This window comes from Pteronotus mesoamericanus, unplaced genomic scaffold (genome assembly GCF_021234165.1).
Source record: "Pteronotus mesoamericanus isolate MK-2021 breed Mesoamerican mustached bat unplaced genomic scaffold, CSHL_Meso_final contig_173, whole genome shotgun sequence".
In the NCBI taxonomy this organism is placed as follows: domain Eukaryota; kingdom Metazoa; phylum Chordata; class Mammalia; order Chiroptera; family Mormoopidae; genus Pteronotus; species Pteronotus mesoamericanus.
Window position 1 is genome coordinate 9,662,364 of NW_026555072.1, and position 106,713 is coordinate 9,769,076.

Sequence of the window (106,713 nt, forward strand, 5' to 3'; positions counted from 1 at the left end):
ATGTAAACAAACAGCCCAATTTTTTAAATGGGCAGAAACTTAAACTATAACCCGGCAATCACATTCCTGGATATTTATCAGAGAAATTAAAATTTTTATCCACATAAACCTGTACACAAGTGATCACTGCAACGTTGTTTGCAAACAACCAAAACTGCAAACAACCAAATGTCCCTCAACAATTGAATGGTTAAACATACTGTGGTACATCTATACCATGGAATAATTACTTAACAACATAAAGCAATGAACTATTGATACATGAAACAACTTGGGTGGCTCTTGAGAGGATATTACGATGAGTGGAAAAAAATCCTATCTCAGACTGTCACATACTATATGATTTCATTTATATAACATTCTCAATATGGTGAAAGTATAGACATGGAAAAAATTACTGGTTACCAGGGGTTATGAATGGTTGGGGGAGGTGTGTGGACATGACTATAGAGGGATAGCACATAGGAGATATTTGTGGTAATGGAATAGTTCTGCATCTTGCTTGGGGTGGTCATTACATAAATCTTCACAAAGGACAGTATAGCATAGAACTATATACACATTATATCAATGTCAGTCCCTGGTTTTTATATTATACTATGGTTATGTATGATGTAACCACTGGGGGGAAACTGGGTGAAGGGTATATAGTACCTCTTTATACTATTTTTGCAACTTCCTGGGAGTTCAGTTATTTCACAATAAAAAGGTTTTTTAATAGCAAAAGTCTTTAACAAACACTTCAACATAGAGAATATTCAGATGGCAAATAACCACATGAAAGTATGTTCAACATAATTAGCTATAAGGGAAACCCAAATTAAAATCACATGGAAATGCCACTACACACCTATTAGAATAGTTACAATAAAAAATGCTGACAATGCCAACTGCCAACAAGGATGCAGAGCAACTGAAACTCTCATTACTCACTGGCGTGCAAACTGGTATAGCCACTCTGAAAACAGTTCGACATTTTCTAAATAAAGTTAAACATACACGTACCATATGGCCCAACAATCCCGCTCCTAGGTATTTTCCTAGAGAAAAACTTACATTCACCCAAAAATCTGTACATAAGTCTTCATAACAACTCTATTCATAAGTGCCCAAAACTAGAAACAACCTAATGTCCTTCAGCAAGTGAATGAATACATGAATGATGATACATCCATACAATGGAAATCTACTTAGCAATAAAAAGGAGAGAACTACTGACAAACGCAAAAACATGAGTGGATGTCAAAGGAATTGTGCTCCAAAGTCTCAAAAGGCTACATACTGTATAATTCCAAAAATCAAAACTATAGTGACAGACAACAGATTAGCAGTTTCCAAGGGTTGGGGTAGGGCAAGGGCATGAATATAAAACAGAGAGTCAGCAAATGTTTTCTGCAGAGGGCCAATAGTAAATATTTTAGGTTTTGTGGGCCATATAAGGTCTCTTTTGCATATTCTTTATTTTTGTGTGCTGCTTTTGTTCTTTTCTCAACACTTTAAATATTTAAAACCCATTTTTAGTTTCTAGGCCCTAAGAAAACAGGCCATGGGCCAGATTTGTCTTGGGTGTAGTTTGCTGATCCATGGGGATGGCACAAAGGAGTCTGGGGTGGGGTATGTGATATCATTGTTCTGTATCCTAACTGTGGTGGTGGTTACACAAATCTATAGCTGTGTTAGAATTCACAGAAGTGTATGCATACAAAATGTCAATAATATTGTATATTAATTAAGAAAAAATGGCTACTTATCAGATCAGTTCATCTCTGTCACAAGAGAGATCAAAGATTGACTTTTCCCTAAGATACAGAGATCAAGAAATTTTTTTAAAAGATGGCTTCTATCTATTGTACTTACAAATTATTTACTGTATTAGTTCCCTCAATTAAAATGGCACCCTTGTGTGAATGACATAATGAATTCAATGAATTCAGTTATGATGATGACAACTCTTTCTTTGAGCACAGGAAAGGCACGTGTTATTCTCTGTTACAGAGAGATTAATGTATTTACTTATCAATTACAATAACGTCCAGTTTTAGCACAGCAATGAACATTTAAGCTCAAAGTACTATGTTTCACTCTTTAAACAGCAATTTAAGCTGAATTGTTTTAGAATAAGGTGCTCTTGTGTCAGAAATTATAATTTGTATTACAGAGAATATGGTCTTTCTTAAGTTTTCCAAACTAGAGAAGAGAACCTCACATTTACTTCAATGCTCTGGACAAGAGGCTCACTGTCCCACAGCAGTAGCACTTTTCTCCAGGCCTTGGTTACTGTTACAGAGAATACTCAGCATACAGATTTAAAAATTGAGAGAACTGACTTGTGTGGCTGGCCAAATGAATGAATTTTTAATGCTTCTCTAAAAATAGTCTCTAAGAAAAATATTTAATCTTTAGTAGTGATCCTCACAATGGTAGGTGTGGGTACCTCAGGGTTGGGGGTGTTTTAGGAAATTATATGGCCTGATACCAGAATCAGTGGCCTGGTAGGCCCTTTGAAAAATAGTGTAGAACCCTTCATCTAGGTAGTCCCTCAAACTATATTTATCAAGTATATACTTTTAAGTAATTGAAATAGAGGATGGAAAGCTTTCCCTGCATTTTACTCTGGATGCAAAAAAATTTCAAAACTAACCATAAAACATGAAGCAAAGGAGGACAATGGATCTGTGTCCCTATAGGTTACTATCATAACTAATGACTTAATTGGCATTTCTCTCTGCATTTCATTTGGCACCATCTCTTCCCATCATCCCCAAGTGCTGCCCCACACTCCAAGTGCTTATGCTTATGTGACAGACCTTTTATTCCTTTTCACCCATAAAATTATGTTTATGCAGCAAGAATTTACTGAGCACGAACTACGTGCTAGGTAATAGTCTGTGCTTTGTATACATAAGTAAACCAAAGTCTCTGCCCTCATAGAACTTGCATTTTAGTGGTAGGAAATAGAACACATACAATAAATATAGTAAATAAGTAAATTGTATAGTATTTTAGATACATTTGGATTGCTCAAGGTGACTTGTTAGCTAGGTATCTTTACTAAGTTGCTGATAAGTTATAATTCTCCCCTCTCTTTTGCATAATCAATTTCCCTCTCTTTATGGACTATTCCTTCAGTGTGCCTGTAAAAAGCCATTATTTCTCTAATCTTAAAAGTAAGCCCTCTCTTGATTCATTCTGTTCTCACTACAGCAGAGTGATCCTAGTAAAAACAAGTCAGATGATACCACTGCTCCAAACCTTCAGTATCTCTGCAGCTCAGTCAGAGCCAAGTTATAAAACCTTACAATGGGCTTGACGTGTGCTGCCCTCAAGTATACCTCTGTGACCTCATCTCTCTGTCTCTCTCTCTCCTTCTTTCAGTAAAGTTCTACTTTTATTCTTTTTATTTTTCAAAAGAGTTTTTAAATTTATTTTTGAAAGAGAAGGGAAGGGAGGGAGAAAGAGAGGGAGAGAAACATTGATTGGTTGCCTCTCACATATCCCAGCTGAGGACCCGGCCCGCAACGCAGGCATGTGCCCTGACTGGGAATTGAACCAGTGACCTTTCAGTTTGCAGGCCAGTGCTCAACCCACTAAGCCACACTAGCCAGGGCTGTTGGTTTTTTTAATTATATTTTTCAATATTTTATTTTGAAATAATTATATACAGATTCACAGGAAGCTGCAGGTACTCTTCACTCATTTCCCCCAAACAGTTACATCTTCCCTAACTGTAGAACAATATCAAAACCAGTAAACTGACATTGGTACAATGTGTGTATAGTTCTATGTCATTTTATAAAATATGTAGATTACTGTAACCACCATTACAATCAAGATACGGAACATTTTTCTCACCATAAAGAGCTTTCTTGCCCTGGCTGGTGTGGTTCAGTGGATTGAGCACTGGCCTGCGAAGCAAAGGGTCACTGGTTTGATTCTCAGTCAGGGCACATGCCTGGGTTGTGGGCCAGGTCCCCAGTAGGGGGCACATGAGAGGCAACCACACATTGCTGTTTCTCTCCCTCTCTTTCTCCCTCCCTTCCCCTCTAAAAATAAATAAATACAATCTTTAAAAATACAAGAACTCTCTTTTACTACCCCTATACAGACACACCTACCTCTCATCCCCACCCTACCCCCACCAACTGTAATCCCTGGCAACCACTAATTTATTTTCCATATTTGTAATTTTGTCACTAGAGAATGTTATATCAATAGAATCATGCAGTATGTGAGCTTTTGAAATTGGCTCTTGTTCACTCAGTGTAATGCCTTTAGAATTCATCCAAGCAGTTGTATGTATTAATCGTCACTTTGTTTTATTGCTAAGTAGTATTCCATGGCACAGATGTACCACATTTGTTTAACCATTCACCTGTGAAAGACATGTGAACTGTTTCCCATTTTAGGTTATTACAAATAAAACTGCTATGAACAATCATGTACAGGTTTTGGTGTGGACATAAGTTTTTATATTCTCTGGGATAAATGCCCGGGAGTGCAATTGCTGGGCCATATGGTAGGTGTATGTTTAGTTTTTAAAGAAACTGCAAAACTGTTTTCCAGAGTGCCTGTACCATTTTACATTCCACCAGCAATGTATGAGAGATCCAGTTTCTCCACATCCTTGCCCGCACTTGGTGTTGTCATTATTTTTGCCAGTTTTATTGAGATATAATTGACATATAACACTGTATACACTTAAGGTGTATAACATAATGATTTGATATATGTATATATTGCAAAATGATTACCACAATGAGTTAACATTCATAATTTATTCATTGGTCAGGCCACAGAAGTCAATTCTGTGTATACTGTATACTATGTACTGTATTATCTAACTTATATGTGGAATCTAAAATATCAAACTAATATAAAGAGATCATATTTGTGGTTCCCAGAGGCAGGGGATGGAGGGTAGAAGAACTGAGTGAAGGTGGTGAAAAGGTACAAATTTCCAGTTATGAGATAAGTTCTGGGGAGGTAATGTACAACATGATGACTACAGTTTACAATACTGTATTGCCTATTTGAAAGTTGCTATGAGAGTAGATCTTAAAAGTTCTCATAAGGGAAAAAAACTGTAACTGTAAGAGGTGAACCCATCTCTTATTTCTCTTCCCTTCACCAACTCTGCTGTAGCCACACTGGCCTTGTAATTCGTCTAACACATCAGACAACCTCCTGTCTCAAAGTCTTGGCATCTGCTCTTCCCTTTGTCTGGAATGCTCTTTCCCCAGATACCTGACTTCCTTTGGATGTTATTTAATTTCATCTTCATACTCGTCTCCACACCACTGCCATCACCTGTGCCCAAGTTGTCTTACCCCCCTTCCTGGCTTTATTTTTCCTCTTTAGCACCTAGCACTATTGATATAGTTCTCCCCCTGCCTTTTTAAAGGTTTACATTTTTTTATTATGGTATTATAAAAATGTTACAGACACAGATAAAAAGTAAATTGTTGTTAATTAAAAGCAATAACTGTCATTATTTGGGTATTAGTCTGGGTTTGCTAAAAAATATTATAGTGTATAGATTTTTAACGTGCTGTTTTTACTAATATACATTCTACATTTTTACATAATTTCATATTCCATAAAATTATTTTTATAATTGTGACTTGTATTTATTGGACTTAATTTATTCAGATAATTTTTTTCTTGGGCATTTTCAGCTTTCTGCTATTGCAAACAATGTGGCTAGGACATCATGGTGATTAAAAAAATGACATAGTTGCCTTGGTTGGTGTGGCTCAGTGGACTGGGTGCTGGTCTGTGAACCAAAGGGTGGCCAGTTCAATTCCCAGTCAGGGCACATGCCTGGGTTGCAGGCCAGGTCCCCAGTAGGGGGCACACAAGAGACAACCACACATTGATGTTTCTCTCCTTTTCTTTCTCCCTTCCTTCCCCTCTCTCTAAAAATTAGTAAAGTCTTTTTAAAAATGACATAGTTCTTTTTATACCTATATCTATAACTTATTCATTCTATTTTTACATTTTTACAACCAGGATACAATCTTATGAGGGTATGAAATTTTACGGTTTTTTTTTCTTTAATCTCAGTGTTCAGAATCATCCTGGCACATAGTAGGCACTCAATAAGTATTTTAAATGAATCATGTTGCCTACTCCAATTAAGCGTGTTTCAACAGGGAATTATTGGCTGAATATTATGCTTTACAAACTATAATTACTGATCACTATACAATATTTTTATAGCTATTTCTTCCACATCCTTCAATTGCAACATTTTGACTATATCAATAATCATAATTTTAAATAATAAAAGATAATATTGTCATCAGGTCCCCATTCAATGTATTTATAAGTGTTGGAATGTGGTCTCCTCCTTCTCCCTCAGATTTGATAGATCTTAATAAGCCAGAGTTTTGTTTTGCTCTTAGGGATGTATTCTTTCTTCTCTTAGCAATTTCTTTGTGATCTCTTTCCTTCCTTGTGTCATTCATCTTCTTCCTCCACCTCCCTGCCCTAAAAGTATTTGGGAGACTGGTTTACATTCAGGAAAACCTTTCACCTCTCCCCTTAATCTTTTTCATGTTATCTCAACTTTGAACAGGCTCAAATGAAGTAAATTAAGTATTTCTTGGATACAGATATTAGATATACAATTTTATTCATCAAGCTCTGCTTAGTATAAATGTCTGTCCATTGACAACACATACAAATTGCATTACTAAAATGAAGAAGGAAGCAGGGAAGTCTTCTGGAATTAGCATCTGTTTTCCTCAAATATCAGAATTGCTTGATGGAGTTTAATGAGGCACTTGCCTGATAATTTTAAGTTGGATTTTCAAATTATTTGAAAGTTATTATATTTCAAATCATTACCATTACTCTGTAATATATTTTTAATTTTCATGAGTAAAACCTCTAATTATTCTTCCTATTTTATTCTTTAAAAATATTTTATTTCTTTTTAGAGCGGAAGGGGAAGGGAGGGAGGGAGAGAAATAGCAATGGGCTGCCTCTCAAATGCCCCCAACTGGGTACCTGGCCCGCCACCCAGGCATGTGCCCTAACTGGGAATCGATCTGGTGACCTTTTGGTTTGCAGGCCAGCACTCAATCCACTGAGCCACACCAGCCAGGGCTCTTCCTATAATTTTAAAGTATAGCCAGTTATTATGATGTTAAATTGGGTTATACTAGGCAGTCAAAAAATACTTGAAATTAGATTGATTTAAAAATTAAGATATGCTGTACTGCACAGGGAAAATAGTCAATAATATCATAATAACTTTGTATGGTGACAGATGGTTACTAAACTTATTGTGATGATCACTTCGTAAGGTACACAAACGTAGAATCACTATGTTGTACACCTGAAACTAATAATATTGTATGTCAACTATACTTTAATAATAAAAAAATTAAGGTTTGCTTTCAAATGCATGTTTATTAAAAATATTTTGCAAGTCTGTATATTGCCCTCTATGAATCCTAAATAAAGTGTAATAACTAGAAAAGTATATTCCCTACTTTTTATTATGAAGGCTCAATAATCAAGACAAATGCTTTTTGTTAATCTTTACTTTTTTGATTATTTATAATTTTTAAAAAGTTACTCTCAACAAATGAATGGAGTTACACTTCCTCACTTGGGCACCATAAAATTACCAAGTGTACTAGGGATTTTTTTAAGGTTTAAAATGCACAATTTAAAGCATTTGGGGAATTTAAGACAAAAATAAAAAAGTTATTTGTGGAAAAATTTAAAATGTTACATGATGTCTGAAATAAAATTCTTAGGATAAGAATAGTGTGTGTGGAGGTGGAATTGAAATATCCAAAAGACCAACATTTTACTCTTTAAAAATGGAAACTCCCTGTTTCAGTAACTGAGAACTCTAATCACATAGCATGTCAGATTTTAAAATATTTATTTAAAATTTGAATCTGTGTGTTTACCTTCTGATAAATCGTTTTAGGGTGCAAAGTTGTTAGGTTTAAAAGTATCCACCCAGAACCTCTAGATTACTTTTACTGATTTCAATTTTTTTGGACTTTAACTTCACTGAGTAATCATTTGTACTTAAATCCTGCTTGTTTTACTTGTCTACTAGTGGCAGTTGGGAGTAAAATCCACTCTAAAGGTCTCCCTCCTTGAACAAAGCATATACTATAATAACAGATCTCTTTATCATACAATGATAAAAATCTCAAACATCTTTATTTGAAGGATTCAAATTACATCTATTGCAACACCAAAGTACCAGCTCATTCATCGCCTTTTCTCTTCTTTTTCTGAGGGGTGCAACGTTCCTGGAAGTACTACAATACCGGGTCGATGCGCGGAGTGGATGGAGCAAGCTCCTATTCCATCTCTCAGCTCCAAAAGTCCATTTAATATAATGTCCTTGGATAGAGGACATATTAGATAGTAAACTGATAAGAACAGATACTACACTTGATCTTAGCCAAAAGGCTGAGAAGCCATCATCACCTTTTTTTCCTACTCATAACTACCTGCATAAAATATAAGTCCAGGCTCCTTAGTGTAATTTAATTTTTCATTAAAATTATTTTAAAACATTAGCAAGTTAAAATAGTAGAGGTGAAGAGTGTTACTTTTTTTTGTTATTTACTCCCTGTCCATTCCCAATTATGTTTGCCACCTGGTGCATAGAAGATGTGGTCCAACAAAAGGGATTATCACCCACACACACCCCACCTCCCCATCACAGTCCTGGTCCCAGGAGTTGACATACTTCACTTTTGTCATTTGGTTTCCCATTATCATGTTCAAATTATTCAGTTGTTAGCTTTCTTTTTAACTAGGAGTAATCTGTACAATAAAACTAGATGATAAATTCCCCACACACAGAGAAGAACCCCACAAAATACAAGCAAGTAGGGACTAAACTAGTGACAGCTACAGTATCAGCTTTTGTGCAGAAGGAACATAAGAAGTAACAGGGTCTCTCACAGACCTGAGAACAACAAAATAAACAACAGGTACTCACTGAAAGCTCATAGAGCCAATGTGAAGACAAGAACTGAAACTAACATTCCAGTGGCAAGTGAGTACCATAGGTCTGCAGTAAGGTCTAAGTAGGCTAAAATAGCCTGGCTAAAATGTATGGGCTCTTGGAATTACTCAGCCAAAGCATCATTTGAGGATAAAGATCCACAATGAGGAAATCTGCTGTTGAATATAAATTGAACAGGATAGTGACAATTGAGACAAAGGAAAGACAGGTCCAGAAAAAGTAAGGGAGGGGAACAGAGGCTGGAGATCTCAGAAATAAAGCTGCCATAGTTTTGGACACTTCAAAGAAAAAAACAAAAAAACAGGTGAGAGCTCTAGCCATAAAGTTATACAGTCCACATCTCCCTTCTAAAAGTTCAGGAAAATTTAATTCACTTGAACAACATAATAAAATAAAGAAACCACCTGATCATCTTGATAAACACAGAAAAATGCCACAGAATGTCAGTCTTTGGCATTCATAATAAAAATTCTCAAGAAACCTAGAAGGGAAATTTCTCAACCTGGTAAAGACCTGTACAAAGGTCCTGCAGTTAACATCATACTTAGTGATAAAAGACTGGATGTTTCCTCTTAAGACTGAAAACAAAGCAAGGACACCCACTCTTAGCATTTCACTGTTGCCACTTCAACACTGTACTGGACGTTCTGGCCAGTGCAATCAGGCAAGAAAACTAAAAGTCATCCAGATTGTAAAGGAAGAAGTAAAACTATTTTTATTTGCAGATGACATAATCCTATATGTAGACCCTAAGGAATTCATGCACAAAAATCTATTAACTAATAAATATGTTCAGCAAAATCACAGGATACAAAGTGAGTATACAAAAACAATTGCATTACTATTTATAAGCAATGAATAATGCAAAAATTAAGAAAATAATTCCATTCACAAAAGCATTAGAAAGAATAAAAATACATAGTAATAAATTTAACAAAATAAGTACCAGACAAGTACAGTGAAAATTTTAAAACACTGATGAGGGAAATTAAGGAAGTTCTAAAAAATTGGAAAGATACCTATGCTCGTGGATTAGAAGACTCAAATATGAAAATTCTCCCCAAACTGATTTACAGGTTAACACAATCCCTACCAAAATTGCAACAGAATTTTTTTTTCTTTCGCAAAAACTGACAAGTTGGTAGTTGGTAGATAATTCTCCATGAATATTTCACAGTTCCGCAAAACCTAGGTCTTCTGAGCAAAGAACATGTTTCAACAACAAAGGCCACGGAAGCTAGAGATTTAGAGATGTGTCTTCCTTAGAGATATTTGTCTACATTCCAAGGCAATAAATCTACAGACCTTTCCCTCCCCCCAGTCCCGAAGATTTGTTTATATTCTACCAATGAAGTCATTATCTCTCTCCCTAAAGGGGAGAATGGGCAGATGTGCTAGAAAACATTATGAAAGCTTAGAGTTTCATAATTTTGGGGGTCCTTTCCTGCAGCAAAACCTGCTACATATGCAGGTAAACATCTGACCCTCACATGTATTGCACTGTGGAGAATTGCTGCATGGGGAACTGATGCAAGATGCTACTCTGGATGTGGGATGTTGCTTTTACCATGAATAATAAACCACCTGTGTCCCTGATATTTTATGTCAGTATATGCATGTGTAACTGACAAACTTAGTTTGAAAGTAGGGTAAAATCTCAGACCCTCACAGTTTCTCACAATATTGATCCTAAAATTAAGTGGAATAGACCTAGAATACACAAAATAATTTTGAAAATGAAAAACAAAATTGGAGGACTTCTATTTTTCAATTTCAAAACTTTTTTATAAACTGTAGCTATCAATACAGTGTGGTGTTGGCATAAAGACACAGACATAGACATAGAATTGAGAATCTAGAAGCAAACTTTGTATTTACTGTCAACTTATTTTTGACAAAGGTGCTAAGGCATTTCAATGGGGGAAAGGATAGTTTTTTCAACAAATGGTGCTAGGAAAATTGGATATTGACGTGTACACTATTATCAAAAATTAATTAGAGACCTAAATGTAAAAGCTAACATTATAAAACCTGTAATAAAACACTGTGGTGATTGCTGGGGGGAGGGGACTATAAGGGGAATAAAGGGTAAGGAAAAAATATAATAAAGATTAATTTTTTTTTTAAAAGGAGAAAATCCATTGAGAGAATCAAGATGGCGGAGGAGTGAGTGGAAGTCACACTGACCTCCTCCCAGGACCAACCTGGAATTACAAGTAAATTGTGGAGAAATCACCTGGAACAAACAACTGAACAAGAGTAAGAGAGGAGCCTTGTAACCTCAGAGACAGAAGAATCGGCTTTAGCGCAATCTCACTGGTAAGGAGTGTGGTAGAGACCTGAGAAGGCGGGCGGGGAGCCCATGGGTGGCAGCACCAGAAGGATAGTGAAATGGCCAGTTGGATCCCCCTGAGAAGAGTGGGATCTAAACCAAAACCAGGGATCTCTAGCCTACAGCACCAGAGCCCAAGAAGTACACAGATAACAGCCAGCTGCAAAAAGCGGGAGGGTTGCTCTCTGCCAGAGACAGGTGGTTGGAGATGCAAAGAACTGTTTAAAGGGCCAACACATAGATTTTTATCTGCAGACACATACTCTGGTCTCCGGCAAAGGCAGGGCAGAGTGGGCTAGAGACGCCTGAGGAGAGACTGAGGAAGGAGGCTTTGGGGAGAGAACTGAGGGAGTAACCGGTGGGATCTCAGTGCTGACTCATCTCCTATGTGGCAGCAGCCATCTTGGTCAGGCAGAGAGCACTCCCCCTGAGCGGCACCAGCGTCCAAGGACCCAATAGCCTCACCCCAAGGTGGGATTCCACCCTGCCCTGTGCTGTCTAAGCTGCCTGCTGAGTGCAGAGTGGAAGGCACAGACAGTAGATCCCTGGCTAAAGGGGGCGCAGGGAGGTGTGGTGACACTCGAGGAGAGACTGGGGACGGAGGCTTTGGGGAAAGAATGGAGAGAGTAGCCGGCAGGATCCCAGTGCAGACCCCTCCCCCATATGCACCAGTGTCAGAGGACCCAATAACCCCGCTCCCAGGAGGGACTCTACTCTGCCCTGAGCTGTCTAAGGCGGCCTGTTGAGTGTAGAGTGACTAGATGAACAGCTGAAGGAGACAGCCACAAACAGTAGATTACCAGAAGTCTCGAACAGACTGCCTAAGGTCAGACAAGATCAACATATGACATCATCACAGGCAGATCCAAAAAGTAAAAACAGTGGTCTCCAACCATAGAAGTTCACACCACAAAGTCAGGAAATCAAGACAGATCAACTTAAGAAGCAGAAGCAAAAGAGAAGAGTCTCATAAATAATAGGAAGACAAAGAAACATGCTCCCATCCAAGGGAAAGGAGGAATCCCCAGCAATAGAACTAAATGAAATAGAGGCAAGTAAACTAACAGATATTGAGTTCCAAACAACAGTTTTAAGGGACCTCAATGAGCTCAGTGAGCTCACAGAAAATTACAAAAAATACAGGGAAACTATGAGGAACTTACTGCCAACTATATCAGCATGATTAAATGACATAGAAACTATCAACAAGAGCCCAGAGGAAATGAAGAATACAACTTCTGAACTAAAGAACACAGTAGAAGGAATCTAAAGCAGGTTAGATGAAGCTGAGGACCGAATCAGCGAGCTGGAGGACAAGGCAGAAAAAAGCTCCAAGAAAGAGCCAGAAAATGAAAAAAGGCTCAAAAAGAATGAAGAGGCATTTAGGGAAATGCAGGACAACCTGAAACATAATAATATCCGTATAGTAGGGATACCAGAAGGGGAAGAGGATGAGGACGGGATAGAGAACCTATTTGAAAAAGTCATGATGGAAGACTTCTCTAATTGGAGAAGAGAAAAAGTCACACAAGGCCAGGAAGCACAGAGGGTCCCATTCAAGAGGAACCCAATGAGGCCCACTCCAAGACACATCATCATTAAAATGGCAAATATCAAAAACAAACAGAGAATCCTAAAGCAAGCAAGAGAGAAAGAGGTAGTAACATATAAGGGAGCCCCAAGACGGCTAGCAGCTGACTTCTCAACAGGAACACTGCAAGCCAGAAGGGAATGGCAAGAAATATTCCAAGTATTGAAAAGTAAAGGCCTGTAACCAAGACTGCTCTACCCAGCAGGGCTCTCAATTAAAATGGAAGGCGAAATAAGGAGTTTCCCAGACAAAAGGCTGAAAGAATACACCTCCACCAAACCAGCACTGCAAAATATGCTAACAGGACTGCTTTAAGATGAAGAAAAAGTTTCTATGAATACCCAGTTTCTTTCAGAGTTGCCAATACTTGATATTACCAATATTTTTAATATTCATTAATCTCATTGTGACAATGATGTTATTTTAATTGTTCCTTTACTATTTGTTGAAACTAAACCTGTTTTAGTACATTTCTTGCCTATTATTCATTAAAAAAATACCTTTTAATGACTTTTTGGTAGTCTTTATCCATTTATTGATTAAAGGTTTGTAGAACTTTTTTCCAAACGCCCCCCCAAAAGCTATTAACCATGTTTTAGATGTGTTGCAAATACTTTTCTATTCTATTCCTTGTCCTTTAACTTTTTTATATGTATATTACTATATAGTTAAATGTTTAATATAGTCGTATTGTCAATATTTACTTTGTAGCTTCTGGGTTTGAATATTTTACTTCAGGTCATGAAAAATATTAGTTCTATTGTCTTCTAAAACTCCTTAGATTCTATATATTGATTTTTAACTCACCTGAATATTTCTTGTATAATGTGTGAAATAGGGCTCTATATTTGTTTTATTTCAAGTAATAGTGGTCCATGCACCTTATTTGTAGAATAAGCCTTATTTTACCCATTGATTTGAAATATCAACTTAATCATATATTGTTAGACATATATACGTTTGTCTCTAGAATGCTCATTATATTTCAATGATCTACTTGATTATTTCTGTGCTGGTGTCATGTTGGTTTAATTGCTGAGACTTTATAGTGGTTTTAAATTTTTTAAATATTTTACAATTAACTTTGACATTTAAAAAAATAAATAAAATCAATCTGCATTTAAGAAGGAAAGAGAGATGGAGCTCCTACTTTTTGTGCCAACATGGATAGAACTGGAGAGTATTAAGCTAAGTGAAATAATTCAGTTGATGAAAGACAAATACCATATGATCTCATCTCTATGTGGACTCTATTCAACAAAATAAACTAACGAACAAAATAAAGCACAGCCACGGAAATATGGAACAGACTGAAAGTGACCAGAGGGGATGGGGAAAGAGGACAATGGTGGAAAGAAGAGGAAGGGACTAGACAAAGAACATGTATGAATGACCCATGGACGTGGATATCAGAGTGGGAATTGTCTGTGGAAGGGGCGGTTGGGGGTGAGATGGGTGGAGGGGTGTAAAGGGGTAAAAATTGAGACAACTGTAATAGAATAAACATGATTTATAAATTTAAAAAAATAAGTTAATTAATTATAAAGGAGAAAATCTTAAGGACCTTGATTAGGAAAATTTCTTAGCTATGACCCCAAAGGCATGATTCATAAAAGAATAAATTAATAACTCAAATATTATCAAAATTCAAAACTTTTGAATTTCAAAAAACATCACTAAGGGAATGAAAACCCATAGACTGGGAGAAAATATTTGTAAGTCATATACCCAAATAAAGGACTTGTATATTCAAAATATACAAAGAACTTTTACAACTCAATAAGAAAACAACCAAGGCAATTTTATAAATGGAAAAAATGCTGGATTTCTTCCCTACACCTAAACAGGACTGCCTGTTAAGAATGATTAAGTAGGATCCAGAGTCCCACAACATAATACCCAAAATATCCAGGATACAAATGAGGATGACTCATCATACCAAAATCCAGGTCAACTGCAACAGATGCCAACACTAAGGTGATTCAGATGTTGGAATTATCTGACAAGAATTTTAAAGCATCAATCATAAAAATACTCCAAAGAGCAATCATAAATACTCCTGAAACAAATGGAAAAAACAGAAATTCTCAGAAAATAAAAACAGAAGATACTTTAAAAGAACCAAAGAAATTGTAGAACTAGAATATAATTATTGAAATAAAAAAACTCACTGGATGGGTTCAATAGTAGATTGGAGAGGATGGAAGAAATAATCAGCGAACTCAAAGACAAATAAATGGGGAAAAAGGTGGGACAACTGTAATTAAACAATAATAAAAAAATTTTTTTAAGGACAAATCAATAGAATTTCCATAATCTGAACTGAGAGCTCTTACATTTAGGTCTTTGATACACTGGAGTTAATTTTTGTATGTGGTGTGAGATTGGTCCTAATTAATTCTTTTGCATGTAGATATGCAGCTTTCCCAGCATCAATTGTTGAAATGGCTAATTCATTTTATGACAAAGGTGCAAAAGCAGTTCAGTGACGGACAGTCTTTTCAACAAATTGTCCTGGAACGATTGGACATCATAGAGAAAGAAAAGCAAAAAGTAAGCCTTGACCTAAACATCACACCATGTACAAAAATTAATTCAAAACGGATCATGGATTTAAGTGTAAAATGTAAAATTATGAAACTTTTAAAAGAAAACATAGAACTTTCAGGACCCAGGACTAAATGAAGGGTTCTTAGGAATGACACTAAATGCATGTTCATAAAAGAAAAATATTAATAAGTTGGACTTCATCAAAATTTTAAACTTGTGCTGTGAAATACTTTACTAAGAGGATGAAAAGGCAAGCTACGGTATGGTTGAAAATATTTGCAAACCATGTATCTGTCAAAAAGCTTTCGTTGTAGAATACGTAACTTAGAAAAAAATCCAATTATAAAATGCACAAAATATATGAACTGGCATTTCACCAAGGAAGAGATATGGATGGCAAGTAAGTGCATGAAAAGATGTTCAACATCGTTAGTCATTAGGAAAGTACAAATTTAAACCACCATGAGCTACCACTATAAATTTATTAGAACAGCTAAATACAACAATACCACCAAATGCTGGTGAGGATGCAGAGAAACTGGATCTCTTACACACTTGTGGTGGAATGTAAACTGGTACAGCCTCTTCGGAAAATAGTTTGGCAGCGTATTAGTTACCTAGTGCTGCCATAGCAAATTACCACACACTTGTTAACTTAAACAGCAGAAATTTATTCTCTCTCAGTTTTGAGGGCTAGAACTCCAAAATCAAGACATCAGCATGGCTGTGCTCTCTCTGAAGACTGTAGAGACAAATCTTGCCTCTTCCTAGCTTTTGGAAGCTCCTGCCAATTCTTGATGTTCCTACATTTATAGCTGTACCACTTGTCTCTGCTTCCATCGTCATATGACCTTCTTTCCTCGGTGTATCTATCTAAATCTTCTCCTCCTGTCTTTTGTTCATCAAATCTAGTCACTGGATTTAGGGCCCACTCTAATCCAGTATGACTTCATTTCAACTTGATTACATCCTAATGAACGGACCTTAGAATACACTACCTCCAATTTCCCCTTCCAATTTTATGTGTCATTGCCAATATTTTAATTCTACCTTATTTTTAATACTCAAATTAATCATTATTGTATCTTTGTGTTTTTTAGTAGTCAACACCTATTTATATTCATAGGCATATTTACCCATTTCTTTCCCACATATTTACAAATTTATTTGTTTACCACCACTTCCTACATCCTACACTGTCCTTTAGGATTAAAAATATTTCTTTCCAAAGTGAATCCTTCAGAGGTTCTTAGGGTAGCAGTCTGTGAGTGATAAGCTCCTTCTTTGTCTGGAAAATGTCTTTATCCTTCTTTGAATACAAACTTTAATCACATGGTGTGGCAGCCATGAAAACATGCCATTCAGATCTCTTGCTATGGGAGTATAATTGACAGATGGCCTCAGCTGCTGCACTCTGAATCTACCACCACATTAGCATGGAGGCCACCAAGGCCCCACCACACAGGCTGCTCTCAGTCAGTGATTAAGCATGGCAAAGATATTAAGGCAGACCCATTCCTGCAACACGTGATGCCTCTGAATGGTTGCTTTGGCTGGAGGATTCCACATCAGCCTGGCTGAACCTTTCTTAGAACAGCACTGCAATCTTTAAATCTGCCTATACAACCCTTCCTCTTTGCTACCGATCAGATCTGCACTGTGATCTGAAGTCTCTTCCCACCTTCTGGGGTTTCCCCCGCTTTTACACTCCCAGGCATTTTCTCCAATCAATCTCTTGCATGTCCAGTCCCATATTGGCTTCTGCTTCTCAGAGGACCTGGACTAACATACATGGTTTGTAAATCAAAACAATATAAAACATATACGGTAATAAAAGTCTAAGTCCCACCTTTGCCCACATCTACTGTTTTCCTCACCACAACCATATTCATACAGATTATTTTTTATCCAATTTTCATGTATCATTTGAGTTTTTAATGAAAATATTATAAAAGATGAATAGTCTTATTTTCCATTTTCTTACACCAAAGGTAGCATACTATAAACACTGCTCTGAGCCTTATGTATTTTATCTTCCCGATCGCTTGAACTTCTTTAAATATTTTTAATCTGTGTCACAGAATTCTGAAACATTTCCTTAAATCTGTCTATAGTTCATTTATTCATTTGTGTCTAATTTGCTTTTTAACTTATCCATTGAATTGTTTTTCAGTACCTGTATTTTTTTAATATTTCTATGCTAATTTTTCCTAATCTATCTGTTCTTTTTCATAGTGTCTTGTTCTTTTCTTAGTGTTTTGATCCTTCTTTTAGGTTTCTAATTATCTAAAATATACTGATTTTATATTCTCTTTCAAATGTTATTGTATTATCTCTTGTTTGAGGGGCTCTAATTTTTCCACTTACTATGTCTGCTGATTTTTGTTTGTGGTAAGTTGTTTCCTTGTAAGGTCTTACAATTTATTATTTTAAGTTCAACAATGGTGGGCATTTTATTTTTCTACATGTATCCAATTCTTTGCATTTTTGCCAGGTGTATCAATTAGGGTTCAGTCAGCAGTCAGAAATCATAGCAGTAATTTGAACATAATTAATACAAAGAATCATTAGGAGTTAAAGGCGATTACTAAAAGGATAAAAGAAAACTCCGAAGAACACAGAAATAGCATTAGAGGGAGCAGCTACCACCTCTAAGTCTAGGGAGAGGATCCAAGGATGCAGAAACAATGAAAAGAGCACTGTTCCTAAGTGGCCTTCCTCGCAGGCTGAGACTTAGACCTCATCAGAGAGGAAGGGCTGCAGCCCACTGAATTGTGGAAAAGTCTAAGGTGTAACAGGTCAGAGCTGGTCCACAACTGGCAGTCCAAGGCTGGCGATCTGGGAGCTGCTCACTAGGGTGCTGGTGAGTTGGGGCTAGTGAGCTAGGGCCAGAGAGCAGGGAGCTGCCTGTTTGGGTACCAGGGAAGCTCAGCATGTGTGTGTGTTTGTATGTGTGTTGGGGGAGGGGATGACACTGAGTCTCTTGCACACTGCTGGCAAAGATGTCGCCTGCTAGGAATCTGGTGAAAACTGCAGAATGGTAGGCACTGCTTGGTCTCCTGCACACCACTGACAGTTGCATCATAGATTCGGGTGGGGGGGGGAATAAAATCAAAGACCAGAAAGAGGAGCTTCTGCCTCTGCCATGCTTTGCTCCGTTCCTCCAGCACCCTCACTTGACAAAGCCTGACATTACACAATCTGGCAAAGGAGAAATGTTTACAAGGTCCAGTAACACAAAGCAGGGCAAAAAAAGGTGGATTTAGAGCTGAGAGGCAGCAAACTGATAATTGGTACATCGGGTTCTTGAGGAGGTATCATGGGATTGAGACCAGTTTTTATGTTGATTTTATAATGTTGGATTACTGCACATGTGGGTAGTATAAATTTGGACTTCAAACCCAGAGGAGGTATACTCTTGGATTTTGATTTTTGAGGGAGATTTCCCTCAAAACCTCCCATACAGCATTGCCTGCCTGTAAAGGTGGCCTCACTCCTATGTGGTAGATAATAATTATATAGTCATCATGATGTCCATGCAAAAATACTTATGTATTTTAATACTGAAAGAATTACATTACAGAGTAATTCAGATAACTGAAACCTATTTAGAACCTCTCATTGCTCACAATACCAAATTCATTACAGGAGCAAAAATCCATAAGACAGAATAATATATAAGAAATATAACCACAAAACCAAGAACAATCATAAATGAAAGTTAGCAAACTCCCCACATGGAAAAAACAGTTAACATAGCAAGCTAAAGAAGATTTTAAAATTAGGTATAATATCCCCAGAGACATTCTACAGTAAAGTGCATGAGGGAAAAGATATAACTAGATCTTTTAGAAACAAAATGTATGATTATTGAAATTTTAAAAACTCAAGAGATGTGCTAAAAGAATAACAAACACATCCAAGAATGATATTAAAAATATTTACTGACTACTATGGCACAAGTATCAAACAATCAAAATATATACCTAACCAGTAAGACTTGGAAGAGTATGCCCTAACACTGTATGCTGGCTTAACTTCAGCCTTAAACACAGACAAAGACGGAGCCAGGAGATTTTTCCAGAATACAGTACATAGGAACAAAGAAATGAAAAGTATATAAGACACATCAAAAGACATGGAAGATGGATCCAGAAGAATAAATATCCACATGGTAGTGATTCTTCATGAGTAAAATACTCATAGTGGAATTCCAAGATAGTGGAAGGGAAGGAATATAGAATAAATGTTGTCAGACCTCAAAAGAGATACCACTCTTCAGGCCACTAGGTATCACCAAATACATAGATGGATTTATTTCTACAAAATCCTTTACCTACATACATTATGGTGAAAATTTGACCTTACCATTCAGAGAAAATCCTAAAAGCACCCAGAGAAAAAACAAACTGGATACCTACAAAGAAATGAGATTAAATTTGCAACAATGGATGCTCTAAGACAGTATCTTGAAAGTTCTGAGGGAAAATCGTTTTTTTAAAAATTGATTGATGTGAGATAGAGACAGACACGTTGATTTGTTGTTCCACTTATTGATGCATTTATTGGTTGCTTCTTGCATGTGTCCTGACTGCAGATAAAAACTGCAACCTTGGCATATCAGGATGAAGCTCTAACCAAGTGACCTGCTTGGCCAGAGGAACTGAGGAAAAATTGTTTTGATTCTACTTCATACCAAGCCTCACTAGCATTCAACTTTGAGGGCTAAATGAGACACTTTTGCTTAGTACCTCTAAATTGTTTTTCCCAGACCTTGGCAACTGCAAAATTTCTCAGTGTCTAGATATGTAAACTATTTTTAAAAGAATTATTTGAAGGTGTACTATTGCAAAATAAAAATTAGTCAAGAAGAAAGAAAAAAGAAAAAATCTAAGTAAACATTGCTGGAAAAAACAACAGTCCCACTTAATTCCCAGGTGATCTCAGCATGTGAAGGACACAGGTAGAAAACTGAATGCATGTTAAGGTTCTTATTTTGGTGGAATAGGGTATATAGTTAGAGGAAAAGATGTAGATACTAATGTTACATGTTTTTGAAATATAAATTTAAATAATATAACAAGAACTGTGTAAAACATACAGAATTATTCAGTAAATTATTTGTAGCACTACATTTACATTGTGGCCAGTTAGGTAGACCCATCAGAAAATAGTCTTATTTTTAGGATTTTTAATTTCAACTTGAAAAAGGGCTATTGCAAAACTAAATAATAGCTAACATTTATTAAAGTTATTTTTGTGCCAAATTCTGTTTTAAGTATAATTATCTTCTTATCTCACCAGAAGCAGAAGACACAGATGGGTGTCTCATAGACATAATGGGATGTGAAAATACAAAACACAATATCCCCAAAATTCTGGCAACACAGTACACTGCAGAGCAGCAATTTTCAACTGGTATGCCTCACGAATTTTTAAAACATGCAACACCTGATTATTTAGTCAGGGTCACTGACCTTTTTTCCCTTAGATTTTCAAATAAAAAAATGACAACAGCTAATACAACAACAGCCATCCAGTATGAATGAATCAAAATTATACCTATTTTTTGTCAGATCAGCAAAAAATGTATTTTTTAGTGCGCTACAGAATTTTAGTAATTAGTTTATGTATGCCATGAGATGAAAAAGGTTGAAAATTACTACTACAGAGTATGGGTTGTTTACCCTCTTGATCACATGACCATACATATCACTAACATAGGAAAAGAACAAATTCAAAAACTGAAGTTTAGTTTCTACTGAATACATACCACTTCGCATCATCATAAAGTTGCAAAATCGTAGTTGAACCATTGTTAAGTTGGGGACCATCCATATTTTATATGTATTATTTCATTTAATAAAATAAGAGAAAGGGTCCTTATTCCTCTTTTACTGGTGAGAAAATTGTGGTATAGGGTAGGCATATAACTTGCTCAAATAAGTCAGTATTTGGACCCAGACAGCCTGACTTCTAATCTTCTTGTGTACTATTTTACCGCCATATTGACATAGCCTTCAGCTTTACTACTTTAATAACTTTTGAGCACCTCTGAATTCTAAGGCAGTGGGTGAGTAAAGGAGGAGAGGCTAGTTACAGGTAAATGAGACACTGCCCTCTTGCAGTTAGTGGGTATATAGAGAAAGCAGTATGATAAAGTGTTAAGAGAATGGATTTTGGCATCAGACAGAGCTGAGGTTGAATCTTCACTCTAGCACTTACAAGCTGTGTGCTCTTGACCAATTACTTAATTTTTCTAAGCTGCAGTTTCAACAACCATAGAATGAGAATAACAATAGTACCTACCTCGTCAGGTGGTTGTGAAGTTTGGGATATCCTATGTAAAGCATTTAAGTTATTGCTATTTTAGACAATAATACTGTATTTTGCCATGTATAATGTACATCTGTGTTTTTGGTCCAAACTTTCAGGGAAAAAAATGATCTGTTTTAATTTTTAAATCCAATTATTTATTTATTTACATTTAGATACTTTTTTTGTATTATAAAAGAATTTTAGCATTTATTTTTGAACATATTATGGTACAAGAAATTTTATGTAACAATTACAAAACACAAGAACAGATATAAGGTATTTTAGATGCTACCCATGTATAATGCACATCTTCCCCCCCCCCTCAAAAATTTGGACAAAAAAGTGTGCAATATACACGGCAAAATATGGTAATGTGTCTTGGGAGTTCACAGATAATTTCCAGTTGGGGAGATTAGGGAGCAGTTCATGGAGAGATAATATTTGAACTAGGTCGTGAAGAACAAATAAAATGTTTAATATGTAGAAATGGGAAAAGAGGTCTATTCGGGCTGAGCTAACAGCATGAGCAAATGCATGGAGGCAGGAAATTAAATTGAGTCAGATCATACAGTACACTAAAGGAAATATTAGCAAATAAAACTTGAACAGTGGCTTTAATTTGTATTTTGGTAAAATAAATGACAAAAAAAAATGAATCCCAGCAGACAGAATTTCTTTGATTCCCTCCTTAATTTTGCTACCCTGTGTCTCACTTAATAGAACTGAATAGCATAGAATTTACACGTGTTTCACATGTGCTGGTAGGCTAACCCAATGTTTGTACCCATTTGCTTTGTGCTTGCCTTGTCAGCATTCTAGAGGCTACAAAATACCTTAGTTTTCCAGTCTCTCTCACAGCCAATAGCAGCCATGCTTCACATTCTGACTAATGAATGAACTTTAAGAGGAAATTTGTTGAAGGGCTTCTGAGAAAGTTTTGTTTTATAATAAAAAAGACAAATATCCTGGTAGCATTTCTTTTTCTCTACTTCATGCCATGTCTGGAGTTGCAGCAACCATCTTGTGACCATGTAGTTATGAAGCAGAGGATCCTAACCTCCAGATACCTTATCTGTTCTTGCAGCCAAAATCATTCCTAGCTCATATAATGGGAGATGTAAAGTCTGTCCAGAAGGTACCCAGCCATGTAATATGAAAAAGAGATGTTTATTGAAGAAGATACAAGATAGAAGAAACACTCTACAAAGGACAATGATGCCACAGACCCATTCAAAGTAGGCACCTTGGGACCTCACACAGTTCTCCCAATCACCATTAGCTGCCCTGTCATATTTTCCTGAATCTCATCAATGGTCTGAAATCTCTTCTCTTTCAAAGGTGATTTTAGTTTTGGGAAAAGACAGAAGTCGCAGGGTGCCAAATTTGTGCTGTAGGGGGACTGAGTCACCTGGGTGATTGGATGTTTTGCCAAAAAACTCTGCACAAGGCGTGATGCATGAGTGGGCATGTTCTTGTGATGAAGCTGCCAATCACTAGTTGCTCACAGCTGTGGCCTTCTGAATCATCTGAGTAGTTTCTGCAGAGGAATGATCAAGCTTAACACAAAATCTGATGAAGATTATTGCTCTACTCACTCAGTCATTTTGAATGTGACAGCCACACAGTACACATGCTCAGTCAATGGTATCTACCACCCCCACTGACAAGGACAGTGAAGTCATCATTGTTCACGTGTATGCATTCCAGTCCACTCTCCTTGGCTGCCAGGTTACAACAATGTTGTGCAAACCATTCTTGTTATATTAACAATGGCTGGATTTTTTCTGAACAGACCCCTTATTCTAGCTTTGAGTGTTTAAAAATAAAATAGAACGCCTTAGCTAGTATCTCAGTTAGTTAGAGCATCTTTCTGATATGCCAAGGTTGCAGGTTCTATCCCTGGTCAGGATATATGCAAGAATCAATGATTAATAAATAAGTATAACAATAAATCAATGTTTCTCTCTCTTCCTTCCTCTCTCTCTCTCAAATAAATATTTAAAAAAGAATCAACCAATGAATGCATAAGTTAACGGAATACCAAATCAGTTTCTCTGTCTCTCCCTTCCTCTCTCTAAAATCAATAATTAAAAAAAATAGAACTAGCTTTTACTCAGGCAGAGTTTCCTTTATTCTATTTTTCTCATGTCAGTGCCCAGTCCCAATGAATTTTAAACCTAATCTAGTATTTGGCTGAGGTCAGTCTAGAACTGGAAAAGTCTGTAAATGGGCTATGACAACTACGTACCAGAGACAGATGAATTTAGTGTTCACTGTCACTATTCATCAATACAGGTTTCTGCATGGTCTCTTAAATCTACTTATTATTTGTTCTATCTGGAAAAGTGTTCTGTTGTCAAAGAGAAAAGGCTTTGACATAAATAATGACCTATAATATCATAATAATTGAATGCAACATCCATAAAGGGGAAATAACTGATACTGAAATTTAGCATGGCATAACTGTTACTTTGCTGCCAAATAAAAGGCAATGTAGTCTAAATTTTCTGCTGTGAAAAAAATGGTTATACAATGATTCCAGGAAATGATAAAAGCTTAACCTAATGCCATATTTCAAGATATAGATTAATCCACATGTATTTTTATATCTTGGTGGCCCTAAAAGTCAAATAGTTTGGATTCAATATAATCTAGGCTCCAATACAACAAATATATTTCCAGTTCTTTGGTTTGGCAAAAAGATATAACTCTGAAAAATTGAGAAAGCATATATAAATGAAATTACTGAGGAATTAACAACCTTATAATTTTTGGCAATCTTATTTTGGACTATGATTTAGCAAATATGCTGCAAACCATTACCTATCTCTTAGCAGTATCTAATTCAACAATCTTTTGATAACATTCAGAGGAAAGAATTTTGGCAAATATAAAATAAAAACCAAAGTTATAATTCACATTTTCTTGAGGAGCACTGTTTTCTAAACTTTACTGTTAGTTTAGAATTGAGAGTTTCCTTCCCTTTTGACTCATTGTGTCTTATTCAAAAATCTCTAGAAATAATGGGCTAAATTTTTTGAAGTAAACTTAATTCTATACAAATTTTTCCACTGGTTTATGGGAGAAGTGGTCTACCACAGTCTCAAGCATTCTTGCATGCCCTTGCTAAGTGTGCCACTCCAGGACCTAATCGCCCCGATACTGAGTAGTTTTTAATAGAGTCACATACATAAATAAGTTGGTCAAGGTGACCAAAAGATGGCTGTGGTACTACTGTTTGCTCCCCACAAAAAGGGGACTGGCTTACTTGATGCTTGCTACAAAACATGCTGAGCCCTTTGCCCTAGGGTCCTCAGCTGTGGCAAAATCCACTATGTGTATAACCCTATTACAGCCTCATGAACTTGGGGGCATAGAAACTGCCATAATAAAATGTTTATTCTGATTAATTGAATCTCATTGTCTACTTTTACAGCATCTGTGGAAATAGGAATTTTACACTGTGTTAGCTCAATCAGACTACCGAGGACAAACCTGTAGTGTAACAAAATCAGGTTCATTGACCCTAATGCAATTAAGAAGGTCACACCAGAGGCACCATTCATGGGGCATTTTATCAAATGAAGGAAAAGAGAGAGAATTTGGGGAAAGAGTAGAGTTTACATGAAATTTAAATTAGCCATGTTTTCATAGGCTCAAAGCAAGGTTGTGTGTAAAGGGATCAACATCAGCTCTAAGCTGCAACATAAACTCCTGGATTCTTTAGAATCTACAAAGTTAGAATATATGTAGAATATTGAATCCAGAATCCCTACCTGAAGCTCTGCACCCAGGGTGAAAATTGCAGCTGCTTCTTTAAGTCAAAGTGACTTACATTGTCCAGGTAAGAGTGGGATGTTTTAGTTTTAAAGATACATTTCAGATAGTAAAACTTCTTATAGTCCGTGATTTTAGAGAACAAAATTTCTCAGTGAGTATAGCAGCAGTAGTCACCCAAAGAAGGTGGTAATTATGACATTTTACACCTGTAGCATGTCCTTGGGAGAAATATTGTTTTCTGTTAACTGTTTAGTCACAATTTTTAAACCCCAAACCTGGCTATATATACTTGAAAACCACAGTAATAATTAAAAATGATTTTTAGAAACTCAAAAAAAAAAAAAAGAGAAACTTTTGTCAAAATTATTCCAGAATTTCTTAGAAGTACAAAGAGTAAAAAGAATATTTTTGGTCTTAACAAAATAAGTCTTAAGACTTTTAAATACATCATATCAGAAACCTCTGTTATCTAAGAAGAGAATTAGTTGGTTGCTTTACAAAAAAGAAAACCGACATTTTATTTTTTAAAAAAGATTTTTTATTTTATTTATAGACAGAGGGGAAGGGAGGGAGAAAGAGAGGAAGAGAAACATCAATGTGTGGTTGCCTCTCAAGTGCCCCCAATTGGGGATGTGGCCTCCAACTCAGGCATGTGCCCTGACTGGGAATCGAACCGGCTACCCTTTAGTTCACAGGCCGGTGCTCAATCCACTGAGCAACACCAGCCAGGGCTAATTTTACTTTTTCATATATCATCTATGTAATAATTTGCAGCAAGGTATTTATATGCCTTTTAAAATAAATAAGTCTATCATTTACTATACCCTTAATAATTTTTTACCACTTATATACCTTTTAAAATTAAACTTAACATACTTTCGTAACAGGATAAAATTCATATAACATAAAATTAACTATTTTAAAGTGTACAATTCAGTGTCATTTAGCACAATCACACACAGGTGTGTCCTAATCCCACCAATGTGTCTTCCTCACTTCAGGAGATTGTGGCCACACCTTTAAGGGCCATTGTAGCTCCCTCTCCTAGAAGGAAATCCTGCCATTTGTGACAACATGAACAAAACTTTGAAGGCAATATGCTAAGTCAAGTCAGGTATATAAAGGCAAATACTGTATAATTTCATAAATGGAATCTAAAAAAGCCAAACTCAGAGACACAAAGAGTGGATTGGTGGTTGCCAGGGGCTGGGAGTGCAGAAAATGGAGAAATGTTGATCAAATGATACAAATTTTCAGTTATAAAATGAGTAAGTTTTAGGATCTAATACATAGCATGATAACTATAATGATCATGTGTTGTATACTTGAAAGTTGCTAAGAGAGTAGATTTTAAATGTTCTCACCACAAAATTTTTTAAAAGGTAACTATGTGAAATAAATAAAAAGGTACTGAATTTTAGCATAGTTAGAAATTTTTAAGATTACAAATTTGCATAAGTTTTTTTAAAGATTCTCATTTCAAAGCCTGAAAGCAAAATTGTTAAAATATTTGACACTTCTCTTTTATAAGCAGTTATAATTGAGGTTTCCTTGTAGGTGCTCACTCTCTCTACCTTTCCCTTCCTCCCTCCTTCCCTTCCTCCCTCCCTCATCCAAGGACATGCTCATTGATTCTAGAGAGAGGGGAAGGGGAGAGGGAGAGAAACATCTACGTGAGAAAGAAACATCAATCAATTGCCTCTTGCACTTGCCCGAACTGGGATGGAACCCACAGCCTAGGCAGGTGCCCTAACTGGGAATCAAACCCACAACCTTTTGGTTTATGGGACAATGCTCCAATCAACTGAGCCACACCAACCAGGGCTGTAGTTTTCTTTTTTTTTTTTAAATGTTGGTTTTAAACACTCTATAAGTTACAAAAATGTTTTTAAAACCTGAAAGATTAAGTAGATATATCTTAAAGGCTGTTCATTAGAAAAGAAAAAAGATCTGGGCCTTTAGTTGATTACACAATCTCAATTTTAAAAACTTTGTTTTATGTATATTCTTATACACAGAAAACAGTATAATGAACTCCTATGTATTCATCGTCAGCTTTAACAATTGTTAAATTTCTGCCAACCTTATTTCATCTACTTCTCGGAACTTTTTTTCTGAAGTATTTTAAAACAAATCCTAGACACTTCATTTCACATATAAATATGCAAATCCATTAACGTGTTCTCATTTATTCTAGGCTGGTCAAACCATACTTACAATATTGTGAGTTTCTTCCCTCAACTTCATTAATGGAGCCTCTGCTGAATGAATGTAGTTTTCACGTTTGCTCTCCATTTTAAAGTAATTGATTTTAATCTTCTAAGAAGAAAGAAGAAACTACTTACCAATTCTTCTCCTGCTCTTTTGTGTCTGAGTGGTAGCTATATGTTCCAAAATAAACTATACGTATCACAATTTCAGTTTCCCATTAAAAGGGCTTAAAAGGAAATTTTTTTCCTCCATATTTTGCAATCAATTTGTTCCTTTATTTCCCCACCCACACCCCTTTGCATCTCCAAAAACCTTTATACTATGTAACAAGGAAGGTTGAAACTTGTCTCTAAAACATAAAGATTAAATATAATAAAAGCCTAATAAACCTGGTTAAAATTAGTTAATTAAATTTGTTCCTTTAATTGAAATCAGATTGACTTCATGAAAGATCTAAATGAAGTGTTTAGGTCAATTTAAGAGCTGAGAACAAAGTAATATTCAATGTAAACTGTAACTGAAAATTAAAAAAAAATAGCTGAGTAATATCATGCTGCTAGTGATAGAGTCTAGTGATGACCAAATACAGAACAATTGAAAAATGTGAATGCAAGAATTATATACATATATTACAGTACCAAATGTTGTACTGTAGGCTTTAAAATTATAAATTACATTAATTTCAAAAGTGTTTTGCATGTGAGTCATTCTTCAGTAACTCAGCCAAACATGCTAGCATTTTCTTTCCTCCACTCATTTCTTGTACTAGCACTTCCTATATTTTCCTGGTGGCTATCCTCTTTCATGAGATTTCATTTTTGTTAGCTACCTGATCACCAATAATTCAAGCATATCAAGTCTCACAGTCCTATTCCTGTATGTTCACCTTATTTTCCTTTAGAACATTCATTTTAATAACTAGTTTTCAATTTTTAAAGCTATTTAAATTCAAAAATTTCAATAAAATCTAAACTGATGGGTGTGAGTGACTTTCTCTTTCCTAAAACAAACCATCCACCCATTATTATTTTTTATTTGCAAGGTGGTTGTACTCTCTGTAAGTAGAACCTTACTGCCAAACAGAATGAATGCCAAAAGGCATGGTGTATGTGTTTAATATAGGCAATAAGGCAGAATTAAAATCCAACCCATATCACACAGAATCAGAATCTGCGTGTTAGAACAGACCTTAAGGACCATGATGTACAATCACCCATCTTCTGTGTGTATGTAACCACCAGGTTTGTTTGTTTTTTGTTTTCAAAAGAAGGCAAAAACCTTTAATAAAACAAAACAACTGCAAAAAGAAATGGTAATTCTAGTTAATTTGTTAAAAAAAAAAAGTGTTCCCTGAGGTAGCCTGTATAGGGATGAATGAGTCTCTGCCTTCCAACAACTGCACCTGTTGGTGTTATAAGTAATCCTAACGGCTTTTGACAAGTACCACGGTGACATTGTGTGTAAATATGCTTTGGGACCACAAAGGAGGGAGTACGCGATTTCACTCCGAAGGTTACACCTTCAGAAGACCAGTGAATGACCTTCAAGAATGACTACACAGGTAGAGAAGAATAGGAGTATTTTAACTTGGAACAGCAAGAGCGTCTCTTACACCTGAGAGTTACCGACAGGAATCTGCAAAAGGCTGTTTGAAAGGGGTCGCAGCAACGGAGGTTTTTTAACAGTGGATTTCAATTTAAACTGCACATTAGAATCACCTAGGAAGCTTAAAATATCCCGCTGCCAGACCGCACATCAGACCAATTAAAGTCGAATCTGTGGGGCAGGTATAGTATTTTTTAAAATTTCCTCCCCCAAATCCAACGTGCAGGTGAGTTTGAGATCACCGTTTTAAAGCAGAAAGTAAAACATGAAACGTGGACTTTGAGAGGGAGAAAGTGCCGGTAGGGCATAAAAAATGAACTGAAAGCCCTTGTACAGCAGGGCGGCTACAGCAAAAAGCAGGGAAAAGAACCGAGTGAGAGCCAGCAGGAGAGGATTTAAAGGCTGTTTTCTGTGGTTGACCTGCCGGGATTTGGGAGTCGGTAATAAAATCAGTATCCATCCAACTCCATTAAAGTGAAGTTATTCTGCCAGCGGCCCTGCTTCTACCTCCAATCATATTTTCTCGCATCTTTTCCCACAGTTAAAAAAAATGACGGAACGTTTTCTATCCCACGAAAGGCGCATGAGCAGACTGTGGGAGGTGCAAAGACCTGAGAAGTCACAAGTACGCAGCCGTTACAATTTCTTCGCGATTCAAGAAGCACAACTCACGAACTTCCAGGAGTCGAGCTCCCCTGCGGCATTCGTACCTCATTTGGGAGCGCGGATAGTTACCTTAAGGCAAATTGGAGCCTTTTAAACCCTGAGGGCAGCGAGGGCAAGGGCGGGGCAACTACTGACGTCTGCGGTGACGACACCGGCTCCTCCCACACAACCGCTTCCGGTGGCGCGCAGCCCCACTTCCGTTTTTCTGGCCCGCGCGCCGGCCCCACCCCAATCCTAGCACCCCTGAGCGTTCGGGCGCCCCCACTGCCGGTCGAAAAAGCTAGATTGCTGTCGGAAGTCCCCCTGCAGGTTCCCCTTCCGTTCTGCCTATCGACTTCCGCTTTTGGCCGTCAATATGGATCCTGCCGCTGCCTGGCGAAGCGGACTCTGATCCGTGGCGGAGGCGCACCTTCTCTGCGGCAGCCGTTCCGCTTCCCCGCCCTCCCCCGCCCCTCGCTCCAGTCCCAGAGGCTGGCGGGCTCCTCACTACATGGGGGCGGGCCTCCGCGTCCAGCGTAGGGCTTCCTGTTCAGAGGCGGTCTGGCGGTAGGCGGCGGGCTCGGCTGGCGCCCACTTCGGCGCGGTGACCGAGCGCCCGGGAGGCTCTAGGGCCGCTGCGCCAAGCCCGACCCTGCGTCGCCATGGCCCCAGTACAGCTGGAGAACCACCAGCTGGTCCCGCCCGGAGGCGGTGGCGGAGGCAGCGGCGGCCCCGCGTCAGCCCCGGCGCCTCCTCCTCCTGGAGCCGCTGTGGCGGCGGCCGCTGCCGCTGCGGCTAGCCCTGGGTACCGGCTGAGTACCCTCATCGAATTTCTGCTGCACCGGGCCTACTCGGAGCTCATGGTGTTGACGGACCTGTAAGTGCCCCGAAACCCATGCCTGCTCCCCAGCTTCCCTCTTCCCGCCCAACCTGCTGAGAGAGGTTTGCACCTCCCTCTCCCCTAGAGGCTGCTGTTTTCTTCTCTCTGCGGGGCTGCTTAGTCTAGAATATCTGAACTCCTAGGGCAAAGAGGAGGTGGAGAAGCAGCTTTGCATTTGGGGTCTTTCTGGAGAAGCAACCGAGGCTTGTTAATTATACAGGTTGTTAGACTTGCCTTGAAAATCTCATCTTTGGGATTTTTGCTCAAGTTGCCAACAGAACTCTTTTGATTTCTTGGCTGGAAGCTTTTTAGTCCAAATCCCAAGATTAGGGTTTAGGAATACATAATATTCGAGCTTGTAAAAAAATCCCAAAGATGGGAAATCTGTTTTACAGCATCTTCATCGTACGTTTGAATGTGGGTTTTAATTGCTTCTAAGTTTGAACCTGAGAGATGTATATAAAATAATTCAAGAATTTGGATTCCAGTTTTTTTCTGGAACATTTGAAATCTTAACGCATTTAGTGTAAGTAAAAGATTTTTTTGTAACTGGCCTGCTGTTACTGTTTTTAGGAGTATGAGGGGAATTTATAAATCACCAAGTTACCCATGAAATGCCATGGGACATGATTAGGGTGTAATCCCTTCAGAATAGGATCAGAATACGCTTTAATGATTTTTAGTGTGTGAAGAAGAGGCACTGTACAATTAGGGGGAATATATACTTTAATCACTGTTTTATGTGTTTTACTCCACGTTCAGAAAAAGTAAGAATTAGTAGTTTTTATCTTTTTTCTCTTTCTAGACTCCAGATCAGTGTTTTCAATCGAAATAATAGTATATAGATATTAGGATGTAAAGTGTCATAGTAATTTGTTACTAGACACTTAAAATATTTGCAGATGACTAAAAGAATTTGAAAAGGTTCTTCTTATTCCTTTAAAACATCATTCTCACCCAATTTTAATATACTGTACTTTATTGAATGGGACAGAAAAAGTCTACCCCTGTCTAATGAGAAATTTAAGTAGCTGTCCTGATGAGGGATTATTGTAGTAATATACCTCTCTGCATCATTTATTGTTCGATTTCATAAAAATCCAAGAGTAGCCATGAGAAAATTTCATGTATGTGAAGGTCATATTTCCTATGTATAACTATGGAAATGTGTTAAAAACTGTTATCAGTGATGGTGTAGTTTAACTTTTTTTCCATAGGGATTTGTAGAAATTCATTGAATTATATTGTAATGTTCTTAACTCTTTTAGGACTTAGTTATGAAGAGAGGAACATTTGTTTTATCACTGTAGAATGAGTATATAGTTTTAATCCTATGAGGAGAGGAAAATTTGTTTTATCACTGTAGAATGAGTGTATAGTTTTAATCCCATACCCTTTATATGATGATGACTCCCATACTTACGTCTCTGATATAGACCTCTCCGCTGAACTCCAGACTCTATATCCAGATGCGTACATTTAAATTCCTAATAGGCATTTAAGTGTACCAATTCCAGAACCAAATTCCTGCTTCCACTCAATTCCCCTGAACCTTTCCTATCTCACTAAATAGTATCTCTATTCTTTCTTCGGTTACTTAGGTCAAAAATATTGGAATAATTCCTGGCACCTCTTTTTTCTAGCCCCACACCCAGTACAAGACCAAGCCTTGTCATCTCTGACTTCAGAATCTGACCACTTTTCAACATTTCCATCATGTGTTACTCCTTCGCCTGTGTTACTGGAGTAGTCTGCTAACTGGCATCTGTACTGCTCCCCTTTCCGTCTACAGTTTTTCCTCCAAAAAATAGCCAGGGTGATCCTTTTAAACCTGCTCACAACCCTCCAGTGGTTCCCCATCTCACTTACAGTAAAAGTTTTTGTAGTCACCTATTGATTGGGTGACCATAAAATTTATGGTCAAAATCAGGACACTTTTTTTTTAAAAAAAATGGACTTATTGGGGTTAAATTGGTTCGCAAAACCATACAGGCTTCAAGTGTACAACTCAATAAAACATCTGCACACTGCATCATGCACCTACCTCCCCAAGCAAAATCTCTTTCTGTCCCGCAATTTCCCCTCTTTGCCCACGTTCACCTAGTCCCCCATTCTCTTTTCCCTTTGGCTATCACCACACTGCTTGTGTCTAGGTATTATGTATATATGCTTTTTGGTTAATTCCTTCACCTTCTTTCATTCAGTTCCCCCTCCCCACTGACAGCTGTCAATCTGTTCCATGTGTCCATGCCTCTGTTTCTGTTCTGTCAGTTCCTTAATTTTGTTCATAAGATTCCACATATAAGTGAGCATATGGTATTTGTCTTTCTCTGACTGGCTTATTTCACTTACCATAATAATCTCCAGGTCCATCCATCCTGTCACAAAAGGGAAGATTTCCTTCTTTTTTATGGCTGTGTAGTCTTCTGTCGTGTAACTGTACCACAGCTTTTTTATCCACTCATCTATTGAAGGACACGGGCTGATTCCAAATCTTGGCTGTTGTAAATAATGCTGGAATGAACATGGAAATGCATATATTCTTTTGAATTAGTGTTATGAGTTTCTTAGGATGTTCCCAGAAGTGGGATTGCTGCTTCAAAAGGCAGTTTTAGTTTTAATTTTTTGAGGCAACTCCACACTGCTTGCCACAGTGGCTGCACCAATCTCCATTCCCACCAACAGTGCAAAAGGGTTCCCTTTTCTCTAAAACCTTTCCAATACTTGTTTGTTGATTCATTGATTATAGCCATTTTCACAGGTGTGAGATATCTCATTGGTTTTAATTTGCATCTCTCTGATGATTAGTGATTTTGAACATTTTTTCATATGTCTGTTGGCCATCTGTATGTCCTTTTTGGAGAAGTGTCTGTTCAGGTCCTTTGCCCATTTTTGTAACTGGGTTGTTTGTCTTCTTGGTGTTGAGTTGTATAAGTTCTTGATATATTTTGGAAATTAACCCCTTATCAGATAGATCATTGGCAAATATGTTTTCTCCTTCAGTGGGTTCTCTTTTCATTTTGTTGATGGTTTATTTTGCTACGCAAAAAAAAAGCTTTTTAGTTTGAGGTAGTCCCATTTTTTTTTTTTCTCTTTGTTTTCCTTGCCTGAGGAAATATATAAATATTTGCTTTAGATCTGAGAAATACATCATTGGTATTTTAATAGGAATTGCTTTAAATCTATAGGTTGCTTTGGATAGTATGGACATTTTAATGATGTTAATTCTTCCAGTTCATGAACACGGTATATGCTTCCACTTATTTGTATCTTCCTCAATTTCTTTCTTCAATATCCTATAACTTTCCAAGTACAGGCCTTTTACTTCATTGGTTAAATTTATTCCTAGGTACCTTATTATTTTTTGTTGTTGGTGCAGTAGTAAATGGAATTGTTTTCTTAATTTCTCTTTCCGATGTATAAAAGTGCCACCGACCGATTTCCAAATATTAATTTTGTATCCTGGTACTTTGCCAAATTCATTTATTAGATCAAGTAGTTTTTCCTGTGGAGTCTTTAGGGTTTTCTGCATACATTGTCATGTCATGTGTGAATAATAACAGTTTTACTTTCTCCTTTCCAATTTGGATGCCTTTTATTTCTCCTTGGAAATCAGGACACTTTTGAGAATGAAAGGTGGTGGAGTTAGTAATTATATTGAAGCAGCAGTCATAAACTGAAACTATCTTGGGCAGACCAGGATGTGTGGTCACCTTAGCTTTAAGGCCCTACATGATCTGTGTCTCCTCTCCCTTGTCTCTTTAGCTTCATTTCCCAGTACTCTCCTCCTTGCTTAATTCTTTTTCAGCCGCTCGACCCTCTTGATGTGTCGTGATAGTGCCAGGCACACTACCCCCTACCCGTTAGAGCCTTTGCTCTTTTCCTAGAACTCTGTGTGGTTTGCTTTCTCATTTCCTTTAGGTCTTTGTTCAGATATAACTTACCAGAAAGACTTTATCTGACTATCCATGAAAAGCCCTCTGCCTCTTCATTCTATCCTTTACTCACTGCTTTGTTTTTCTGTAAGCACTTACTGCCACCAGACGTTATTTGTTGTCTGTCCCCTTCCCACCGGAAGCGCAGTGAGGACAGGGATTTTGATTTGTTTGCTACTTTAAACAGGGCCTAAAACAATGCCTGGCCCGTAGTCAGGGTTTAACTACTTATTTATTTATTTAATACATCAGTGAATTAATTTTTAGAACTGTCATTGTAGATCATAGAAAATTTTATGGGAATATTCACTGTTGCTCTTGATAGGTATATACAGAATAACTCTTTTCTCTTTTGATTTGTGGTAACCAAAATTAGGGACCTGTTTTGGAAGTTTTTAAATTATTTGTTTTTCCTTGTTCCAGGTAGAAACTGTCAGGATAAATGTATTAATAATGTAAAACTAGTGTTCTTATATACTTTATAAGAGTCATATTTCTGCCACATTTGATGCTTGTCTGTGAACTATCGAAAGAAAGAAGGACAGCCTTGGCATTTTAAGTGGTTTGTTTTTGGCCCTAGATGTTTTTTTTCTTTGTTTATCCACTACCTTCTGCCACACTCCCTCCCCCAATATACGTGCTCTCATCTTAGAGTTTACACTCTGCCTTAACTTTTTTAAAAAAAGGTTTTATTTATTCATTTTTAGAGGGGGGAAGGCAGGGAGAAAGAGGGAGAGAAACACTGATCAGTTGCCTCTTACACTCTGCCATCAGGGGACCTAGCCTGCAACCCAGGCATGTGCCCTGACCAGGAATCAAACTGGCAGCCTTTCAGTTCTCAGGCCAGTGTTCCATCCACTGAGCCACACCAGCCAGGGCTGCCTTGACTTTAAGGACTTAGCATCTGTTCTTTTTAAAACCTCTTTAAATCAAAATCAGAAAATGCTAGAATCTCAGTCATGTAAACTTAACCAGCCTTAGATATAAATAAGTTTTATATCTGTGACTTACCATTTCCAAAAATTAGCATTTTGATAGTTTTCCCTCCTTGTACTTTGAGTCTTTGGAAGTGGTCTTAGTTTTTCTGCACCTGTGGCATGGGGGTAAGAGAACAGGATCTAAGAATCTTGGTGTGTATTCTTTGAGAATGGTTAAATGCTAGGTGAGGCTTTAGAGTTGTTCAGGCCATTGAGTCTTGGACAGAGGTTTGGGATAGAGGTTTACAGAATATGGCAGCAATTTAGGAAGCAGATCAGGACCTTTCTAAAAGCATCAGGAGATGCGAGAGCGTTAGATGGCATAATGGGAAGGAAGGAAGGAAAACTCTACTGGAGCTGTTTAAAAGTAATATAAATCATTTACATCTAACCACATGCAACATCATAATTACTGTACAACTCTTGCTGACACTGGCCCTTTTGTGTGCTCAGCTTCTAGTTTTGCCCACCATAATAAAACAGGGAAGGATTACTGCTTGAAAGCAAGGTTCTACTGGATATGGGGAGACTGGCAACTAAGTAGTGCTCTGCATCTGTGACCATTTTGGTCTTAAAAGAATATTTTCTCCGACTCTCTGCTATAGTGTGCTAATTTAAGACTCAGGCATTTTAAATGGCTGAGGTTCATGCAGTACCTTTTGAAGCATTTTGAATGGAGATAATTATGTTCCTTTGTTGGTTTTTCCCTTATAGCCAGCCATATTGCTGGAAACTCATAAAAGTAAAAAAAGAGTTGGTAGCACACAAGCCTGTAATGGCTATTTATCTAATATTTTTTGAAACACTAAGGTCAAAGTAAATATAGTCAAAGACTTATATTTTGAGGAAGGTATGAATGTATTTAGTCAATTTCTTTTTTTTTTCTTTTTAGACTGCCAAGGAAATCTGATGTGGAAAGGTGAGTATGGAAAATCCTTAAATCTGTGTCTCTATTGATATATCTATGAGTGTGTGTGTGTGTGTGTGTGTGTGTGTGTGTGTGAGAGAGAGAGAGAGAGAGAGAGAGAGAGGGAGGGAGGGAGAGAGGAAGGGAGAAGGAGGGAGAGAGGAAGAGAGAGGATGTGGGCATGAGTGGTAGGTCGGAAACCTAAGCCTGGAATGCCTAGGGCGATTTTTTCCACATCGTTTGTTTGTAATTTTGTCATCCTTGATAATTCTTGGTACAAGGCCAGCTCTGGACCTTAGGTTCTAGAAACCTTTATTGAGTCACTGACCAGGTTAAGTCCCTGAGGGGAATAGGAAGATGTACAAGTAAAGATAAAGAGTTTAAAGGAAGAAGCTGAGGAGTTAGACTGTGGAAAGTTGGCTTCTAATTTACCATTTGCTACAATGATGCTATTAGATTTCTTTAGAGAATTAACATTTGCCTAGTGCCATTGCTGTTTTATAATTGAGAGACTTTTGATTCAATTGGAGTTTGCAGCTTAAGATATAACTAAATATAGTATGTTTCCATAGGCCAGATAAGCAAGACAAATTAACATTTCAAAGAAATTATATGATGGAGATTTAAATTATGGCTACAGCATAGGCTATCTAACTATATCTTTGGCACTACTTATGCTCCTTGGTTGATTTTTAAAAATTTTTCTTGAAAGCTGCTAATCTAGAACTCTATATCCAGTGAAATTACTTTTTTTTAATCCTCACCCGAGGATATGTTTATTGATTTTAGAGCTAGGGGAAAGGAGGGAGAGGAGAGAAACATCGATGTGAGAAAGAAACATTGTTTGGCTGCCTCTTGTATGTGCACTGACAGGGACCGAACGCACAACCTAGGTGTATACCCTGACCAGGAATTGAACCTAACTGGGAATTGAACCAGTGACCTTCCAGTTCACAGGATGACGCTCCAGCCAAGTGAGGCTCACTGGCCAGGGCTGATTTTTTTGTTTTTTGTTTTAAATACCAAGTCACTAGAGGATTTTAGCATTTATTAATGACAACGCTCCACCCCTACCCCCAGCTGACCTTTTTGATAGAATTAGACATAGATAAAAAAGGTGGAGGTGGATGAGACAATTGAAGCATGCCTGTGTTATGGTTTGACTGGTCAGTTTTAAAGGAAGAAAATGAAAAAGTCAGGATTTGTGCTGTTGACTCTTGGGTAAGAAGGGAAATTGGGCTCTGGAAAACCTAATCACTTGAGACAGCATGGTGTCAAAAAAAAACCCCATCTTAACAACAGTTTGCAAAGGGGGGTGCCTTCTTTCCAGTAGAGGTGCTCATTTGGGAAACCAAATTAATAACACTCAAATATAATTGTTCTGGAAGAGAAGCAGAGGTCTCTCGTCCTCTGTAAGCCGTTCCTGAGTTAGAGTGACAGTAATGAGGCTCCTAGCACTGAGGTGGTTGCCAGATCATAATTCACATTTAATATTTCTGTTGTGTCCCACTCTTGCCTTGAGGCTCTGCTTATTTTATCTCTTAGGATCCTTCACAGGAACTGGCAAAGAGTCATAACTGTATCTGTCTTCTTGATATTATTGCTGGCTGATTCTTAAGGAAGACTATCAGGTTGTTTGTGGGCTGTGTATGCTCTCAATAGGAGTTAGATTCTGTAGTTTTCAGTCAGGATTATACTTGAGCAAAAGTTTTATTTTGGTGCATTGTATCATGGTATTGGTGTTGGTGAGATGCAGAGATGTGGATTGGCTCTGTAGAGAGCATTGAACAGCAGTACTGGGATTAATAGGTCAGAAGCCACTTGGAGGGAGGTTGATGTCCTCTTCAGTTCCTGTCACTGTTGTGGCCTGTTGAACCATGTTTTTTTCAGTGTCTTAAGGTGAACTATGAAAGGTATGATTATCAATTTTTTAGATGACAGGAAGTTGAGAGGTCTAGCTTACACATTCATTGACAACATAAAAGACTTTATAAGAAGATGATAAAAAATAGTGATGAGTAAGTATTGGGAGAAAAAGCATTGCAGTGAGTATAGAATAAAAATAAATATGGACAGACCTTCTAGTTTTTACTCTTAGTATTCAACTTACTTTCTTTGCTCAGCTAATTTAATATATAAGGTTATCATTTAAATTAGTTTGGTAAAGAGTTACATAGTTAAGTTCTTTTATTATCTAATTTTTTAAATCATACCCTTGCAAGATGTGAATTGTGCCCTTGCTTTTGTAGAAATAATACACTTTCAAGCTCTATTTTAATTCCTTTCTCTTACCAAAAAGGTTACTAATACATAATTCATAATTTCAATTATGAAATTTATAACTCCTTATTTGGTCCCCTGTGTGACCCAGTTAATGTCTATATAGTAACTTTGTATCTGTGAATTTGGTATATTTTAGTAAACAATTTTTATTACCATATAAAATTAATTTTTAGAATGTGATTTATTGCTAAAACGTTCTTGACTTTATTACTATGAGGTAAAAAAATAAAGGATATGCAGATGGTATATAAAATGTGACTGTATATGTATTTTGATAAATACCGTAGGTGGTTCATTTTGTTGTAATGCTTTTAAACAAAGATTGAGTTGTACTTTAGCTCAAATGAAATAAATTGTGAAATACTCTTTAGAATCTGTTGGTTCATTAAAAATTATTTTATTTTATAGGAAAATAGAAATAGTGCAGTTTGCTAGCCGGACACGCCAACTCTTTGTTCGATTATTAGCTTTAGTAAAATGGGCTAATAATGCTGGCAAAGTGGAAAAATGTGCGGTGAGTTGAACTTTTGATTTTATTTTATATAAAATAACTTTGTGGAATGTTAACTTAAAATAGACACAGTTTCTAATTTTAGCTTTAATTTATATCTAGTAATTTGTTTTGAGAGACATTACTTATCTGAGTAATCATATTTCTTGTGATAATGTATATTTTTGTAGAAGCTTAGTATTTGTTTATAGAAAGAAGAGGAGGCAATATCTGGACATCATTACACTAGAAGACATTAATTTGGAGACTTGAACTAAGGGGGAAAATAGTTAACTTACATTTGTTTGGTTCCTTAGAGTTTACAAAGTACTCCCTTAAATTTTGCCTATTGATTCTTGACAACCTTGTGAGTATGACAAAGTCAGTATTTTGTTATTTTACAGATGAGGAAACAGTAAGATTCCTAGAGATTAAATGGCTTCTTCAAGGTCACAGAGCAGATAACAGCATTTATCTATTTGTTTGTTTGTTTATTCATCTACTCATTCTCCAAACATTTATTGAGCACAGGTTGTGGGATGTGTTGGGTGGAGACTTGAATAAGGAGGCACAGCCTCTGCTGTCAAGAAACTCATAGTTTTTTGACTGTTGAATCATTCTTTTGAATTCAAAGGAGTGACATATAGTGAAGCGTACCAAAGAAGCTTTAGCAAAGATGCTAAAATCTGTCCCCCAATCCAAAAAAAGTTTTTAGCTATGTTCAAGAAGTGGTCAGAGGAAAAACATCAGTAGGGATCTTGTGTTAACCTATTGAGCTCATAACTTGAGGGGGGATGGTGTGGTGTTACAGGAGTTGCACAATCATTCTTTCCTGTTTTCTGTCAGTCACTTCTAATGAGAGAAATGGGAGTTCATATTGGAAAGGGTAGAGTAATTGTCATAAAAAGAATAAGTCCTAAAATAATGAGAGCATTTACCCAATTTAATTGAGGTCAGCTCTCCAGGCCCAGCTTTCCAAGGGCAAATAGCCTCCTAGCCACCATTTGTTATATTGGAAAGTGGGGGATGGGGGGTAGATTCTCTAAGTGAGCTTGGCATTGATGCTAAAAATTCTTTTTATTTTTCGTTCAGTTATGTAATGACATAAAAAAAATTTATTTTTATAGGTGAAATCAGAAAAATATATTGTTTAATTGTAATCAAATCATTTAAAAATTCTTTTTAAGTTTTTCAGGCTTCCTCGATAAATTAAAACTAGCAGCTATCCATTATAGAGGTACCATTATAAATTTATTTTTGGCATCTTGAGAAGCTAAATTGCAGATACTTTTGCAGTAATTTTATATTTGCGAATCTATTGGGGTTTGCATATTCCATAAAATTTCACTTCAGAAAGAAATAACCCAGTTGTGTGTCTTTTTTAAATTAAATTAATTTGAGAGAGAGAGAGAGAGAAACATTGATTTGTTGTTTCATTTATTTATGCATTCATTGGTTGATTCTTGTATGGCCCTGACTAGGGATCAAACCCACAACGTTGGTGTATAGGGGTGATGCTCTAACCAACTGAGCTACCTGGCTAGGGATGGGATAATCTCTTCTTAAAAAAGTTCAAACTTTCAATGAAAAGTTAGGTATTACTGAAGTATATCAAATCCAAGTGTTCAATTTTTCAAATTTGGTATTTAAGTTACCTGTTTGACACTACTGAGTATCATACAAAAAGCAAAACTCTTGGTTTTTATATTGATCCATATTGCATTCATCTCTTATTAATTCATAGTACAGTATTCTATTAGTTTTTTAAATTGGCTATTCAAATAAGTCATTCTGATAAAGTCTTATATTGAATTTATATAAAGTTTTAGTGTTTATGTTTTGTAAATGTAGATACCGATGTTTTTATATCGTAGATAAAGTTTATCAGCTGGAGAATTAGAGGATTATTCATGTTTTGACACTTCCGTTCTCAACCTAATGATTATTTAACTAATATCTTTAGAGGTTCTTAATAGATAATGATCTTTAGCCATGCCAGAGAAATTACGCCTGTAGCTGAGTGTGTAAATACACAGATTATAGAACTCTGAGTAATGATAAAACAGTCTGGATTATGTTTTATCTAAGGAAAAGAAAATATCTCTCATATTTTCCTAGAGCTTTTTAAAAAACAGCTTTATTTAGATGTAAGTTTACATACCATACCATCCACCTATTTAAAATACACAATTTAGTGGTTTTTAGCATATTCACAGATACGTACAACCATCACCACAGGCAATTTTAGAACATTTTCATCACCTCAAAAATTAAGCCTTTACCCTTTTAACTGTCATGCCCAAGTACCTGCCCCTAGGCCTACGCAAGCAGTAATCTGCTGTCTATAGATTTGTCTGTTCTCAATATTTCATATAAATGGAATCATGTGGTCTTTGTGACTGGCTTCTTTCACTTAGCATAATGTTTTCAAGGTTCATTCACATTGTAACATGTAGTAGTACTTCATTTGTTTTTATACCTGAAATTGTATGGATTTTGTTTATCCATTCATCAGTTAATGGACATTTAGGTTATTTCCAGTTTTTGGCTGTTATGAATAGTGTTGCTGTAAACATTCGAGTACAAGTTTCTGTGTGGACATATGTTTTTATATCTCTTGGGTATATACCTAGCAGTGAAATTGCTGGGTCATACAGTAACTATGTTTAATCATTTGAGGAACTGCCAAACTGTTTTTCAAAATGGTTGTCCCATTTTACATTCCGACCAGCAATGCATGAGGGTTCTAATTTCTCCATATCAGTATTTGACATTTTGATTCTAGCTGTCCTATTAGGTGTGATGGGCACCTCATTGTGGTTTTTTTGCATTTCTCTCATGACCAATTATGTTGAACATCTTTTCATGTGCTTTTGGTTGTTTTTATATTTTTCTTAGAGAAACGTATGTTTGGTGCTCTTAAATTTTAAAGGAATCGAGGAAACACTTTGTAAAGTATATGATTGTCAAGTACAGCTGAAACTAATATGAAATAGTATTAGCTGTACACTGTAATTGAAAAATAAAATTTAAATTTAAAAATGTAAAGATTATTAGCTATATTAACAGCTGGTATGTGAGTACTTAAAAGAAAATAAAGAGCATGCTGATCATTAGGGATCTATATGCATTCACTAATAAGTTACTCAAAACTAAAGTTTTAATCTTTTATTTATTTGATTTCTAAGTTGAAGGAATATAGCTTAAGCTAGTATATTTTGAGTTGAGCAAGGTGGTTTAGAGTGTTTCATTAAATACCAACATGTTTAAGGCAGATAACTTGAGCTGGATAAACTGTGGCACCCCACTAGGGTTGATGAATGTCTTCCTTGAGGGAGGTCTTTGCTATTCTTTGGCCTTGGCGTTAGTCTGATAAGCATTTTTGTAGTGTCCTGAGTGAAGGGAGATTTGGGATGACCTAAATCTGAGTAAAACCAGTTCACAAGTTGAGAGAAGTGGGATTCAAGGTGGTTTTAAATATGTTCAAATCGGACAGATTCCGGTCCTGCTCTTAGTTAGGACAGGAAAGTGGATCTTGCCTATTAGAGGTTCATGAACAAAAGATCAAGGCCTTTTAGGTGACTCCAAGCTTGCTGTGTGTTAGATGTGGCTTCTAATAAGAAGTTAGTGTTGGTGGCAGTGAAAAAAGTCCATTTTACTAGTTTAGGGGTACAAAAAGTGTTCTTCCCATCTTTCTAAGTTCTTCTGATTAGGCTAAAATAATGAAATTAGCATGAGACAGATTAATAGGCAAAAATATCCAAATTTACATATGTACAGATGGAAGTTCCATAAGAATATGAGACTTGAGGATGCAATGGGCAGTTGAGGCGTATATGCCATTTTGGACTAAGGAAAGGGAGGCAGGGGTCTGGTATTTTAAAGAGAAAGCAGACAATTTACAGATAGCTGAGAAAGAGCAAACACGTGGTAAACAAATTCTTGCCGGACCACCCAGAAACAATGGGGCACAGAGGGGAGTCCCAACAAACAGGCTTTACCTATTTTTCCTGTCTGTCACATTTACTTTATATTATGATGCTAAGGTGATGCTCCCTTCCTTTAAACAGGTTTTTCTATCTGAATTCCTTTAGGCAGGTAAGGAGGAGGATCAAAGGTTCTTTTTGAGTCTTTTTATTTCTTAAAAAGAACCAGCTTAAAATGTCCCTGAAAGTATATTTTGGAGTGGCAAAACTTTGGTCCTCTTTACTAGTCATAGAAAGTAGCACTTATAGTGGGCTTGGCTGGTCTAACAAAGAGTTAGAAGAAACACTTTTTGGTTCCAGCTTCTCTGATAATTAATTTTCTTTGGGCAAGTGTCTTAACCTAAACCTCAGTTTTCTTAACTCTAAGTTGATGGTTTTGTCTGTTTGTCTGGTTTTGTCTATTTCCTGGACTTGTGAAAATCAGATAATAAAATGAGTGTGGAAATGCTGAGAAAATGTAGGGCGTTTTGTGTGCATCCTGTGGTATTAATTCTGGATACCATATTTTAAGTTGGCCACAGGTACAGGAGCATTTCTAGGTAGTAGGATAAGGATGCTGAGTCAGGAGTTTGGAGATGTGAAGACTAATTGAAGTGATGTGGAATGTTTAGCTTGAAGACAGTTGGGTATCCCCTTTTTGAAGGGCATGAGAGACTAAGTATTGTTCCAGAATAGAAGTAGAAGATAAAAGTTTCGAGGAAATATGAGGTCTGTCCAGAAGGGATCCAGTCATGTATTATAAAAAACAGTGACATTTATTGGAGAAAATACAAGATAAAAGAAATATTGTACATAGGACAATGGCGCCTCAGTCCCCTTCAAAGTAGGCACTTTGGGATTTTACATAGTTCTCCCAATCGCCATCAGCTGCCCTCATGTTTTCCTGAATTTCATTGACTGTCTGAAATCTCTTCCCTTTCAAAGGTGATTTTACTCACCTTTGGGAAAAACCAGAAGTCGCAGGGTGCCAAGTTTGGGCTGAAGGGAGGCTGAGTCACCTGGGTGGTTTGATGTTTTGCCAAAAAGCTCTGCATGAGATGTGATGCATGAGTAGGCACGTTGTTGTGATGAAACTACAAGCACCGGTTGGCCATAGCTGCGGCCTTCTGAATTATCCCAATAGTTTCAGTGGAAAAATGTTCAAATTTGTAAAATTTGATGCAGATTCCTTGCTCTACTCATTTTGAATGTGAGGGCCACACAGCACACATGCTCACTCAACGGTGTCTACTGCCCCCAGTGACTAGTTGAGTGAAGTTGTAATTGTTCACACATGTGCATTCCAGTCCACTCTCCTTGGCTGCCAGGTTACATCGATGTTGTACAGACTGTTCTCATTATATTAACGTGGCTGGACTTTTTCCGGACAGACCTTGTAGATTTCAGTTCTGTGAAGAGTTCAGGAGCCCTTATGGAATGCACTAAGTAGGGAAATTGATGGGAAGGATCTCGATATTGGGCATGAAGTTTACCTAGATCTCATAATGGGCAATGTTTATTGAATGTTTCCATGTTCTAGGCACTGTTCCAAAGGTTTCATATGCATTAACTCTTAATTCTCAGAACAACCTATGAGTGGAAATCATTTCCATTTTACAGTTGAAAAACAGGCACAGAGGGATTAAGTAACTTAACCAAAATTATAGGGTTAGTAAGTTGCAGAGTTAAAATTGAGACCAAGGCAGCCTGGGTCCAAGGAATTCACACTTCATTACCAACTATTAAAAATTTTAACTGACAGGTTTTTTTTTGTTTGTTTGTTTTGTTTTAAGAAAGGGTTTATTAGGCCATTGCTAGCAGAAAAAAAAAAAGGAAGATGACTGGTCTCGGGGCATGGAGTCTAAAGTTTAAACCACCAGCAGCTTGGCTAGGTAGAAAAGACAGCCATGTCCATCCTGCTAGGGTTTTGCAAGCATTTTTGTACATCAAGTGTGTGTTTTGGGGGTTGTAAGCCCTTCTGAAAGGATTTACATTAGCTCTAAACAAAGGAGGTGGGAGAAGGTAAAGGGGGAGGGCTAGTTCTGAGACAGGCACAAAGCTCATGTGTAAACAAGAAGCAGAGGCTCCTGGGGTTCACTTGTGCCTGGCTCTTCTCTCTTTTAGATAATCTCTGAAATAGCCACCTGGGAGTTAATTTAATAATTCCAACCTACAGTAAGGAGCGCGAGCAGTCTTTTCTTGGTTTTGCAGTTAATTGATTGACCCCCCCCTTTTTTTTTTTTTTTGTTTCTTCCTTACCCCCTCTGACCTGCTGTAATTTGATTTAGGACATCTCAGAATTTACTCCTTTTCACCAACCAGGAGTCTGTAAGAGTAGTAAAAAAAAAAAAACAACAACAAAACATTTTATTTTACTTTTTAAAAATTAATTTATTTTTTTATTGTTGTTCAGTTACAGTTGTCCCCATTTTCCCCCATTACTTTCCCTTGCCTACCCCCCTAATTATTTTTTCTAACTCATGAGATTATGTATCTGTAATGTTAAGAATGAAGGAACAAATTGGAAAATCGTTTACTTAAATTGATAGAAAATTACTGTGTTTAAAAATATTTCTGCAAATTACTGGGAAATTTTTTGAAGAAATATTTTGCAATATGGGACACCTATATTAATTCCCCTTGAAATTTACTTTAAAATGAATCAATGATATTTGAAGTGGAAAGTGCCTAGTTTTCAAGGAAACATAATTAATACATTTACCCTTTGCTTTAAAGATGATCTCAAGCTTTTTAGATCAACAAGCCATCTTGTTTGTGGACACTGCTGATCGCCTTGCTTCGTTAGCTAGAGATGCTCTGGTTCATGCACGCCTACCTAGTTTTGCCATCCCGTACGCCATTGATGTACTGACTACTGGGTCTTACCCACGACTGCCAACCTGCATTAGGGTAAGTATGTTCTCCCCTACCCACCCTGATCTTAAAAGTTGAAGGCTTTGGCACTGGATCTATTATATTAGTCAGTGGACCAGCAAAAACTTATATTTTTAAAACGTATTTTATGTAGTTTTTTTTTCTCTGTAACTAAAATTGTGTTTTGTTTTTAAATAAATTGGGGTCAGAGTGTGAGTAGGTATCAAAATGGGTAGGTTTTTTTCTTTTGGTGAGGGTAAACATGTGCAGATATAACTTACATCTATTTCAGATATGAAAATACTGCATGTTATTTGCTTTTGGGAACTGTTTTTAAAGGTTTATTGTGTGGTAGTTTTCCTGCCTTGGTACTATTGTATTTTATACTTTTAAGAAGTGGTGGAAGTCATCTAGTGACATTAAGTTGGTTTCATAAATAGAGCATGAAGCTCATGTTGCATGACTGTGTTAGGTGGGTGTCTGTTGGAATCATTTAACACTTTAATACTTGACAGCAAAGGTCACTATTATTGGATGTAGACTGCAGAAATGAGTGTTGATGTTCTCTTGGGTAAAGTAAGAAAATACTGTGTTAAGACAGGCGTAGCTAAAAATTATGCTTTTTTGTACATTATTTTAAAATCAATTAAATTCTTTTGAAGGATAAAATTATTCCTCCAGACCCAATTACCAAAATTGAGAAACAAGCCACACTTCACCAGTTGAACCAGATTCTTAGACATCGTCTTGTAACCACGGACCTTCCTCCTCAGTTAGCAAATCTTACAGTTGGTATGTACCTGAAGGGTTTTGTTTGTTGTTTTTTTTTTTAAACAATTGATTTGTTAGAATATTTTTTTAAGCTTTGAGATTTTAGTCAAAGAAATATCATTATGAAGTTTTGACCTACAATTCTGGTGATGTTTGACTCTGTGACTTGTCAACCCTATCATTTGTCTTTATTACCTGGAAATACAATGCTGGTATTTGAAGCTGGCAAGTGGATGAGATCACCTGGGGCTGGAGGAGAGACAAGTCTCAGAGTTGAGCCTCAAGAAAATATTGTTCATTGACATCAGAAGAGTTGCCTTTGGTTTCTTTCTTTTTATTTTATTTTATTTTAGAGAGGAAGGGAGGGAGAAAGAGAGGGAGAAAAACTTAATGTGAGAAACATCCATTGGTTGCCTGCCGTACGTGCCCTGACTTGGAACCAAACCTGCAACCCAGACATGTGCCCTGACTGGGAGCTGAACTGCTGACCTTTAGCTTTGTGGGATGACACCTACCCAACTGAGCCACACCAGCCAGGGGCTGCCTTTGGTTTCTTGATGACCTGGAACCTGGCTGCTGCTTATGCAGAAACCACTGAACTGTTGGAACACTTATGAAAAAATATTCAATCTATTTAAAATTCCTTATAAGCAAGACCAAAAGTTCTGGGTTAGCAAAAAGCTTTTTTTTTTTTTTCATCCTCACCCAAGGACATGCTTATTGATCTTAGGAGAAGGGGAAAAGAGAGAGAGGGAGAGAAACATTGATGTGAGAGAGAAATAGCAATCAGTTGCCTCTCGCGTGCGCCCCAACTGGGGATGGAACCTATAACCTAGGCGTATGCCCTGACCAGTAATTGAACCTGTGACCTTTTGGCCTAAGGGCTGCCGCTGCAACCAACTGAGCCACAGCAGCCAGGGCAAAAAGCTGCTTATTTTTTTTTTTAGTAAAGTAGACTTCTTTTTCTTCTTCTAAAGCAAATGGCCGGGTGAAGTTTCGAGTTGAAGGAGAATTTGAAGCCACCTTGACTGTAATGGGAGATGATCCTGATGTTCCATGGCGTCTTCTCAAGCTAGAAATTCTAGTAGAGGATAAGGAAACAGGAGGTAAATCACAAATATGGATTTAAATTCTAAGTATTGATTTAAATGTTTGATGTTTTTATATCATTGAAACATTTTTGCAGGCTAATAAATGTGTTTAGCAATTTATTGATCCTGTAATTTGAAGCAGATTTCATGGTAATCGTAACTACTGACTGACCTGAGAGATTTCAGTGTTTAAATATAATGTTTTCTAGTTTTCATGGATAGTTTCAGTTAATTTTAAAAAATTCATTATTAGTTGATGTATTCTTCATTAGTTGGTACTATGACAAGATCTATATGCTTTTCTGATTAACCACTGTCTTTTCTTTTGCTAATGGAAGATGGACGAGCCTTGGTTCATAGCATGCAAATTGACTTTATCCATCAGCTGGTGCAGTCAAGGCTATTTGCTGATGAGAAACCTCTTCAGGACATGTACAACTGCCTACGTATCCTTCTGCCTCTAGTCTTAAACTGTAATAGCCTAAACTCTCCCCTTCCCCTTCTTTTGGTAGATATGGGGCTGGGAACTAGTCAGTGTGAAGAATAGTGATAGATCTATAATAAACGAAGTTTTAAATTTTACTGCTGACTTTGCAGGTAAAAACAAAAAATGATGAATTAGAAATAGTACTATTTGCAGAAAAAAAATAGTACTATTTGGTCTACCCATAGTCTCTAATCTATGATGAATTAAGGGGCAACTTGGACCTTATGGTCTCTTTATATTAGATCAAAATTAAATATACCTTTTTCTAAAGTTATGCCACAAATTATGTCACTTTTTAGGATAAGCCATTGGAGAAATATAATTCCAGAAATTTCTTTCATAACCAGCTTTTTTGGGAATGCAGCTTTGGTTAAATGAAGTTTGCTTAAACTAGATTGGCTGTTGTAGTAGATATAATATTTGCTTAACGAGATCCATCAGATTCTTTCTGCTTATCACTTCAGTTAGAAGTGCTACATTCCCAAACTCTAATGTTAATCCGAGAGCGGTGGGGAGACCTTGTGCAGGTGGAAAGGTATCATCCTGGAAAGTGCCTCTCCCTCTCAGTTTGGAAGTAAGTAAAGTTGATTCTGGTGGATTCATGCTATGACTATAAGTACTCTTTATTTTTCTTTTTCTCTCATGCATCTGATTTACTATATACTGATAGCTGTGTGCCTCTGACAACATGATTTTGTATAGTAAGGTCTCGTGGTAGCATACAAACTTCACAGGACACCCATAATTGACACCTTTCTTAGAACGTGGCATGTTTTAAATATGTAGACATCTATCTGGTGTCCTAAGACTTATTCTCAAAAAGTTAGATTACTCTAGGCTACTACCAGATTGCTAAAAAACTTAAGCTGTTGAATATTGTTTTTTAAAAACCATGCTTGCTTATCATCCCAGTTTTACATTTTGAATTGTGCCTTTTAATATCTTTTGTGGGGAGGGTTTTGGGAAAAATTAGTATCGAGCTGTTCATAGTCCTTGATTCCCTGTTTGAACTTTGCTTGAGTCCCATTTTCTATAAAGTAATAAGATATGAATAGATACCACTTAGAATACAGGTTGTTTTGTTTTGGATTTCTTTTTTTTGGTTGTGTGCATGTGTTTTATTTTTAAATTCTGTGGGTTTTCTTTTTAATGCAGTAAATCAAATACTGTGTTTGATTACAGACTAGCTCTTTTCCCAGTATTAATGTATTCCCTCTGCAAACAGTGAGGGTCTGTCATGTTCTAGACTCTGGCTAAGGCACACAATTGATTGCCTCTATTTCAATCCAAAAGTTAACAGACTTTGTTAAAAAAAATTTATATATTTCTTTTTTCTCTTTAGTCAACAGGTTCTTGGGAGAAAAACAGGGACGGCATCTGTTCACAAAGTTACAATTAAAATCGATGAGAATGATGTCTCTAAACCTTTACAAATTTTTCATGATCCTCCTTTGCCAGCTTCTGATTCCAAATTAGTAGAAAGAGCCATGAAGGTAGATGATGTCAATATATTTTAATATTGGTTTAATTAAATGAATATAACTTAACATTTATACTTAAACTGGTAGTACAAATTCTTTAAAATACCTAATTCTTCTTAAAACCCTTTGTGACACTTGTTTTAAATGATTGTTATGCTTCTATATTTATTTGTTACAAAACTAATATTATAAAGATATTTTTCTTTATAATTCTTTCATATTTTAAAGATATTTTTTCATATTTTATAATTTCATTCATATCATTTTATTTTTAAGGTTTGTCACTTAATCTTTATAATAACTGGTATATATAGTATCTTGATTTATACTCGCCAAAATGTTATCTAGTCTTTAAGCTACCAGTGCCATGTTTATTTTTTTTTAACTTAGTTTGCACTCAGTCAATGTGATTCTAAAAGGAAGCACAACAATCTACTCAGGCTTTTAAAGTAAAAACGTTTAAATTGCACATATGATTCTGTTGTTCTTATCTGTGCAGATTGATCACTTATCAATAGAAAAACTCCTGATTGACAGCGTCCATGCACGAGCTCATCAGAAGCTCCAGGAACTGAAGGCCATTCTTAGAGGCTTCAATGCCAATGAAAACTGTAGGTTCTTTTAAAGAGGCATTTCTACCTTTTGTTAAACTTGTATTGACTTATTATCTGAAGGTTCTGTCTGAATTTGACTTGTTTACTGATATACTGGTTTTGTTACGGAGGCTGGACATTCTTGCATTTTAACTTGTGATCTACCAAGCTTGTCCTAACTTTCCCCTTATTTTCTTTTTATTTAACTTGGCCTTATTTTTGAAATGTATGCATACTGACCCTCCTTAAAACTCTTTTTTTTTTTCTATTGAAATGGAAGCTATTTTAACATCTTAATATGAATCTTATTTCTTTTAGTTTTTCTTATGAAGTTAAGGCACCTTTGCAGATGTTTATAATATAGTTATAAAATGTGCGTTTTTGAAGCAGAATTTATGCCATGTCTTTTAAAACTTTTTTTGAATTGTTAATACATTAATTAACAGGGTTTGAAAAAAGAAATACAGATTTACACACATAGTGAAAATCTTTTATATACCTAGTAGATTCAGAGCTTTGGGGACAGTCAGTCATTTAGAAAGTAAGCACTTTCATTTGAGGAATATAGTTTCATGATATTATAATGCACATATTTACTAATGTCCCTACCCCAGTTATTTTTGGCTGTGATTACCTCGTTCCCACAGTGAACACCCTTTAAGCGAGATGATGTAAGTGAAGCACTATATAAATATGAAGTCTTAATAGTGCCAGTAAGCAAAGATACTGCCTTCCATCATCACAGAGCACACCTCAATCTATTATACTTTAAAAAAGCAGCTTCTTAAGTATGGACTAGTCACATTGGATTAAAACTGCTTTGATGAAGTAGATACAGACACTGTCTAAAGACAGATAGTCAGGAAAATAAATTTATATTCAGACTACAGTATTTCCAAGGATGGTAAAAGAATATAGGTGAAAAAGAGTGTCTAAAACAAGCTAAAGACTAAGTGGAAGGGCACCTTAACTTAAAAATGCTAACGTGGGTCATACGGAAATAAAGAGTATGTCATATGTTTGGTGAATGTAGTGGCTAAATCTGCTTTGAGGGAACATGTCCAGTAGCTTCATCAAGGTTTAACATTAGATTTCTCAGGTCTTAATAATTTAAATTTAATTATAAGATGTAGTGGAAGTTGCCCCTCCATTTTAATCCTTCAAGCAAAGATATTAAATACAGACCTAAAATTATGATTGGAAAGTATAATTAAAATTCTCATTGGAGTTAGAAAGCCCACATGACCTACCCCCCTTTTGTTTTTTAATCACTTTATTGAGGTAAACTTTACATACAATTCATTCAGTGTTTTTTAATATACTCAAAAGAGTTGTGGAACCATCACCACAATCTAATTTTAGAACATTTTAACCATCCCCAAAAGAAACCTAGTACCCATTAGCAGTCACTCTCCCATTCATTCCTCGCATCAGTCCCTTGGCAACCACTAATCTTTTTCTGTTTATAGAATGGCCATCTGGGACATTTCAGAGTAATTATATTATATACAGCAGGTCCTCAAATAACATATTTTTCAATGTCGTTTCTTTATAATGTTGATAAGACTCCATAGGAACTTAACTCTTGTTTATATCAATTAGCCTATGGTAAAGTCAGTTTCATTATAGGTCATTTTGCTTAAAGTCTCAGAACCTATTAATGACATTAAGTGAGGACTTACTGTAACGTATGATCTTCTGTATATTTTGGTTAGCAGAATGTTTTTGAGGTTTGTCCATGTTATAGCATGTTTCAGTACTTCATTTTTATTGTCAGATAATTTATTTTATGGATATACCACATTTTGTTTATCCATTCATCATTGATGGGATGTTTTCACTTTTTTTGCCTATGATAAATAATGCTGCTATGAATATTTATGTACAAGTTTCTGTGTGGACCTGTGTTTTAATTTGTCTTGGATATATATGTATTCACAAATGGAATGTCTGGATCATATGGTAACTCTATGTTTTACCTTTTGATATGTTTAACACCTCTTTTTAATTCCACTAGCAGCATATGAGGGTTCCAGTTTCTCTATATTCTCACCAACACTTGTTATCGTCTGTTTTTTTGTTTCTAGCCATCTTGGTGGGTGTGAAGTGATATCTCACTGGTTTTGATTTGCATTTCCCTAATGATTATTGAACATCTTTTCATTTATCTTTTTTGGAGAAATGTCTATCCAGATCCTTCTCTCACATTATAATTAGATTAATTCTTTTTTCTTTTTAAAGATTTTTTAATGGTTTTTCTTAATATTTATTATTTATTTTTAGAGAGAGGAGAAGAGAGGGAGAGAAACATTAGTTCCCTCTCATACGTGCCCCTACCCAGGGGCCAAACCCACAACCTAGGTGGGTACCCTGACTGGGAGTCAAACCGGTGACCTTTTGCTTTTGCCAGACCATGCCCAACCAAGTGAGCCCTACTGGTTAGGGCTAGATTAGTTATCTTTTTATTATTGAGTTAATAACATTTCTTCATGTAAGTCCCTTTTCATATATCATGATTTGCAAGAATTTTCTTTCATTCTGAGAGTTGTCTTTTCACTTTCTTTATGGTATCATTTGTAATACAAGTTTTTAATTTTGACGATGTCCAATTTGTCTATTTTTTCTTTTGTTGCTTGTACTTTTAGTGTCATACCTAAAGAATCCATTACTTAACCCAAGGCCTGTGTTTTTTTCATAATAGAGAAAAATAAGTAATTTTCTTATTTTTCTGTAACTTACATCTTTTCTTCTAAGAGTTTTATAGTTTTAGCTCTTACGTTCAGATTCCCTTTAGTTAATGTTTATGTTTGGTGTGAGATAGGGCTCCAATCACATTGTTTTGTATGGGGATACGCAGTTGTTCCAGTAACTTTGGCTAAAAAGACAATTTTTTTCCTATTTAATTGTCTGGGCACCCTGGTTGAAATGCCCCTTTTTGTTCTTAACAAAAACTTTTAAATTATTTTTGCAATCTTAAATTTTCTAATTTCTAATTTTTCAAAATAGGGAAATTCTAAAATTTCATTTGTTGGGAATGCAGAAAAGAGGGTTTTGTGATGTTGTAAAAGACTCTGATGTACTTTGGTGTCATCTGTAATCAAGACTTAGTAAAAAAAAAAAAAAAAACCAAACAACTCTGTGATTGCCCAGGGGATATTTAAATAGACTCTAAGCGTGTGTTTACGTAGGAAGTTTTGTGTGCTGTTCATGTAAGTTGTGAAGATTTTTCTTTAGCAGCATTTTGTAGAACTGTCACTACTTAAGTAGCCAGAAGATCTGAGTTCAACTGTGTGCTCAAGTGAACAAGTCATACTCTTTGGGCCCCAGTCTCCTCATCTGTAATGAGAGGATGTCCAGGCTCTTCCTAGATCTCTAACTAATAGAAGTGTGCTATTCTAGTGGTTTTCAAGCCCTAGGTGTCTGCAAAGTGTTAGAGAAAGGTGATTTGGAAACTACGTTTGTCGGGGGATGTGGTTGCTGGCATGTGGCATTAGGCTTCTCAGTCTTGGTTTAATCAGAACAATTCTGGAAATGAGGACTGCTGTAGGAAAAGGGTCTGCTGACCCACCATTTCAGGACACATGCTTTAACTTGTTTTTAAAATTTATGTTCACGCATTTAGATTCTTCATGGAGTCCCACTTGATCCTGCTTGTAATGGGAAAGCATGCTTTAGTCAGATCCTTTACTGGGACCAGGGACTGTTCTTGGAAAACCTTAATACAGTCACCCTTTATCCCCTGGCTTTTCTTCCAGCTCCTCACTGGAATGAACTGAGGACACGAGTAGCCCCCAAAATGGAGCATTTCAAGGGATGGCTAGGAGAATGCACAGTCAGCAGGTTTTATATAGCCCAGGTGGCAGTATGTGGTTTCTTAAGGGTGAAGAAAAGGCTCTGGGGAAAGGCAGAGAAAGGCACTAAAGGTGACTTGTCATGTGGCCCCACTGGCAGCATGGCCTGACTGTTGAAACCTGGGGTGCTCTCCTTGGGCTGTGCTCTGTCCGCACTGAAATTGGGGTACCAAGGTCAGTTCAGAAGCTGTGAACTACACATAGCCATTCCTAATTGTGCCTAGTTGCTTGTCTTCAGTCTTCACACTTTATATTACTGTCTATTGGTGCATTCCTCATGTTGTCTTCAGTAAATAGATAGGGAGAGAAAAAAGAGGAGATGTGTGTGTGTGTGTGTGTGTGTGTGTATGTGTGTGTGTGTGTGTGTGTATACACATATGTGTGTGTGTGTGTGTGTGTGTGTGTGTGTGTGTGTGTGTGTGTTCCCGCTGCAGGAAAAAGTAGTGTATAGTCCTGTCATTTTGCATAGCTTTTAATTTCTCCCTTCTATATTTTATTTACAAGTTTCTCCATTTTTGGATACCATAACACCTGTTGCTTTTAAATGCTTAGGGCCTTACATGTTTTATTTTATGGACATTGGTGGTGATAAAATAGATTCAGATAATATACATCAAAGCATTTTCTATCCTTTGGACTATGTTACATGTTCTACTTTGATGCCCTACCTTTTCAAGAATGCTAAATTTTTATAATTAGATTGAAATTATAATTGTTATCCTAATTGTCAGAACTAGTTTTACTTCATTGCTACACTTTAAAAATGTTTTTGCTTTAAGGAATACATTTCTGTCCCGTTAGGAATTATAACAGTACAGATCAGTTTTAAAAATCAGCAACCCTGCTTCAAATCTGTAAGTACTTTTTATTATATAAACATAGTCAATTCAACAAAACATGAACTAATTTGTCACACTGCTCTGAATTATAAAGTATTGTAAAAGCAATTCCTGTTTGTGCCTTTTTGTTCTGTTTTTTTGTTGTTGTTCTGTTTCGTTTGTTTTTAGGTGACAGCTCTGCTGGATCTGCATGTTAAACATTTGTATACAAATACGTGTCAGATACACTTTCAAGCAGTTTGTTTTCATCTGACTAAATATGCCTCCTTAAATTTTTTTTTTTTGCTTTATGAATTTTATCATTTGTATATATAGTACCAGTGGTAACTTATTTTAATTTTTGCAAATTCATAATAAGAGGTTTTGGTATGTCTTTGAGTCATAAAGGAGTACAGATAATGTACATAGTTAAGCACTTTACTTTTTAAATCTTTACAAGCTTATTATTTCTTCCTCCTAAGGACCCATGGCATAGACAGCAAGACATTACTGTCTTTGTTTAATCAGGTAGCACAGAGAAGTCACACCTGGTGAAAGGCTGGGACTCCATTACCACTCTTCCCACTTCCTGCCTTTTGTGCTGTAGCTTTAGAGAAATGTGGTAACCAAAGGAGCATATTCCTTTTACAACTCTTCAACATGATCAGCACATGGTGTGCTTTCAGTGTTCTGCTCCTTTACTTACTTTGTTATGCCAACTTGTAGGATTAAGGGAAAAATTAATTGGGCCTGGTAAAAATATTGCAAAATTCTGGAATGAGAATATTGGCAATTTGTATATAATAGTTGCCCATGTTCTTAATTTTCTGTAACTTGAAAATGAGGTACATAAATAATAGAAAAAAATTCCTGTATAGTCAATAGTGTTTAATAGTTCTCAATTTTTTTTTTTTAAACACATGGGTCCTAATTGCTAGAAAACCTTTCTTTATGAAGAATGGCATTGAGAATATTTAGGCCATAGATGAAACTTATTTGATTTACCAAACAACTGATTTTCTTCCCATTATATTAAAAAAATCCTTAAAAATTAACTTAATAGTAATTACTGAGTGGAAATAAAACTAGAACTTGGCTTACTAATGAGGTTAAATTTTCACTAGCCATATTAACCTTTCTTAAGGCATCTTGAAATTTTGCTGTAGTATTTGAGACAGGCATGTTTGTTTCCAGTCACCTTGAAGATTAGATTCTTTTGAGCTACTAATTGACGTAATAGTACTATTTCAACTTTGCAAAAATCCTGTTTTCTTCTGTCAGGATTGTTCAGTAGCTGGTTTGTTTCTAGTCCCTGAGAAATACTTTTTTTTTTAGAAATACTCAGAAATATAATTTTTAATTTTTAACTGTTCAGCTTCCATAGAGACTGCACTTCCAGCTCTTGTTGTTCCTATCTTGGAGCCCTGTGATAATTCGGAGTGTCTACACATTTATGTAGATTTGCATTCTGGAATGTTCCAACTGATGCTTTATGGACTTGGTAAGTTAATAAATGATACAGTTGTTCAGTGTAAGGAAAAACATTTTTTTAAAGATTTTATTTATTTATTTTTAGAGAGGGAAAGGGAGGGAGAGAAACATCAGTATGTGGTTGCCTCTCTCATGCCCCATACTGGGGACCTGGCCTGCAACCCAGGCACATGCCCTGAGTGGGGATTGAACTGGCGACCCTTTGGTTCACAGGCCAGCGCTCAGTCCACTGAGCCACACCAGCCAGGGCAGAAAAATATTTTTAACAAAAGCAAAATTAAAATTTTCTGCCATTAGATATTGAGAAGAGTGGCATAAGCAAGTATAGAGTATGATAATGGAAGGAATAATTCACTGATATCTATTCCTTGGAGCCTGTTTTAAGTCTAGTTTGGATTCTTTTGTACCAGAAGATAAACTTCCCAATATGAGGTACATTCATGTTGTTTCTTTTATGTAAAACTAATAATGTTGATGGCTGATTTTTAGATTAACTGTTTTACCACTTATAGTTGGGTGACATGGAGATGGTGAGAAGGAATTCTCATGTCATTCATAGCTGAAGAATGTATTTAATGACTGTGTAAATATCTAAGATAACTTGGGGTACAGAATTCTGGAGGAAAAGATTTTTTTCTGGCTTAAATACAGTAGAAATTAAAGTTTGATTTCTTACATGTTCTGTTAACCGAGTTGGTGTTCTGAAATGATGAAATACTAGGAACTTAGGGTTTTTGTATTGCTAATAGAACATTGTTCTTGAATATATTAGCACATTTGCCATTTGAAATTTATGTTAAGCTAGATAGATTGATGAAAGTAAAAGGTTTTCTGGTTATATGGTTATAAAGAGACTTTCTATGAATTTCTCATGGAAAACTGGCCACATTACTTTGAATCACATCACATTTATGATGGCTAAATGATAAGTGACATATTTATGAATTACTTTTTAACTGTGGTTCTAAACCAACGAGGCAGTTGTTGTTTGTTCCTCAAAACTTTTTGTTTAAATGTTTTCTTGATTGTTAACACAGTCCATACTCAAAAAAGCCAGACATGTAAAAGTGAGAAAAGCAGCAAAAAAATAGTTACCCTTGGCAATCTGTTATTTTAGGATATGTATGCTTGTCTTAGTCACCTCAGGCTTTCATAACATAGAACCAGAGTGAGTGGCTTAAACAACAGAAATTTATTCTTTCAGTTCTGGAGGTTGGAAGTTTGAAAACAGATTGCCAGCATGGTCCTGTTATAGTCAGGACCCTCTTCCTGGCTTGTAGATGTCAGCCTTCTCATTGTGTGGTCACATGGCAGGAAGGGAGAGAGAGCAAACTCTCTGGCCTTTCTCATAAGGGCACTAATCCCATCATGAAGCCCCCAACCTCATGACCTTATCTAAACCTAATCATCTCCCTAAGGCCCTACTCAATACCATCACATTAGGAATTAGGGCTTCGACATATGCATAATGCAATTCAGTACATAGCAGTGCTATTTTTTTTTCTATATTTTTTTCTTTAGTTCAGTACTTGCTTATGCCAGAGACCATTTGTATTTAATAAATAAATATTATAATGGAGTTTTATAGTTTTTATAATTTTTAAGTTTCTAATTCTGGTAATACTATGAGTTTTAAATAACATATAAGTTAAAAATACTAATTGACTAGACTAAGAGTTTTGCAAATTAAAATATAGGCAAAGAATTAATTCATGTATTTGTTACTTCTTCCTGCAAGTGTACATTTGCTATTAATTAGTTGTTTTAACTATAACTCTCCCTAAATGTTAAAGAGGGAAAACAAATTAGGTTAATTTATGCCTAATAATACATTCAGTTTAGTTTTTTCTGACTCAAAAATAACACTATTTTCTGCCTAAAACAATAATTTCATTTAAGTTTTGGGCTACCTAGATATTTTGTGTCTTCTGTCAGCAATTAATGAAGTGCTTTATTTTATAGACCAGTCCACTTTGGATGACATGGAGAAGTCTGTGAATGATGATATGAAACGAATCATTCCTTGGATTCAGCAACTTAAGTAAGCTTATTTATATAGCTCAAGACTAAAAATGGAAACTTATTTTGATAAGATATATTTTCTCTTGATCACTTTTAATGTTTATGACTTGAAACTTGAACACCTTTTGGTACTTAAATCTAAATTCTCTTGGAATAGGTCCAGGATGGGAGTGCTTCGTATTAAATTCCCCTCTAGAGCAAATACAGGTATGAAGGGCATGACACTCAACTTTCGTTCCTTGCCACATTTTCTCTCGTACAAGTACTCTCTAAGTACTCTACACAATGAATTTTATCGTATCTAGTGTTCTCTGCAGTAGCATCTTACTTGTTCTTATTCAGGGCAATCTTCAAGGTATGAATCTACCAGCTGACACTTTGAAAATTATCATTTCTGCTTCTCTAATAGTGTCATTCACTTTGTCTCAAAATCCTTTGAATGCTTCATATTGCAAAACTAAATAAAATCTAAAATTGAACTAGAGATAATTCTCTGAGGTTTCATTACCACTCTAGTACACAAAGGTACCTTATAGCAATTCTAACAAACTCTTAAAATTAACAAAACAAAATTCCAACAGATAAAAATAAATTTTAGAGATCAAAACTAAAACTTGCAAATGGAGAAGGGGTGGGGTCTCTTAAGTCATTTTTTTCATTAACAGGACATGATTTTAAATGCCAATAGATAGGTAATATTACATGAGCCTTTAGAACAGCCATTTAGTTTATCTGTATGTGAAAAATGATAGTCATTACTCTAGGTAACAATTTCTAAAATTTTTGTGGTTTAACATCATTTGTTGTGCATTTTGGCTCAACAAGCAATGATTAATTCACATCTTGCATAACTTGAGGTTGTTTATCTGGCAGTTTCAGCTAGCAGAAATATATCCTAAAACCAGAAAGCTAAGCCCCAAAACCCTTAAGCTCACATTTATTTATAAGAAAGATCCCCTGGTTGCCAGTTATTACAGTGCTTCTCAAATGATCTTTGATGAATAACCAGTTTACCACTAACTTATCATGGGATATTAATTTTTTTGAAATAACTTGAAGTATAATTTACCGATCATAAAATTTACCTGTTTTAAGTGTACAATTCCATGACTTGTAGTAAATTTACCCAGTTTTGAAACCATAACCACTGTCTAGTTTTAGAACATTTTTATCACCTCAAAAAGGTGCTGATTTATTCTTAATACCTATTCCCAGCCTCAGCCCCAGGCATGAATCTACTTTCCATTCCTGTAGATTTTCCCTTTCTGTACATTTCATATAAATGAAATCATAAATTATGTGATCATTTGTGACTGGCTTCTTTCACTTGGCATAATGTTTTGGAATTCATTTTGGAGCATGTATGTATCAGTACCTCATTCCTTTTTTTTTTTTTTTTTTTTTTTAGGATTTTAAAAAATTTATTTATTTATAGAGAGAGAGGAAGGGAGGAGAGAGGGAGAGAAACATCGATGTGTGGTTGCATCTCACGCACCCCCTACTGGGGACCAGGCCCGCAACCCAGGCATGTACCCTAACTGGGAATCGAACTGGTGACCCTTTGGTTCACAGGCCGGTGCTTAGTCCACTGAGCCACGCCAGCCAGGGCAGTACTTCATTCCTTTTTATGGCTGAATAATACTTCAGTGTATAGGTAGACTACATTTTGTTTATCCATTCATCAGTTGATGGACATTTAGGTTTGTTTCCTCTTTTTGGCTGTTATGAATAATGCTGCTGTGAACATTCACGTACAGATCTGTGTGTGGACTTACATTTTCACTCTACTAGGAATAGGATTACTGGGTCATACAGTAAATTTATGTTTAACTTTTTAAAGAAACTGCCAAATTAGTTTCCTAAGTAGTTGTGCCACTTTACAGTCCCATCAGCAGTGTTTGAGCATTTTCATTTCTACACATTCTTGCCAACACTTGTTACTGTCGTTGACTATAGCCATGCTAGTGAGTGATAAGGTATCTCACTGTGGTTTTAATTTACATTTCCCTAATGACTAATGATTTCTAGCATCTGTTCATGTGATTACTTTCTTAATAATATGCAATGAAAACATTTCAGAAAAAAGAAATGAAGAAATGTATAAAATATAAGCCCCAATTTTTTTATTATTAGAGTTAACAGATATAAAATTACATTTCAGTGAATATAATCAGAACAAACAGTATAAGGAAACAAGATAATTTGAAATCTATGCATGTTTTTCGTAGAAAGTACATGTATTGACAATTAATATAGAAAATTTACTTTTTAAAATATACTTTATTGATTTTGCTGTTACAATTGTCCCAATTTTTGCCCCTTTGCCACACTCCGCCTGGTACCCCCATTCCCTCCAGCAATTCCCTCCCTTAGTTCTTGTCCATGGGTCATGCATAGAAGTTCTTTGGCCACTCCATTTCCTATGCTGTTCTTAACATCCCCCTGTCTGTTTTGTACCTACCAATTTGTATTTCTTAATCCCTGCACCTTTCCCCCCATTCTCCTTCTTTCCCCTCCCAGCTGATAACCCTCCAGATGATCTCTGTATCCATGAATCTGTGTTCTGCTTGTTTGCTTAGTTTATTTTTCAGATTCAGTTGTTGATAATTGTGCATTTGTTGCCATTTTAATGTTCATAGTTTTGATTTTCCTTTTTTTATATAGTTCCCTTTAACATTTCATATAATAATGGCTTGGTGATGATGAACTCCTTTAGTTTTACCTTGGCTTGGAAGCACTTTATCTGCCCTTCAATTCTAAATGATAGCTTTGCTGGATAGAGTAATCTTGGATGTAGGTCCTTGTTTTTCATTACTTTGAATACTTCTTGCCAGTCCCTTGTAGACTGCAAGTATCTTTTGAGAAATCAACTGACAGTCTTATGGGAATTTCTTTGTAGGTAACTTTCTGCTTTTCTCTTGTTGCTTTAAGATTCTCTTTTTATCTTTAACATTTGGCATTTTCATTATGATGTGTCTTGGTGTGGTCCCCTTTGGGTCCAACTTGTTTGGGACTCTCTGTGCTTCCTGGACTTGTATGTCTATTTCCTTTGCCAAATTAAGAAAGTTTTCTTTCATTATTATTTTTCAAATAAGTTTTCCATTTTTAGCTCTTCCTTTTCTCCTTCTGGCACCCCTATGATCTGGATGTTGATATGTTTGGAGATGTCCCAGAGGCTCCTTATTCTGTTCTCATTTTTTAAAAATCCTTTTTTCTTGCTGTTGTGATTGAATGCCTTTTTCTTCCTTATATTCCAAATTGTTGATTTGAATCTTGGCTTCATCCCCTCCATTTGTTGGTTCCCTGCAGATTTTTCTTTATTTCATTTAATGCAACCTTCATTTCTGCCTGGGTTATTTTTATGCTGTTGCCATACTCAATGAGTTCTTTGAGCATCCTAATAACCACTGTTTTAAACTCTGTATCTGATAGGTTGGTTATCTCTGTTTCATTTAGTTCTTTTTCTGGGGCTTTGTTCTGTTCTTTCATTGAGGCTATGTTTCTTTGTCTTCTCTATTTGGCAGCCTCACTGTATTTGTTTCTGTGTATTAGGTAGACTGCCTTGACTTCCTGTCTTAGTAGCATGGCCTATTGTAGAAAAGACATCTGTCTGGATGAATGTGGCTTCTTTAGATCCTTGGTTGTTGGACTCCCATACGGCTCGATTTTCTGACAGATCTGGGTCATGTTTGTTTTGTAGTTTAGTTGTAAGTTTTGCTGTAGTTGTGCATGGAGGCAAAGTGTGTTTACCTATGCCTCCATCTTAGCCATAAGTCTCTTAATCTCTATGGAATCTAAGCAAGGAGTTCTTTCCGGAGGTCCATAGACTCTGAAGCTATCTTCTAACTGAAGGTTTTCACTAATTTCTAACTGAAATTTAGCATTTTCCTGCCTGCAGCCAGCCGGGTAGTCTGGGCGGTGGCCCTTCACATGCGCCGTGCCACAGACAGAAAATTTAATGCTCAAATTTTTTGTTCCACAAAATCATGACAAAACAAAGAATTAAAAAGTAAAATAGCAATTTCACATATGCTTTAAAAAGAAATCTTGTTCTTATAATTTATATATATTTGTAATTTATATTTACATTGTATTTATGATATCTGTTTAAAATTTATTTATTGATTTGAGAAAGAGAGAGAGAGAGAGAGAGAGAGAGAGAGAGGAAGAGAGGAAGAGGGGACGGAGAGGGAGCAAGAAACATCCATTTGTTGTTCCACTTATTGTATGTGTCCTAAGTGGGGGTCGAACCCACAACCTTGGTGTATCGGGATGATGCTCTAAACAACTGAGCTTCCTGGCCAGGGCTATTTATGATATCTTGTATTTAGAATTTTTAATGTGACAAGTGAGCTTATTTCTTGTGTTGTCAATTTATCTAATCTAGGTTGGATTGATGATAATACTAATTATAGCAGATCATGTATATCTTAACTGTTTATAGGTTATTCTTTATATTGTTCTTTTAATAACATACATAGTAGAGATTCCAGTCCTGCAAAGGTATGTTGATGGGACTGGAATTAGAGATTTGAAAGCAATTTTAGTAAGTTCAGGATATTCGTTTTTAACTTTTACCTGCGATGAAGCAACTATTGGTATATTTTCAAAATTTGTCTTTGTTACTTTGTGAGTAGCCAGTTCTAGCAATTAATTCTGTGAAATTATAGTTAAGTTTTTAAGTTTTTCAGTGAAAAAAATGATTTCTAGATTTTATACTTTTATGTCATATATTATAACATAGTTTTACTGCACAACTAGTACAGTTTGTACCGTATGCACCTCACCACACAAATGCAGCAGCAACTGAACTGGACTATACCCTGTTCAGCAAGGCAAGCCTATTGATATGAGCTTGAATGTGTGGCATTATTATGTAGCTATGAAAAGTTTCTAAATTCATATTTTTATTTTCTGTAGTTACATCATTGTGGATCAGTGAGAGTTTATGAACTCTCTCTTACACATATCCCTTTTTACACATATTATGTGGTGTCCTAGCCTCAAGTATAGATAAATAAAATGAGTGGTATAAAAAAACATCAAAGTGAAATCTGGTGGCATAACAGAGAGAGGAGGGAAAGAAGGTAATTAATACTTACTGGCACCTGATAGGTATACCCATTACATACACAATACAAAGACTGGGACTATATATCTCCAATAATACCAGAAAAATGAGGTACTTATTTATTGTTTGTTCTATTTGTTTTATAAACACTTCAGGCATTTTATAAAGGATGTTGAGATTAGTTTGTGCTGTCTTATAAACCATAGAAAATCTGTCATCTCCTATAATAAACTAATATAGTGTCTCTTTCTTAATACTAGTTAATTCCGCCTTATAACTAATCAAAATCATTCACACTGCAGTTTAACTCCTTAAACTAGAACTAACAAACCAATGCAAAACTGGAAAAATGATTCACCATTATGTTCATGTGTCCTTATACTCATTCAATTAAACTTCAAATTAATTATTTTTTTAGTGGTCTTCAATAATCTATAAATCAGTAGCATACAGTTAATCAGAAAATTCTATGATTTTATGATGTGGTTTGTCTTTTTTAAATTAAGGTTTTGGCTTGGACAACAGCGTTGCAAACAATCTATAAAACATCTGCCTACAATAAGCACTGAAACATTGCAGCTGTCCAATTACGCAACTCATCCTATTGGAAAACTTTCTAAGAATAAGCTGTTCATTAAACTTACTCGTCTTCCACAGTACTATATTGTAAGTATGCCAAGGTGTGATTTTGGATGATCGAGTTCAGTAATTCTGTCAGAATCTTGAATGATTTGTTGTTTAATTTAATTTGCAAATGTATTTTATTGGATAGCTGAGTTTTATATAGTGATTCTCGACCCAGGAGAGGAGAGAACAGTGGTAGGGATGGGAGAGGGAGGAAAATTGTGTCTCTTTAGAAATTATTTAATGATCAGACAGGGTTGGGGAATAAAAGATACGCTCCCGTTCCTCACCCTAGGATCTCTCCTGTAGTGAGGCCTAGTTTCTGCTTGGAATGAGGCATCATCTTTGTATAAGAAGAAAAAAATTGAAAACTAGGTTTGGCGATGTTTTGGTGTCAGATAAATTTGTTTGCTTTTAATCAAATGTTAACTTGCATAATGCAGTCTTTTAAATATGGGATGGCTGAAGGAGCTTTATTTTCTCATCATTAATTGATTGAAGGCATATATAGCCACTTTAATGATTGCATGTACCTTTAGTGCATACTAAGATCCTTTTTTACTCCTTTTTCACTCCTTTTTCACTCTTTCTGGGTATTTTCCAGTTAGTTTCTTTGAGATCTTTGAATTAGTTAAAATTTGCAAAAATTTGAAATATGAACTGACCCTAAATACATGTCCCTGCTTATAGAAATTTCTCTGTACACCAGGTAGATACTTGTGGCTAAGAATCTAAAGTATTTGAAAAACAGAGTTCAGGATTGTTGGTTGAAAGTAAATGGGAGTTAATTTTTTTTTAAAGCTTTTGAGTTGTACTTTAAAAAGGTACCTTTAAAAAGTGCCCTGTGTAATCTGACATATATTAAGTTAGTGTTACTTATGTAAACTGATAAATCTCACTGGTGTGAATTTCACCTTTTTTCTGAGTTTTAAAACACCAGCTATGGAACTAGATTTGGCACATGACAAAGGATTATTGTTTCAGTTCTCTGCCAGCTGCTTGGTCAATGTTTGAATGGATACGCGGAATATACACACAATAGTCAAACCTGTGAACACACATGTTATGTTTTATGCTCAGCCATATACAAGGGGGGGGGTACAAAAAAAACCCATAATTATCTTCTGGAGGACAGGCCACTTGTACTATAGACTTCCCCCGCTAGGTGAGTGTTCTAGGAACCCATCTGTATCAGTGTAGCAGCTGGCATTGTTATGAGAGGCTACATTTGGCTTCAGTGAATTTTTTTTGAAGACTCTCTCATCAATTTTGCCCATTTCATGATGAGTGATTTACAAGGGCACCTGCTCACACTGCACTGAGTCTTCAGCAGGTTTTAACCAAAAGCAGCATGACCCCCGTGCCCTACCCTCCCTATTTATCCAATCTTGCCCCACCCCCAGCGACTTTTTTGTTTCCCCTGATGTTTTGCTGATGTGGAAGAGGTGAAACAAAAACACGGGCACCCTTTAAAAGGCATCACAATTGACAAGTTCAAAAAGTGTTTCGAGCAGTGGAAAAAGGTCTGGATAGGTGTATTGCATCAAATGCTTTTTGAGAGTGCTTTGAAGGTGACTGAAGTTTAAACGTGTGAGAAAAAATACACAATTTTTTATAAATCTGTTTTTTTGGGGGGGTCCCTCCTTGTACAAAATAAAATAGTTGTAACTTAGTATTTTCTGACCTTATTCAGTATCAACAAAAATCCAGGCTTTAGTTTCAACGGCCAGTGATTTTATTATAAAGCAATAGTTTGTATCATGAAACTACATGAGACCAAAATTATTAAATATATGTTACTCTTCAGCCTCCGTATTGCTCACTCAGGGATGATATATTCACAAAAGTGGAAAAACTACTACCATGTACATTAAGAAGAATAGAGGAAAGCCTTTGTTCCTTTTAAATGTCTTTATACCATTTTTCTTTTCTCAGATTTATTAAGATATAATTTACATGTAGTAAAAATTCACTTTTTTGTGTCTTGAGTTTTAATAAATGCTTAGCTTTGTATCCTCCATCTCAACATGATACAGGACAGAGCCATCATCCCCTCCCCCAAAATTCCCTCATGCCCCGCCCCCAGCGACTTTTGTTTCCCTCTGTAATCAGACCCCCTCCCTGCACTCTGTTAGTGACCACTGACATATTTCCTGTCTCTCTAGTTTTGTTTTTCAGTTTAGTTTCTTCACTCAGCATGATGCCTTTGACCTTCACCATATTGTTGTATGTATAATAGTTTGTTCCTTTTATAGCTGAATAGCATTCCCTGGTATAGATGTGCCACAGTTTGTTTAACTAGTCTCCAGTTGAAAGACATCTGAGTTGTTTCCAGTTTGGGGCAATGATCAGTAAAAGTGCTCTAAGCATTTGCATATAGGTCTTTTTTGTGAACTTAAATTTTTATTTCTTTTGGATAACTAGGATTGGGATTGTTAGGTCATCAAGTAAGTATATGATTAGCTTTATAAGAAAATGCCAAACTTTTCCAACATGGCAGGACCATTTTGCATTTCTGCCAGCAGCACACTCTTGTCAGCACTTGGTATTATAATTTTTTTTAATTAGCGTTCTGATATGTAATCGTGTCTTATTGTAGTCTTAATTTCTGCTGCCATCATAACTGATGATATTGAATATCTTTTCATGTGCTTATTTGCCATACATATATCTTCTTTGGTGAATTGTCCATTTTACTTTTAATTCTTCCATTTTCTCAGGTGTATCAGTGTGATGCTTAGGTTATTAGCCAAACAATTTTCTGAAGAGAGTATATAGGAAGGAGTGTGGGAAGGGAGAAGAGAGACAGAAAGTATGTTGGTCAAGAGTCTTGCCAGTGGCTTTTATTTCTCTTACTAAGTATCTAGGGGACTTCTCATAAATTTCAGGTAGACCTTGAAAATAGTAAGCTGGCACAGTGGGTAAGAGCAAGGTTTCTGGAGCCCAAACTCTGGGATCAAAGCATGAGTCCATCACTTCTTAGCTCTGAGACCCTGGGCAAGTAGCCTAACTTTTTTGTGCCCTAGTTTCATCATCAGAAAAATGAAGTTAACTCTACTTCACAGAGTTATTTAGGAGAGTTAAATATGTTAACACCTGTCAAGTAGTTGGAGACAAGTACATTGTGCATAGTAAGCTTCCTATCGCTATTAAATCTTGTTCTTATCCTCACAGTGACTACGTTTTTCAGTTGAAAAATCAGGGTTTGTTTTTATATGCTTCCAAGTAAAAGAGAGAGTTGTCATTTTTCTCTGCCATAATAGTGGACTGCTTAGGATGATTTAATGGTTAAGGGAGACAGCAGGGCAATTTAAAATAGATAACATTTTAGAAAAGTCTAGCAGACCCACTGGACTTCAGCATAAATTTTTTTCCGTTTATAAGCTAAGGTATGAATATTAAGAATACCTAATACAAATAGTCTCAACCTCCCATTTCCTGTAGTTTACGGTTGCTTTTACTATTGTTCTCCTTTACTCTGATCTACTTTTTAGAAAATAAATTGTATGTTTACTAGGAGTGCCTTTTTTGACATCATGGTTGATTTATCCTTGTTTAAAGAAAAAAGACATCAATATTAGATTTATAATTTTGACCCCTACTTGATAGAAGGAGGAAAACATTTGACACCTATTATATCTCTGAGTCTCATTTCTGATTTGTGCCTTTTTAGGTTGTAGAGATGTTGGAGGTTCCCAATAAACCCACACAGCTGTCATACAAGTACTACTTCATGTCTGTGAGTGTTGCAGAACGTGAAGACAGCCCTGTCATGGCACTTGTGCTACAGCAGTTCAAGGACAACATCCAGGAACTGATGTTACGTACAAAAACCGGGAAACAGCCTAGAACCAGTACTAAGCGCAAGGTATGATCACTTGTGGAAATGAGCACGGAATTTGTGTGTGTGATGTTTGTTGTATTCTTAAGCTGTTTTTAATATGGAAAAGAATTAGATACAGTTTTTAAGATACTGGGCAGCCATAATGTTTAAGTAAAAATTGCCTACATTTTTCTTGAAAATGCTTCTCTTTTAATTAATAATTAATTATACACCATTTTCCACAAGAGAGCTTGTTAAATACACAATATGTATTACTAAATTTCTCTTTAGACCAGTATTTGCTTAATAAATATTTGTTGAATAAGATTTTTTGTTAACTTTGAGCTTTGTTATAATAGTTTAACTGCCTTAACTAAATATATCACATGTACTTTTTTGTTGTGTTCTTTACTTAAATTCTAGTTGTCTGATGATTCATGTCCAGTAGAACCTAAGAAAACCAAACGATCAGGAGAAATATGTGCCTTCAATAAAATTCTAGCTCATTTTGTTGCTGTGTGTGATACAAATATGCCATTTGTAGGACTTCGATTGGAGGTAATTTTTGGAACAATTTTGGGTACTCTAAATGAAACAGTAGTTTTAAAATGCTTTGCTAAACTACATGGATTCCATTAGGACAATCTGAATGATTGCCATTTGTTCATTTTGGGAGGGGTGAGGTTGAATTCATAGTGTCTCATGGTATACATGTAAAATGACTTAAAATATTTCATCTCCCTGATTCAGAATTGGGGCCTTCTGCTGTTTATGGAAATGGAAAGTAAATTCTTTCCAGTTAAAATAAAAAAGACAATTTTTAAAAATTAATATCTTACTTGTTAGACATGGTTAGTTGATAAAGGGTAGCTTATTTTTGAGTTGGTGAAGCCATACATACTGCTTACACACTAATAAAATTGGGTTCTGCGAAGGTCAGAAAGAATATTAAACTGAATTTACTGTGGACACATGGAAGAAGCAATAGACTTACAAAGAATTAGTGTTTTTCAAGAGTATATAGTTGTGATAATCCAGCATGATCTCCAAACATGAAAGCAAAGGGGGAGGTAACAGACAGAACCTGTATTTTTCAAAAAGGGCTTTAGACAAGACTTGTTAACCCTTAAAAGTGATACACTAAAACCTTAATTATTTCACTCTAGCTTAAAATTTTACTTTTTGTAAGACTCCTTCCTTCTGTAAATTATTGTGAATGAAGCAATCTGAAAATCTGGAAGTGGGTTATTTTAGTTGAGTTAATGATGATAGTCTCTGGAAGACTTTTAGAAAACACTTTGATGTTTTAGAGCATGAATCAGCAAACCTTTTATGTGAAGGGCCAGATAAATATTTTAGGCATGAGAATCATATGGTCTTATACCACAGCCACTCAAATCTGTTGTGTAGTGTGAACCAGCCATAGTCGATATTCAAACAAATGAGCATGGATGTGTTCAAATAACACTTTTATTTACAAGAACAGCAATGGGCTGGATTTGGCCATGAGCTGACCCCTGCTTCATAGGGCTTTGGGATCTGAAGGTGTGGGATCAAGTGTGACATTGCGAAGAGCATCAGTAGCCCAGAGAAATCCAAGCACCTAAAATAAATACTCCTGTCCTCAAATGTTCCAGCTCCTAGAGCTCTGAGTTTGATGATTGTCCTCTTGTCTGGGTACTGGCCATAGCTTCTAAACTGTGCAGACCATGTCTGTGCTTCCTATCTGCTTGACTGTGTTCTTGGGCTTTTTCATTGGGCCATGTGGATTGACTGTATGAATACCATTCAGTACTACTTTTGCAGTAGGAAGAGAGGCTACATGGTGCCCAGGGGCAGTGTGATGCAATTATTTCTTCTCTCTCTGCCTGGTTTCTCTTCCCCTACCCACAGGCTAGAAATTGTGGAAACTTGTGTTTGTAGTGCCCACATAGACTAATACCTATAGACATAAGCCCTCTCTGTCCCCCTTCTCTGCACTCCTACACCTGTTGCACACATAAGATATGTGAAAACATTCTATAATACTCTTTTGAACTTAATCAAACTCTTAAAAACTTACCTTTTTCTTCTCTCAATGAAAAAGATGTGTTAAACACAAAAGCAAGCACATTTTCTGCCTTAAGTAGTTGATACCAAGATGTGGATAACTAAGTCTAATCTTACCAGGGATGTTTATTTCTCTGATCCATAGAATAGAGGCAACATTTTTGAGCCCTCCTATGCTTCGCTTCCTTTTGAATCTGAACCCCTACTGCCTGTTTGGTCAGGAGTTCTTTTTCTAAACTTCTGCCCTTCCAAAGCCAAAAGAGCAAGGTTCAGTCAAATACTTAGAGCTGACTTAAATCATTTCTGGAACAAAGTAGATATAAATAGTCTGCCAAAGAAGACCTGGGAATCACTGCCAAAGGCAAGCATTTCTTTGGTAGATCAGATAACTTTCTGGCATATGTAAATAACCTGTAGTTTCGCTGACAGGGTCTCAGGCACTATCCCTGCATTCATCTTTTTAGCTCACTTTCTGAATCCTCCAGTTGGGAAAGATAACCTCATTTGGGTAAATGGATAAATTGGAAATCTTTTCTTTTGGGGTTTCACACAGGAAATAGTTTATTAAAAATTAAAAATGTATTCCAGAAAAGTTCTGAACTAAAAAATATTTGTGATTAGAAGTGAGATATGACTATCGTTCAGTGTTTCAAACAAACATAATTGAATTACACAAGAAAACCAATATTATTTTAAGGTTGCATCATTTGGAACCACCGGAATTGATTATCAATTACTTTTGGCTTGCTACAAAATTAGATCAGTCTCCTGAATTCACCTGTGGAGGTGTTTTTTAATAGAAGCTCTGGACCATCTTGGAGTTTCACTAGACTTAATATAGTTCCCAGAAAATCAAATGGTGTGGACAGTACTCATGCTTAGTATGTTGTAACTTTGGAGAAGAGTGACTCTAGAACAGATGCCACAAGAATAAGCGGTAGTACTTAGAAAAAGTAGTTTCCTTTGTAAAATTAGTAGTCTCATATAACTGCTTTTCTCTTCCAAGTTGTCTAATCTGGAGATTCCACATCAAGGAGTGCAAATGGAAGGTGATGGTTTCAGCCATGCAATTCGCTTATTGAAGTAAGTCCTTGTAATGTGTGTCAGTTGGTACCACACATTGCAGCCACACTGCCAGAGCTACTCCTCTCCATTCATGACACAGGATAAAGCAGAGTTCAGAACCTGCGGGTGTCACAGATTGCTGCACAGAATTACTAAAGTCTGGGGCAGGATTATCTCTCTCTTGCACGCTCTCTCTTTTTTTTTTTAACTAGATTCACTTTGTTGGTTTCTTTTTATTGTTATTCTATTACAGCTGTCCCAGTTTTTCCCCCTTTGCCCTCCTCTGCCCAGCCCACCCCCCACTCCCACCATTGTCCATGTTCATGGGCCATTCATACGTGTTCTTTGACTAGTCCCTTCCCCTTCTCTACCTTTATCCCCCTTCCCCCACCCCTCTGGTTGCTGTCAGTCTGTTCCATGTTTCCATGCCTCTGGTTCTGTTCTGCTCGTTTGTTTATTTTGTTCATTAGACTCTTCTTATAGGTGAGATTATACGGTGTTTGTCTTTCACTGACTGGCTTATTTCCCTTAGCATAATATTCTCCAGTTCTGTCTATGCTGTTGCAAAAGGTAGGAGTTCTTTTTTTCTTCCTGCTGCATAGTATTTAGAGAGAGGGGAGGGGAAGGAGATAAAACATCGATGTGAGAGAAAAGCATTGATCTGTTGCCTCTCGTATGCTCCCCTACTGGGAACTGAACCCACTACCCAGGCATGTGCCCTGACTGGGAATCACACTGACAACCTTTAGCTTTGCAGGACGACACCCAACCAACTGAGCTACAGTGGTCAGGGCAGGGGCAGGATTCTCTTTCGCCTGCTGAGTGGCGATCCAGGACCACTTGGTATTTTAGGTTGTCTTTCCTCTGCGTTTCTTCATTCAATAGACATTTCCTCAGTGTGACCATGTGTCAAGGTTGATTTCTGATGTAGCCCTTCAGAATGCTCTGGGTTCGCATAGCAGGGGGATCTGGGCTAATTTGGAAGTCAGGAAAGGTACCTCGGGTGAAGTACCAATTGTACTCTGACTGCAGGAGAGGTGAGACTTAGAGGAAAGGGAGCAAGGGTAAGAGTGGTCCAAACCAGAAGGGATCGCTGCTTTTGTTAAGACTTGGAGGCAAAAGAGCTCAGCCTCCTGGAACTGAAAGGAGTTCAGCATGGCAGGAATTGGAAGAGATAAATGTGGAGTGGTAAAGAGGAAGGGGTCAGGTCCTGTGGAGCTTTGTAAGTGTTCTTAAGGTATTTAGACTTTATCCTAATGGCAGTAAGAAGCTATTACATGTTTTTAAACAGAAACTGACATCGTTAGATAGGTGTTTTCGAAAGCTCACCCCAGTAGCAACATGGAGAATAAATTGGAGAGAAACAAGACTGAAGTATGAAACCAGTTGTTGAAAGGCTTCACACGAGAGTTTTTGATAGCTTTGGTTAAGGAAGGTTCCTCAGGGACTTAGGAGATGAAATATTTAAGGGTTGGTTGGTGATTAGATTGATGTTGCAGGTGAGAAAGAGGAGATGGTGACAAAGATGACTTAGATTTATCTTGGCCAAATGAGAGATGATTGTTGTGTTTTCTGAGATTAGGGACACTGACAATGTGGGTGTGAAGGCACTTTCCTAAGTTTGAGGTGCCTGGACATCCATTTGCGTAGGTAGGGATGTATTTCAAACTCAGATGACAGGTCTGGACAAGACAGGTAGATGAGTCATCACCAAGGTGATAATAATTGAGCTGGGATGGTAAATTAGATCACCAGGGAAGAGTATACAGAGGGAGATGGGCAGAGGGCTTTGTTCTAAACATACAGGACAAGGGGCCAAAGGATGCTTGGAAAGCTAATGCAGGGTGTGTGCTTCATAAGGTGACCAGGATGGACTTGAAAAGTAGTATGTCATTTGAGAGATCAACCTTTTTTGGTGCAGAAAACATTTTGGGGGGGGGGCATTTGTATTGTTTCTTAGATGTTGCTTAATAATATAAATCATATAAGCAATTCTTATTGATTGAATTCCTCTGTCTACCAAGACATGGCAGCTTTGCAGTTTGAGCCAGCAGGGCTTTAATTTTTGTTACTTAGAAATCATTTTGTTTCTGTAGAAGATGGGAAGCACTAGCAAATGGCATACACTCCCCCGATGTGTCATGGTGCTTACTCTAGATAAAGGGTTGAAGAACTGGAATAGCTTCCTTTCCTGGCTATCTTAATGCCATCTCTACGAAATGTTCTTTTCAGGAGCGGTAGAGCTAGTCTTACAGTGGAAATCAATAGGAAAATACAGTACTTTTAACTTAATTGCCTTTGGCTTTGAATTACTTGTGCTTAAAATACAGGGTGTTTTTTTCTTTTCACTCTTCTTGGCAACTGCAGATAAGAGAATGATGTTAACATTTGTGTTCTATTCTCTTAGTTACTTACGTTTTTCATATTTTTTTAATCCTCACCCAAGAATATGTTTATGGATTTTTGTTTTCCATATTTTGCAAGAATTTTACAATATCTTATGCTGAGCTTTCTTTATGAAAGACGTTACAGTCTCTCTTCTTCTTGATCTCAAGATAACTCATAATACTCCTACTTTAGGAAGAAGCATGTTATATTTTTGAGCTTCATTTTACAGTAGTTTTAAAGAAAGTTTTTATATACTGGGGTAATGTTTTCTATATTTAAAACATAAAAGGAAAATATATAGAAATGAATAAACTAAAGGTACCTGTTTGTCCAGTACGTGCTGTCCATTATGGGGGTAGGATATAGAAGTGAAGAAAGAAAAAGAAATGCTAGATGTCTAAACATGATTTACTAAGTTATAATCCTGCATAGATTTATTAATAATTAGTAATTGCTCTAATGCATTTAATCTTTGAAAACTCTTATTTACAAAGCTTTTAGTCCTAGATATGTTTATATTAAATGGGAGTATGAGATGATACTTCAAAGCTTTAAAAGTAGCACATTTTTCTTCTCTTTGCTAAAAATATGTTCTGTTTTTGTTTACTGTATCTCCTTGAAAATCTGTTGACCTGGCCTTCTTGGTGTGCCTCTGAAAGTATCTTGGCAAAACACCTTAGGTCACTGTGGTTCGTGAACCTATTGCTTTGTGCAGACTCAAAAGAGCCTTGAGCCTACAGCACAAAACGATGCAAGTCTCAAGAACAGCTTGCTTATGGAGCCTAGTTTTGAGCTCTTGAGTAAATCTCCTACCTTTTCCTGAACTAACATAGTAATAATGGGCAATGGTGCTGGTCCTCCAGCCACATCCACAAGGTTTTTTTCATTTCCTCGACTGTGTTTCTTTGCCTCTTATAACTTATGCAAGTAATACATAGGTGCAGCTGTTTTTTGAAAGTTCTGTGACTCAGCTTATGTCAATTGTGTGACTCAGTCCTTCTGCATATGTGAGTATGAAGTTTATAAAACCCTCTTCCCTTTCCTTATTGGCATAATTGTACTGCTTTTACTAGCACTTTCGGTGATCATCCTGCTTTTGTACCACAGTCATAATGTGGTTACTGATATTTGTAAAACTCCTCAGAACGAAACTGACACACAGTACATAATGTCCAAAAAGGAGCAGTGCTGACATACATCTGCTGTAGAAGACCAAAGCCTAGTTCCTAAATTTGATCAGTACTCAGAATTATAGGAGAAAAATCAGTCAGAAGTAGCTGTTTAGATTGAAAAACTTTTATGAGTTGGTAGAAATTTTTGGTTAAGGTTAATCCATTGTCCTGGAAAATATAGTATTGTGTTGGCCAAAAGTTCATCTAATTTTGACTCTAGTTGTCTTTAACTTAATTCAAAACAATTTTGTTCAATAGTATTGTTACAGCTGTCATATCAGCGCGCATTAAAAAAAAAACTTAACCAAAATTGGTGAATTTTTGAGCAGCCATTTTAATACTGAAGATGGAAGAAAACATGCAACATTTTTGGCATATTATGCTTTATTATTTCAAGAAAGGTAAAAATTCAATTGAAACGCAAAAATAGATCTGTGCAGTATATGGAGAAGGTGCTGTGACATTCAACATGTGAAAAGTGGTATACAAAGTTTCTTGGTACTGTTGACATTTCAGCCAAATAATTCTTTGCTGTGGGGGCTGTCTTATGCATTGGAAGATGTTTAGCAGCACCCCTGGCCTCTGCCCACTCGAAGGCAATAGTAGGAGATAGCCAATGCAACATACAAGGTCTGTCCAGAAAGTATCCAGCCATGTGTTATGAAAAACAGACACATTTATTGAAGAAGACACAAGAAATATTGTACATAGGACAATGACGCCTCAGTCCCTTTCAAAGTAGGCACCTTGGGACCTCACACAGTTCTCCTAATCGCCATCAGCTGCCCGATCATGTTTTCCTGAATCTCATTGATATTCTGAAATCTCTTCTCTTTCAAAGGTGATTTTACTCTTGGGAAAAGCCAGAAGTTGCAGGGTACCAAATGTGGGCTGTAGGGGAGCTGAGTCATCTGGGTGATTTGATGTTTTGTCAAAAACTTCTGCACTAGACTTGATGCATGAGCAGGTGCCTTGTCATGATGAAGCTGCCAATTGTCAGTTGCCCATAGCTGTGGCCTTCTGCATCATTCACATAGTTCCCATGGAGGAATGTTCAAGTGTCACACAAAATTTGATGCAGATTCATTGCTATACTCGCTCAGTCATTTTTCATGCATTGGCCACACAGTACACATGCTCACTCATAGCATCTATTGCCTCCACTGATGAGTACAGTGAAGCCATCATTGTTCACACATGCGCATTCTAGTCCACTCTCCTTGGCTGCCAGGTTACATCAATGTACAAACTGGTGTCACTACATTAATGATAGCTGGACTTTTTCTGGACAAACCTCATATTCAAAATATCCAAATCAATAAAGTTATTGGTGAAAATGAAAAATGTGTCTTTTATTTTATGGAAAAAACTAAATGGACTTTTTTGGCCAACCCAATACTATTTTGAGTTTGTAACAATTTTGTCTAGTTTTCTTTTGGGGAACCTGTTTTGTTTGTTTTTCTTTCCCTCACATAATCATGTGTGGAAGATTAATAACTGTAATTTACTTTTATTCTCTCTGTTACATTTATAACCTTAAAAGCAAGTAAATATTTTACAAGTTTCTTGAAGTAGAGCCAATTATATTTGTGTCACAGATTAAGAAAAGTGACATGGACTGTTTTTTTAAGATTGTGTGTCCCTGAGAGCATAAATTGGAAGGAGTCTTGCTCAAACGTGTGCTGGCTTCTGTGCGTTTGTTTTCTAACCATTTGGGTTTCATGAAACACCTATTTTATGTGAAAGGAGGATAATAATACTGCATTTATATTTTCAAAGTCAAAATTTAAAAATCTATCTGAATTGGTTGCTTTATAACTCTTATGGGTTAGGGTTATGCTTTGAAGGGTAAAGGCAGGTAAGTCCTCAGTATACCTTTAACGCTTAAAAGCATATATGCAATGTATGTGATTCTTACAATAATACTCCAAATAGAACATTGGATAAAATCTTTCTGGTAGTGATCAGAGGTATGTAGTGATTAACTTTTGAAAAACTTGAAATCTGTACATTTAAGAGGAGCTGTGGAAAATTTTTAATGGGGAAATTTTCAGTACTATGTTAATTTGTTTTTATGCAACCTGTATAGATTCATTTCTCCCAACCAAGTTTGTTTTTTACCATGTGTAAACTCTGTCTCTTTTTTGCTTTCTCAAGTTGTTTATTCTAGGTCAGTGGTTCTCAACCCCAGCATAGTTTTGCCCTCTAGGGGATATTTGGCAATGTTTGGAGATGTTTTTGGTTATCATTAACTGAGAAGAGGGGGTGGAGGTGCTCCTGACCACTGGTAGGTAGAGACCAGGGCTGCACTGGACAGCCCTTTACAACAGAGTTACCCAGCCCAAAATGTTAATATTGTTCTAGGTGTAACATGCTGAATAAGAGACCTGAATCAATATTCCGTGTTTCCAATTATATTAGTTGTTTTTTGCCTTAGATATTGATAATCATACTGAGTCTGAGAATTAATTCACCATCCCTATAAGTTAAAGGATAATTTATAGTTAAATAATATATTATCTCATTATTTCATCCATTACTGAAAAAACAGCTAAACTGTGTTATCTCTTAATGTTTTATGACAAATAAGATAGTCATAAAGCTGCAAGAGGAAAATGGATAGATAGATGTTTTAAGACACCAAAACTAATACACATGGTATATGTAAGTGATAATCACAATGTGTTACGTCTCCAGAGAAGGAGAAGAAGCAGGGATAATGAACCTGGAATTTTGTCATGGTAGTCAGTGATCAAGGCTTGGTTTCCTGCAAGGGGAGAATTAACATATGTGTATACCTGCTCTATCAGCCACCATAAGCACTTTATATATTTTTTGTCATATTTTAAAATCATTAACCTATGAGCTAATTATTTACCTCCATTTTGTAGTTAGGAAACTGAAATTCAGAGGGTTTAAATGTAGCTGAGTCCAAAATAAAATGCAGGTCCTTGCCCTGGCTGGTGTGGCTTAGATGGTTGGGTGTCATCCCACAAACTGAAACTTTGCTGGTTTGATTCCTGGTCAGGGCATATGCCTGGGTCGCAGGCCAGGTCCCCAGTTGGGAGCATGTGAGAGGCAGCTGATCGACATTTCTCTTGCACGTCCATGTTTCTTTCCTTCTTTCTCCCTCTCTTCCCTCTCTCTTAAAATAACTAAGATCTTAAAAAAATAAAAATTAAAAAAAGCAGGTCCCTGACTCCAATGCTCCTGTTCTTTCTGCTGCATCATCACCCTGTCTTCAAAGAGTGATTTTACAAGTATTTTGTCCCCCTTAGTTTTCTAAATAGATTTTGTGGAAAGCCAGTATCCTTGATTTTCATTCTAAATAATTGTAGTCTTTTTTAATAACAAGATTAAGGATGAAAACAAACATCACTTTGTTAAAGTGAAGAGTCCTCACCTATGTTGAAGTGAATGGAGATGGGTTAAACACTGAATTGCTGTGAATTGCTTCCTTTTACAGAAAGTGCCTAGTTTGAACTGGAGCTATAATGTAGATAACTTTCCTGTCATTGTGGAGATTGTGCTTTTGTCTTTCTTGATGTGAGGTACACTTCATATGCTCTCTTTTATCACCAGAATCCCTCCCTGTAAGGGTGTAAATGAGGAAACCCAGAAGGCTCTGGATCGCTCTCTCCTCGATTGCACTTTCCGATTACAAGGTAGAAATAACCGCACGTGGGTGGCAGAGTTAGTGTTTGCAAATTGTCCACTTAATGGCACTTCTACCAGGGAACAAGGTGAGATGCTTTACACACTTCGTCTTTGCATATTTCTGAATTTCTTTTCATATTGATTGTGATTAATCTTCTCTTTTAATCCGGCAGGACCTTCCCGGCATGTTTATCTAACATATGAAAACCTATTGTCTGAACCTGTTGGTGGTAGGAAAGTGGTTGAAATGTTCCTTAATGACTGGAATAGCATTGCACGATTATATGAGTGTGTGTTGGAATTTGCACGTTCTCTACCAGGTACATGTGATAATCTTCCTTTTTTGTGGGGGGGAGCATTCCCCCATTTTTTAACTGAAGAGGTAAAACATGCACATTGTAAAAAAACAAAAATTCAGAAGTATATCTAATGACAAATAAGCTTCCCTTTCAACTTAGCCTTTAGTTTCCTTCCCCCAGAGACAACCACGGTTAAGTTTCTTACGTATTCAGGAATTTTTACACATAGGTAGACCATGTATAATAATAGTTAGTACTTAGCAGGGAGTTTACTATGTGCCATACAATGTAATAAACAGTTTGCTTGTATTAACTCATTTACTCCTCATGATCACACTACGAGGTGGGTAAATTATTATTCTTCATTTTACAAATGAAGAAAACAAGTCACAAAGTTAAAAAACTTGTTGAAGTTCACATAATAGCTAGTAAATAGCAGAGCTGGAATTGAAAGCTCTAACCATTATGCTACAATGCTTCAATATATCTCCACCCCTGCACAGTCCCCCTTTGTAGAAGTGGAAATGGAAGCCTACAGTCTGTTTATACTGTTGCTTTCCTTTCTTTCTTTTTTTTTTTTTAATAAATTACATATTCAGAGACCTTTTGATCTAGGCATATAATATTGCCAAAATACCCTCTTTTTCAAAAATATATTTTTAAAATTTTGCATGTGTATTCTTAATCTCCTTTTTGTTTTCTTTGTATTTAGACATACCTGCTCATCTAAATATTTTCTCAGAAGTTCGTGTTTATAATTACCGAAAACTTATCTTGTGTTACGGAACTACCAAGGGAAGCTCAGTAAGTATATGAATTAATTAAAATGGAAGTTCCTCTCATAAATCTTGTAAAAATCAAGAATTCAAAAATTAGAAAAACTGCCTTGAGGGCTCAAGTAAAAATTAGGGATAAAGTGGTAAAATTTAAATACTTTGTTGATATAAATATAGTATACTATAATGTTTAACCCTTTGAAATTGGAAACAAAAATTAATACCCTCATTGATGGGTATATAATCTTGGGTTTTAGACAAGGTAATGTACTTTTGGTATTTACATTTTTTTCTTAACTGATTTCAGATCTGCTTAGCAATGTGATTACTGTAATGAAGTTTATGTATCAGTGGTTTTGAACATTATGGTATGTCAGTGCTTTTGGTCACATGATAATTAACATTGTTCGATCCTATCTTTATTTTTAAGGTATTCTCCATAATCCATAGTCTCCTTTTTTTTCCCTACCTCATATGTAAAGCCCTAGAAATTTAGTATGAAAATTCAGCCAGCTAGTTTTCTTTCTAGCCTCTCCACATCAGGTAATATCAGAAATTATTTGACTGTTTAAAAATCTATTAATGAAAACATCTGTGTTTAGTGTGGCTTCCTTTCCCTTTACACAGGTGTGTACCTAGAGAGTGACTCTTCATTAGTTCAAGAGAAAAGTGAAAATTAGGAACACCAGTGATACTTTTAAAATAAAGTTTAATCAAAATATTTTCTTTCGGGCTTTCTCTTTCTGTTTTGTTTAGAAGTGGGCTATCTAACACACATGCTCAGTGAATGTACTGGTCCATAGTAACAGCAAAACTGGAATTTAAAGTGTCCAGTCTTATGTGTTACTTTCAAAAAAGATCTAGTTTAGATCTTTTCTTATACTTGAATCTGTTACTTTCTCAGTTTCTGAAACATGTATTCTCTTGGATTTAGATTAGTATCCAATGGAATTCCATACATCAGAAATTTCACATTTCTTTGGGAACTGTTGGTCCAAACTCAGGTTGCAGCAACTGTCACAATACCATTCTCCATCAGCTTCAAGAAATGTTCAACAAAACACCAAATGTGGTTCAGTTATTACAGGTAATTAAGTTTATATTCTCTTTAAAAATAAGATTAAGTCAGTGTTAGTGATGAGGGTGGGTGCCTTTGTCTTTTGTATCTTTCACTTTTCTTGGAGAATTTTTATTCAAAGTGAACACAATGATCTAGTTTGCATTCTCTTCAAGGGAAAGTTTTATGGCATGTGTCAGAAGGACATTGTCTCATTTTTTAAAGTTATACAATGAAAATTCTGAGGTTTTAGCATTGTACAGAAACCAGCTGCTCTCACTGTGTTTGTTTTTTGTAGGTACTGTTTGATACTCAGGCTCCATTAAATGCTATCAACAAACTCCCCACTGTGCCGATGTTGGGCTTGACCCAGAGAACCAACACTGCCTACCAGTGCTTCTCCATTTTGCCACAGTCATCCACCCACATCAGACTGGCCTTCAGGAACATGTATTGCATTGATATATACTGCCGGAGTCGAGGTGTTGTGGCAATACGGGATGGTGCCTATAGTCTTTTTGATAATAGCAAGTTAGTTGAAGGATTTTATCCTGCACCAGGACTAAAGGTAAGAGACTTTAGTGTCATAGCATGAATAAACATAAATATGATCTCAAACAATTCCTATGAGGGGGAAATAATAGGGAAAAGCAACAAATTTCTGTTTAAATTTAATAGCCATGTTAACGCATTATCTCTCTGAAGGAGCTAGAAGTTCTAATAAAGTGTTGTACGTATGTTTATGAGGTGATAAAATGTTTTTTCCCTTATTTCCTTTCTCTGCTTGTGAGCAAGATAGAAGATACTGAAGAGTCCTATTTACTATTTGCAACTTTGAGGAACTCGAAAAGTAGTTTCTATCATTGATTATGGAGTAGGTTTGATTCATCAGTGGAACTACAATGCTTTTTTAAATGTGGGGTCCTGGGCCCCAGTCCCTTGATTCTGGAGTCAAATAGTTCCAAATGGTTTGTTTTGAAAATTAGTGCCCGACAGCCTTCCTCGCCCATTTTCCTGCTGTGCTTTCAACTCTTACGTAGCTGATTCTCTTGGTCTTCACATCTTATCTCTAAATAGATGCTTACATTGCAATTTGTTAAGGTATTATCTGATTCTTACAATGAAAGATGAGGATTTAATGCTTTTTTATATGCCCCTTCTACATTCTAGGCTGCTGCTCCCAGTATACAAATTCTTTCCTCCTATCCTTACAATATGGTTAGATAGCAATTTTGATTGGATACTTTTTTATTCACATTATTATAGATATGTAAACACTATTCTTCCAAGCTTCCCTCAGTATGTTAATCTGCCAGATGCCTTACTAGTTACATCTTGAAGAAATGTCTTCCACAGTCCTCTGACCTCTAAACTGGAATGGTAGTGCTCCAGATTTTTTGCACAATTTTGACTTAGGAATCTACAGAAGGATCACAAAGGGAGAAGTTTCTTCACTTCTCTTTTGTGTTGTGTGCCCTGTGACTTGGACCCCATGTCTTTTTCTTGGTTTACTCCATTGTTTTGGTGAAATACTTCCTAGTGGTTTCTGGGAGAAAGTACATGGGAGATTAATTTGAGACTTTGTATGTGTGAAAGTGTCTTTAGTTTGCCCTGTCTAATTGAGAGAGCGGCTAGGTATGGAATTCTAGGTTGCAGGCATTTTGAAGGCATTGTTCCATTGTCTTTTAGCTTCTGTTGTGACCTATGAGAAGTTTAATCCTGTCCAAATTCTTGAATTTTATGTGACTAAGTAGGCTCTTAAAATCTGGAAACTTACATCCTTTTGTTCTGGGGAAATTTCTTGCATTGTTTCTTGATTCTTCTTTGTTTTCTCAGTTAGTTCTTTCTGGTACCCCTACTATTCTGATGCTGGATATCCTTAACTCATCCTTTAATTTTCTAATCTTTTCTCTTTTTAAAAAAAATTTGTTTCTGGGAAATATCCTCATTTTTTCCTCCTATCCTATTGTTCATTTCTGCCAAGATTTTTTTTTTGCCATCTTTAAAAAATTTTCCAAGAGCTCTTTTTTGTTTCCAAATGTTCATTTTATGACATTCTGTTCCCTGTGGCTAACTTCTCTTAACTTCTTTCCTCAAAATCTTCATTTCATCTATCTTGCTTTTTTTGTTTTGATGTCTTACATATTAGCATCTTTCTTCAAATATTAAGTGATTCTTAACCCTGCTTTTATTTAAAGTGAGGCTTCTTGACTGGGGTCTTCACTGTAGGATGATCTCCTTGGGCCATTTCTTTAGGTAATTCCCAGTGTTAGGTATTTTGGTTGGGCTGGTTTGAGTACCAAGAGAAGAGTTTCTAAGCCTCTGCAAAGATGGTGTGCACCTGGCATCCAATTTTTGGCAAGTCAGGTAAGAGAAGAAAACTAGTATTTTCAGCAGTCACTATGTAAACTTTACTTTTCATTTTTAATATGGTACCCTTTCTCTTAATTATTCTAGAGTTCCCCAAGTCAAAGATCCTCTGCCAGGGTGATAGAGTTCAGTGGGAGTGACAGGAGCTCCTGGAGGGTTTCAATCTCTCTCCCTTTTACTTTTTTTAAAGATTTTATTTTATTTTTTAGACAGATGGGAAGGGAAGGAGAAAGAGAGGGAGAGAAACATCACTGTCTGGTTGCCTCTTGCACACCCCAACTGGGGACCTGGCTCGCAACCCAGGCATGTGCCCTACACTGGGAATCGAACTCATGACTTTATGGTTCGCAGGGTGGCGCTCAATCCACTGAGCCACACCAGCCAGGACTATTTTTTGTTTTTAATTGAGATATAATTGACATATAACATTAGTTTCGGGTACACAGCATCATGATTCAATATCGTATATACTGTTAAATGCTTACAAGTCCACATACCATCTGTCACCATACAAAATTACAAAAATTTTTTTCTTGTGATGAAAATTCCCAGGATCTACCCTCTTAGCAACTTTCAAATATTCAACACAATATCATTGACTGTAGTCACCGTGCTGTATATTACTACATCTGCATGACTAATTCATTTTATAGCTGGATATTTGTACCTCTTGATCTCCTTCACTCATTGCACTCACCCCCTAACCCCTGTCCACTTTGACTATCATCAGTCTGTTCTATGTATCTGTGAGTTTTGTTTTGTTATTTAGATTCTACATGTAAGTGAGGTCATATGGTATTTGTCTTTCTGTGTCTGACTTACTTTATTTAGCATAATATCCTCAAGGTCCATCCATGTTGTCATAGATGGAAAGATTTTATTCTTTTTTTTTATGGTTGACCAGTATTCCATTGTGTATATATACTACATCTTTTTTTTTTTTTTTAGTTTTAGTTTTAGTTTTTAAAGATTATTTATTTTTAAACAGGGGAACGAAGGGAGAAAGAGAGGGAGAGAAACATCAATATGTGGTTGCCTCTCACATGTGCCCTACTGGGGACCTGGCTTGCAACCCAGGCATGTGTCCTGACTGGGAATTGAACCGGTGACCCTTTGGTTTGCAGACCGGCGCTCAATCCACTGAACCACACCAGCCAGGGCTATATACACTACACCTTTATCCAGTCATCGATCAGTGGACACAGGTTATTTCCATATCTTGGCTATTGTAAATAATGCTGGAGTGAACATAAGAGCACATACAGATTTTCAAATTAGTATTTTTGTTTTCTTTGGATAAATATCCAGACATGGTATTGCTGGGTCATATGGTAGTTTTGTTTGTTTGTTTGTGTTATTTATTTTTTGAGGAACCTCCATACTGTCTTCCCAAGTGGCTATACCAGTTTACATTCCCGTGAACAGTGCATGACAGTTCCCTTTTTTCCACATCCTCACCAACTCTTGTTATTTCTTACCCTTTTGATAAGATACCACCATTCTCATAGGTGTGAGGTGATGTCTCATTGTAATTTTGATTTGCATTTCTCTGATGATTAGTGATGTTGAGCATCTTTTCATGTACCTTGTTGGCCATTTGTATTATCTCTTGGTTGTGGTGTCTCTTAAACAGACTTAATCCAGTGCTTCTGTTTTTTGTTCCACCTTCATTCCTATTTCCAGAGGTATCTGGTGCTGCCAGTTCCTAAGTGTCTTAGGGATCTAGATGGAAACAGCTTTGTTTCTTGGCTTTCCCTGCTGCTTGCTTAGGATACAGCTTCCTCACATTGGGTAGTTCATTTACCACTCAACCATCTGCTCTCCTGCCTCCACAATTTATTGCTGTATTTTTCCTTTCCTGTTCTTTATATCTTTGTGACTTACTGCTTTAAAACAATTTTTATGAGTGCTTCAGGTGGGGTAGTGGGAGAAGATGAAATGTATGTTGTGAATTCATCATCTTTAATTAGAAATCAGACCATATACTTTTTTTTTCTTTTTTCTTTCTTTCTTTATTTAAATTTATAAATCATGTTTATACTATTACAGTTGTCTCAGTTTTTACTCCTTTACCCCCCTTCACCCATCCCACCCCCACCCCCCACTCCCACAGTCAATTCCCACTCTGTTATCCATGTCCATGGATCATTCATACATGTTCTTTATCTAGTCCCTTCCCCTTCTTTCCACCATTGTCCTCTTTCCCCATCCCCTCTGGTCACTTTCAGTCTGTTCCATATTTCCGTGCCTGTGCTTTATTTTGTTCGTTAGTTTATTTTGTTGAATAGAGTCCACTTATAGGTGAGATCATATGGTATTTGTCTTTCATAAACTGGCTTATTTCACTTAGCTTAATATTCTCCAGTTCCATCCATGTTGTCACAAAAGGTAGCAGTTCCATCTGTCTCTCTTTTTCTTTCTTAAATGCAGATTGATTTTATTTACTTTAATTTTTTAAATGTCAAAGTTAATTATAAACTATTAAAAAAATTTAAAACCATTATAAAGTCTAGCAATTAAACCAGCATGACACCAGCACAGAAATAATCAAGTAGATCATTGAAATATAATGAGCATTCTAGAGACAAACATATATCTGTCTAAGAATATATGATTAAGTTGATATTTCAAATCAATGGGTAAAATAAGGCTTATTCCACAAATAAGGTGCATGGGCCACTATTACTTGAGATAAAACAAATAGCCCTATTTCTCACATTATACAAGAAATATTCAGGTGAGTTAAAAATCAATATGTAGAATCTAAGGAGTTTTAGAAGACAATAGAACTAATATTTTTCATGACCTGAAGTAAAATATTCAAACCCAGAAACTACAAAGTAAATACTGATAATACGACTATATTAAACATTTAACTATATAGTAATATACATATAAAAAAAGTTAAAGGACAAAGGATAGAATAGAAGAATATTTGCAACACATATAAAACATGGTTAATAGGGGTTTCTTTTGGGGGGGGGAGGAGTTCTATAAACCTTTAATCAATAAATAGATAAAACTACCAAAAAGTGATTTAAAGTTTTTTTTTTTTTAAATAGAAATAGGCAAGAAATATACTAAAACAGGTTCAGTTTCAACAAATAGTAAAGGAACAACTAAAATAACATCATTGTCACAATCAGATTAATGAGTATTAAAAATATTAGTAAAATCAAGTATTGGCAACTCTGAAAGGAACTGGGTATTCATAGAAACTTTTTCTTCATCTTAAAGCAGTCCTGTTAGCATATTTTGCAGTGCTGGTTTGGTGGAGGTGTATTCTTTTAGCCTTTTGTCTGGGAAACTCCTTATTTCGCCTTCCATTTTAATTGAGAGCCCTGCTGGGTAGAGCAGTCTTGGTTGCAGGCCTTTACTTTTCAATACTTGGAATATTTCTTGCCATTCCCTTCTGGCTTGCAGTGTTTCTGTTGAGAAGTCAGCTGCTAGCCGTCTTGGGGCTCCCTTATATGTTACTACCTCTTTCTCTCTTGCTTGCTTTAGGATTCTCTGTTTGTTTTTGATATTTGCCATTTTAATGATGATGTGTCTTGGAGTGGGCCTCATTGGGTTCCTCTTGAATGGGACCCTCTGTGCTTCCTGGCCTTGTGTGACTTTTTCTCTTCTCCAGTTAGGGAAGTCTTCCATCATGACTTTTTCAAATAGTTTCCTCTATCCCGTCCTCATCCTCTTCCCCTTCTGGTATCCCTACTATACGGATATTATTACGTTTCAGGTTGTCCTGCATTTCCCTAAATGCCTCTTCATTCTTTTTGAGCCTTTTTTCATTTTCTGGCTCTTTCTTGGAGCTTTTTTCTGCCTTGTCCTCCAGCTCGCTGATTCGGTCCTCAGCTTTATCGAGCCTGCTTTGGATTCCTTCTACTGTGTTCTTTAGTTCAGAAGTTGTATTCTTCATTTCCTCTGGGCTCTTGTTGATAGTTTCTATGTCCTTTAATCATGCTGATATAGTTGGCAGTAAGTTCCTCATAGTTTCCCTGTATTTTTTTGTAATTTTCTGTGAGCTCACTGAGCTCATTGAGGTTCCTTAAAACTGTTGTTTGGAACTCAATATCTGTTAGTTTACTTGCCTCTATTTCATTTAGTTCTATTGCTGGGGATTCCTCCTTTCCCTTGGATGGGAGCATGTTTCTTTGTCTTCCTATTATTTATGAGACTCTTCTCTTTTGCTTCTGCTTCTTAAGTTGATCTGTCTTGATTTCCTGACTTTGTGGTGTGAACTTCTATGGTTGGAGACCACTGTTTTTACTTTTTGGGTCTGCCTGTGATGATGTCATATGTTGACCCTGTCTGACCTTCAGCAGTCTGTTTGAGACTTTCAGGAATCTACTGTTTGTGGCTGTCTCCTTCAGCTGTTCATCTAGTCGCTCTACACTCAACAGGCCGCCTTAGACAGCTCAGGGTTGGGTGGAGTCCCTCCTGGGAGCAGGGTTATTGGGTCCTCTGACACTGGTGCGAATGGGGGAGGAGTTCGCACTGGGATCCTGCCGGCTACTCTCTCCATTCTTTCCCAAAGCCTCTGTCCCCACTCTCTCCTCAAGTGTCAGGAGACCTCTCTGCGCCCCCTTTAGGCAGGGATCTTCTGTCTGTGGCTACCACTCTGCACTCAGCAGGCAGCTTAGACAGCACGGGGCAGGAATCCCACCTGGGGTCGGGGCTATTGGGTCCTTGGTCGCTGGTGTCGCTCAGGGGGCGTGGCCTCTGCCTGAGCAAGATGGCTGCTGCCGCATGGGGCATGAGTCAGCACTGAGATCCCACTGGCTACTCTCCCAGTTCTCTCCCCAAAGCCTCCTTCCGCAGTTTCTCCTCAGGCATCTCTAGCCCACTCTGCCCCCACCTTTGCCGGAGACCAGAGTATGTGGCTGCAGATAAAAATTTATGCGTCGGCCCTTTAAAAGGCTCTTTGAGTCTCCAGCCACCACCCATCTCTGGCAGAGAGCAACCCTGCCACTTTTCGCAGCTGGCTGTTTTCCATGCACTTTTTGGGCTCTGGTGCTGTGGGCTAGAGATCCCCAATTTTGCTTTAGACCCCGCTCTTCTCAGGGGGATCCAACTGGCCCTTTCAATATCCTTCTGGTGCTGCCACCCGTGGGCACCCCGCCCACCTTCTGTGGTCTCTACCGCATTCCTTACCAGTTAGATTGCACTAAAGCCGATTCTTCTGTCTCCAAGGTTACAAGGCTCCTCTCTCGGTCTTGTTCAGTTGTTGGTTCCAGGTGATTTCTCCACAATTTAGTTGTAATTCCAGGTTGGTCCTGGGTGGGAGGAGGTCAGTGTGACTTCCACTCACTCCTCCACCATCTTGATTCCCAGACCATATACTTTTAAAAGCTTTCAAGTGATTCTGATAAGCTTACGATCTATATTTTTGAAGATTGAGGAATAAATATTAAAAGAAAGAAAACCTGTCCCTGACTGATGTGACTCAGTGGATTGAGCATGGGCCTGTGAACTGAAAGGTCATGGGTTTGATTCCTAGTCAGGGCACATGTCTGGGTTGTGGGCCAGGTCCCCAGTTGGAAGTTTGCAAGAGGCAACCGATCTATGTATCGCTGTATCTCTCGCATATTATGTTTCTCTCCTTCTCATTCTTCTTCCCTTCCCTTGTCTCTAAAAGTAAATAAATAAAATATTTAAAGAAAAAAAGATATTTTAACAAAAATCCATGCTTGACACAAATTGTGAAACCTTGCTTAGTTTTTTATGACATATAAAACAGACTGTCCCATTCTTGATGGTTCAAGATTAAGTTATATTAGATAAAAAAGGGAAAAGATGGCTTAGTTCTAGCTTAAAAAGTGAGAATGCTCACTAAATAGGAAATTTTTCAACATACAACTTTTGATTTTTCCTCCCCATTTTTGGTTCAGAAATTAATAAGAGAATGCTTTGACCTATTGTTAAAAAGTGCCAGGGTGTAATTCTTTATTCAACTTTTTGCTTGCACAGTACTTCTTAGTTGATACGACTTTTAAAACCTAGATGTGTTGATTTTGTTTCTCTCAATAATCCCCCCTTCAAAATTATCAGTATCTCTCAGGTTGTCCTAGTAATAATGATCATGTGTTAAACTTACATTTCAGAGATAGACATAATATGTTTATTTCTGTTAAAATACTGTAAATAATTAAAAATACCATATTAAAATTAGGTAAAATAATCTAAATTTTGCCTGTTTATATCCATAGACATTCCTGAATATGTTTGTTGACAGCAATCAGGATGCTCGAAGAAGGTCTGTAAATGAGGATGATAATCCCCCTTCTCCCATAGGAGGAGATATGATGGATTCTCTAATCTCACAACTCCAGCCACCACCCCAGCAACAGGTAATAATATGTAGCTTAAATTCCAAACGGCATCACATTTGTTTTAACCTAACAGGTTCTATAGGTTTCTGGGCTTCTTTCTTAAAAGGCATGGAGGTCCTTGGTGGACCCAAGATGCTCACAAAATCTGTGTGAAAAAATAATAATAGAGGGTGACAAGGAGGAGGCTTCTAGTGGTAGGAAGTGAATAGTACCCGAAATGGCATTAACTTCAGACTCATGCTCTTAAAATGATGTCAGGTGATTTACCCATGTAATCACAAAACAGGATGTACAAATGACTAGTAAGCACAGAAAAGGTGTTCAGCATCATTCAGGATCACAGAACAAATTAAAAGCAGAATGAAATGATACTCCATAGCACAAAAGTGGGTTTAAGAAAAAAATTGATGATCCTTGCCAACAGTTGCTATTAGGAGCAACTGAAACTCTCATTTATTACTAAAGGATATATGAAATGGTACAACTACCTTGCACTGGGGTTTAGCAGTATTCCAGAGGGCTAGAGCTGAATGTTATGCATATCTGTGATTTAACGATTCTACTCTTAGGTATACATGTGTCAGAAATGCATCAATACAAGAACGGTCATAGCAACATTATTTATTCAAAAAATTGTAAACAACCCAAATACTTAGCAACAAGAATGAGTGAATAAATTGGGGTATATTTACACAATGGAATACTTTACAGAAATGAGAAAGCAAACTATTGCTACATGCAACAACATGATGAATTTTGCTGACATAAAGTTGAACAAAAGAAGCCAGACACCATATGTGTAATAAGTACATTCAGTATTTATATGAAGTGCAAAACGAGGCAAAAACCAAACTTGACTGATGGAAGTCAGAATAGTCTTACCTTTATTGAGGTGGTAAAGGCAAGGTGTATAAGGGAGACCTCTGGGGTTCTGGTAATGTTCTTTAGTATCTTGATCTATGTGGCAGTTACATTTGCAAAAATTCATCTGACTGTATATTTAAGATTTGTATACTTTACTATATGTGATTTGTACCTCAATTAAAAAAGAAGTGTAGGAAGGATTACCTTGTCCTAGGGTTTTCATTACTGTAGATGAAGTAAAGGTAAGTAGAGGTCAGGTTGAACTACCATATTTCATTGACTCCAAAACGCCATGAAATGAAAGATGCACAATTTTTTATATACTGCCAGAAATACACTGCCAATTAAACTATGACAGATAAAATGAGCAAGAAACATCTTGAGATATACAAGCAGTGGTATTGCAAGGTAAGGAATGAGGATATTGCTGTTGTTAAAACATTTGAAAGTCATGGAGTTTTTAAAAACCTGTGTTACTGATGTATATTTTTCACATTTTCATCAAGTGTGTAAATGTTAATTAACACTGGAGCTAATTATTGGGGGAAGTCATTACACTCTTACTATATACAGTTGGCCATTTTACATTTAAATTTCTCTTTTCAGCCATTTCCAAAGCAACCAGGATCATCAGGCGCTTATCCTCTTACTTCACCTCCTACATCTTATCATAGCACAGTTAGTCAGTCTCCATCTATGATGCACACGCAGTCCCCAGGTAAGGTGTTACTTACTCTCTTGTTGTGTTCACCTTTAAATCTAAAATACACACACACAGAAGTACTGCATATGAAGCCTTAGACTTCAGAGAGAACTCCCTTTCTAGTCTGTGGCTAGATATTTGCCATTCATTCATTATGGCATCATTGTGAAATCTGTGTTCATGATTCTAGAGAACTTTAAAAGGTTTGAATTAAATGGAGGTGTTGTCACTCAGAGCTTGACTCATGGCACAACTCCAAGAAGTGCTACTTCCATGATCCATGTCAGAAGTCGACAACTAAAGCCTGTGGGCCAAGTCCTGCCCACCACCTGTTTTTGTAAATGGTTTTATTGGAACATGCCACACCCATTTATATAGTGTCTATGGCTGCTTTCCCACCACAGTGACTGACCCCTTATAGAAAGTTTGCTGAGCCCTGTTATATGTGAACAGTGCCTGCCCCACTCAGAGTTGGGCAGTGCACAGCCTGCTTGTCCAAACAAAATGGCTCTGTTGACAACCCCATGAAGTGCGCTATAAAATTACTTGAGGATGCCAAAATTTTACTTTTAACTGAACAATTCATTGGTGTTGCTTAAGTACTTGCTCTGTGCCAAATGCTACATAGTGCTGAGGATTCATCCGTGAGCCAGATACCAGCCCTGCTCTCAAGCTTATCATCTAGCAAGGAGGACAAGTGTCAGATTTCTTGGGTAGATGATCTCCTATCTGCTCATCAGAGATGGTTGGACCACAGATTAAGACTTAGAAGTTGTTGTCATGTCACTGAAGGTCGTTGAAGCCCAAGTGAGTGGGTGAGCTCAGCTCCTGAGGAACACTGGCAGTCAATAGTGGAGGAGCCTGAGAAGGAGCAGCCAGGGAACAAGGAGGAAAACAGGAGACACAGGGGCATAAAACCCAAGGGGAGTGTTTTTTAGAATAGATTTGAGGCTGGCTTTGCATATAAGGTAAGAGAAATAATTATTTTGAAATAACAATAGTAACAGGTATAAATAGTGCTTACTTTGTGCCAAGCCGCATTCTAAGTACTTCAGCCATTTAATCCCCACAGCAAACCTATGGCATAGGTCCTGTTGTTACTCCTGTTTTATAAAGGAAAACTGAGGCATGGAAAAGTTGTTACTTGTCCAGGTCACACAGCTAAATAAGCAAAATAACACTTAAAGGTTAATCAAATTGATCAACCTTATATTGAATGTAAGGCATTGCAATAGGTATTATAGAACATGAAAATGTGAAATTTTTTACATAGAGGTAGAGAATTTGAAACTTGATGATATTGAGGATTGTTATGGTAATGTAGGAAGTATTTTAATGTTGCATTTATTCATAGTTTTGGTAGCCATAGTTCCCCTTTCATAATTCTAAGTTAAAACTAGTCCTGTGGCTAAATACTGTCTTTAAGCTTATGTCTCCCAGTTTTGTTTTGTTTTGTTTTTAATTTCCTAGCTAGGCCTCTCCCCTGAAGTCCTGCATTTTCCAGCTGTCTATTCAACATTTCCATTTAGCTGTCTTAGTTGACATCTAAAACTCACCATGGCTGAAACTAAATTCCTAACCAACCCAGCAGTATCTTTCCCACCCCAAATTGCTCCTCCCACAAGCACCCCATCTCAGTAAATGTCATTCCCTTCCTTCTTGCTACCTAAGCCAAAACTGTTAGAGTCATGTTGGACTCTTTCTCTCACACCCACATTCAGTCAGTTACCAAATACTGCCAGCTGTACCTTTAGAATTTATCTAGAATCTAACCACTTTCACCATCTCAGCCTGTGCCCTTGCCCAAGTCACTAACCCATCTCTCACCTGGATGATTGCACTTACCTCTAACTGGTTTCCTTGTCCCTGTCCCTGCCCTGTAGTCTATTCTTCACACAGCAGGTAGAGTGATCCTTCTGGAACAGAAATTAGTTCATGACTCCTCTGTGGCACACTCTTCATGGCTTCCCATTTCGTTCAGGTTAAACCCTAAGTCCTTTGAGTGGCCCACAAGTCCTCATGTGATTAGGACCACCCTCTGCCTCTCTGACCTCATATCTTCCCATTTCCCCCTTGCTCACGCTGTTCCAGCCACACTGGCGTCTTTCATGTTATTTATAACTGCTGCCACCTTTGGGGCCTTTCCACTAGCTCTTCTGTTTGCCTGGAATATCTTATCCCCTGGATATCCTCATGCCTTTTTCTTCACTTTCTTTGTTTCTTAGCTCACAAAGTCTTCTCTGATTGCTTTATATAAAGAACAGCACCCACCTCAACCACTGCACAATATTGCCCCTTTACCTTGCCCTGTTTTTTTCCGTAGCACTTATTACTACCTGACACATATTTGTTAGTCTTTCTCATTCTACTAGAATAAAAGTTCCACAAGGACAGGAATTTTTGTCTCGTTATCTGCTATATCCCCAGTGTGTGCCATACATAATGCTTGGCATGAAGTTGACGTTCATGCCTTAGTTATTCAACGAGTGAATGAGTGAATAAAAAGTACACTGGATATTTTTAAAAACTAGCCAATATAAGAGCGAGAATTTGGGCCCCATTGAATTGACCTGTCTTTTTCAATAAAAAAAATTATTCTACTTTTCCTTTGTGCTACTTATGGGAGCTTTACTACGTGTTTCTTTAGTTTGTAGAGTCTTAACTTGGGGTCCTTGAACAGGACATGATATGTGTCCTGCAAGATCATCTGTAATTATTTTCGTTTATTAGGAAATCTGCATGCTGCAAGCTCCCCCAGTGGGGCTTTGAGAGCCCCATCACCAGCGTCATTTGTTCCAACTCCTCCCCCATCCTCGCATGGACTCTCAATAGGACCAGGGGCCAGTTTTGCTAGTCCACATGGTGAGTCCGTACATGGAAGTTGCTGTAGCGTAAGAGTTTGGCGTGAAAGTAGTTTTTGTTAAGTAAATTATTTTCTTATTGCAAAGTTAGCACTTGTTTATTGGGAAAATAGCAAAATAAAATAAATATTTCCTAATCACACCATGCAGAGATCTACCAGTTTTGTCTGCTTTGAACTTTCTTTCCCTTTCCCTCTCACTCTTTCTTCCTGTCATACATCCCCTGCTTGCTTATCTGCTCAAATCTCTTGCTTTTGCTTGCTCTCTACCCATCTTCTTGTCTTCTGCCTCAAACATCCCCCCACCCTCCAAAAAATATTGGGATCCTACCCTATGTATTAATTTGAGACTTCAATTTTTTCACTCTTTAACTCAAAAGTTTTATTTTAGGTTGGTTCAAATAGGTAAAGAATAGAAGTATCCAGTGAAGTGTTTCCTTTCTGTTCCACCAGATATCTAGTTCCTCCTCCCAGAGACATTTAGTTAATGTCATTAATTTTTTATTGTTCTTACATAGATGTTTTATGCATAAATAAGCAAATACATGTAAATGTTATTTCCCTCTCTTTTATACACATTGCAGACAGCATACTGCACATGGTGTTCAGTTCCTTACTTTTATCCCTTAAATATATCGTGAATACCATGCCAAATCAGAACATAATGAGCTTGCTCAGATTTTACCACTGTATAGTATCTGATTTTTTTTTTTTACTCTTTACTATTAATATTTGTGGAAACATGTTTGACACTAAAAACTCTATATCATCATCCTAAATGTATTCATAGTATTCCCTTATTTGGGCATACCATAATTTAACTGCTCTCCTATTGTAATATGGTTAGAATGTTTCCATTTTTTCACAACTAAAAATGATGTCATCTCCGCTCGCATGATTATTTCCTTAGGTAAGTTCCTAGAAGTGGAATTGCTGTCCCGAAGGGTTTGAGAAATTCTAAAGCTCTTGAAACATATTACAGATGGCTCATCTGAAAGCCTGTCCCAATTTCCTCTAGTATCATAGAAGAATGTCTTTTTCTGCATCATGGCCAACATGGGGTATCATGATTATTTTTAAAATCTTGGTCATTTTGATAGGTAAAAAATGGTATCTTACTGTTTAATGTATGTTGCTTTATTAGTGAAGTTCATTAGTCTCTGGTGTTTCTTATTTTATGTGTGCCAGTTTATATCCTTTTCCTGTGTTCTTGTGTTTTTTTCTTATTAATTTGTAAGACTTCTAAGTAAGGATCATTTACTCCCTGATATATGATAATTTTTTCAGTTTGTCATTTGGTTACAAAGGGGTGTATATGTAAAGGTATCTGCAGGGTGAAATTTAAATACCAAATTGTTCAGAAAGTTGCTGCTTTCAAAACCTGATACTTTGGTTCATTTCTTAGTCAATGTAGCCTTTACTAAATAAAGAAAATGGAAAATTTTTCCCTTTTCAGCCTCCTCTGAGTAGAATGAAAACATAATTTTTCAGGATTCATTTAAAAATATAAGATTTCTTTCCTTAACATAGCTTTTGAGGTTTTTTTGCTTAATATTTTCAAACATATAGTTGATTATTACATGGTACAAGTTGGTATGTATTACACATCTTGAACCTCATGTGAAGGTAAATTTTATCCTTTCTCAGTCTTTTTTTAATGTAAATTTTATACCATGTTAAAAAGTACATAAACTACACAAAATATTCAGATGTGCCATGTTAAGGAGCATCATGCTTCAGTGAAATATCATACTGAAAGAAAAAATGAAAGTATCACCCTGTAGGGTATACGCATTTAAATGCTGTCAAATACTTTTCCGTTATTAAAATACAGGTTTTGAAAACCCTTTATTTACTTGTTTATAGGAACCCTGGACCCCAGTTCTCCATATACTATGGTGTCACCAAGTGGACGAGCGGGGAACTGGCCAGGGTCTCCTCAAGTGCCTGGCCCCTCACCAGCAACACGGTTGCCTGGAATGTCGCCAGCCAACCCATCACTACATTCTCCAGTTCCAGATGCTTCTCATTCCCCCCGAGCTGGAACAAGTGAGCATTATCAACATTTCTATGTTTGCTTTTAGTATAACCAACAAATAACCTATTTTATTCCATCCTGACATTTGAAGATCATGACCTACTGGTTGAATGGGGATACTTAATAATTTTAACTTTTACCCATTTAGTAAATTGGTGATAATAGAAGTTAATTGTCAAAGTCAAGGCAAAAATGTAAGAAAGAACCGCCTCTTCCAGAAGTTTTCTTTTCTTTTTTCAAGATTATTTATTTTAGAGAAAGGGAAGGAGAAAGAGAGGGAGAGAAACATCAATGTGTGGTTGCCTCTTATGCGCTCTCTACTGGGGGGGCCTGGCCTGCAACCCAGGCATGTGCCCTGACTGAGGAATTGAACCAGCAACCCTTTGGTTTGTAGGCCGATGCTCAGGCCACTGAGCCACACTGGGCACAGCTCTCCCAGAAGCTATCTGAGACCTCTGTTATAACTGCTACCTTAGTTGCAAATGCTAGACTTGAAAAGATACCTAAAGTTATCTGACAAGGTTATGTAAATTAACAAAGAAGAATTATACAAATATGTTAGTTAGCTTTCATTGTGTGACTTTTAGTGGCTTTTAAAGCAACAGTCATATGTCCACTCACCACTCTGCAGGTTGGCAGTTTGGGCTGAGGCCAGCTAGGTGATTCTTCCAGGCTCTGCTGGGCTCACTCATGTATCTGTGGTCAGCTCCTGGGTTGGCTGGGGCCTAGCTCATCTAAGGTGACCCCAGCTGGCATGGCTTCTCTCTGCTCCAATTGGTCTCATACTTGATCATGGGGTTGTTCACCTGGTGGGTGGACAGAGAGCTCCAAGAGAGTGAGTGAAAGCCTAGTCTTGCAACTGGCATTGCATGACTTCCACTGCATTCTCTTGGCCATGGCAAGTCACAAAGCCAACTCAGAATCCAGGTAGAGAAATAGATAGACCTCACTCCTTCTTGAAGGGGTTGTTTCAAAGTTTCATTGCAAAGGAAGCTAATATATGATTGTTACACCACCAGGAGTAACTAAAACAGTACAGATTGCTATAGAATACCTAAGATTTGTACTAAAAACAAATCAGGGGACAATGAGATGATATGTATTTATAAATGAAACGACATGTTTTCCTTCCCAAAAGGTTCCCAAACGATGCCAACAAACATGCCCCCACCTCGTAAACTACCTCAGCGCTCCTGGGCAGCCTCCATACCCACCATTCTCTCTCACAGTGCCTTGAACATTTTACTGCTGCCCTCTCCAACGCCAGGTCTCGTGCCTGGCTTGGCAGGTAGTTACCTTTGTTCTCCACTTGAAAGATTCCTTGGATCGGTCATCATGAGAAGACATCTTCAAAGAATTATTCAACAAGAAACGGTATGGGTACCTAGTAAACTAACTGATAAGTGGTGATTGTCAAAGGCAGATGCTAAGTTGCCCCTCAAAATAGGATGTGAACTAAAGTGATGTTTCCTCACCTCCTTTAATCAGCTTAATTAGAATTACGCTTTGTACCCAGCCCTAGCATTAAAAATAGACTCCACTATTTTCTTTTCCATTCTTATGTTAACATATTCCTTGATTTTTATAATTTTCCATGCTGTGGCTAATGTGAACCTGGAGATAGGTCCACTCAATACCATAGGACACAGTTGCCCAGGATCTGGCTTTGTAGAGAATAACCTATGAGTAGCTGCTTATCCTCTAGAATGCTTTTGCAGGCACGCTGACTTCAAATCTGAGTCTGTGTTGAAATAAAATTATGATCACAAGGATGAAAGCTGCTTTTTAAATACACAAACAGTTGAATTGCTTTAAAACCCTGATAGAAAAGGACTTTTAACTTATCCTGTGGTGATACCCTTAGGAGATAGTTCAGGGTTGAGAGCACCCACTCTAGAGTCTAGCTGCCTGGATTTGTGGCCAGACCATGCCACCTGCTAGGATGAGCTTGGCCATTTCCTCACCCTTCTGACAATAGTAGATAATGGTATCTACGTACCTCATAACAGTTGTGAGAATTTGAGATATTTCATATAAAGCTTGTAGCATAATGCCTTGGCATTCAGTACCTATTAGTTACTTAAAATTATTATTGTTGTTGAGGTACCTGTGTGTTAATAAGGTGGTAGTCAGAATGGTGAATTTTGAAAATATCCACACCATGGATTGCACCAAGCTGTTTGACAATTTTTATATTCAGATTCGGAAAAAAAAGGTTTTAACATAAGTTAAATAAGTTAGCATTTAAAATGGTAATCTGATCTAGGCTTAACTCTGTCACTTAAAAGCCATATAAGTGTTCAGCTCGTTAAAATTCATTTTTCTCATCTGCATAATCAACATATAGGCTAGAGCAGAGGTCAGTAAACTTTGGGCCTGGAAGCAAGTCTTGCCCACCACCTGTTCTTGTAAATAAAGTTTTATTGGAACACAGCCACACCCACTCAATACATGTTGTCTATGCCTTCTTCCAGCGACAGTGGCATCATTGAGTGGTTGCAACAGAAACCGTATAGTCTAAAACATTTACCAACCCCTGGACTAGCAGAAAGAAGTTCCCAATTCAGATCTTTTTTTTTTCCCCCTAATGTACCAGTTTTTAAAAACTTGTTATTGTGGAAAATTTTAAGTATATACACAAGTAGAATTGGATAATGAACCTTTCTGTTCTCTTCGCCCACCTTCAGCAGTAACGCATACCAATATTGTTTCATTTATAATTCCTCCCAGATTGTTTGACAGCAAATTCCAGACATCATTTCGTCTGTAAATACAATCTCTTTATTATCAAATATGATTGGTGTCCAGATTTCCCAATTTATTACCAGTTTTACAGTTTGAATCAGAACCCAAACAAGTTTTTAAGTCTCTTTCAAACTATAGATTCCCCCTCCATTTCTCTTTACATAATTTATTTGTTAAAGAAATCATATCATTTGTCCTAAGAGTTTCTCACAGTCTGGATTTTGCTGATTACATCCCTTTAGAATCATTTAACATGTTCTTTTCACCCCTAAAGATCTATAATATGAATCAATCCTGTGGATCTAACTTATTTTATTCAGGCTCAAGTTGGTGGTTACTTTCCAAGAATATTTCATAGGCGGTGTTAAGTTCTTCCATCAAGAGACATGTGATGCCTCTGTTTGTTGTGTTGTTAGCAGTTTTAGTGCTCAGTGCGTAGATACTTTGTTTTGGAACAGGTATCAACTGAGCTTTTCCTTTTGAAACAGTTTTCTAGGTGACATTTCATTTTTTCTTTGTCTTACATATTGTTTTACATGCTAATTTGATGCATCCTTCTTGTTTTGCAGCTACAACTGATAAATTCCAATGAACCTGGGGTGATCATGTTTAAGACAGATGCGCTGAAATGCAGAGTAGCCCTTAGTCCTAAAACCAACCAAACACTTCAGCTAAAAGTAACACCTGAGAATGCGGGACAGTGGAAACCTGATGAACTTCAAGTGTTAGAGAAATTCTTTGAGACTAGAGTATGTGTTTATTAATACATAATTTTAATGTAATCAATGAGACATAGAGTCAAAGTAGAATGAGGAATAACCTGCTTTATTTATCCCTGTAGGTTGCTGGACCACCATTTAAAGCCAATACATTAATAGCCTTCACCAAACTATTAGGAGCTCCTACACACATCCTTAGGGACTGTGTGCATATTATGAAACTAGAGCTGGTAAGTTACAGAGAAACACAAACTTTTATAGCCAGGTCTGTTTGAGGATGTTGCAGTTGGCAGAAACAATGTTAATTGATTTTTATGTGTTTAGGTACTTTTATTTTTCTCTTAAATTCCTCACTTAAATTTTATGTTTTGGATAGACAACATAATCCTCTTGTATCTTTTGAATTTAGAATAAGAAGATACAGTGGGAAATTTTGCATTCATCCCTGTCCAGCCATCTAGTCTCCCTCCCCACAGGCAACCTGAGTTACCAGTGGCTCACCTCTTATAAAAGCAAATGTATTTAATACACTCTCCCTACTCCCAGATAATGAAATAACTCTCCCATGGTTTCTTCTAATATTGTATGGATTAATTTTTTAAGTTAAATGACATATTTCAATCTTGGATCCATTTTAAATATGTCTTGGTGTCATATGTGTGAGGCATGGATCCAACTTTTTCAGATGCCCCTAATTGCCCTAACCATTTATCAAAAAATCTTTCTTCTCTAGGAGATTTTAAATTTCTCTTCTTTCCTATGAGATTATATAATTATATACATGGAATCCAGGTGGCAGCTGATTATATTTTTCCAGTTTTACAGTGGGTCCTTTCATTCTAATGTTTCTAGTATTGCTTTGGGTAATTCCAAATACCTCACTTCTTGTTTCAGTTGGTATTTTAATATTGGGACAGCATGGCTTCTGCTCTGATAGGCTGGCTATAGGAAACATAATTTATGTCAGAAAGATTTGAGTTTTTAAAGGAGTAAATATGTGGCTAAAAAAGCATCAGTGGATATAGTTCAAAATTATTAACACAGTTCGACTAGTTTGTTTTAGGGAAGGAATTGGAACCGAGACTGGGGAGTCTAAATTGGCGCCAGTTAGTTAAAAAGGGCCTTGGAATGTCAGGTTGATCCTTGGAGGAGGTAGGGGACAACTTTTATCATGGCATGTCACTGAACATTTGTGAGCTAGATCAGAACCACTTTCTAGAACAGTGGCCCCCAACTTTTTTGGCACCAGAGACTGATTTCACAGAAGACAGTTTTTCCACGGACCAGGGCCGGTGAGGTGAGGGGAGACAGGAGGCCAAGCTCAGATGGGAATTTGAGCAAAGCTTGGCTCACTGGCCTGCTGCTCACCTATTGCGCAGCCCAGTTCCTAACAGGCCACGAGCCAGTACCTGTCCACGGCCCAGGGGGTTGGGGACCCCTGGTCCAGAACATTGGCAGTGGTGTAAGGGTGGACTTGGAGAGGCAGCCACTGGAAGGACCATTAAGGGGTCATGGGAGAAGTAGCAAAACCCTGAGCTCATTGGTGTCAGAGAACATAGAAGGGAACAGATGTCAGAGAGACTGAGGATGCAGAAGTCATAAGAATTAATGAAGTGAGAGGAGAGAGGAGGGGAAACATCTCATAAATCCATAGTTGACTTTTTAGTTAGTAACTTTACATACATATTTCCTTTGAAAACATGGAGGTTACCAACTTTGTTTGTTGGTAATTTGGTATAAAATAAAATTCTAACTTTTCAGACCCCTAATGCTCATATAACTGTTCTTGATTTTTTTTCCCCCCAAAACAGTTTCCTGACCAGGCAACACAGCTAAAATGGAACGTTCAGTTTTGCCTGACGATCCCTCCCAGCGCACCACCGATTGCACCTCCTGGGACTCCTGCTGTGGTGCTGAAATCCAAAATACTATTTTTTGTAAGTACCACCTAGCATGTGTGTATGTGCAAAGCTTCTGAAGAAAAAGCCAGGTGAGGATACTCTAGCAACTTTTGGATAATTGCAGAAATTATTCATTGCTGCCAAATATAGGTCCAGATTCCCTGTCAGTTTAGACTTCATATAATCCTGGTTCCTTTAGTATTAGCAGAAAGTTATTGAACTGTATAATCATATGAAAGTTGCATGTTAATCATAATCAGTTGTTTGTCACTTAGTTTTCTTTTGCTTGATGTATCTTAATCTGACAGTAAATGATAGTACCTTTGATAACTTTAGTCAAATGTTTTATTTTCTTAACCCTTTTTATTCTCTTTGTGTGTGTTGTGTATCTACAGCTTCAACTAACTCAGAAAACATCGGTCCCTCCCCAAGAACCTGTTAGTATTATAGTTCCAATCATTTATGACATGGCTTCAGGTACAACCCAGCAGGCAGACATTCCCAGACAGCAGAACTCTTCTGTTGCTGCTCCTATGATGGTCAGCAACATTCTGAAGAGGTTTGCAGAGATGAATCCACCACGACAAGGTACATGACCAGTAGATGATATTTAATTGCCTATGTGTTGTAAGAGTTCTTTTGAGAGATTCCCCCTCTCCCCGCTGCTCTCTCTTTACCCACCTCACCCCCAGTCCTAGTAATAGAGTTCTGGTTGCTGTGGCCCTTTTAATGTCTGCCTGTCGCTTTCTTCCTTTCTCACTGATTCTTTGTTTTTGTCCATGTCTCTGCTGCCTGGACTTTATTTTTGTTAGTGATTTACTATTGGGACTGACCCAGTTGCTAATGCCAGAAGCTTGTATTTATAGCACACATTGCCACAAAGCCCTAGGTTAGAATGATAGAATTTTCCATGGCTGTGAATTCCTGCCCTACCATTGATACCTGCCACTCTGTACATCACCAAGTTGAAATGCATGTTGGTTTCTCATATTTCATGGTTCAATCATGAATAGAACAATATCATTCAAAGTTCTGTATCTTCAAAATGTTTTGTGAAGAATAAAAGCTGATACAAATGGCATCACTGCTTTTTGGGCTTCTTATATAAGTTCAGGCGGGTGCAAGTGAACCTTTTCACCAAGTGCACAATGAAGCTCTCAAACTGAGCATTTTCGAGGAAACCAGAATGTTTCTGGCAAGACAAACAAGGTCTGTTCAATACTGTCGTAGCCTACGCTTAACACATAACTCATGGCAGTGCAAAATTCTTGGTTACAAAACAAAGCTCAGCAAAGAGAACTTTTATTCCATTTTGCTTATTTCTAATACTAAATTAAATTTAAATTTTGTTCATTTCTAATATTACAAAAGTCTGCTATCTTTCTGTTTAGAATAGTATGATAACAGAATTATATTTGTAAATGAGGGAAAGTTGTTCTCTGAAACATTTTTATGTACCACAGTGTCAAAATTTTACTAGAAACAGGAATCATGGGAGAAATTATATTTTTAGCTGTTTCCCCATATTTGTTTGCATAGGCAAGTTCTCAGTCGAGTACAGTTTATAAGGAATGCACTGGGCAGTAGAGAAGGGTATGCTTCTTTTGTTGTAATACTTCCACTTCTTAAAGTTTTCTGCTTTCATCCTTTGACTTATCTCTTCTTTTAGCTAAAAATAGATCCTTAAGAATCCAAGTTTAAAGCTATCAGAATTTTCAACATAGTAGTTCAGTAGAAATAATAAACACCATTCTTTCACAAGCAAGTGATTATCATTATTATGTCTTGTGGAATTTAAAATTAAAAGGAAAGACTGTTTTGATCCTATTGGGATCAAGCATTTTTCTACCTGTCAATAATGAAAATGTGTTTTTAAAACAAAAAGAAAGATAAGACTTCTTTTAAGAAATTGTTGGGATATTTTGGAAGTTTTTGTTTGTTTGTTTGTTTTTTATATTTCTACCTTAGATAGGCTTAACCTTTGGATTTCATTTTCTTTCTGTACCTTAATTTTCTAGTGGTTGATGAGAAGAGTGCAGTAACTTGTACAGGGGCACTGCACATTCTCCCCTCTGCCCAAAGGCCATTATTCAATTAAGTTCTCTGACTTTCAGCCACTGTAGTGTTAGGCTGTGCTCTAGGAAAGGGACCCAGCTTTTGGTTTATAATATTTACAGCTGGTTTTGGTTTATTATATTAAAATATGTTAATATGTTAAGAAGGAAGAGACAGGGTATTTGGGGTTTTTTAGAGCAAAGGGGAAATTGAGAGGATGAATCATTAGCTTCCCTGCTCCCCCAAACAAATCTTGTTTTGGGATTGTTGGTGTGGCCATAATTCAGTCTTCCTCCCCTCCTCCCAAAACCACCACTTCCTCCCCTGAAGTGCTTTTAAGAAAAATACACCTTTAAGAAGTACTAATTGATTTTTAATGTTGAACTCCAGAAGTTGATCGTTTCCTTCAAATTTGGGAGAAAACACCAATAGATGTCATAGAACTGCACTATCCAATATAACTGTCACTGGCGTCATGTGGATATTTAAATTTAGTTAAAATTAAATAAAATTTAAAATTCAGTTCTTCAGTCACCCTAGCTACCTAGCTTGGTAGCCACAGTGCACAGATAGAATATTTTCATCATCACAGGAAGTTCTATTGGGCAGTGCTGTCATAGAGATTTTATCTGACTTTTAATGCAAAAGTAGAAGGACACCATTGGTGTTGTAACTAATGCATAAATACAGACTATGTAGATCTTTTCATTAGGTTCAAAATGCATAAACCAGTTGTCAGTAAGTACCCTTGAAGCCCAACTCAAAGGTTTATCCAGTGCCCCTAATCCAGCATTTCTGTAGAAAAACTCTAGGCATATCTTCTTAAATTCAAACTTAACTGGGGCTTGCCCCAAATTTCCTCATGAAGAAAAAACAAAACCCAAACCAAATCATCATCTGATACTTAACACCAAAGTTTAATCCCCTGTAACCTGTACAGTTAAAATTTACTCTTTTATTTTGATCTTTAAAGTTCTTGCTAATTTTAGATTTAATTACCCTTACCCCACCGGTGTGTTGACATCATCTTTCCTGTATTGCGAATAGCTAATGACCATTTTTCTCTGTTGCAGGTGAATGCACAATATTTGCAGCTGTTCGTGATTTAATGGCTAATCTTACACTGCCCCCTGGTGGGCGTCCATAGACACTATTGTTTTTAAACCAGGAAGGCTGACAAATGAAAGTCTGAATTCAGCCTTCAGTTTTAAAAAGGAAAAGGACTTTTTGACTTTAAGAGCTAAATATTCTAAACTCGCAAAAATTTTCAGGGTGCACTTCTTTCATCAAACAGACCATCAATCTTTTGTATAGTGAACTTGTATAGTGTGTTTAAATGGGACACGTTTCAAACTAGGTAATACATCAGTGTCCGCTTGCCAATCATAGAGTGAATATTCTGTTTTATACTATAAAGTTACGGAAATGCCAAACTTGTTTATTTAATTGTTTTCTTATGTTTTGGGTGTAATAGTCCTTTTTTGGTTTTTGTTTTGTTTTTTTAAGGCAGGCCTGTCATTTTGAATACTGTAAAACTGTGATAAACTTTATATTGAAGCTGTATTTTACTATGACCGCTTTGAATCCTTACATGAAAATGTTCTGGGAGTTGTTATAAAAAACATCCCAAAGAAGCAATATTTAATAAAACTAGGTTTAAAAAAAAACAGTGACACTCAATTGTGTGTATATCAGCTCTATAGACTTCTCAGGGCCTCTCTTCTTCTTTAACCTGGTGGGGCCAGTAATTAATATGTGTCTGAAATTTGACCAAAAACATCTGCTTCTTTGTTTCAAGTTTTATTTTCTTCAAACATTCCTAAATTAACCTGTGGTAAACATTTAGCACCTTGGTTGTCTTTCAGTTTAGGATTTTGGTAAAAGAGAAAGAACCCAGTCTTTGAGAAGAGACAGTGATTACTTTATATTAGTCAAGGATCCCAAATACTTCAACATTCTGATCTGTTGAGGATGTGGTAACTTTTCTGTTAGGCAAATTTAGTTTACAGGATACTTCTGCATACAGCATTAATTAGGAAACAGATTTGAATGCTCTGTCCTTGCATGAAATTTCTGTGATGTTTCCTTATCTTGCTTAACTTCCCCACCAAAGCTGGGGTTAGTCTAAACAATCCCAGTTTAATTCATTATCAATAAAATGATAAAATATGTTTTGCTTGGAAGAAACCTGGTCCAGTCCCCTCACTTTGAAGAATCTAACATCCAGGGTCTGCCCGTGGTCAAATGGAGTTTCTGATACTGACACATCTCAGCATAGTTTCCTTTTGGAGTACTGTGCTGTCTCCCAATCAGTCAGGGACTTTGATAAGCTTGAAGGAATGTGACTGGAAGCAAAGGTCTTCTGGTGACTTGACGCTATTTGGGAAAGTTTTTTAAATGACACTACCATGCTGAGTTATCTGATCACTGTAATATTCTCCATTAAATTTCAGATGCTTTGTCTAATTCCATTTTAGATGATTTAATTGAGTTTCTGTAACTATTCAAATTCTAGTTTCAAGCATCTCACTGCAGCTATATCATATCTGTTCTCAACTTTGCTTTATTCTCTATTCATTCCTGGTCAGAGTTGAGGCCTTCTTTGCCTTTCTTCTGTGTCTTATTACTGCCTTCATCTCCTGCTTCTCGCCCAACTCTGCCACTATTCAGAAACAAGTGACTAAACTTCTATCCTTCCTTTAACTTACCTTTTATCCTTCTGTTTCCAGTTCTCCTTACAGTGGTAATCACATTGGTTTGTCAACCTAAGATGTCTTTATCAGGGGTCAGTCCTTTTCTATTTAGAGCTGAATCCTTTCTTTCATGTAGAAATCTACATGTAAAAATACAACAAATGCATTTTTATCTCCAGGATAATATTGCCTCAAATAATTTTATTAAAACAGTTAACTTTTCAGGTATTTTTCCCTTTTAAGTATGGTTGGTTTTCGAATGCTAATTGCATTTTTAAGCATGATGCATTCAGTGGACAATTTTCCTAACTATAACTCATTTCTGAATGCATTGTGCAAATCAAAAGTAAGATAGGATTCAGTGAACAAAATTGCTTTTGACGCTTATTTAAGAGTACACCTTTGAATTTTGATAATTATGCTTGGAATTGGTATGTACTTTATTAAAGCTTGAATACGCTAGCATTTGAATTTTAGACTTCATCACAAACTATGTC

The 106,713-nt window shown here is 36.8% G+C and overlaps 1 protein-coding gene and 1 non-coding gene across 2 annotated transcripts; one reads left to right on the forward strand and one right to left on the reverse strand.

Annotated features, from left to right (window-relative positions):
* Window positions 1–8,266: 8,266 nt before the first annotated feature.
* LOC129065291 (U2 spliceosomal RNA) lies at window positions 8,267–8,457 on the reverse strand. Its single transcript, XR_008528563.1, has one exon. It is a non-coding gene; the product is annotated as a U2 spliceosomal RNA (small nuclear RNA).
* Window positions 8,458–30,593: 22,136 nt separating this feature from the next.
* MED14 (mediator complex subunit 14) lies at window positions 30,594–105,185 on the forward strand. Its single transcript, XM_054566546.1, has 31 exons — window positions 30,594–30,919; window positions 36,727–36,753; window positions 39,433–39,538; window positions 46,216–46,389; window positions 47,016–47,145; window positions 48,102–48,230; window positions 48,554–48,661; window positions 49,144–49,276; window positions 50,045–50,195; window positions 50,683–50,794; window positions 56,821–56,946; window positions 58,899–58,977; window positions 64,536–64,695; window positions 68,327–68,521; window positions 68,900–69,034; window positions 71,532–71,608; window positions 78,733–78,893; window positions 78,981–79,127; window positions 79,819–79,910; window positions 80,817–80,969; window positions 81,238–81,507; window positions 89,516–89,656; window positions 91,109–91,220; window positions 93,936–94,067; window positions 95,932–96,114; window positions 97,242–97,477; window positions 99,418–99,597; window positions 99,690–99,797; window positions 101,379–101,504; window positions 101,864–102,056; window positions 104,597–105,185. Exons 1-31 carry the CDS (start codon window positions 30,705–30,707, stop codon window positions 104,668–104,670), a joined length of 4,365 nt encoding a protein of 1,454 aa, XP_054422521.1. The 5' UTR covers window positions 30,594–30,704; the 3' UTR covers window positions 104,671–105,185.
* The last annotated feature ends 1,528 nt before the right edge of the window (window positions 105,186–106,713 follow it).

Coding starts and splice junctions, on each gene's coding strand:
- MED14 (XM_054566546.1), top strand. CDS start 30,705: ATGGCCCCAGTACAGCTGGAGAACCACCAGCTGGTCCCGCCCGGAGGC. Junction 48,231..48,553: donor AGAGGATAAGGAAACAGGAG/GTAAATCACAAA, acceptor TGCTAATGGAAG/ATGGACGAGCCTTGGTTCAT. Junction 78,894..78,980: donor CACTTCTACCAGGGAACAAG/GTGAGATGCTTT, acceptor TTAATCCGGCAG/GACCTTCCCGGCATGTTTAT.